Genomic DNA, 144,179 nt, shown 5'->3' with positions numbered 1-144,179 from the left:
ACATCTTGTTGGCTAACCAATTAGCCCACTTCTCCAACCCATACAAAATTCATTTCAACACATTTGGATTATCCCACTTTTCATCTGCACAAATTTTCTTGTCCAATCAGATTTTAAAAAAACAAAACAAAACATTGTGCCTTTTTTCACTTTTATTTGTTTGTATTCAGGTGCTAGCTAACCTTTTACAATCCAATACTGTGAAATGACCATGCCATATTAACTTGAAAAACTTCAGACTGACCAAAAAATCTGTGTGTTTATGGTTGTGATTCCCAAATACACTATACAGTGATACCTTGGCTTACAAACGTAATTGGTTCTCAGAAAGTGTGTATAATGCAAAAAGTGTGTATTCCAAAAATTAATTTCCCATAGGAAACCATTAAAATGAGAATAATCCGTTCCCAGATCCCCATAAAACATAATTGTCAACTAAATGAGCCTTAAAACTACACACACTATACCTTATTTTATGTATAATAAATGTGCCATGATATTGTAATTAAAGAAATAAACTGTACGGTATAATAAAGTCGTTTTATTTATCTTTGTGTTGGTCATTGATGGCTTGATGGAATGGATAGCTTTTTGCATAGTGTCTCAAGGAGCTCCGGGTTGTACATATTAGAAGTTGTGATATTACAACTGCAACAGATGCAGGCATACACACTAGGAACTTCATTAATAGCGGGTTTCCCTTGCTTGTATGTTCTCTGCAAATTGTACAGATGGCTTGTGGGGGTTATTTGTGGAGCCTGATTAATGGGATATTTTAACCTTGCAGTCTACACTCTGCCTTTGAACTATCAATAACGTTGAAATGGGTCCACTGTGTTTTCCGTCCATTTTCTCACCATTTCACTTTTGTTGTTTGTTTCAAGCTCTGTCATCTCCCTTTCCTGTGTCTTCCATGTGTTTCTGTGACCCCTCCCCCCGGTCATTGCTGCGTGTGTCCCCTCCCACCTCTACCACGGATCTAGACCAATCACATGCTGCTTAACCCTAAGATTGGGGGCGGCGAATAGAGGGAAAAAAAAGTCGGCTGCCATTTCAGGAGCTCCAACGACCGTCTTGTTCGCGAATGACACATCACTCATTGTGCGCTCCGTGTGTTTCCCAAAATATAGTTTGTATGCCAAGATTATATTTTAACGTTTAACGTATAATTTAACGTTCGTAAGGCGAAAAATTCTTTAGCTAAAGCGTTCGTAAGCCGAGGTATCATTGTATAGATAAATGGAAACTGGAAAGTATCTTGAAAGTAACGTAGTTTATAATGACACTGTGATGACGAACAATACACCCAACACAGACAGTAAATTCAGGTTTTCTATCCATTACTTTATCAGTCTGGGGCCCGCCATGTTTTTGTCGTGCTGAATGGGTACGCGTCCAAGTTTCACAATGTGGTGACAGAAAATGATTATTGCTTGTACATGTACAACCATGCAAAGTTTCCTAGACATCAAAAACATACATTATGAATAATGAAGCTTGGGGTAAGAAAATTCACGTTGTGTGCATATTATTATAGTACAAGATCTATTTTGGCAATTTATTCATTGTTTGCTGTGCTTGCAACCATGTATAATGTCAGAGAATGTAGTACTTACGTCCTGTGTAACAGCAGGCAGAAATCTATCAAGATCGGAATCACATCCTGAACATAAAAATGAGAATTTTGACAGCGATTACTGTATTTTCCAGCGTATAATGCATGCCCAAAATTTTCTTCAAAAGATGACCCCTGCGCCTTATACGCAGGTACACCATGGGTATTAATATTGTGACGACCCAACAGGTCTGGCAACTCCTGTCAGAACCAACCGACCCCATTTCCCCGTAGAAGTAGTGAGTAACCTCTGTTGGGGCCCCAACCCCCCAGCCTCTGCTGTAATGTGGTGTGCCCTATATTTGGAAAACCTTTATATATTTACATTTGGAAAACATATTTTTATTCATTGAAGGTGCGCCTTATATATGGAAAAAGTTTGAAAATACACCTTTCATTGGGAAATGCGCCTTATTCTCTGGTGCACCTTATATACCGTAAAATATGATATTCATGTATTCATTTATTTTTTCCATTGACTCATTCACTGCCATTCATGAATTGAAAATATGACGTAGAGCGCCATTCCCGAATTAGTTCGGGTTTTGTTTTTTCATGCTTGGGTGCTGATAAAGCGCTGACAATAGCCTCTGGCAATGTTTTTTTTCCCTTCTTCAAGGGGACAGCATTTCCCATTTTTCAATGTTAGCACTTCGTTCCAGCTTTAGCTGTTGGTAAAGGGCTATATACTATTCGCTATCAAGCTAGCTAGCTCTCTATTTGCTATCTAGCTATTAGCTATCGAGCCACCTAGCTAGCTCTCTATTTGCTATCTAGCTGGCTGGCTATCGAGCTGGCTAGCTCTCTATTTGCTATCTCGCTATCTATCTAGCTATTGGCTATCTAGTTAGCTCTCTATTTGCTATCTATCTAGCTATTAGCTTGCAAGCTACCTTTCTATCTGAGTTACTTCCAAGTTGAGTGAACGCTGACGCGTGTGGCTGCCGCTGCTCAGCCACAGAAAAACTGAGCATACATACAAGTATTGCATTTCTTTTTACTCGAACATATATTTCGACCAAATATCCAAATATCAGGGGAGCCCGGTAGTCGAGTGGTTAGCATGCCGACTTCACAGTGCAGAGGTTCCATTCCTACTACGGTCATCCAGTGTGGAGTATGCGTGTTAATGGGTTTTCTCTGGGTCCTCCGATTTCCTCCCACATTGAGCATTCCAAAAACATGTGTAGACTAATTGAACGCTATTAATTGTCCCAAGGTGTGAGTGTCAGCGTAAATGGTTGTTCACTATTGTGTGGCCTGCGATAGGCTGACAAGCAGTTCAGGGTAACACCCTGACTGCCTACTGCCCTAAGACAGCTGGGATAGGGACCACGCGTTGAGAGGATAAAGTGGTCCAGATAATGCATGAATGAATACAGATATCAACGGCATTAGCATTGTCATGAGTTTTTATGAGACTGAGTGAGTTTTTTTTCTCGATGTGCTTACGTGAAAATGTTGCTCCATCACTTGGATTCTGCCTTGTTCTGGGCACTTCTTAATAGCGTGATCAGCAAACTGGAATAGTATCTCCACCATCTCCACACATAATAGAGTTAAGATCAAATTCAAGTTTCATGTCCATTCCGGACACACGTTGCTGTCATATGTGATGATTCTGTACATACCTTGTCACCAACAATTCCCTTTCTTTTCAAAGGATCATCACACAAGCCTTGAGAGAACACACACACACACAACAGTAAATATTTGGCAATTATTGTCAGACGTCTGTGTAAGCTCTCAGTCGTACAGGAGTGGTCCATCGATGAGAAGGTTTCTTCAGCCGTCATCTGTACAAAAGTGAAGGTTTCGGACGTTTCGCCTCCTATCCAAGAGGCTTCGTCAGCGAACTAAAGTCTGACTGGTCGTATCGGCCCCATTTATATATCCCTAATGTCCAGACCTGGTGGCGCCGGACACAGCTATGATAGGTCCCTACTCTCAGGTTGGGGGAGGCGCGGGACCCCCCCCTGTGGCCCCACTGATTGTTCCTACATTCCTGACTAACGATTGGCCTATTAGACCCACTCCCCCCGGTATCACCTCATCAGCATAACGACCCTCATCAGCATTGCGAAAGTTGCCTAACCTGTTTTGCCTGAGCAGGCTATTGTATGAACGATCCAAATTGAACCTCACACCACCAGACCGGTTTAATGAAGGATTTTGTTGTTTTATAAGAATCGCCTCTTTTACCCCCCTTTCAAACCATCTATGTTCTTTCGCTAAGATTTTAACCTCATTGTCGTCAAATGAGTGGTTAGTAGCTTTTAGGTGCAAATGTACTGCCGATTGAGGCCCACTAGTATTATCCCTGCGATGTTGATAAAGTCTTTTTTTGAGAATTTGTTGAGTCTCCCCAATGTACTGCTCTTTACAATTTTCATTCTTACAATGTATGGAATAAACTACATTACTTTGTTTTTCATTTGGTAGCCTATCTTTTGGATGCACTAATTTTTGCCTTAACGTGTTTATCGGTTTGAAATAAGTAGGAATTTTATGTTGCCAAAGGACTCTTTGTAATTTTTCAGAAACTCCTGCAATGTCCGGCGCCACCAGGTCTGGACATTAGGGATATATAAATGGGGCCGATACGACCAGTCAGACTTTAGTTCGCTGACGAAGCCTCTTGGATAGGAGGCGAAACGTCCGAAACCTTCACTTTTGTACAGATGACGGCTGAAGAAACCTTCTCATCGAATTATTGTCAGACTATCACACTACTTACTTTTAATAAATTGTACTTTGACAACTGAGATGGAAAGGGACCAAAACGTGCTCACTGTGATACAGAAACAGTTTGTTTCTCAAGCTGAAATACAGTGATACATTGGCTTACGAACTTAAATGGTTCCCAGACAGTGTGCAAGGCGAAAAGTGTGTATCCCAAAAATTAATTTCCCATAAGAAACCATTAAAATGAGAATAATCCGTTCTAAGGTCCCCATAAAACATAATTTTCTACTTTCTAATTTTCTAAGCCTTAAAACTACACACAGTATACCTTATTTTATGTAAAATAAATGTGCTATTGTATTATAAATAAAGAAATAAACTGCACTGTATAATAAAGTGGTTTTATTTACCTTTGTGATGGTCATTGATGGCTTGATGGAATGGAGTGGCCGGTTTCATCAGCATTAAACACTTGATGAGGAACGTAGCCTTCTTCTTTCACCAGGATCCCTTGTCGGGGCTTTCTCTGCGATAATTTTACCTAGTTCCTCATCAATTGTGTTCTGTTTATCGTTGTACTAAGTTCATCCTGTCTACTTGATATCTAATTTAAAGCAGATTCTTTACTTATAGCTTTTTGCATTAAGTGTACAGATGGCTTGTGCGGGTTATTCGTGGAGCCTGGTTGATGTGATCTTTTAACCGTGCAGTCCACACTTTGCCTTTGAACTACACAAGTTGAAACGAGTCCAAATGTCAGTTTTCTATGCATTTTCTCACTCTGTCGTCTGCCTGTCTCTTTAATGTTTAAACCACCTCCCCTCCCTCACTGCTGCGTTCTTGACGAATCACGTGGCTTTAACCGAAGACTGGGGGCGGGGAATAGAGGACAAAAAAAGTCAGCTACCATTTCCTTGTTAGGAGAATGGGCTCACTCATTGTGGCGCTCCTGAAATAGTTTGTATGCCAAGGTTAATTTTTCAGAAATTTAACGTTCGTAAATCGAAAAGTTCGTAAGCCATCACTGTATTAATATAGTAGCCCCAAGTTCAATATTTATTATTTCTGGATTGCCTCATGACCATGGGGAAGCTTATCATTATAAAGGCAATTCACTATACAAATACATTGTAAACATTGTTTTATTTTCTTAACATCGTTTTATTTTCTCAGACCTCGGTTTTTATTATACATCCGGTCAATGACGTCACATCCTAATGGTCTTGACAAAAGCTCTCCCAAACAGCTCACTCCTACACCATCTGTGAGAGCCGGCCTGCTATTTGTTTTTCTACTGCTTTCATAACTTTGTGACTGCGAAGTGTAAATCCAATCCTATCCTATCCATTTTTTGGACATGTCCAAACCATCTTCTCTGACGTTCTCGATGTCTGTTTGAAATAGATGAAATGTCTGTCGACATTTTTCTCCAGCAGTTCCAGCCTGTCTGGACACGCCTCTTCACCTATTTTCCACACTCTCCATTGCTCACCACAGTTTTGGATTGGATTGGATTGGATTGGATTGGATTTGCCTTTATTAGTCTCACAGTGGAGAAATTTACATTTCACAGCAGCACACCTTTCCTTTCATCCCTATAACCGTTTAATATGCTATTAGTATCATTATCATAGTAATGATCATGGCAGAATGATAACAGTCAGTGGCACAGTGTTTGAATTCAGTTGTGTTCAATCGGCCTTCCTGTGTGGAGTTTGCATGCTCAAGGACAGTTTCTGCCACCAGGCAGTCAGGAGACTCAACTCCATCCAAGCCCTGCCCCCCTGCCTCTTCCCCCTGCCACACTCACCAAACTCTGAGTACACGCTACACGCTGTACTCTATTTGTTTTCTGCAAGACTTCATTTCAACCTTTTTTTGTTTGTTTTTGCATTACTACACTACGTCACTTTACATCCGACACTACCTCACTTTACATTCAGAAATTACATGTATTGTCTGTTGTCAATTGTATTTTTTTTTTAGCCACATTTTAAGTGCCTTGCACGCTGGGTCCGAGAGGACATTGATTTCATCTGTGCTGTATGTCATGCATATTAGCATATTTGACAATAAAGCTGACCTTGACTTTTGACTTCTACGCTTGCTTGCGTGGGTTCTGTGGGTACCCCAGTTTCCTCCCAACTTCAAAATAACATGTATGGCAGGTTAATGGAACACTCAAAATTGTCTAAAGTGTGATTGTGAGGACAATTAGTTGTTTTATTATGTGTGCCCTGCTATTGCCTGGCAACCAGAACAGGGTGTACCCCGCCTACTACCCGAAATAGCTGAGGTAGGCTCCCCAGCACACCCGTGACCATCGTGAGGACAAGCACATTAAAAAATGTGATCATTATCATCATCATCAATCATTATCACTAACCAACCACAGCTTTAGCAGTTCGTTCATGGAAGGACCAGGCCAGAGAGAGAGCTTCAACAAAATGATCCTGCTTCAACAAACAGTCGATGCGCTGCATATACAGAGACAAAATTAATCAAGAGCTCCAAAGAGAGAATTACCACAGACAAAAAAGAAAATAAAACTAAGTTACCTCCCTCCAGATCCTAAGAGTCATAGAATGGGCCGACTGAAACAAAACAGAAAAGGGACAGACTGATGGACAATTCCGTTTTACAAAGTATCACAGCATACTATTTTATGTTGGTATCATTAATGGCAAAAAGTTGTTTTGGCAGTACTGCAGGCCCTAGACATTCAAATTCCATGTTAGTTTGTCCAACAACATAAAGTTGAAAGCATGAGTGGGTAATTTATGGAGAATACAATTTACGTACGATCAAGTGAATACCAGGAATAAATTTATAAATAGTTTATCATGACTGCAAAATGTAATTTGTCAATTTTTCTTGTCGTTGTTGTTTATTGCAGCAATATTAAAAATCTATAAAAAACATCTAATTTAAATATAGTTGGGTGTAACAGTACACCTATTTAATCAAAGTATCCATGGGTCTGTCCTGCGATCTCGCGACATGGATCGGCACTGGGCTGTAACAAATCGACACTGCTCATTGGAGTGTCGGTTACACCAGTGTAATTTTAGTCTGCACTGGTGATAGAGATTATACAGAATAAGAAATTATCATATTTAAAAGATCTATGCAGTTATATGCTTAGTCAACATGTGTGACTCGAATACACAATTGAAGCACAGACAACCTGGGGTCAATCTGAGGTCAACAGACACAGCAAGTTAAACTGTCAACCTCATCTAGGAGATCTGGCCTTGGACAGAATTTAGGACTTGGGAAACTCCTCTATCAACGAAGCAATTTACGACTTGAAACTCCTTCACAGGAAGAGCTCATTAGCCAGGTTACAAATGTATCAGTTCATGGAAGAGACAATGTTTTATTGCTTACAGCTGTTCGTGCGCGCTGAGAACGCCCAAGGGCATGGTATTCCAATCAAGAAAACTATATTTTACTAATGTATAACTTAAATTTGCAAATACTCTTAATAAATAGCTTGGCAGAGGGCTGCAGAATTCAGGCGTCTGTCATGAATGGCTGTGTCTCCTGCCGGCAGTAAAGACAATCTTTCTGGGTTCGAGTCTTTGTCCACAGTGTCCAATTGAACATCTCTGACAACTGGTAAACCCCAAATCTGAAAGTTAGTGTAGACTTCTTCTTTTACTTTCGGCTTTTCCCTTCAAGGGGTTGCCACAGCGATCCATTGTGTCAATATTCATTGTATCTGAGTACAATGATTAGATGTCAGTAACATGTTTTGCTCACATGGGTTATTGATTAAAAAATGTTCTTCTAATTATTTATGCGATCCAGTTGTAAATGCAGTGGTACCGCTGGTATTTTTTAGCTTTTAAACTTTGGTTTGTTTTGGATATTTGTGAAATACATGTGTATTGTACAAATGACTATTTTAATGTATTGGTTTAGTAGGTAAAATGTTTTTAAAAACAAAAAACAATTATACAATTGTTTGATCGCTCCATAGATCCACCAAATAAGAAGTGCAAACTTCTCATTTCAGCCTATCTACCTCGATGGCTCTTTTTAAAGTGAAAGTTCTCAAATTCCCATCGTACTCAAATATTGGACACACATTAACAAATAGTACCTTGGTGCCCAAGCAGACAATCTGCCCAGCATAGCTTGAAATAGACTGGTAGCAGGCTTTTTCTCCAACTAAAGCCTGGAATAAAAACATACTGTCAGACACTGACAGAGCAAAACTGATTTAACTGGTCCCATGAAAAACACTGACAACATCCCTACTTTCACTACTTTGAAAAAGTTCATACCCCTTCGAGCCATTTCATCTGGTGATTTTACAGTCACAATCTTGAATTTATTTTGTTGATATTGTTGAACACAGAGTAGCACATAGTAGCAAAGTGGAAGGTAAATGATAATGTTTTTTGATCAAATAGGAATTCGAAAAGTGTGGTGTGCATTTGTATTCAGCCCCCTATATTCTCCCTCCCTCAAATCTGAAGTCTGTCAAAAGCACGATCCAAATTAAACCGCAAACCACCATGGCGATTTAGTGAGGGGTTTTGCTGTTTAACAAAATTGGACCACTCCTGTACGACTGAGAGCATACACAGATGTTGTGCCCTTGATGTTTTCATGCTTATTTGGTGTTAGATTTGGTAATAAGAAAATCCCTCACCAAAGCCTGGGAGACATTCCCTCCTGTGGCCAGCGATTTGAAATGGCGGCTGTTGTACACCAGTTGCACCTGCTCTAAGTCCAGAATCTCCAAAATCTCCTGAGTGGGTCGGTCCACAACCTGTAGCTTTTCGTGGCTGTCTATCAGGACTAATGTACGGCCATTAATCCACTAAAAATAAAAGACAAGAAATGAAGTGAATTGATTATGCACTTTGCATTCCAGCTAAATGTGTCATACAAGTACCACAAATGCCTGTCAGAGAAACAACTTATGGTTTATAAAACAGTCAAACAATTTTGCTGGGGTTGCACATATGAAAAAGAATGAGGTGCTGACAGAAGTACATGTACATCTTAAACATCATGACTTTATTTTCTTCTTCATTTCATTTCATTCTTCTTCTTTGTCTATTTCTTCTTCATCTCCATTTTAAATGAAACAATGGCTTCAAATTACAGTAAAGTCTCGTTATATCGATATTCAAGGGAGTCCGAAAAAATATCGATATAACCGGGACTATCGATATATCCGACCCTGTTTGCATGTAATTTTCTCCGTGCGTGCATAGAAATACTATCGATATAACCGGGACTATCGATATATCCGATATCGATATAACGAGACTTTACTGTATTAATCAAATATCTAAAATTAAAAATTACTTTAATAATTACACCAAAAACGATTGTATAAGTATGAAGATCAATTGTTCTGAAAAGCTGTTACTTGTACTTTGAGTACTTACATTCAAGCTGATAATATCGCAGCTGAGATGAATCTGTCTCTGTTTGATAACATGAATGGCACCCATCTCCTCTCTTTTTATCTGGACGAAGCAGTAAATTGAAATGATTACATGAAAAAGCCTTAACTTACTTTGGTTGATTTTCTTCCACCCTTTTGAAGTTAGTCTTAATTCTTTAATTCATGAAAGGTTTGCTGTCACTAGACGGCAGTCTTGAAAATTCATATAAATACATTTACAGTGATACCTCGGTTTACAAACCCCTTGACTTACGAACTTTTCGGTTTACGAACGTTAAATTTATGAAAAAATTACCTTGGCATTCGAACTATTTTTCGGGATACATACGGAACTGCCACAATGAGTGATGTGTTGTTCACGAACGAGCCCGTTCTTCAGCTTGTTTTGGTCCTCTATTCCCCGCCCCCAGTCGTCGGTTAAAGCCCCGTGATTGGTCATGAACGCAGCAGTGACGGGAGGTGGTTTAAACATTAGAAAGGCAGACGACAGAGAGAGTGACAAAATGGATAGAAAACAGTGAAATTTGGACTTGTTTCAACTTTGATAGTTCAAAAGCAGAGTGTAGACTGCAAGGTTAAAATTCCCATCAATCAGGCTCCACAAATAACCCGCACAAGCGATCTGTACACTTGATGCAAAAAGCTATCAACCCAGCTAAACAGAAGCCAATTGATGAAGAACAAGGTAAAATTATCGCAGAGAAAGCACTTACAAGGGATCATTCCTCAAGATGGTGAATGAAGAAGGCTACGTTCCTCATCAAGTGTTTAATGCAGATGAAACCGGCCACTACATTCCATCAAGCCTTCAACGACCATCACAAAGGTCAATAAAACAACTTTATTAAACAGTACAGTTTATTTTTTTTTTAATTGTAATACCATATGGGAAATTAATTTTTGGGAATCACACTTTTCACCTGACACACACTCTGTCTGGGAACCAATTAAGTTCGTAAGCCGGGGTATCACTGTACTTAACAATTGTGAACCGCTTTGTGTTGGTCTTTCACGTAAAATGCCAATAAAATATAGTCATGTTTGTGGTCAGAACATTACAAAATACAAAATACTTATCCAAGCCACTGTAAATAAGATATTTGTAAATGCTGATAAAATATGTATCAATTTCAGTTGCAAGTTAGTTCAGTACATACCATGAGAAAGTGGACTGTATCTCCTTTACAGAAAGCTAAGAATGGGTTGACAGCCATTTGGACAGACACAAACTGCCAGGCAATCTGCGGGACACTGGATGGATCAGACTAGAAAAACAGAACACAGAGTAATTGATTTCTTTGTGGAAATATATTGCTAAAATGTGATTACTTTAATTAGTTGTATTATTAGTGCTGCCTGGAATGTTGTAGGACAATGTAAGATTTGGCAATATAGCTATATAACTAGCTAGATAGCTAGCTAGATATTTATATAGTTAGCTTTAAAAAATATATTAAGACTACATAGAAACTAAAAAGTAAACATTTAAGATGATTTTTTGGGGCTAGCTATATAGCTATATAGCCAATAGTTAGCAAGCCAGATAGCTGGCTGGCTGGATAGCTATATAGCTAGCTTTTAAAAGTTATTTTAAGACTACATCAAAAATAAAAAGTAACAAATACATCTAGCTGGCTGATGTATCGTTGGCTAGCTATATAGCTAATTGGCCAATAGTTAGCTAGCCTGATAGCTAGCTAGATAGCTATATAGCTGGCTAGCGATAGATTAGCTAGCTAGCTAGCTTTTTATCTGAGTTACTTCCGGGTTGAGTGAACGCTGGCGCGAGTGGCTGCCGCTGCTCATCCACAGAAAGACCTTATCCTGCGACTGTAAAGTGACCTTGAGAGTTTTGAAAGGTGCTTATAAATGAAATGTATTATTACTACTATTATTATTATTACTATTATATATAACAGCAAATTTTAGTTCGCTGACAAAGCGAACTAACAAAATGTGCAAGAAAGGCGCTTAATACTTCCTCTAGATTTTGTAGTAATAAACTATTCTGTGAGTGTGCATACCCTCAGTGAAGAAAAAAACAAAAAAAAAAACAAAATCACACAAATGCAAACCTTGCTGAAGGGAAATGTCATCCAAACTTTTAGGGAGGGCTTCAGTCCAATAACAAGAATCTGGTGAGAGTATAAAAAAACAGAATTTACGATAAACTTATTTAGTGTTAAAGGTGAGTGGTGTAGGTGCACAAGTGTACCTTTGTGAGGGATGCGAAAGCCAACATAGAATAATGTGTTATTGGGTGGTCACTGAAGTCCGGGTATGCACGCAATGGTTCAATACAGCAGACTTCCCCTTTAGAACCACTGAATAGGCATCTTGAGTCACAGGAACGCACGCCCATAACCCTCCTGGAATAAATAAGGTGGGCCAGGCAAACAACAAAATAATATGATACGACCTGCATGACAACTGTACGACAACATAGTGTTCAAGGATCTGTACACAATTGGTGATAGCTGAAAATATCCCAGTTCTTTCCTGGCCGGCACATTCACTAAACATTGAGCATGTTTGAGATGTTCGGAATGTTCAGAATTGGCGCAGACAGTGTGTTCCAGTTCTTGCCAATAATCTGCAATTCCGCAGAGCCAATGAGTGACACCAAAATCGCACAGGACATAGTCAACCTGATCGACTCTATATTTGTATGTAGAAAAAGTTTTAGATCTTAAAGTCGAGCAAATAAAAAAATAGCTGGACACGCCGAAACATGTCAAGTACAGTGATACCTCGGTTTTCGAACCCCTTGGCTGACGAACCTTTCATTTATGAAAATTTTACCTTGGCATACGAACTCTTTTTCGGGACACACACGCAGCGCCATAATGAGTGATGTGTCGTTCACGAAAGAGCCCGTTCTCCGAACAAGAAAATGTGAACCGACTGTTTTTGTCTTCTATTCCCCCCACCCGGTCGGTCTTTGGTTAAAGCCACGTGATTAGTCAAGAACGCAGCAGCAAGGGGCGGGGGTTACAGACAGACAGAGAGAGAGTGAGGCCATTCTCCAAAAAAAAACTAAAATGGCAGCAGACTTTTTTTGTCCTATATTCCCCGCCCCCAGTCTTCGGTTAACGCCATGTGATTGGGCAAGAACGCAGCAGTAAGGGGGAAGGGCCTGAAACATTAAAGAGACATGGAGACGACAGAGAGAATGAGAAAATGGATAGAAAACTGTTAAATTTGCACTCTTAGAGTAGAGTGTAGACTGCAAGGTTAAATATCCCATCAACCAGGCTCCAGAAACAACCCGCACAAGCCATCTGTACACTAGATGAAAAAAGCTATCAACCCAGCTAAACAGAACACAAGTGATGAGGAACTAGATAAAATTATCACAGAGAAAGCACCTACAAGGGCTCATTCTTCAAGATGGTGAAAGAAGCCTATGTTCCTCATCAAGTGTTTAATGCTGAGGAAACCGGCCACTCCATTCCATTAAGCCGTCAATAAAACAATTTGATGATACAGTACAGTTTATTTCTTTAATTATAATACCATACCTTATTTATTCTCCATAAAATAAGGTATATTTTGTGTAGTTTTAAGGCTTAGAAAATTAGAAAGTATAAAATTATGTTTTATGGGGACTTGGGAACAGATTATTCTCATTTTAATGGTTTCTTATGGGAAATTAATTTTTGGGATACACATTTTCCGCCTTACACACTGTCTGGGAAACAATTAAGTTCGTAAGCCAAGGTATCACTGTAATTAAACAACCAATAACGCCACTGTCTGTAATAAAATAATCTGTTACAGATGTAATAAAAAAATGGTAACAAAGGTGTAGAATTTATATTTTTGTTTTGAGTTTTTGAAAATGGTCATATAGTCTTCTTCTTTTCCTTTCGGCTTTTCCCTTCAAGGGGTCGCCACAGCAAATCAGTGTCCTCCATCTTTAGAGGTTTGATCCGCATGTTTGTTTTGACCAAGCTTTTACGTCGGATGCCCTTCCTGACACAACCCTCTGTATTTATCCAGGCTTGGGACCAGCACAAGAAGATTTATGTTCCTTTGTGGCTACAGAACAAGCAACTCGCTCAGTAAAAGGCTCCCAAACAAAAAATGGTCATCAGCACAGCAACATTCAAAAAAGTAAAAACTATACTCACCATTTGATGAAAATGCCCTGATCTTACCGTGAAATGGGCATTTCTTTCAATATGTAAACAAAAAGCTATCAAAATATTTTTTCACATTTTACGTTGAAAATGGTCATATAGTACAGCTATAAAATGAGCCATAAAATCCTCAATCATGTCCAATAAATTGGTCAAGATGAATCATTTACCTGAAAGCCAGCTCAAAAACTGATCCGCCACTATCGCTGCAAACTGCAAGTGTTGGGTCATCTGTGAACTTGGAACATAAAAATAGAAAACAAAATGAAGGGGATAAGGAACAAGCAGTTGGTTTTCAAACACATAATGATGGCAGTCAATGACAATTCAGAGTTAAAAAATGTACATTCATTCTTAAACTCCAGTGATACCTCGGCTTACGAACGCTATAGCTAACGAACTCTTCGCCCTACGAACGTTAAATTCTCGAGAATATAATCTTGGCATATAAAATATTTTTCAGGAAACACACGGAGCGCCACAATGAGTGACGTGTCGTTCGCGAACGAGCCGGTTCTTGGAGCTGGATCTCTGAAGTGAACGAAGAGCTAACAAGGAGGTGGAAATGGCAGCCGACTTTTTATTTTGTCCTCTATTCCCCGCTCCCAGTCTTGGGTTAAAGCCGCACGTGATTGGTCAAAATCCGTGGTAGAGGAGGGAGGGGACACATGCAGCAAGACACACGCAGCAGTGAGGGAAGGGGTTAGCGAAACAAGCACGCTGTGAGCACATGAAAAAAAGAAAAAACAAAAGTGAGAAAATGGATAAAAAACCCAGTGAAATTTGGACATGTTTCAACTTTATTGATAGTTCAAAGGCAGAGTATAAAGCGCAAGGTGAAAATATCCCATCAATCAAAAAATAACCCGCACAAGACATCTGTATAATTTGAAGAGAAAAGACAAGCAAGGGAACCAGCTATTAACTCATTCCTCCCAGCAAACGACTACAGTCGTGTTTTTACTTCCGTGTATCCCGAGTCACGCCTCCCGTCAGTGTGAAGCGATAACAAATAATGCCGGATGCCGACTACAGGCAGGCCGTGAATGGATGTTAACCCTTTACGGACGATTGTGCTTATAGATCGAGAAAATGAAAGGTAGCAGTTCAAGTGCCGATTGAAACTGATGCGGCACAAGTTACATGTCCCTTTAAAACAGGTTATATGCAGCTTTGCCATTAAGAGCGTCAGTGACATCATCTCCTTCATGCGCAACACAACTTGCTCTCCTCCATCTTCAAAGCGCCTTCTATTTTTCTTCATGGATGAGTTTATTAAGAAATGCCTCAGTGACGCTGTTGAAATCTTGTCTCCTGAAAACGACAAACTAAAACAAATGGTAGCAGATGTCCAACTGTCCCGCCACACTGTTGAACGCAGAATTTCAGACATTAGCACCGCTATTGAATCACAGCTGCACTCTGACCTTCAAGCATGTGAGTATTTTAGTGTCGCATTGGATGAAAGTTGTGACATGCAAGACAAGCCTCAGTTGGCAATATTTGCATGGTCTGTGACAAAGGATTGTGTGCTCAAAGAAGAACTCCTTGATATTGTGCCATTAAAAGACAGAACCCGTGGCATAGATGTGAAGGAAACAATGATGGCTGCATTTGCAAAAGCAAATCTGCCCATACCAAAACTGACTGCAATAGCCACGGATGGAGCACCTGCCATGATCGGATCTGTGAACGGGCTTGTGGGGCTGTGCAAAGCTGACTAAACATTTCCTGAGTTTTGGAATTTCCACTGCATCATCCACAGGGAGCAACTCGTGTCTAAATCATTGAATTTAGAGAATGTCATGAAGCCTGTGATGCAAATTGTCAACTACATCCGCACTCATGCGCTTCACCACAGACAATTCAAGAATCTCATCGCTGAGCTGGACCAAGGGCTTCCAGGTGACCTGCCGCGGCATTGCACTGTGAGGTGGCTGTCAAAAGGCAAAGTACTTTCTTGCTTTTTTGAGCTGTTGGATGCCGTAAAACTGTTCATGGAAGAGAAAGACAAGGACTATCCCGTGCTCTCGGACCACGAGTGGATTATGGATCTGGCTTTTTTGGTCGATATGCTGTGTCACTTGGACAAACTGAACCTTACCCTGCAGGGTAAGTCAAAAATTCTGCCTGACTTGGTGCAAAGTGTGTTTGCGTTTGTCAACAAACTGAAGCTGTTCAGGGCGCATATTCAAAAGGGAGATTTAACACATTTTTCCACTCTGCTAAAAGCCAGCGGGCAAGTCACCACCGATACCCTGGATAAGAAAAGGAGCCAGTTATGCAACACTGGTTGAAAACTTGCACGAAAACTTTGTGACCCGATTCCGTGACCTACAAATGAAAAGGCCGCAGATTACGTTCCTTGTCGACCCGTTTAATGCAGAGACGGACTGTTTGAAAGCCCTGCTAGTCACAGATGGAGCTGCGGCTGAGTTAGAGATGATCGATCTTTGTGAGGAAGATCAATTGAAACCTGCTTTAAGGGAAGGGACCATTGAGTTCTGGAAACGCGTGCCAATGGAAAAATACCCCAATGTCAAACCGGCTGCGCTGAAGATACTGTCAATGTTTGGGTCAACATACGTCTGCGAGTCTGTGTTTTCTACCCTGAAACATGTGAAATCAAAGCATCGATCGGTTCTGATTGACACTCATGTAAAAGAATTGCATCGAGTGGCAACAACAGAATGCAAGCTAGATTTAATGAGGATTGTTCAAGACAAAGAATGCCAGAAGTCCCAATAAGCAACATGCAAACTATTGTCAATTATTACATTTTTGTTTGTGGATTTGGTTTTACTGAGTTTGTGTGTGGAAAGACAGTGTTCTTTGTTGCCTGTGGTTTTAGTACTCTCTGAGTCAATTTCCAATATATTTGCTGACTTTGTATTTAAAAGGTGATACTTATAATAAATCTGTCTGAGCAGAGGTCTGTGTGTGTGAGGGATGGGGCGATGGAGTGTTCATGTATGCCCATGTTTATCAAAGTCAGCATTATTGTCGAATATGCTCATATGCATGGCATACAGCACAGATGAAATTACTGTGCAATCGGACCCAGCGTGCAAGGCACTTATAATGACTTTAACAAACATAATAAACACAAAAACACCAATTTGACGGGAGAGAGAGGGGAGCCGCTGCGTGTTCACGCATCGCCATCTTGATGTGGCTCTTTGCAGTAACATAGTAAAAAATGTGGCTCTTAGTCTCTGACTGGTTGGCCACCCCTGTTCTAGTGTGTCTGCCTGCATCTGTTGCAATATCACAACTTCCAAGATGTACAACCCAGAGCTCCTTGAGACACTTTATTATGATCATTACAAAAATCTATCAACCGGAGTTGCCTCCTTGCTAGTGAGGCCTCGATACTGAAGGAGTCAATCCGTTGAAGGATGTCAGTGTGTGGGACACGATCCTGTCAACTGATGCCAAGGATGTCTTGGAGGCACCGATTGATTTGGATTGGATTGGATTGGATATGCCTTTATTAGTCTCACAGTGGAGAAATTTACATTTCACAGCAGCAAGTGATGAAAGGAATGAAAGTAGAAAAACAAAATACATGAGCTGCTGGAAAGGCAGCCACTCTGGCGGCGCCGTCTTGAGGTCAAAATAACAAAAAAAAAAACTAAATAAATAATATGACAGCATAGCGACACTATGACAAAACAAAGACACAGAGAGACATTCATTCTTCAGGACTTGCTGTACCCTCTTTGTGATGACATGAAGCAGTTCTAGATGAAAGAGGAGGGATCAAAGCGTCTTTCCACCAGTGGATCAGGGACATCATGGTGGAATGTGCACGTCAACTACAAGCTAAATGTTGAAAGCAAACACGCAGCTGTAGCATCCATTGATGAAAAGAGATTGTCTCACATCTCCTGTTCCACATAAATCTGCTTCAATTCCAAGCCGCAACAGCTCCACATACGGTATATGGTAAAGGCTTCTGAGCCATATAACAGCGTGGACACATTCTGCCTGGTAGGCTGCGACTCTTGTTCTTAATTGGTTGTTTTCGAACACAAGTACGCAATCTGCCAAAAGCTTTGGAGGCCTGATTGATGCGTGCCTGGATTTCATCATCAATTTGACAGGAGGATGTTAGAATGCTGCCGAGGTAGCTGGATTGCTGGACAACCTTGAGGGGTGTGCCACTGAGGGTGAAAACGGGGGGTGTGGAGAACTGCCTTTTGCCATAACCTCCATTTTGATGACACTGATCACGAGACAGAGTGATCGGTAGACGGAGGACATGGTATCCAGGACATGTTGCATGGAAACTGGGCTGTGGTCACAATCATCTGCATATTGTAGCATCCTGATGTTGCTGATCACGGTCGTGGTCTTGGCCTGTAGGTGTCTGATGTTAAACAAACAACCATCCAGGCGGAATTGGATTTGGACGCTGCCACCTTCCTGGAAAGACTTATGGAAGATGAGTGCAGCTGCCATCAAGTAGAGATTGAAAATAGCAGGGGCCAGTACACAACCCTGCTTCATCCCGACCTCCACAGGGCACGGGCATGATTGTTGGCCGACAACAAGTACAGTTGTCTGCATACCGCTGTGGAACTGCTTAAGGATGCCGAGAAATTTGGCGTCCCCTCCAAATTTCTGCAGTATGGTCCAAAGAATATCACGCTTAACTGTGTTAAAGGCCTTGTTAAGGTCGATGAAGGTGAAGGCGAAGAGCATGTCGAGAGTGCTTCGGTCCTTTCAGAAACCGCATTGTGTCTCTGGGAGGATGTCTTAGGTAATGTGCGATGTAAGACGGAACAGCATTATTTTCGCAAGAATCTTGCCAGCAACAGGGAGCAGGGAGATTCCACGGCTGTTGCCACAGACTGACTTGTCCCCCTTTTTTATAAATGGTGACGATGTTGCTGTCTTTCCATTCTTGACGAAGTGTCCCGTTTTGCCAGATGTTGCAAATGAGTCAGTATAGCTGCCATATTAGGAAGTCCATCAAGGCAAGGGCTTTTGTTGTTTTTTAAGGCTCCGGATTGCAGAGAGGACCTCTGAGAACAAGGATAAAACAAAGTATTCTATGCACAAAATGAAATTTCAGGAGACTGGAATCTACAATTGCAAAAAAGTATCATAAAAAGAACTGTACATAATGCAAAGTATAAATATATAGAAAAAGTATGAAAAGCATATTTGATGCATCTAACAGTATTGACTCGACATAAGGTGGCTGAGCTATTTACAATTCATGAGACCATTTTTTCACGTATTGAGAAGCCTGACAGCAGTCGTAGGGTGGGTCTTTTAGTTTAGTTAGCGTCCGTCTGCTGCCCACCTGTAGCCCAGGACAGAACTAACTCTCCAATGTTTTCTGTCCCAGTTGGTGATGCTGCCTGACCAGCAGACAATTCCATACTGGATGGCCCAAGCGACCACAGAGTCCAAGGATGTCTTCAGGGGTGGCCCCTGTACCCCAAAAGACCTCAGTTTCCTGAGTAGGAAAAGGTGACTCTGTCCCTTCTTGATCAGGGCCGGTACTTGTAGGAGGTTACCCTCTCTCTGTCCATACCCTGGATGTTCAACGGTGCAGGCGAGGACTGTGGCACAACTAACTGCTTGGTTTTGCCAGGGTTGATCTGGAGGTGATTCTGGTGGCACGAGTCCACAAAGGCCTTGGTCAGTCCCCTGTACTCCCGGTCATCTCCCTTTGTAATGAGGCCGACAATCACAGAGTCATCTGAGAAGTTCTGAAGGTGGCAGATTGGGGTGTTGTAGCTCAAGTCCGAAGTGATTAGGGTGAACAGGAATGGAGCCAAGACTGTCCCCTGCGGCGCCCCAGAGCCTGTCTGACTCACAGTTCTTTGCACACACATAGTGTGGTCACTTTTTTGAGGTAATCTGTAATCCATGATGTGAGGTGGCATGCCACAGTTTGTCCCCCAGTAGGTTGGGCTGGATGGTGTTGAAGGCACTGGAGAAATCGAATAACGTGATCCTCACAGTGCTCCCCAGCATTCTCCAGGTGCAACAGCGCAGAATGGAGGTAGATGATAGTGTCCATCACACCGATGCTGGGCTGGTAGGCAAACTTGATGGTAAAGGCTTCTGAGCCATATAGCAGCGTGGACACACACTGCCTGGTAGGCTGCGACTCTTGTTGGTGTTCTTAATTGGTTGTTTTCGAACACACAAGTACGCAATCTGCCAAAAGCTTCGGAGGCTTGATTGAAGCGCGCCTGGATTTCATCATCAATTTGACAGGAGGATGTTAGAATGCTGCCGAGGTAGCTGGATTGCTGGACAACCTTGAGGGGTGTGCCACTGAGGGTGAAAACGGGAGGTGTGGAGAACTGTCTTTTGCCATAACGTCCATTTTGATGACACTCATCACGAGACAGAGTGATCGGTAGACGGAGGACATGGGCTGGATGGTGTTGAAGGCACTGGAGAAATCGAATAAAGTAATCCTCACAGTGCTCCCAGCATTCTCCAGATGCAACAGCGCAGAATGGAGGTCGATGATAGTGTCCATCACACCGATGCTGGCCTGGTAGGCAAACTGTAGCGGGTCCAGTGATGAGATCGCCAGCAGTCACAGGAGGGCGAAGACAAGTCTCTGCAGCGTCTCCATCAGGTGAGACGTCAGCGCCACCGGTCTGAAGTGGTTGAGCTCCTGTTGAGTGTGGGCGATCTTGGGCACAGGGACCAGGCATGATGTTTTCCACAGCTGTGGAACTCTGCCCATCTTCAGGCTCAGGTTGAACATATGCCGGAGAATGACACACAGCTGTTCGGAGCAGGTCTTGAGGAGTTGGGAGCTGATGTTGTCCGGACCTGCTGCCTTCCTCACTTTCATCCTTCTCAGTTGGGTCTTCACCTGTGTGATTGTGACAGATAGGCAGGAATCAGGAGGCAGGGTGGTGGTTGGGTGTGGCGTCGGTTGAGAGGGCAGTTTTTTGTTGCTGGAAGCTGGTCATGAGAGGGGGCAGGGAGGAGAAGTCCATAGTGAGAGTGGGTGCAGGTCCAGCTACAGGTGATGTTGAGGTGGGGCGGTGAGGCGATGTTGATGTTGGGGTGGGGGCGACAGACGTCTGGTCAATCAGGTTGAAAAAGTGGTTTAATTCATCTGCCCAGTCCTTGTCTTTCTCATTTAATGTCAATGGGCTTTTGTAACCTGATATGTTCTTCAGGCCCCTCCAGACACCTGTGACATTGCTGGCTTGCAGTTGCTCCTCCAATTTTGTTCAGTAGGCCTTTTTCCCCTCTCTGACCTTTCCCCTCAGTTGGATCTGCACGGCCTTCACCTCCTCCCTGTTCCCTGACACAAAAGCCCCTTTCTTCTCCTTCAGTAGGGCGTTTTTGTCGGGAGTACTCCACGGTTTGTTGTTGGAGAAACACGCCACAGTTCCGGTGCGTTTGATGTTTCTTTCATAAAAGTTTATGCAAACCGTGATGGTATCGGTGAGTGAATCAGTGTCCTCCCCAAAAACCTCAGTGAAGAGCACCCACCCGGTTCAGTCAAAGCAGTCCCACAGAGCCTCTTCAGCCTCTGTGGACCATCTTCTGGCCGTGCGGGTCACAGCTGGTTGCCTGTGCACCAAGGATTTGTACACATCAAAGGCTAAACAGCCTTGGATTGGATTGGATTGGATTTGCCTTTATTAGTCTCGCAGTGGAGAAATTTACATTTCATAGCCTTTTGCTGTTGGGGGAATTTTCGCCACCACAGCTATGACGTGTGAGAATTCCCATGGCAGATATTGTAGCCGGAGGCTAATGGCTAGCAGCACAATGTCCAGAGTGCAGAGTTTCTCTTTGATCGTGATGTTCCCAGGATTACACCATTTGTCGTTCACAAACATAGCGATTTCTTCTTACCCCTCCCTGCATTCCTGTCGGCATGTACGAGTTTAAAGACCAAAGTAATAATTATTTCAGCAGGTAAAATAGACGCAGCAAAATGATTACTGCAGTGGTTCTAAGCCTGGGTTCGATCAAACTTTAGGAATTCGGTGAGTCAGTCTCAGGGGTTCGGTGGATCCCGCGCCACAGAGGTCCATCCCTCAGTCTAGACTGCAGTTAGTAGGCATAGTCATTGGAAAAAGGGTTCGGTGAATGAGCATATGAAACTGGTGGGGTTCGGTGCATCCAGCAAGATTAAGAACCACTGGATTAGTGTGTGACGTGGGTTCAGCAACTCCCGCTAAGAGCAGAGTTAATTCCCACATCTACTCATGACAAGGAGTGGATTGCAACCCCGCGAACACTCATTAACGTTTATCCGGCTGGAAAAAGTCTAACCCATTTAAGTAAATAATGGTTTCTTTCCAAAGTGAAAACTTTATGAGGCTAAAGTGAGCAAGTAAATAGCTCCTTTGTAGCAGGATGCTGCATGTTTCTCGTAGCTCAAACTTTTCTTTGTAAACATTATTCTTTGTAAACATTTCTTGAACATAAGAGTTTTATAATAATAATAATAATAATAATAATAATAATAATAATAATAATAATACAGTACATTTCTAAGCGCATTTCAAACCTCAAGTTCACTTTACAGTCACAGGATAAGTTTTTCTGTGGGTGAGCAGCGGAAGCCACACGCGCCAGCCTTTACTCAACCCAGGAGTAACTCAAATACATGTAAAGCTAGCTAGTTAGCTAATAGATAAGTAATAGATAGCTATTAGATAGCTACCTAGATAGCTAGATAGCCAGTAGCCAGTCAGACAGCTAGTAGATAGCTATTAGATAGCCATTAGATAGCGATGAGATAGCTATTAGATAGCTAGCCAAACAGGTAGCTAGATAGCTAAAAGATAGCTTGCTAGATAGCCAGCCAGCCAGCTAGACAGGTAATAGATAGCTTAAAAATAGCAAAGAGATAGCTCGGTAGCTAGCTAGATAACTGAGATTGAATGGAATTTACAAGCAAAAATATATATTTTAGATTTCATCATTCCTTTCAGTATCTGTCTCACATACTTTCATCAAAATGGGAATAGATCCAAATGCGGCAAATGTTTGCAGACGATTGTAAACAAAATAAACTTTGGGTTGGGGTTCAAGTTTCAATATTTTCAAAGAAAAGTTGAACATGTTCGAATTTATTGATAAGACAAATCACAGGTAACATCCGACTTACGACCGAGTTCTGTTCCGACCAAGTGGTCGTAAACTGAAATGGTCGTAAATCGAACTCCATTCAAAATGTTGAATAGAGATTATAAGCCTTTGAGAAACTGGTTGCACAGCATGCATGGTGTGGCTTACCTTTACGTGTAGAATTGCTGTACCCGGAGGGTGTGCATCAGTGATAGTTCTAAGGATTTTCCCATTGGCAAGATCCCACATGGTAATCTCATCAAAGAACAAAAGAAGCAATTATCAAGGTGGAGTTGGGAATTACAAAATACACGGTGCATTGTGTGCTTTCTCAAGAAAATATCTGTAAGGTAAGTGAAATCATGCTACGAGTCTAGTCTTTAAAAAAAGAGGGGGGGGGGGGGGGGAAGTACCAACATGATGTTTGACCACAGCTATGTCAAGCATCTCATGTCGGAAATTAATTTGTCTCGTCACTTGAGTTGCAATGTTTAGTGTTCACCTCCTGTCCGATTGGATTATACAGACATTACATTATATATTTCCTTGAGTAGTCTTCATGAAAAAATGGACACTCTTGGTCAGACACCATTAAGAAAGGTCGGTCAGTTATTTCCTGGCTAATGGTACCCACTAGTTGACTTGTAGTAAATCATACCAAACTTTTTTAGTGTAGATTGATTCAGATGTAGCACTGCTGAAAGCCTAGCGATGAAATACACGGCCCGCCACTGGTTTTTGCTGATACCAAGATCAGTTGTCTTGGAGACTTTACAGTGCGAGATCTGTGCGGACCGCGACCCTAATGAGGAATAAGCGGTACGGAAAATGAGATAAGATCTGTGCGGAAAGGATGGCCTCTTGTCCCACAGTGATCATTTGAGTTCAAACCTAATGATTTATTTGAATGAACATTGGAGGACACTGATTCGCTGTGGCGACCCCTTGAAGGAAAAAGCCGAAAGGAAAAGAAGAAGATTGAAATAATTTTCCTTAATGGTATTTTAATCAGGCCTTCAAAATATTACAATTTTACATGTAGTTAGTTTCAGGGTGGTGCATTTATGTTGCTTGGTGTTTCATATGTTTTTAGATGTAGTCGTGTAACATGCATTATGAAGATGTCAGAAAAATAAAAAGCACCAATAAAGATATGCATGCTTTCTTATGACAATGAAATAGAGCAGATTTGAGAACCCACACAAACTCTTTCTAATTAGGATTGTACCTGTCCTTTTGCAAACCCACAGAGAAGTCTTGAGCAATCATTGTTGATGCTGAGGGCAGATATGGCGCCAAACTCCGCACCAGTTGTTTTTGTTCCAAGACAGAGCCTTAATGCTTGGTTGTTATCTGGAGAGAACAGTTACAGGTTAAAATCAAAGTCAGGCTCATACATATTTTCACAGTATTTTCATAAAATTTTGGAACAGTTACAAATCTCGATTTGGCTTACCAAAGACCAAAGCCAGACCATGAGATGTTCCCACAACAATTACCCCTCCAACAGTCTGAAGAAATGAAGCAATATGAGAAATATCACGAGTAAATCCAACAAACAAGCAACATAGATCATTCGCAAGGATTATATTTGTCAGATGGCGCCCCCCTGTGTAGTTGCCTCTACAGCAACTCCTTCCCCTTTTCAGTCCTTTCCATTCTACTTTTTCATTTGTTTACTTTTCCGTTTGTGTTTTGTTTATTTACGTTCCCGAAACCTGCGGGAAGGAGATTGGCATCTTTGCTTTTGCACCCTCTACACCTCGGACTTCAATTACAACACCCCAACCTGCCACCTTCAGAAGTTCTCCGACGACTCAGCTATTGTCGGCCTCATTACAGAGGAAGATGAACGGGAGTACAGGGGACTGACAAGGGACTTTGTGGACTGGTGCTAACAGAATCACTCCCAGATCAACACCGGGAAAACCAAGGGGCTGGATGTGGATTTCTGCAGGAAACAATCCTCACCTGCACCGTTGAACATCCAGGGTACAGACATAGAGAGGGTGACCTCCTACAAGTTGGGTGTTACCCTCAACAATAAACTGGACTGGACTGCAAACACGGATGCCCTAATCAAAAAGGGACAGAGTCGCCTCTTCCTACTCAGGAAACTGAGGTCTTTTGGGGTTCAGGGGTTACTCCTAAAGACTTTCTATGATTCTGTGGTCGCTTCAGCCATCCACTATATCTGCTGGTCAGGCAGCATCACCACCCGGGACAGGAAAACACTGGAGCGCCTGGTCAAGTGGGCCAGTTCTGTCCTGGGCTGCTCGCTGGACCCCCTCAGGAGGTGGGCAACAGACGGACGCTAGCTAAACTAAAAGCTATGATGGACAGCCCCACCCACCCCCTCCTACCCACCCTGACAGCACTGGGTAGCTCCTTCAGCCAGAGACTGTTACACCCGCGCTGCAAGAAGGAGAGGTTCCGCCGCTCGTTCCTACCAGCTGCTGAATGTTAAAGCAACGCTGAATGTTAAAAAACTGACTCTTGTACTGTAAATATGTGTTGATGCAATACAGGTATATAAGTATCATACTTGTACATTTTTTTAATGAAATGGTTTTGCACATTTACAGTATACATCTCAATCTGCTGACATTTTTACTATGCTTACAATATCTTGTTTTTTTTTATCTTTTCAACCCCCCCCCCCCCTGACCCCCTTTCAAATTGCTGGTGTGGATTGCAAATTTCCCCATTGTGGGACGATTAAAGGTTTTCTGATTCTGATATTTCTGGTCTAATTCAAAACTGTGGGAGAGTCAATTCCTCAAAAGATATCAACTCGTTGAAATGTGATACGATCTTATTGGGAAAGGTTTTTGGACTATTTATTTTCCAAATACACTCATGACCATGGATGAAAATGTTTCTTCAGCCGCCATCTGTATCATCGTTTCGCTTCTTATCCAAGAGGCTTCGTCAGCGAACTAAAATCTTTTGCTGGTAGTTTCGGCCCTGTATATATATATATCCTGACTGTCCAGACGTGGTGGTGCAAGACTCTGCTATAATTGGTCCCTGCTCGCAGGTTGGGGGTAGCAGAGAACTTCTCCCTGCGGCTACACTGATTACTTCTATTGTCCTGACTGATTACTTCTATTGTCATGCCTGATTATGAGGTCTACGACTGGCCTGATTGCCCCATTTGCTCTGGTATCACCTCATCAGCATAACTAAGCCTATGTTGCTTAAGAAGTCTGTTGTATGAACGATCCAAATTGAACCTCTCCCCACCATGGTGATTTAGTGAAGGATTTTGCTGTTTTATGAAAATACAGTAAAGTCTCGTTATATCGATATTCAAGGGAGTCCGAAAAAATATCGATATAACCGGGACTATCGATATATCCGACCCTGTTTGCATGTAATTTTCTCCGTGCGTCCATAGAAATACAGTAAAGTCTCGTTATATCGATATCGGATATATCGATAGTCCCGGTTATATCGATACTATTTCTATGCACACACGGGGAAAATTACATGCAAACAGGGTCGGATATATCGATAGTCCCGGTTATATCGATATTTTTTCGGACTCCCTTGAATATCGATATAACGAGACTTTACTGTAGTATCGATATAACCGGGACTATCGATATATCCGATATCGATATAACGAGACTTTACTGTAGCTTCTTTTACTCCCCTTTCAACCCATCTATTTTCTATTTCTTCCATGGCATGATGATCAAGGAAGGGGCTGTTGTCCTGGCCTATTTTATCAGAATGCAGTTTGCGGATATTGCATTCATTCATTCATTCATTATCCGCTTTTCCCTCACAAGGGTTGCGGAGGTAATCAGTAATCCCAAGTAATCAGGGAGAGAACATGCAAAGTCCACACATGTACGCCAGAGCTGGAATTGAACACTCTGAAGTCGACGTAACAATTAACTAACAACTAACTAACAACTTGACTACCGGACCGCCCGAATATTAATTTTCTGTGTATACAGTGATACCTTGGTTTATGAACCCCTTGGCTTACGAACTTTTTGGTTTACGAACGTTAAATTTCTGAAAAATTTTCAGGATACACACGGAGCTGCCACAATGAGTGATGTGTCGTTTGCGAACGAGCCCATTCTAACAACAAGAAAATGGTGGCCGACTGTTTTGTCCTCTATTCCCCGCCCCCAGCCGTCAGTTAAAGCCACGTGATTGGTGAAGAACACAGCAGTGAGGGGTGGGAGTTACAGACAGAGAGAGAGTGAGGCCGTTCTCTCAAAAACAAAATGGTGTCTTCGGTTAAAGTCATGTGATTGGTCGAGAATGCAGCAGTGGGGGAAGGTGGGTGGGATTAAACATTAAAGAGACAGGCAGACGACAGAGAGTGAGAAAACACACACACACAAAAGGGAGAAGTCAGAACTTGAAACAAAAAAGGGGAAAAAAACAAAAGTGAAATGGTGAGAAAATTGATAGAAAAGAGTGAAATTTGGACTCGTTTAAACTTTGATAGTTCAAAAGCGTGTAGACTGGAAGGTTAAAATATCCCATCAATCAGGCTCCACAAATAACCCGCACTAGCCATTTGTACACTTGATGCAAAAAGATATCAACCCAGCTAAACAGAACACAATTGATGAGGAACTAGGTAAAATTATCGCAGAGAAATCACCTACGAGGGATCATTTCTCAAGATGGTGAAAGAAGGCTACGTTCCTCATCAAGTGTTTAATGCTGATGAAACTGGCCACTCCATTCCATCAAGCTATAAACAACCATCACAAAGGTAAATAAAATGACTTGATTATAGAGTACAGTTTATTTCTTTAATTATAATACCATAACACATTTATTGTATGTACATAAAATAAGGTATATTTTGTGTAGTTTTAAGGCTTAGAAAATTTGAAAGTAGAAAATTATGTTTTATGGGGACCTGGGAATGGATTATGGGAAATTAATTTTTGCGATACACAGTTTTCACCTTACACACTCTGTCTGCGAACCAATTAAGTTCGTAAGCCAAGGTATCACTGTATGTCCATACACTTGATTATACTTTCTTTCATAAATTGCTAAATCAATACTCACAATTGCAGTTGGTAATCCAGCATCAACTTTGTCCTGAGAAAAGATTCAAATGTTTCATTTCAGAAAAAAATGTGTAAATGCTTTTGAGAACTGATTATTCTAAAATATAAACCATTACATTTTGTCGAATCGCACAAAACCCAAATCAATTCAACAAAAAAAGGAAAATCGATTCATGCAGTCATGAAGCGCTCTTACTGTTGAATATTTCTGCAAAATATGTTTTTTTGGATGACAGTTAATCATCAATTATTGTCGCTTATTTGTTACTGTTTCATAATTAAATGTAAGCAAATCAACAACAATTACACAATATCCTTAGAAAACTGATTACGTCAGAGATGTTCAATCGGACACTGTCGACAAAGACCTGAACCCAGAAAGATTGTCTTTACTGCCGGCAGGAGACCTATCCATTCATGACAGACGCCCAAATTCTGCAGCTCTCTGCCAAGCTATTTATTGAGAGTATTTGCAAATTTAAGTGATACATTAGTAAAACATAATTTTCTTGATTGGAATACTACGCCCCTGGGCGTTCTAAGCACGGACAGCTGTATGCAATAAAAGATTGTCTCTTCCATGAACTGATACATTTGTAACCTGGCTCATGAGATCTTCCTGTGAAGTAGTTTCAAGTCGTTAAATGCTTCGGTGAAGTCCTCCTAAATTCTGTCCAAGGCCAGATCTCCTAGATGACAGTTTAACTTGCTGTGTCTGTTGACCTCAGATTGACGCCTGGTTGTCTGAGCTTCAATTGTGTATTTGAGTAACACATGTTGACTAAGCATAGAACAGCATGAAACTTTTAAATATGATAACTTCTTATTCTATCTAATCACTATCATATTATATTAATAATATTGGACCAAAACTAAAACTGACATTGGAAGCACAGCAACATTTACCCAACACAACCTGTATGACTGAATGTTTACTTTTAGACGGATGGACAGATGTGCAGTTCGTATTTGCTGATTGATCTGGACACGATAGACAGACAGATAAATTGATGGGCGACAGACAGACAGAAAAAGAAAACATGAAAGAAAGAAAAGCTTTTTCCTAGGAGATAATAATAATCCATTTCATTTATTAGCGCCTTTCAAAACTCTCAAGGTCACTTTACAGTCACTGTTAGATGCTTTTCGGCGGGTGAGCAGCGGCAGCCACACGCGCCAGCGGTCACTCAATCCGGAAGTAACTCAAATAGATAGAAAGCTAGCTAGCCAGCTAATACATAGCAAATAGATAGCGAATAGAAAGCGAGCCAGACAGCTAGATAGCCAGACAGCTAATGGATAGCTCACAAAATAGCCACCCATCTAGCCAGATAGCTAATAGATAGCAAATAGCTAGGTAGCATATGAGCAAAATTGATTGAAGGCAAGAAAAAAAAATACAAATGAAATCATCGACAATGAACCCAAGCGTGTTTAGGTTTTACCGCAGCTGAGACGATCTGTGCAGAGATGCCTTGAAGCATGCTGTGTCGGAGAACCGATCCATGAACTGCCGCTTTTGACTCCACTGCCTTCTTCTTCCTTGAAACGATAATGTTCAAACAAGCACCGAAACAATGTTAACCGACACATTCAGATGAGAATAAGAATAAGAATAAGAATAAGAATAATACATTTCATTTCATAAGCGCCTTTCAAAACTCTCAAGGACACTTTACAGTCACAGGATAAGTTTTTCTGTGGGTGAGCAGCGGCAGCCACACGCGCCAGCATTCATTCAACCCGGAAGGAACTCAAACAGATAGAAAGCTAGCAAGCTAGCTAATAGATAGCTATTAGATAGCTAATAGACAGCCAGCTAGATAGCTATCCAGCCAGCTAGATAGCTAATAGATAGCTATCAGATATCCACTAGATAGCTAACCAAATAGCCAGCTAGACAGCTAATAGATATTGAGAAAATGCTGAATGCTTTTAGATGCATCTCGTAATAATAATAATCATCATCATCATCATAATCATAATAATAATAATATGGAAAATACAGTGACCTATAATCAAAGATGAGGCTTTGTAACCTATAGATTACGAATAATAATAATAATAATAATTTATATATTTTATTATTATTATATATATATATATATATATATATATTTTTTTTTTTTTTCTCTGGGGGAGCAGCGGCAGCCACACGCAACAGCGTTCACTCAATCCGGAAGTAACATAAAGTTAAAAAAAAAAAACTAAATAACATAATTTACCTAAAAAAAGCCCTTTCACAACAAGAGCTTCACCAAGGTCAATATATAGTCTTTTTTCATATTTCTTTTCTTCTTGTTGTGTTCTGTGTTGTACCAGTTGTCATTGTTGTTTACTGCTGTTTTTTATAGTTCTTCTTCTTCTTTTCCTTTCGGCTTTTCCCATCAGGGGTCACCACAGCGAATCAATGTCCTCCATCTATCCGGTTTTGTGTATCCTCTTCTCTCACACCAGCTACCTTCATGTCCTCTTTGACCACATCCATAAACCTCCTCTTCGGTCTTCCTCTCGGTCTCCTGCCTGGCAGTTCAAAGCTCAGCATCCTTCTCCCGATATAGTCACTTTCTTTCCTCTGGACATGTCCAAACCATCTCAGTCTGGCCTCTCTGACTTTTTCTCCAAAGCCTCTAATATAAGTTGTCTCTCTAATGTACTCATTCCTGATCCTATCCAACCTGGTCACTCACAAAGAAAACCTCAACATCTTCAGCTCTGCTACCTCCAGCTCTGCTTCCTGTCTTTTCTTCAGTGGCACTGTCTCCAGTCCAAACATCACGGCTGATCTCACCACTGTTTTATACACTTTTCCTTTCATCCTAGCTGAAACCCTTCTATTACACATCACACCTGACATTTTTCTCCAGCCGCTCCAGCCTGCCTGGACACGCTTCTTCACCTCTTTTCCACACTCTCCATTGCTCTGGACAGTTGACCCCAAGTACTTAAAATCCTCCACCTTCTTTATCTCTTCTCCCTGTAGCATCACTCTTGCACTTGGATCCCTCTCATTCACACACATATATTCCGTCTTGCTGCGACTGATCTTCATTCCTCTCCTTTCTAGGGCATATCTCCACATCTCTAGTTTCTCCGCCACCTGTTCCCTGTTATCGTTACCGGGGGATAACCTATGACTCATATTGCTTTTGAACATTATGATGGCATGCTTTTGGTTTCCATCACACGTCTTTCCACACATATTGAACACTAAATGCAGGCAATTAAAATACCAACGAACAATGTGAATGACCAAACGCAATGGGGATGGGTTGGGGGGGAGGTCTAAATACTCATTTGAACTAGGCAACTTTTCAGAGTCGTCTGCCCTGGTGTCCGCTAACTTTTTTGTCATGAGTTTCAGACACTGCGAGAATATGTATTTAATTTTATCGGCGAGCCAGATGCAATCATCAAAAGAGCCATATGTGGCTCGCGAGCAATGGGTTCCCGACAGCTGATCTAGCGGATACATAGCACAACCGCAGCCATTATTGTAGCCCATGGGTGCTCATTACGTCGATCGAGATCTACTGGTCGTTCGCAGAGGTAGTACTGGTCGATCGCAGCGTGACAGTAAAAAAAACATTTGTCAGCCTATCAAACGTCCCGTCACTTCATTGACATACTGGGCAACCATTCAGATGACTACTGAATTTTGACCTTTAGGTCGCCGCGCATGCGTAAACAACAGTTCTAAGCGCAGCAAAATTTACAAGCTACTCAGCGAATTACCTCAGATTTTAAGCCCTTGCTAAAACATACGGTGATCAAAATGAGTGAGAAAGCTGGACCAAGTAAGAAGGCAAAAACATATTACTTTCATATGGAATGGGAGGTGGACTTTTTCCTCACGATGTCATTTTCAAAATGCATTTGCCTCATCTGTCAGTCTACCATCGCAATACCAAAGAAGGGAAATGTGGAGTGGCATTTTCGGACTGTTCATGGAAAATATGACATTGACTTCCCACCGAAAAGCCATCTGAGAAAGAGAAAGGTGGACAAACTAGAATCCCAGTTGTCCGGACAGCAGTCATTTTTCACTCAACATACTTCAAAAGCAAAATCCGCCACCGAAGCATCGTTCCGGGTGAGTCACGCCATTGTTAAAAACAATAAGTCCTTCCGAGACGGAGAGATGGTAAAAGAAGCATTCGTTGAAGCAGCTGACTCCCTGTTCCGAGACTTTAAAAATAAGGCAGAGATATTATCTTCAATCAAAGCTCTGCAGCTGTCAAGACATACAGTTATACGGCGCTGTGAAACCATGGCTGAGGATTTAACCCAGCAAATGTGGAAGGAAATCGGAGATTGTGAGTGTTTCTTACTGCAGTTGGACGAATCTACAGATGTGAGTGACACAGCCCAGATGTGCATTTTCATTCGTAACGTGTTTAGTGATCTCACTGCAAAAGAGGAGCTATTGACAGCACTTCCCATGAAAGAACAAACGCGAGGAGAGGACATATTTCAGACGTTTAAAAACTTTCGAGAAAACTCAGCTCCCAGTGTACAAATTGGTGTCTATCACCACAGATGGAGCACCTGCAATGGTTGGTGTGTGTGAAATGGATTTATTGCCAAGTCCAGGCAGGATGATGCGTTCCCAGACTTCTTGAATTACCATTACATAATCCACCAACAAGCATAATGCGCTAAAATGCTCAACATGAAAGAGATCATGGATGTGGAAACGAAGATCGCCTGTTCTATTAGAGCCAGATCTCTTCGAAGACGGTTATTCCGTGCACATCTGGAGAAGGCTGACTGCGACCACTCTGAGTTGTTGCTAAATACTGATGTGAGATGGCTTAGTCGTGGGAAATTCCTCCAAAGATTTCGAGAACTCTGTCCGGAGATTAAATAGTTTTTCCGTGTATCTGGACATGCAGAATACAAGCAACTAAATGACTGGGCATTTTAACTGATCTGACAAACTTGTTGAATGACCTCAATCTTGAGCTGCAAGGAAAAGACAAAACAGTGACCAATATGATTAGCTCCGTTAACGCTTTCAAACGAAAGATGCAACATTTAACCTCAAAGCTGCAGCGCCATGATTTGGCAAATTTCCAGAACCTGGCGTCAGAGCTGTAGACACAACGGAAGGCCCGTGAGCAACTTGACAGTGCACGCTACATGGAGCAGATCAACGATTGTCTGTCAGAGTTTGACAAACGCTTTCAAGACTTTTCTTAGCTCGAGCCAGTGGCGAGATTCATGTGCTATCCTTTTCAGGAAGATGCTGAGGTTGTTTCACTCGCATCAAACATTGCAGCACTGTTTCACTTGAGCTCTTCTGGAGTGGAAGGTGAGATTTTGACTCTACAAACCGACATTGAGCTGAAGTACAGGGATCATGGACAGTTCTGGAACTTACTCACAGAGGAAAAGTACCCCAACATGAGGAAATGTGCTACCTCCTTGACTGCATTATTCAGCTCCAATTATTTGTGTGGTCAGCGTTTTCCTACATGAAGATCATTAAGTCCAAATACCGTTCCACCATGACTGATGAACATTTGGAAATGTGCTTGAGGCTGGCTGTCAGCAGCTACTGTCCGGATTATGCATCCCTGGCTGATTCAATTCAGTGCAAGTCATCAAAGTAAACTCAGGTAATTACAAAAAATGTTAATAGTTATTTATTATGTTATGTACATGTAGTTATGTGTGTTGTGTAATATTGGCTTATTCAGTTATGCAAGGTTATGCAACATACATTGTACATACAAAGAATCCTTAATACATTTGAAAATAATTATGTTTTGCATTTTTGTAGTGGGTAGATCATTTTGACTTGGTTGTTTTTATAAGTAGCTCGTATGCAGAAAAAGTGTGAGCACCCCTGTTGTAGCCTATGTTCTATGCACTTGATAAAGGCAGTGTCCCCTATATAGGAAAACTATTTTAACATAGGACATTCATTGAATGTGTGCCTCTGTATCCACAGCTCCTAAAGAGCAGGAAAGACTGTATTGTAACGAAACCTGAGCACCGTAGTATGATGAGAAAGACACAGAAAACAGTATGCGCATGTGCGTGTGTTCACCGTTTGAAGTGAACTGGGTCGCCGCTGTCAGAGCTGGCAAGGGAAGCACTATCACATGAACGAGCATCAATATTTTCTGTACTCATCATACAAGTATCTTCCAGCACAAGCCGTTCCTCCTCATCCTCCAGCTGCAAGACCAAAAGAAAACAAAATGTAAAAAAAAAAAAACAGGTGCAAGTTTGGCATCTCTTCATATTAGTTCCCTCCTCTTTTAACATGATTGTAACTACAAGCCTTAACTTAAATGTAATACTTCACCTCATTGAGGATGCTCTCCAACGTAGGCGGTGTGTCTACTTGAGGAATGTCGAATTCCTTGTCGTCAAGCTAAGAAAATACCATGGAGTGGTCAGAAAGGCTGTTACACCTTTACATAACATTTATTGAGTGAAGTGTGTGCTGTAATAGTCTATACTTTAATCATCATAGTTTTTTTCTACAATGTGAAAACATGATTATATACCAGGGGTGTCGAAAGTCGGTCCTCGAGGGCCGCTCTCCTGCCTGTCTTCCAGCTCACCCATGGGCAACGCACCTGATTCAAATGATCAGCTCATCAGCCAGCTGTAAAGCAGCATCAAAATGGTCCTGATGATTTGAATCAGGTGCACTGCTCCTGGGAGAGCTGGAAAACAAGCAGGACGGCGGCCCTCGAGGACCGACTTTGGCCACCCCTGTTATATACAATAACATAGTAGATTTAATAACCAATATAACAATATACATAAAAGTATATAACTATACTTTTATTAGTCTGGGGGCAGCACGGTGGTCGACTGGCTAGCGGCTAGCCTCGCAGTGCAGAGGTTTTATTCCAGCCCCAGCCTCCCAGTGTGGGGTTTGCCTATTCTCCCTGAGATTGTGTGGGTTTTCTCGCTGTACCATTTCTTCCCACATTCAAAAAACATGCATGGCAGGCTGATTGAATACTCAAAAATTGTCCCTAGAAGTGAGTGTGAGCGTGTATGGTTGTTAGTATGCCTTGCGATTGTGAGGTAATAAAGTGGATCGGAAAATGAGCGTATATTGTGATCAGTCTTATTGTGTAGGAAATAAACAAACGTTTATATCTAACATCCTGAATTTGAAAAACGGATAATGATACACAGTAGATGTAGATATAGTAGTTTCTTGAACATTACATTCAATTACAGTCAATCTTTCTTTTATCTTTTCTCCTTTTATTCATCAAATAAATGTTATAGAGAACTGAGACAAATTAAAGAAAACCAAGGTTAACACATATATGATAAACAAATGTGTAGAGGGAAACGATTATTCAAAATATCTACTAGAACTGCCAATTGATGAATTCACCCCGGTGCTGCGTAAGACAATGTCCAAACTTGTTTTGCAGGACAAACCATTTTAATACCACTTACAACCTCTTTGGGTGACGTTTAAACCAAACAAATGCTCAGGTTCATTACTTTTAACTGAGTCCGTTAATTGAATATTTTGTATATAATATTAGCACTGTACGGTAGCTATCAAAGGTATGGTGCTCAGGCCACCTGGCAAAACGATGGTAGGCAACAATAAAAAAAAACTCTCGCATGTTAGAAAAACAGATAGACACGACTAATTCGCCGTTTATCGACAACGATCGGTGCGAAAATAAACACCAGACAACCGTGCTTAGTGTTGTATTTACAACTATCTGCTAAACTGTTTACAGACGCAAACATTCTTAGCATGCAAATCTGAATTCAGAAAATGTCATGCATTTTTTGAATTTACCACTTCGTCCTCCATGAGATCTAGCTGCGAGGATGACGAGAGTGAACTGCAAGCGTCCAAAGATTCAGACATGCTGTACTGTATTTTTTGTTGTCCCTAAAGAAACGTTTTCTGCATTGTTTTCATATTCCAGTCGAATGCGTACGCCTTTCTTCTTCTCTTTTAATGGGTACGGCAGTTGGCTGCATTCTGGTTACATTACCCCCACCTACTGAATGGAATTTGAATCCGACGGAGCTCTAAAAGGACAACCGACAACATTTTTTGTTTCCTAACTGATGTGACAGGTTAAAAAGTACCTTATTTAGTATTTTGGTTACAGGGAAAGCAAATCGCATAGTTACATCTGTTTACAAATGGTATCATCTAAAATGTTTATTTAAATAACCATTTTAGTTTCGGTTAATGTTTCGTGTGGGACCGATTTACATTGTTGGACAGGAAGTTGTTGTGCGGATAGGTTTGTATTACCTTTGGGTATTCGAAGTAAACCACGGTAGAGTCAAGACGTACATCACTTGTCTTGTGGGTTTTTTCGGAATCCCACAACACCGTATCTCCCCCGATTACCAGAATGGAGAGCGCAACACTGACATCAGAAAAACGTTTTATAGCGTCTAAAATACCCAAAACACACAGGCTGTTTTTAGTCAAATTCAAAACACCAATAAAAATTACTTAAAGGACAACCGACGTCTCCAGACAAGTTGTGTCCATAATTTGTAAAATGGCTTAAAATGACTTCTACTGAGCATATTTCACAAAGATTACACCGCATATAGCTATATTTTACGTTTTAAGACTCGTGCTGAATATTCCTGAAGTCTTGTTTTTGAGTTGGTGACGAGTCCTTACGTGACGTCAGAAAGGACCGCATTGTAAAAAAGGACACATTGTAGCAGTCCTTCCGTCACGTCAATGCTTGTTTGGTCTGAAAACCTCATGTTGCACCAGAAAGAGCCAGAAGAGGGGGTCCAAGCTCTATGTAAGGAATTTATCAGCCTGTGGAAACGGGCTGATTCATTCCTCAGGAGCTCGGTGGCCATCTTCTGCCTCTTCTGCCTCTTTTTGGGTAAGACATTTCCCCCCGGAATAAATTCTTTAATCGATTGCAAACATGTATGCTTTCCTCTTCAGAACTATTTGAATCATATCCATAACTGGATGTGTAACGAATCTGAAGCCAGTGTTTTGATTCTCGAGCAATGCAAGACGTCTTGGCGTGACGTCACGAACTGGGGGCGAGACTTTCTGAAAATGCCCAATTCGCAGCTCAATTTTTTGCAGATTTTGGACACTTTAAGTCATTTTTATTGGTGTTTTGCATTTGAATAAAAATATACTGCCTGTTTTGGGTATTTTAGATGCTATAAAACGTTTTTCTGGTGTCAGTTAGGAAACAAAAAAGGGACGTCGGTTGTCCTTTAAAGGACAACCGACCGTCCATAATTTGTAAAATGGCTTCACATGACTTCTATTGGGCGTATTTTAATAAGATTCCACCGCATGTAGCTATATTTTACGTTTTAAGACTCGCGCTGAACATTCAGGAAGTCTTGTTTTTGAGTTGGTGACGAGTCCTTACGTGACGTCAGAAAGGACCGCCTCCTCACCGTAAAAAAGACGCATTGTCGCGTCTTTCCATCACGTCAATGTATTTTGCTGTACACTGTTTTTTTAAATCATGTCTTACATCCAAAAGCCGCCAGCAGAGGAAGGCAAACTCCATGGAAAGAATGTATCAGAGCTGTGGAAACGAGCTGATTCATTCCTCACCGGAGCTGGTCGCCATTTTTCTGCCTCTTTTTGAGACATCCCCCCCACCCCGCCCGTTTGCCTCAAAATGGCCCAAATAAATTCTTTAATCGATTGCAAACATGTATGCTTTGCTCATCAGGACTATTTGAATCATATTCATAACTGGATGTGTAGCAAGAAAGCATATTCTCCGAATCTGAAGCCATTGTTTTGATTCACCAGCAATGCAAGACGTCTTGGCGTAACGTCACGAAAGGGGGGCAGGACTTTCTGAAAATGCCCAATTCGCACCTCAGTTTTTTTTGTTCCTTGTTCGTAACATCACGTTGGGTCACAAACTGCCTTGCTCCAGAGTCAAAACAATGGCTTCAGAGAGTTCAGATTCTGAGAAGATGCTTTATTGTTACTCATTCAGTTATGAATATGATTCAGATAGTTCTGAAGAGGAAAGCATCAATGTTTGCAATCGAGTCCTTCCATATCAATTAGAGCCGTCTGCAAGCGATGAAACCGGTGACTCCGATGTCGCGCTCAGAAAATGCACAAGATTATTCTGTTGTTTTTTTTTTCCTCTACGTACTTTAATGCTGAGGTGGAGTGATTTTTTTTTCATTTTCAAAACCCACAATGCACCGAATGCCAACTGACTTCTCGAAAAGTTTTTTATCTAGTTTTACATGCTTCTTAGGAAACGTGTACAACACAGGCTTTTGTATTTAAACTTAGACGAATCTTTTTCACGTTTTCGACCGTAAAACGATCACGTGACGAACGGAAGTAGTTTCGGAGTGGCAAACAAAGGGTTTTACGGTGAACGACATCCCACCAGATGCAATTTTGGATTGCCTGGTCAAACGGCACCTCGAAGTTGACACGCGCAGGAAAATAAATAGGTGAACATATTTTGTTGATCAACTATATCTTCTAAAGGCCTTCAAAGTTGTCAATGTCGGGAACAGACGCAATGTCGGGAAGTTTATTTTTGTTAGACGCTATTAAACTGTCTTTCAGAATAGACGATCTTTAGTTGCAAGGAAAGCGTGATGTGACACGGCGATGAGGGGGGTTGTCAAGACCCACAGTGCACCGGATATCAACTGACTTCTCGAAAATGTATGACTTTTTTTTGATTGTACATTCAATACACGCTTCTTCGGTAACGTGTACAACACAGGGAAGTGTGTTGACTTTTGTATTTAAAATTTGACGATTTTTTTTTAGGTTTTCGACCGGAAGACGATCACGTGATGAACGGAAGTCGCCTTGGAGCGACAAAGATGCGTTTGACGAAGACCGGCATCTCATCCGGATGCGTTTTGGATGCTCTGGTCAAACGGCACCTTGAGGTTGACACACACACACACACACACGAAATAATTGTAAGTGAAGAAAACTTTGTTGATCAACTGTTTATTATTTGCGAAAAGCCTTCAAAGTTGTCAATGTATGTCAATGTCTAGTTTATTTTTGTTGGAGGTTAGTGAACTGTGAACTGAATAGACGATCTTCGGTCTCCTCGCGAAAGCGGCTAGCTAGCTAGCTGGCTAGCGATGAAACCCCGTGAATGTTCCGCGATGGTGTCCGCCTCGTTGGTACAGAGAATCGCGCGGCAGGCGCTCGTTACTTTCCGCCAGCCGCCTCACGCCTTCCCCGACAAGCACCAGCAGCTGCTGAGCCTCATGAGACAGGCGCGAGCCGCCGACCTTAAGCTCCTGCCTCCGGGCTGCGGCTCGCCCCCTTGCCGCGGCACGCCGCCGGTCAACTACATGCATATCTGCGAAACGGAACAATTCAGCATGGGCGTTTTCCTCCTCAAAAGCGGCGCCCGCATCCCCTTGCACGACCACCCGGACATGCACGGCGTTCTCAAAGTCTTGTACGGAAAGCTGCGAGTCAGCTGCTTCGACCGTCAGGACGGGCAGGCAACCCACTCCAGGCCACAAGTCGGCGCCCTGCTGCGCTCGGTGCTGCGTTCCAGCTCCGAGTACACCGACGCCAGTGAGCCATGCGTCCTCACCCCCGAACGGGACAACCTGCACCAGATCGACGCCGTGGATGGACCCGCTGCCTTCCTGGATGTTCTGGCGCCGCCTTACGACCCAGACGGCGGTCGCGATTGTCATTACTTCCGAGTGCTCCAAGGGCCAGAACCCCGAGAACCGACCGGGCGCGAAGTCTGGCTCATGGAGATCTCGCAGCCTGTGTCGTTCTGGTGCGGGACCGAAGCCTACCTGGGACCGGAAGTGCGTCTTTGACGCTTCCAAGTTGGACATAGCGATTTTTCTGTTTATTTTTGGGTGGGCGGGGGGTTCTATCCCAGCGATCTTGGGGTAGCGAACGATTGGCCCCTTAACCTGGATTAAGAACCAACACGATATTTGAACATGGACAGATGACTGTGTGGTTTTGGGTCGCACCCTGAATGGCTGCCTAAAAAAACGATGGCAATGTACTTGGTCCAGGGACCGCTGTGATTTCACCTGGGAGGTGTGGGGGTCGCAAAACGTTCAAGCGGCTTGATGAAAAGGTGAAAGGTGAAGCGATCGCCATGATGACTAATTGGATTGGATTTGATTGGATTTGCCTTTATTAATCTCGCAGTGGAGAAATTTACATTTCACAGAAGCAAAGTGATGAAAGAAATGAAAGTAGAAAAACAAAATACATGAGTTGCTGGACAGGCAGCCGCTTTCGCGACGCCGTCTTGAAGTCAAATGAACAAAAAAACGAACATATAATATGACAACACAAAAACAATAAGACAGAGACAGTCATTCATTCTTAAGCACGTTCTGTACCCTCTTTGTTACATGAAGCAGTTCTAGATGAAAGAGGAGATACAGTGATACCTTGGCTTACGAATTTAATTGGTTCCCAGACAGGGTGTGTAAGGCGAAAAGTGTGTATCCCAAAAATTATTTTCCCATAGCAAACCATTAAAATGAAAATAATCTGTTCCCAGGTCCCCATAAAACAATTTTCTACTATCTAATGTTCTACGCCTTAAAACTACACAAAAATATCTTATTTTATGTATAATAAATGTGCTATGGTATTATAATTAGAAATAAACTGTACTGAAAAATAAAGTCATTTTATTTACCTTTGCGATGGTCGTTGATGGCTTGATGCAATGGAGTGGCCGGTTTCATCAGCATTAAACACTTGATGAGGAACATAGCCTTCTTCTCTCACAATCTTGAGGAATGATCCCTTGTAGGTGCTTTCTTTGTGATAATTTTATCTAGTTCCTCATCAATTGTGTTCTGTTTAGCTGGGTTGATAGCGTTTTGCATCAAGTGTACAGATGGCTTGTGTGGGTTGTTTGTGTACCCTGATTGATGGGATATTTTAACCTTGCAGTTGCAAAGTTGAAATGAGTCCAAATTTCACTGTTTTCTATCAAATGTGTCACTCTCACACACACACGTCTGCCTGTCTCTTTAATGTTCAAAACCGCCTCGCCTCACTGCTGCGTTCTTGACCAATCACGTGGCTTTAACTGAAGACTGGGGGCGGGGAATAAAAGACAAAAAATGTCGGCAGCCATTTTCTTTTTTTGGAGACTGGCTTCACTCTGTCTGTAAACTCCCGCCTCACTGCTGCGTTCTTGACCAAACACGTCGCTTTAACCGATGACTGGGGGCGGGGAATAGAGGACCAAAACAAGCCGGCTGCCATTTTCTTGTTAGGAGAACGGACTCGTTCGTGAACGACACATCACTCATTGTGGCAGCTCCATGTGTATCCCGAAAAATAGTTTGTATGCCAAGGTAAATTTTTCAAAAATGTAACGTTTGTAAACCGAAAAGTTTGGAAGCCAAAGCATTCGTAAACCAAGGTATCACTGTACTTGGTTCTGGGACCGCTGTGACCTCACCTGGGGGGGGGGCAATCGCAAAATGTTCAAGCTGCTTGATGAAAATGAAATGTTTGACGATCACTATGACGACTGATATATTTCAATGTGAAATACCGAATGTGAATCATTTGGATGAAATGTATTCTGGAATGAAAAAAAAAGACATTTTGACTCAGAATAAACGTGATTGGGCACTAAAATCAATTCTCCAAACAATCTTTTATGTTTGTTTTGACAGCCAGCCCTGCTATTGTGACCACTTTGTCCACCAACGAACGAAGTTAAGAGCAGTGAGTGACAGCTTTTATTTATTTTTTTTTCATCACAAAAATTTCAAATGTTCGCCACCAAAAAAAAAATCTTATTCGGTCTGTCAGAAAAAAACAATCATTGATCATGAAAATCTGAACAATTCAAGGCTTGATTTGTGAGCGTAGTCCTTTTGATGGACCACCACACCCCCATGACTGTCATTCTCATTAATCATTCCCAAATCACAATCAATGTCTATTATTATTACTATTATTGACATGACACATCATTAGAACTTTGCTCATCTTTTAATTTTTATTCATCATTATAATAAATCACACATTATGTACATGATGACATAAAATTCCACTCCATCGCCAAAGGACTTGATAGACTCAGAATCACCTGTGACAGCCCAAGAGGAAAAAAACAGTTTTCGGTCACTTACAAATGATGTTGTCTTAGCTATCCATTAGCTAGCTAGCTAGCTGTTACCTGGCTAGCTGTTGGCTATCTGGCTATCTATTCGCTCTCTATTTACTATCCATTAGCTAGCTAGCTATTAGCTGACTGACTGGCTGTAATTTGTCTAGCTGGCTAGCTGTTGGCTATCTGGCTATCTATTACCTATTTATTAGCTATCCTTTAGCTAGCTAGTTATCTGTCTGTCTAGCTGTTGCTATCCTGCTATCTATTAGCTATTTATTAGCTATCCATTAGCTAGCTGGCTAGCTATTAGCTAGCTGGCAGGCTGTAAGGTGTCTAGCTGGCTAGCTGTTGGCTATCTGGCTATCTATTAGCTATCCATTAGCTAGCTGGCTAGCTATTAGCTAGCTGGCAGGCTGTAAGGTGTCTAGCTGGCTAGCTGTTGGCTATCTGGCTATCTATTAGCTATTTATTAGCTATCCATTAGCTAGCTTGCTAGCTATTAGCTAGCTGGCAGGCTGTAAGGTGTCTAGCTGGCTAGCTGTTGGCTATCTGGCTATCTATTACCTATTTATTAGCTATCCATTAGCTAGCTAGCTTTCTATCTATTTGAGTTACTTCGGGGTTGAGTGAACGCTGGCGCATGTGGCTGCCGCTGCTCACCCACAGACAAACTTTATCCTGTGATTGTAAAGTGACCTTGACAGTTTTGAAAGATGAAAAGTATTATTATTATTATTATGACATATTTTTTTAACAATGATGGATGGGTGTGGTGTCACAATGCCTTCCCATGACAAATGAACGTCCTTCATGAGGTTTTGTGCTTTTTTTTTGGCAAATCCCTGAGTCGTTTCCGCATTCTTTCTCCTGACCTCCTTGTCAAATTTCTCCAATTGTATCCGTAATGTTAAGTTTCATATAGAATCATTAACTCATTCACTGCCAATTTATTGGGGAAATTGAAAATATGACGTAGGACGCCATTCCCGAATTTGTTCGGGTTTTGTTTTTTCATGCTTGGGTGCCAATAAAGCACCCAAGGTCATGGCCTCTGGGAATGTTTTTTTTCCCTTTCACATGGGGGTAGCATTTGCCTTTTGTCCATGTTAGCGCTTTGTTCCAGTTTCAGCTGTTGTCAAAGTGCTATATAAACCAATATGTATGTATTGCGTTGTATTTTGTCCAGCCACCCCCATTTCAATCTCAGTTAACTACTGATCCATATAACTTAGGAATTAACACTTTTTGGGGGGGCGAATCGAAGTGGATTTACAGTACATGGAACAGGAGATTTGAGACAATCTCTTTTCGTCAATAGATGCTACAGCTTTGTTTGCTTTCAACATTTAGCTTGTAGCAGGCGTGCACGTTTCCACCATGACATCCCTGGTGCACTGGTGAAAAGGACGCTTTGATCCTTTCCTCTTTCATCTAGAACTACTCCATACAACAAAGAGGGTGAAGAAAGTGCTTAACTCATTTACTGCACTCATTCACACATTTATTTGGGTATTAAAAATATGACAAAGCAGCATTCTCGAATTTGTCCGGGTTTTGTTTTCTTGCATTAGGTGCTGATAAAGCGCTGGCCATGGCCTCTGGCTTCCACAAGGGGCCAGAATTTCCATTTTGTTCATGTTAGCGCTTTGTTACAGCTTCAGCTGTTGTTAAAGCGCGACATAAATCAATATGTATGCTTTGTGTTGTATTTTGGACATCTGCCCCCATTTCAAGCTACGAAAACTCCAGAACCATAGAACTTTGGAATTAACACTTTTTTCTGATGAAAGAAGCGAGTGTAAGGTTTCTTCCGCTGCATTGAATGTTGAGGTAGTCCTTAAACTCAATATTCTGTGTGTCCTGGAATTTGAGTGACAATGACAAAAACCCTAACACAGATTTTTGCACATCGTCTGGAAACCAATGAGTTAATCGCCAAATAATGTATCTAAAACAGGCGGGGGGTTAAAAATGGCCCCCACCTGTGCCTTCGACTCCCTGAGATGTCGGCAATCCCCCCCCACCCTTCGAGTTGAGGTTAGTGGGCGGAGCCTTTGCTGCATTTGGCCCTCAGGTGCACGTTGACGTGGCGGCGGCGCTCATCGCTGCGGGCAAACTTCCTCCCGCAGGTGTCGCAGGAGAAGGGCTTTTCTCCGGTGTGCGTGCGCACGTGCGTTGTCAGGTGGTCGCTGCGGCCGAAGGCCCGCATGCAGATGCGACACTGGAAGGGTTTCTGGCCCGTGTGGATGCGAAGGTGGCGGCTCAGCTCGTCCGAGCGCGAGAAGCGCCGTTCGCAGCCCTCCGCCGGGCACGCGTACGGGCGCTGGTGCACGGGCGTCTTGCTGGGGCGGCACGGGTATTTGCGCGGGCGCAGGATCGGCCTGGGGGGGGGGGGGGGGGGGTATATATATATACCTGACAGATTATGGTCAAAAACCCAAGTATATATATATATATATATATATATATATATATATATATATATATATATATATATATATATATATATATATATATCTCGTTATATCGATATATATATCGATAGTCCCGGTTATATCGATACTATTTCTGTGCACGTACGGAGAAAATTACATGCAAACAGGGTCGGATATATATAATATCAATGACGTGCAGTCAGTGGAGGCAGGTGAGGCAGTGCCTCACCTGTCAAAGCTGTCATGGAAATATCAAATGAAAAACTAAATTAAACAGTTAGATGTATTTAGTGATTTGTACTTTAAAGTTCTTGTCCATTTAACTTCACCGTTTTAGGATTTTTTTCAAAATCGCTGAATTTACCGTTCAAATACTAAGAGACGAGTGGTGACGTCATTGATGACGTCAGTGCCTCACCAGCCATGAACCTCACCGCACGTCACTGATATATATATATATATATATATATACAGTCAAACTTGGTTTTTCGACCATAATCCGTTCCAGATACCTGTTTGAAAAGCGATTTGGTAGAAAATTAAAATATTTAACACTACAATCAATGCAATCAATGTTTATTTGAATGCATTTGTAATCAAATTAATAAAATAACCCAATTTTTTTCAATCGTGATTGAACAATACTAAAACGCGTCAATCACAATGGAAGGCTAAGTGTTTGTATTGTTCAATCACGATTAAAATGGAAAAAAAGCAGATTCTGGTTGAGATCTCTTGGAACGGATTAAATGATTTTACATTGATTATAATGGGAAATGCTGTTTTGGATAAGACAAATGAAAAACTTGCAATTTCCAACCCAATTGGCTTTTTTGGGGGAGGCGTGGTCCTAAAGGTCACATGACCCCAATTTGATGCCAAAAAATGGATTCTAATTTCATATTGATATTTTTGACGTGGGCTCGAACCGTGAACATTTCCGTCTTTACCTGAGCGGTAGATTCTGGTGGGTGGGAAAAGCGGTGGCGCTGAGCGGCCCTTCCCCGGCGCCGGAAGTCGTCATCGGGGGCGGCGGTAGCGGCGGGGGGCCGGCGCCCAGAGTGAAATTCCGGATTGTGTTGAGCGGCGTGAGGGGCGGGGCCACCCGGAGCGAGTCCAAGGCGTACGTCGCCACCGATTTGCGATCCGGGAAGGTCGTCTGGGCAGGGTACAACCCCCCCGCACCGTAGTCCCCCACCAATGGGGCTTTCGATGTGGCGTTGTAAGCCGGTGCGGCGTGATAACCCACCGTGCCGCAGGTGGGCGTGGCCAGGTATCCCCCATTGGACGGGTCTTGGTACATGTCAGCGTTGCAAGGGTACGAAGGGGGCGCGGCCGGGTGTAGGTGGGCGTGCCCGTAGGGCGGGGCGTACATGTGGCTGACGTCGGGCTGGCCATGCGCCATGACGTCGTCCGTGCTGACCACGCCCACCGTGGCGCTCCAGGCTCGTCCCGCCTCCACCACCGACGGCACCGGCAGCGCGTGGAAAGTTGCCACGTAGTGCACGACAGGGTGCTCGACTGTGGGACAGACAGGGAGACAGACAGGTAGTCAGGGAGACAGTTTAGGGGCCATATTTCCCTCGGCGTCAGCAATAATAATAATAATAATAATAATAATACATTGTACTGTATTTCTAAGCGCCTCTCAAAACTCTCAAGGTCACTTTACAGTCACAGGTTAAGTTTTTCTGTGGTGAGCAGCGGCAGCCACACGCGCCAGCGTTCACTCAACCCGGAAGTACCTCACATAGATAGAAAACTAGCTAATAGATAGCGAACAGCTAGCTAATAGATAGCGAATAGCTAGCTAATAGATAGTCAATAGCTAGCTAGCTGTGGCGAACCCGCGAAGACGCTAAAGTTGCTAGCGCGCACATGCTAGTGCTCAACAAAGCATTTATTTCGGTAAATGATATAAGATGTTTCCTTGTAAGCGGCACATATTGAGTTAAGTGAACGCTGGCACGTGTGGCTGCCACTGCTCACTCGCAGAAAAACTGATCCTGTGACTGTAAAGTCACCTTGAGAGTTTTGAAAGGTGCTTAGAAGTGAAATGGATTATTATTATTCGTAGTATTATTATCATTGTTTGCTAGCTATTTGCTATCTATTCCCTCTGGCTGGCTAGCTAGCTATCTATTCACTATTTAGGTAGGTATCTCTTGGCTATCGATTGACTAGCTAGCTAGCTTTCTATCTATTTGAGTTACTTCTGGGTTGAGTGAATGCTGTCGCGTGTGGCTGCCGCTGTTCACCCACAGAAAAACTTATCCTGTGACTGTAAAGTGAGCTTGAGAGTTTTAAAAGGCGCATATAAATGAAATGTATTATACTTATTAGTATTATGTTGCGGATGGAAGGTGCAGCCCTGCCCACTGCCCCTTTTAGCGCCATAATCTTACCGGGTTCAGGGTGTCCCTCTTGCCTTCCTCCATCTTGTCGTTTGACGACAAAGACGGACGTGCGCTCCAGGGAGCCCATCAAAGAGCTCATGGCGATGGCGCCCGGAGAAAAAAAATGGAGAAAAAAAGGCGCCACTCGCCTGCCGGGCTTTTTAACCAAAGGGGACCCATGACGTCGTTGACCATAAGTGGACACGCCGGCTTTGGCGCCGTTACCAGTTCCCACAACAACAACAACAACAACGCCGCCGCCATAAATGTCTCATCCTGCCTGCGTGGGGGTGCGCTTGGATCTGAGCGCAACATGGTCTCAGGTTCCTGACCAGGATTCAAGACCAAAAAAGTATTTTGGATTGTTTTTTAATATTCCAAATTATATTTAAAGGACAACCGACACATTTTTTTGTTTCCTAACTGACATCAGAAATAGTTTAGCATCTAAAATACCCAAAACACGCAGGCTGATATTTTTTTGTGAAATGCAAAACACCAATAAAAATGACTTAGTGTCCCAAAACTGCCACAAAATGAGCTTGGAACTGGGGAGATTCAGAAAGTCCCGCCCCCTTGTTCGTGATCGTCACGCCACAATACTCCTTCACAAACTGCCTTGTTCCAGAATCAAAACAAAGGCTTCAGAGAGTTCAGATTCGGAGAAGATGCTTTCTTCTATACTCATCCTGTTATGAATATGATTCAAATAGTTCTAAAGAGGAAAGCATAAATGTTTGCAATCAATTAAAGAAGTCCTTCCGTATCAATTTGAGCCGTCTGGACTCCAATGTAGCGCCCAGAAAATGCACAAGATGGCTCACTAGCTCCGTTGGGAATAGGCTGATTTGTCCGCTGGGAATTTGTGTCAACTTACACCTTCATTTTGCGTGTTCCTGCAATTGGCTGCGCTTTCACCATCGCGTTATTTATGTAGTATTCCTTCTAATTTCGCCATCAACACAGTGTTTTCAGGGGGAAAAAAAGTACCCAAAATGCATTGTGTGTCGCTTTCTCGGCTAGGGGCGTTCCAGACGTGACGTCATGTCAGGCATCGTCATCAACTCGAAAACAAGACTTCCTGAATATTCAGTGCAGGTCTTAAAAGGTAAAATATAGCTATATGCCGTGGAATCTTTGTAAAATATGCTCAGTAGAAGTCATTTGAAGTGATTTTACAAATTATGGACACAACTTGTCCGGAGGTGTTGGTTGTCCTTTAACTCATTCACTGCCATTCCCAAATTTATTCGGGAATTTAAAAGCAGGATGTAGAGCGCCATTCCTGAATTTTGTCGGGTTTTTGTTTTTTCATTCTTGTGTGCCGATAAAGCGCTGGCCATGGTCTCTGGCAATGTTTTTTTCTTTTCCACAAGGGGGCGGCATTTCCCTTTTTTCCATGTTAATACTGTCGCGGCTTGGAATTGAAGCATATTTACCTCCCTCCACCTCTGTATCCCCCCTGCTCGTCTCAGCACGATGGGGGACAGGGCTTTCAGCTGCTCTCAAGGTCACTTTGCAGTCACAGGATACGTTTTTCTGTGGGTGAGCAGCGGCAGCCACACGTGCCAGCGTTCACTCATCCCAGAAGTAACTCAAATAGATAGAAAGCTAGCTAATTTAGAGCTAATAGCTATCTAGCTAGATAGCTAGCCAGATATATGGCTAATAGCTAGATAATATATAGCCAGCGAGACAGCTAATAGATAGCAAATAGATAGCTAGCTAGCTAGATAGCAAATAGGTATCTAGCTAGATAGAAAATAGCTAGCTAGATAGCTAGCTAGGTAGACAGCTGGATAACCAGATAAATAAAAAGAAGTGAAGAGAGGAAAAAAGAAATATAAATAAATGTTAGCGCTTTCTTCCAACTTCAGCTATTTTTTAAAGCGCTATATACAGTAAAGTCTCGTTATATCGATATTCTCGGGAGTCGGAAAAAATATCGATATAACCGGACTATCGATATATCCGATCCTGCGGCATGTAAATTTTCTCCTTGCGTTCATAGAAATTGGATAGGATTGGATTGGATTGGATTTGCCTTTATTAGTCTCACAGTGGAGAAATTTACATTTCACAGCAGCAAAGTGATGAAAGGAATGAAAGTAGAAAAAAGAGCTGCTGGAAAGGCAGCCACTCTCGCGGCGCCGTCTTGAAGTCAAAAGAACAAAAAAAAAATAGTATCGTAATAAGCAGTACTATCGATATAACCGATATCGATATAACGAGACTTTACTGTAAATCAATATTGTGTTGTATTTTGTTCAGCAGCCCCAATTTCAAGCTCTTATAACTCCAGACCCATATAACTTAGGAATTAAGTCTTTTTTCCCATCAAAGAAGAGAGTCTAAGGTTTCTTACGCTGCATCGAATGTTTATGTAGTCCTAAAACTCAATATTCTGTGGGTCCTGGAATTTGAGTGAAAATGACAAAAGCCACTGCACTGCAGTGGTACTGCAGTGCACTGCAGTGGACACAATTTTGCGTCTGGCAGTGAATGAGTTAAAATATCGGGAAAAAAAATTAACTCATCCCAAAAAGAAGCTTGGATTTTTTTTCCCCATATAAACTGCCAGACGATGTGCGCAAATGTATCCACTCCAGTGCCAGGGTTTTTGTCATTTTCACTGAAATTGCAGGGAGGACCCGCAGAATATTGAGTTTTCGGACTACATAAACATTCGATCCAGCGTTAAAAACCTTAGACTCTCTTCTTTCATCAGGAAAGAGGTAATTCCTAAAATATATGGGTCTGGAGTTATCTGAGCCTGAAATGGGGGAACTATACAAAATACAATGCAATAGATACATATTGGTTTATATAGCGCTTTAACAACAGCTGAAGCTGGAACAAAGCTCTAACATGCAAAAGAGGGAAATGCTGCCCCTTGTGGAAAAGAAAAACCATTGCCAGAGGTCATGACCAGCGCTTTATTGGCACCCAAGCATGAAAAAACAAAACCCAAACAAATTCGGGAATGTCTCTCCACGTCATGCTTTTCAATTCCCGAATAAATTTGGGAATGGCAGCGAATGAGTTAACCGTGGGCATACCCCCCCCCCCCCGGCTCTGTACCAAGCCCACCTTAGTTCTGTAAGATTCGTTAAAGAGACGTCGTGATGAAGATGAAGAAGCGCATCCATGTGACTTTTTCACATGCGCCGTCAGCTAAAAAGGTGCACAGCCTGCGCTCGCAGCCTTTTCAACGCCCACACCTCCAAAAATGTCGCTGGCCATTGTGGCTTTGCGGCGCGCCGCCCACCCGTTGCCAGATGGGGGCTTGGTCATTGCACCACCAACCCCCTCACACACACACATGCATATTTTGGGGAGCTCAAAGCCTCCCACACACCCGTGCCACACGGGAAGCTCCATGGGGACGATATCCCGCTTCCACCCTTCGCCCACGCACCTCCGAGGTTCCAGGGGGGGGGTCTTGAGGGGGGTTTGGTTTTGTGTTTGGTGGCTGGAGCGTCAGCCGTGTAGTCCGGTTGGCTCGGCGAGCCGCAGCGCCCCGATTAATCATCTGTCATTGGCGCTTTTGGTGATGATGAATCTTTGTCTGGGATGGAGGCGCTCGGATTTGCAAATCTGAAGAGACAAACGCGGAAAGTCGGCGGCGGTGGGCCGATCGGGGTGGGCGAGGCCGAAAGGCGATCAGAAGCAGTGGCTAATATTTGCCAGCTCAACTGAAAGATTTGTTCCAACAGTTTGTGCTCTCAGATAGTCTGCTTCCTATTTGTATGTTCAATTTTATTTTTTGGGTCAATCAGATTTCAGCTTCTCTGTGTTGCCATGTGACTTTCATCTGCCTTCAAAATCAGTTACGCAATCATCCAGAATGTTAACTACTTTTTGTGATATCGCTAAAGCTAATGATTATTTTGATTGTCTGTTTTTTTTTTTTTCCATTTAATTTACGAATCAGACGGAAAATAAATTTTAGTTCTTCCTAAATCGTGTGATTTTGGAAAAAGAAAAAGGTTTGTATATATATATATATATGGCATAGTATATATATATATATATATATATATATATATATATATATATAAATATATGGCATAGTATATATGTGGAAAAGTTACCTGACTGACAGTCAGTCAGGTAACTTTTCCATGTCAAAGTAAAAAAAAAAAAAAGAGCTCCAGTTGTCGCCGTTCACCTCTCACGACTTGTCTCGTCAACTCCTCCATTAAGTCTCGGCCATTTCAAACAACATGCTTGTCATTCTTTTTCTCAGACGACCTTATTAGGACTGTTGGCGACCCCCAAAATGGTGGACAATGAGGACAAAACTCTATCACAGCCAAATCATTCGCATGACGGGAAAACGTTTGATGGATTCAAAGCAAAAAGGGCATCTGGAAGAGCTTCTCATTTTACTCTGTTGGAATTTTGACCTTCAGTTTGGGCTTTTGAGAAGATTTGAATCCAACAGGACCGCCTCAAAGTCCAATTTGAGCATTTCCATCCAACATGGCACAAAAACATCCAACTCACCTAAGCGCCGCTGGTCCTCCTCTTCCGTGGTTTCCCTCCCGGTCTGGTTGTGATCCTCGACGTCTCCGTCCCAAGGAGCTCATCACCCGACGCCCCTCAGCAGAAGTACAACGAGCGCAGCGAAGACGTCCCGATGAAGAAGATCGACAAGGAGTAGTTGGAGGGGCGGCGCAAAGTCGCCGGTCATCGTCGCCCGGGTCCGAGTGGGCCGTGGTCACAAAGAGCCCAGAAGATGGGAGGGGGGGACGAGTGGGGGTGACGTAGGGGGAGGAGGGCCGGCCTAAGGACCAGCGATGCCATTGTCCTGAGAATCAGATGGAGACACTTTGTTTGCAGCTTCGCACAAGTCATCTTAGACGTCCACGAACGACATTTTGAGTTCCTATGAAGGTTACGACGAATCATTATTTACAAATTAAATTAATTAATTAAATTTCTCCACTGTGAGACTAATAAAGGCATATCCAATCCAATCCAATCACTGGTGTCCAAGTCAAGGCCCGGGGGCCAAATCTGGCCCGCCACATCATTTTATTTGGCCCATCAAAGCAAATCAAGCATAATAATAATAATCCCTCCATGGTGAACATCTTTCCCGTCCCCGTCTGCCCGTAACTGCAACGCATCAACCAATCTTCTTCTTCTTTTCCTTTCGGCTTTTCCCTTCAAGGGGTCGCCACAGCAAATCAGTGTCCTCCATCTTGAGAGGTTTGATCCGCATGTTTGTTTTGGACAAGCTTTTACGTCAGATGCCCTTCCTGACACAACCCTCTGTATTTATCCGGGCTTGGGACCGTCACAAGAAGACTTATGTCCCTTTGTGGCTACAGAACAAGCAACTCACTCAGTAAAATGCTCCCAAACACAAAATGGTCATCGGCACAGCAACATTCAAAAAAGCAAAAACTATATTCATCATTTGATGACAATGCTCTGATCTTAATAATAATAATAATAATAATAATAATAATAATATCATAATCATATTCATAATCATAATAATAATAATAATACATTTCATTTTTAAGCGCCTTTCAAATCTCTCAAGGTCACTTTACAGTCACAGCATAAGTTTTTCTGCGGTTGAGGAGCGGCAGCCACACGCGCTAGCGTTCACTCAACCTGGAAGTAATTCAAATAGATAGAAAGCTTGCTAGCGAGGCAATCGTTAGCCAGCAGATACCTAGCTAGATAGCCAACTAGATAGTGATTAGATAGTCCTCCATCTTTAGAGGTTTGATCCGCATGTTTGTTTTGGCCAAGCTTTTACGTCGGATGCCCTTCCTGACACAACCCTCTGTATTTATCCGGGCTTGGGACCGTCACAAGAAGACTTATGTCCCTTTGTGGCTCCAGAACAAGCAACTCACTCAGTCAAAGGCTCCTAAACACAAAATGGTCATCGGCACAGCAACATTCAAAAAAGCAAAAACTATACTCACCATTCAGTTCTAATGGTAATCATTACTATACTGCCGATAACATGAAAGCAAAACATTGAAAAGCCGATCTACCCAAATCAATTTTGGGATATCATCCAAGAAAACTATTTATTCATTAACTCATTGACTGCCAGACGATGTGCAAAAATGTGTCCACTCCAGTGCCAGGGTTTTTGTCATTGTTGCTTGAGTTCCAGGACCCACAAAATATTAAGTTTCAGGACGACATCAACATTCAATGCAGCATAATAAATCTTAGACTATCTTCTTTCATAAAAAAAAGATCGTATGAGTTTGGAGTCATCTGAGCTTGAAATGGTCCAAATACAATGCAATAAATACATACTGTTTTTTAGCGCTTTAACTACAGCTGAAGCTGGAACAAAGCGCGAACATGGGAAAAAAGGGGAAATGCTGCCCCCTTGTGGAAAATAAAAAATATTGCCAGAGGCCAGTGCTTTATCTGCGCCCAAGCATGAACATTTTAAATGGGGAGGGAGAAAAAAAACAGTTTTATCGACACTTATTTGATACTACAAGGCCCCTAGAACTGATTGTAAAGGCATCCAGGTCGATTTTTGACCTTGGTTACAAAAAAAGCTGAAATGTGATTGGTTAAAAGCTTAAATATAAAAACACACATCTGAAAACAGTGCAACAGGGAAAAGAAAAGCAATGAAAGGAAGCTGAAAGACAATTTGGAATGATTTCATCACAATTCATGGACAACAGCGTTTACTCCTTGAGAGCTTCGAAAGGCGCTTGAAAATAAAAATGGATTATTATTATTATTAATAATAATAATTGAGCAGATGTCGGCAATCCATCAGCTCTGCATCTTCAGTTGACCTCATTCAAGACGTCTTGAAAATCTATTAGCTGGCTATCTTGTTATCGAGCTGGCTATTGGATATTGGATATTGGATATTGGATATTGGATATTGGATATGCCTTTATTAGTCTATCTAGTTATTTAGCTAGCTACTGTATCTATTAGCTATATAGCTAGCTAGCTATTAGCTATCTCTTCTCTAGGTATTAGCTATCTATTCGCTAGGTATTAGCTATCTATTCATTAGGTATTACCTATCTATTCGCTAGTTAATAGCTATCTATTCACTATCTAATTGCTATCTATTCGCTAGCTATTGGCTGCCCACCCACAGGAAAAAAACTTATCCTGTGACTGTAAAGTGACCTAGAGAGTTTTGAAAGGCGTTTATAAATGACATGGATTATTATTATTATTAATATTATTACATGCGGATCAAACCTCTAAAGATGGAGGACACTGATTCGCTGTGGCGACCCCTTGAAGGGAAAATCCGAAAGGAAAAGAAGATTATTATAAATGAAATGTATTATGATGATGATGATGATGATGATTATTATTATTATATCATTTATGGTGTCGAAGATTCAGGGATGGTGTCGTTTATTTTACACGTGGCTGGACACACACACGTTGGAGACACGCAGTTGACTATGCGCGTGAGTGCATCACGCGGGGTCGAGTGAGTGGGTGGACCCCCTGAGCAGATGGACTAGTGCTCACCACCCCTCACCGAGGCATACAAACGTCCCAATGAGATTTTTTTCCGTGCTTGTTTTGGATGATCATGTTTATATCTCCATTGAAAAGTAACGTCAGATTTTTTTTGTTCCGTTTCTGGCTGCGATCTTGTGAGTTACAAGGTGTATTTTTCCTCCCCAGATTTTGAAACCATGTTGACGTGTATTTGTTGAATTTATTTAGGATAATGATCGAGTTTCTTTGAGGCACTTTGTTCCATTGGTGGTTGTAATTCAAGTGTTTTTTTCTGGAGTGGGGGGCGGGTGCACTGTTACTGTTATGGTTTAAAATAAATAAAAAATAAACAAATAATAATAAGAAAGTAATAATAATAATAATAATAATGACAAGAATAATGATAATTACAAGATAAAAATAATAATAATAATAATAACCCACCCAGCGGTATAAACAGTGATTCAAATTCCCATGATGCCCTGCGAGGAGAAGTCACATGTCCGCCTCGCCCAATAGAATGACCTTTCGAGTCTGGCTCTTCTGTGAATGGCTGAGCGAAATTTAAAAACTATTGATGCCGTTTGGGCGGCACACGTTTGTTTTCTCGCTGTAGTGGAGACGCGACCGAACGCATACAGACAAGAAATAAACAATATCTGAATATCTGCCGTGGGGTGACTTGAGAAAGACATTCGGTAAGTTTGATAAATGTCTCTAGTGTCTCGGGAGTTCCTTTAGCAAAGCGAGCGTAGTGAAAAACGGCTGTTAGGAACGCTGTCAAGTGTAGACGAAATCTGAAGTCATTTTGTGTCGCCGCAGTCATGACTTCAAATTACCCGGGTGCAGTCAAACGGGACGAAAAGGGGAGAAACATCCAAGTGGTCGTCAGATGCAGGTAATCTTCGTGTTTTTTTTTTTGTTCACTTGTCAGATTATCCCTGCCGTTATTTTCAAATGTCCAACTTTCTGCTTGTGTGTGCATGCGTGGAGTCAAGGGCCTGGCAATTTGAAAAAAAAAAACGTCTTGATCATAGTCAAAAGTCAAAGTCAGCTTTATTGTCAAATATGCTAATATACATGACATACAGCAGCGATGAAATTAATGTGGCTAAAAAAGACCGACAATTGACGATAGACAATACATGTAATTCCTGATATAGTCGTACCTGTCAAGCGGCCGTATTTTGTATTTTCTGTACGATTTTTGCACATTTTTAGATGTGTATGGAATACAAGAAATTTTGTACGGGAAAGGTAAAGATTTTTTAAATAAGTAAATACGTATCGCTACAAAGCGAAGTCAACCACCGAGAAAACAAGCCCGAGCGAAAAGTCTCGAGAAGAAACAAAATTTCCGAGAAGACAATTTCCGGTCAAGTGCAATTTTAATTTTAAAATCAGTTAAAGTAAATATTTTACCGTTTTTTTTTTAACCTTAATATCATTCATATTTTTATAAACATTATACATCGTAAGAAATTCATAAATCCCCTTAGAAACCAGCTTGTATAAAGTGTTAAAGAAAGTATTTAAAAAATATATATATATTTTTTACCACATCCTCATAAATCCTGTTTTTTTACTTTATGAATAGTGTGACTAATAGTCTCTATGCCTCAGTTCACAGCAATGCAGACAGCGAAAGAGCGTTTTCACTTGTATAATTATAAATTCGGGAATGGTCGCGAATGAGTTAATTCGGCCTGCGAAATCAAATCAAGCGGTTAATTGCCACAATGCTTGCTAACAGTTATTATTCTTGTCTTTAATTTAAAAAGTAGTTATTCATTAATCGGTTGTGCGCTCTATATGTAATATGTGGATGGGATTAAACATTCTAATGGCCAAATTCATAACCCCCAAGAGAAGAAACTGGAACAATAATGTGGCCCGCGGTAAAAAAAATGAGTTTGATACCGCTCATTTTTTTAGTTTTGAAATATTCAGTCAAGAATTGTGGCTGTTATTGTGGTTTATATACGACAATTTGAATATTTGATTGGAACTTTAGCAAACATCATGGCTCTTGACATGCTTGGATTTGTTTTCGCGGGCCGAATTAAATGATGTGGTGGCCCAGATTTGGCCATGGGGCCTTGACTTGGACACCGGTGGTCCAGCTGTGTAAATGTAACAAAATGATGGTATCTTGCATTCTGGTGCCCCCCCCTCCCCGACAGACCTTTCAACACAGTGGAGCGCAAGTCACACAACGTGATTGACTGCGACCCAAACAGGAAGGAAGTTGTGGTTCGGACGGCCGGTGTCAACGACAAAGCGTCCAGGAAGACTTACACCTTCGATATGGTAAGTTGATCGTCCATCTCCTCACTATTGTCATTCTGCTGACAGAACTTTAGCACCCGTGTTGTTGTTGGCATCCCGCAGGTGTTTGGACCCGCCGCCAAGCAGATCGACGTCTACCGCAGCGTGGTGTGTCCCATTTTGGATGAGGTCATCATGGGTTACAACTGCACCATATTTGCGTCAGTACACACAAGCGATAGCAAGTGCACACGCTAGCCGCTACGGAATTTCACAGCTAGTTCAATCAACACAAATTGCAAAGTCCTCCATAATTCAGTGATGTTGCCAGATATGGCAAATTCCTGGACACCGTTCTGTGACTGTAAAGTAACATTGAGAGTTTTGAAATGCGCTTATAAATGAAATGTATTATTATTAGTAGTAGTAGTATTATTATTATAATTTGCTAGCTATTTGCTATCTATAAGCTCTGTCTGGCTATCTGGCTGGCTGGCTAGCTATTTAGCTAGATATCTATTCACTATCTAGGTGCGTAGATAGTGATAGATAGCTAGGTATCTGTTGGCTAACGATTGCCTAGCTATCAAGCTTTCTATCTGTTTGAGTTCTGGGTTGAGTGAACGCTGGAGCGTGTGGCTGCCGCTGCTCACTCGCAGAAAAAAACTTATCCTGTTACTGTGAAGTGACCTTGAGAGCTTTAAAAGGCGCTTATAAATGAAATGTTTAGTATTATTTATTTATTTTTATTTATTATTATTATTAGTATTATTATCATTTGCTAGCTATTTGCTGGCACGTGTAGCTGCTGCTCCTCACCTGCAGAAAAACTTATGCTGTGACTGTAAAGTGACCGTGAGAGAATTGAAAGGAGAGAAATGAAATTTATTATTATTATTATTATTGGTTGATGCGTTGCAGTTACGGGCAGACAGGAACGGGAAAGACATTCACCATGGAGGGAGAACGAAGTCCGGGCGAGCAGTTCACTTGGGAGGAGGCAAGTTTGACACTCTCCTTCTAAGTAACCAAACGTTTCCTGACCGATTTGCTCTCATTCAGGACCCCTTGGCGGGCATAATTCCCAGAACCCTCCACCAGATCTTCGAGAAGCTGACAGAGAACGGCACCGAATTCTCTGTTAAAGTGTCCCTGTTGGAAATCTACAACGAGGAACTTTTCGATCTGCTCAGCCCCGGTGAGGATGTCAACGAGCGGCTGCAGCTCTTTGACGATCCCAGGAACAAGGTACAGTGACACCTCGGTTTACGAACCTCTTGGCTTACGAACGTTAAATTTATGAAAATTTTACCTTGGCATACAAACTATTTTTCGGGATAAACAGTAGCGCCACAATAAGTGATGTGTCGTTCGCGAACTAGCCCGTTCTCCTAACCAGAAAATGGCAGCTGACTTTTTTTGTCCTCTATTCCCTGCCCCCAGTCTTCGGTTAAAGCCACCTGATTGGTCAAGAACGCGGCAGTGAGGGGAGGTGGTTTAAACATTAAAGAGACAGGCAGACGACAGAGAAAGAGAGTGAGAAAATGATTTCAACTTTGATAGTTCAAAGGCACAGTGTAGACTGCAAGGTTAAAATATCCCATCAATCAGGCTCCACAAATAACCCGCACAAGCCACCTGTACACTTGATGCAAAAAGCTATCAACCCAGCCAAACAGAACACAAATGATGAGAAACAAGGTAAAATTCTCGCAGAGAAAGCACCTACAAGGGATCCTTCCTCAAGATGGTGAAGGAAGGCTACGTTCCTCATCAAGTGTTTCATGTTGATGAAACCGGTCACTCCATTCCATCAAGCCATCAACGACCATCACAAAGGTAAATGAAACCACTTTATTATACAGTACAGTTTATTTCTTTAATTATAATACCCGATCACATCGAGAAGCTGGTAAACGTCCGACACCTTCAAAGAAGTACAGATGACGGCTGAAGAAACCTTTTCATCGATGGACCACTCCTGTACGACTGACAGCTTACACATACATACCCTATTACATTTATTATACATATAATAAGATCTATTGTGTGTAGTTTTAAGGCTTAGAAAATTAGAAAGTATAAAATTATGTTTTATGGGGACCTGGGAACGGATTATTCTAATTTTAATGGTTTCCAATGGGAAATTAATTTTTGGGATACACACTTTTCGCCTTACACACTCTGTCTGGGAATGAATTAAGTTCGTAAGCCAAGGTATCACTGTAGGTTATTTTTTAAGCCGAAGGCAGTGGAGAGGAACGCCTAGCCGAAGCTTCCTCTCCCAACCAAAACCGCAACGGTTTTGGAAACGCGGCCAGCGCGCTAAGCTAATGTGTTGGCTGCAGCGAGGCATGGTGGTCAGAGGTCTGGAGGAGGTGACCGTCCACAATAAAGATGAGGTCTACCAGATCCTCGAGAGAGGATCCGCCAAGAGGAGGACGGCCTCCACGCTCATGAACGCCTACTCCAGGTTAGGAATCCCTTTCCGTCCATCTTGCTCTCCGAAAAGTTAGTGCGGCTTACACTTTTCTTGAATTTGTGTGCAGCCGATCGCATTCGGTCTTCTCGGTCACCATCCACATGAAGGAGATGACGTTGGACGGCGAGGAGCTGGTTAAGATTGGCAAACTCAACCTGGTAAAATGCAAACTTTTACAACGTCATCCTGAAAAGGCGATTCTGCCCTGAAAGGGCCAAACTCTGGAGGGAAAAAACAGATTTTTGTCGTAAAACGTTTGAAAGATCAATGTTGATTGATCATGATAGGAAAATGAAGGTTTGTGAAACACCCGTGATACTTTTTGGAGAAATTTCCATTTCACAACAGTAAAGTTATGAATGGAAGAGGAAAGAAAAGAAAGAAGTAGAAAAACAAAATATAGGAGCTGCTGGAAAGGCAGCCACCCTTGCGGCGCCATCTTGAAGTACAAAAAAATAAATAAATATGATAACACAAAGACACAGTCATTCATTCTCCAGCACTTGCTGCACCGTCTTTGTGACATGAAGTAGTTCTAGATGAAAGTGGTGGTGCCCTTGGTTTAAATTTAAAGTGTGATGCAAATGTATACAAATTCCACTGCGTCTTTAAACCAAGAGGCTGCCTGAGAGGAGTCAATAACGTAACTCATTCACATATATGTACAAAAATATGTCCCCTCATTGCCAGGGTTTTTGTCATTGTCACTTGAATTCCAGGCCCTACAGAATATTGAGTTTTAGGACTACATAAACATTCAATGCAGTGTTAGAAACCTTAGGCGCTCTTCCTTAATCAGAAAAAAATAGTTAATTCTTCACTCACTAAACATTACCCCAAATAGAACTGTATAGTGCCTCTTTGCCATTTTTTGTGATACTGGTGCAGCATGTAAAATTCCTCATGTGTTCTACATACTAGGCCAATAAAGATGATTCTGATTCTGAGATTCAATTTTAGGACTACATAAACATTCAATGAAGCGTAAAAAAACCCTGAAAAGCGTTAATTCCTAAATTATATTGGTCTGGAGTTATCTGAGCTTGAAATGAGGGCAGATGTACAAAATACAATGCAGCACATACATATTGGTTTATATACCGCTTTAACAACAGCTGAAGCTAGAACAAAGCGCTAACATGGACAAAAAGGAAATGTTGCCCCCTCATGGAAGGAAAAACACTTTGCCAGAGGTCTGACAAGCGCTTTATCGGCACCCCCGGCAAGAAAAATCAAAACCCAAACAAATTTGGGAATGGCGCTGAACGTCGCACTTTTCAATTCCCGAATAAATTCGGGAATGGCCGTGAATTAGTTAATTGTTAAATGATATGGTTTTGAAGTCATCTGAGCTTGAAATTTGGGCGGCTGGACAAAATACAATGCAGTACGTACATATTGGGTCATATAGCGCTTTAACAACAGCTGAAGCTAGAACAAAGCGTTAAAATGGAAAATGCTGCCCCCTTGTGGAAAAGACAAAACATTGCCAGAGGCCATGGCCAGCGCTTTATCGGCACCCAAGCATTAATAAAATAAAATTTTTGCTGCGTTTTTGTTTTGCGTTTGTGTCACGTCCAGGTGGACCTAGCGGGCAGCGAGAACATCGGGCGTTCCGGCGCGGTGGACAAACGGGCGAGGGAAGCTGGGAACATCAATCAGTCTCTGTTGACGCTGGGCCGCGTCATCACGGCTCTAGTGGAGAAGAGGCCTCATGTCCCGTACAGGTACGGCGTCCGTGCTCGATGCCGACGGTGGAGGTGACCTGGTTTGTTGACCGACTTCCTGTAGAGAGTCCAAGCTGACGCGCATCCTCCAAGACTCGCTGGGGGGGCGCACAAAGACCTCCATCATTGCTACCGTGTCGCCGTCCTCCAGTAACCTTGAGGTGCGTTTTTCATATTTTTCATTAACTCATTCATTGCCTGGCGATGTGCAAAAAAGTGTCCGCTCCAGGACACACTGAATATTGAGGTCTTGGACTATATATTACGTTTTCCAGCTATCTGTCTGGCTAGCTACTAAGCTATCTATCTATTTGCAATCTTTTAACTAGCTATCTGGCTGGCTATCTATTAGCTTAATAGCTATCTAGCTAGTTATCTATTAGCTAGTTAGCTCACTTTCTGTCTATTTCAATTACTTCAGGGTTGGTGAACGCTGGCGCATCTGGCAGCCGCTGCTCACCCGTAGAAAAACGTATCCTGTGACTGTAAAGTGACCTTAAGCGTTTTGAAAGACGCTTAGAAATGAAATGTATTATTATTATATAAACAATCAATACAGGGTAAGAAACCTGAGACTCTCTTCTGTTCGGGCAAATCGCTGTACGAACACTTCTCTTCTTAAAAAGAGTTAATTGCTGAATGATATGGGTCTGGAGTTATATGACCTTGAAATGAGGGCGGCTGTCCAAATTACAATGCAATACATAGATATTGGTTTATACAGCTCTTCACCAACAGCTGAAGTAGCAACAAAGCGCTAACATGGAAAAAAAGGAAATGCTGACCCCTTGTAGAAAAGAGAAAAAAAACATTTCCAGTGGCCATGGCCAACGCTTTATCGGCGCCCAAGCTAGAACAAAACGAAACCCAAACTAATTTGGGTATGGCACTCTACGTCATATTTTCAATTCCCGAATAAATTTGGGAATGGCAGTGAATGAGTTAATTCCTACGTTATATGGGCCTGGCGTTATCTGAGCTTGAAATGGGGGCGGCTGTCTACAATGTAATAGATATATATTGGTTTGTATAGCACTTTAACAACAATTGAAGCTGAAATAAAGGGCTAGCAGGGAAAAGGGGAAATGCTTCGCCCTTATGGAAGGGAAAAAACATTGCTAGATGCCATGGCCAGCGCTTTATCGGCACCCAAGCAAGAACAAACAAAACCTGAACGAATTCGGGAATGGCGCTCTGTCATATTTTCAATATCAGAATAAATTCGTGAAAAAGCAATGACAAAAAGCAACTAAAAAGATCTGGCTCTTTCGGCTCCCAAATGGCTTTTTTTTTTTTTTTTTTTTGCTTAAGGGACAACCGACGTCACTTTTTTGTTTCCTAACTGACATCACAAAAACGTTTTAGAGCATCTAAAATACCCAAAACATGCATGCGGTATGACATTTTTATTCAGATGCAAAACACCAATAAAAAAAATGACTTAAAGTGTCCAAAATCTGCAAAACAATTGAGCTGTGAATTGGGCATTTTCAGAAAGTCCCGCCGCCAGTTTGTGACATCACACCAAGACGTCTTGCATTGCTGGAGAATCAAAACAATGGCTTCAGATTCGGAGAAGATGCTTTTTTTGTTATATCCAGTTATGAATCTGATTCAAATAGTTCTGAGGAGGAAAGCCTACATGTTTGCAATCGATTAAAGAATTTATTCCCTGCCATTTTGAGGCAACATTGGGGGGAAATGGATCACCAAAAAAGAGGCAAAAAATGGCGACCGAGCTCCTGTGAGGAATTAATCAGCCCGTTTCCACAGGCTGATAAATTCCTTATATGGAGCTTGGTCTCCCTCTTCTGCCGCTTTTTAGTGCAACATGACGTTTTCAGACCAAACAAGCACAGCAAAATGCATTGACGTGATGGAAGGACTCCTACAATGTGTCCTTTTTTTTCGGTCAGGGACGTTCCTTCAGTGACGTCACGTCACCAACTCAAAAACAGGACTTCCGGAATATTCAGCGCGAGTCTTAAAACGTAAAATATAGCTATATGCGGTGGAATCTTATTAAAATACATTCAGTAGAAGTTATTTGAAGCCATTTTACAAATTATGGACACAACCGTTGTCACAAGACGTCGGTTGTCCTTTAAATTAATTTACTAAAATGATATGTATAATGAATTACAAATGCTAAAAATATACATCATTTAAAAAATTATGTGGCTTTATTAATATTTCTGCGTGTATCTGTTTATTTGCGTGTTTCTGTGTATTTCTCTGCGTGTATACCTACCACGGATTTTGACCAATCACGTGCGGCTTTAACCGAAGGGGAGGAGGAGTCGGCTCCTAATTAAGAATCGTTCACTTCAAAGACTGAGATCCGGTTCGTTCGCGAATGACACATCACTATTCCTGACACCCGTCACGTATTTTGTGCCCGCCTTTTCCGCCGTGTTCAGGAGACCCTCAGCACGTTGGAATACGCCAGCAGGGCCAAGAACATCATGAACAAGCCCGAAGTCAACCAGAAGCTCACCAAGAGGACGCTGATCAAGGTGGCCTTTTCGCTTCCTGTCATGTGACCGTTGGGCAACCAGTGAGCGACTTGTAACACAACCGTTGCCTTTTTGTCCATGTTCAGGAATACACGGAGGAAATCGAGCATCTCAAGCGAGACCTGGCCGCCACCCGGGACAAAAACGGCGTCTACCTGTCCATGGACAACTACACGTATGCGCCGCCGCGATGTCCTTGTGTCTGAACAGGTGCCTTTTTTTTTTTCTTTTTTTTTTAAAGTGATGCTTTTCAGGAACATGATGGAGCAGATCACCGCCAACAACGAAAGCATCCTGGAGTACACCGAACGCATCGCCTTCCTGGAGGACGAGCTGAAGAAGGTATACATTGAGATTAATTCAAATCAAGATGAATCCAATCGAGATTAATTCAAATCAAGATGAATCAAATTGAGATTAATTCAAATCAAGATGAATCGAATCGAAATGAATCCATTTGAGGTAATTCAAATCAAGATGAATCCAATCGGGGTTAATTCACATCAAGATGAATCCAGGCAGTATTAATTCAAATCAAGATGAATCCAGTCGGTATTAATTCAAATCAAGATAAATCCAATCGGGATTAATCCGATCGGGATTCATTCAAATCGAGATGAATCCGATCGGGATTAATTCCTAATCGAGATGAATCCGATCTGGATTAATTCCTAATCGAGATGAATCCAATCAGGATTAAATCAAATCAAGATTAATCCAATCAGGATTAATTCAGATCAAGATTAATCAAATCAGGATTAATTCAAATCGAGATGAATCCGATTGGGATTAATTCAAATCGAGATTAATCCAATCTGGATTAATTCAAATCAAGAAGAATCCAATCGGGATGCAAAGTGTCCTTATGAGTTTTAAAAGGCGCTTAGAAATGAAATGGATTATTATTATAAAATTAATCCGATCAAGATTAATTTATTCACTGCCATTTGTAAATGTATTCAGGAATTGAAAATATAACAGCGCCATTCCCGAATTTTTTTTTTATTTTTTTTTTTTTTTTTTTTTTTTTTTTCATGCTTGGTTGCCGATAACGCGCTGGCCATTGTGTCTGGCAATTTTTTTTCCTCTTCCATTAGGGGGCAACATTTGCCTTTTTTCCATGTTAGCGGTTTGTTCCAGCTTCAGATGTTGTTAATGCGCTATATAAACAAATATGTATGTATCGTATTGTAATTTTTACACCTGTCCTCTTCAAGATCATATAATTCCAGATCATATCCTTTAGGAATTAACTTTTTTTGCTGATTAAAAAGAGAGTCTAAAATATGTAACGCTGTATTCAATGTTTATGTAGTCCTGGAACTCAATATTCTGTGGGTGCTGCAATTCGGGAGACAATGACAAAAAACCCTGGCACTGGAGTGGACACATTTTTGCACATCGTCTGGCAGTGAATGAGTTAATTCGATTGAGATGAATCCATTTGTCAAAGCGGGTTCAATCCTGATCTAATGCCGATTACCCGATGGTCCGTGCAGATCGGCGACCTGTTTATGGACAGTAAAAACAAACTGGAGGAGTTTGTCTCCGACCTGCACTACAGCCAGGAAAGGTGAGGACCCTCCGGCCTCTCCGACGACCACAAAATAGACGCCTTCAGCATCACCCCGGAAAATCGATTGCCAACGGTCCAAACGCCTCACCTGTCTCTGTCTGTCCGTCCATGGCGTAGACTGGAAGAAACCAGTCGCAACCTGGAGGCCACCAAAGAAAAACTAACCCAGGAGGAGTTCATCAATAGCGAACTACACGCGGCTCAGGAGAATCTCCACAACGCCGCCACGCAGGTGCCAACTCCAATTTTATCATACGAGGGGTAACCCGGGCTGGCGACAAGCTACTTTTTTAGTATCGGACTTGCACTACATCTGTCGTACAGGAGTGGTCCATCGATGAAAAGGTTTCTTCAGCCGTCATCTGTACTTCTTTGAAGGTGCCGGACGTTTGGCTTCTTATCCAAGAGGCTACGTTGGCGAACTAAAATTTGCTGGTGGTTTTGGCCCTATATATATACCCCTACTGTGCCAGACTCTGCTATGATAGGTCCCTGCTCTCAGGTTGGGGGGAGCAGAGGACTATTCCCAGAGGCAACACTGATTACTTCTATTGTCCTGCCTGATTATGGGGTCTACATTGGCCTGATTGCCCCATTTGCTCTGGTATCACCTCATCAGCACAACTAAGCCCATGTGGTCTAAGAATAGATGGTTTGAAAGGGGAGTAAAAGAAGCTATTTTCATAAAAAAAGCAAAACGCTTGACTAAATCGCCATGGTGGGGTAAGGTTTAATTTGGATCGTTCTTACAACAGACTTCCTTTCGCTCCTCATCCGAAGAGCCTCGTCAACGAGCTAAAATTGTGCTGTTAGCTCTGTCCCTATATAAATCCCTAATGGACACCGCCAGACCTCTGCTCTGATAGGTCTTGGCTCTAAGGTCGGGGGGGGGGGCAGTGGACTACTCCCTGAAGCTAATCTTATTCCTTATTTTGTTCTGTCTGATTACCTCTAATGTTCTACGCCTGGCTCTGATTGCCCCATTAGCTCTGGTATCACCTCAATAAGTCATGCTGGTCTCACCTCATCAGTCTTGCTGATAAGGTGATAAAGGCAAATGCAATCCAATACCAAAGCTAATGGGGCAATCAGAGCCAGGCATAGACAATTAGAGGTAATCAGACAGAACTAAAGGAATAATCAGATTAGTTTCAGGGAGTAGTCTACTGCTGCCCCAACCTTAGAGCAGGGACCTCTCAGAGCAGAGGTCTGTCCATTAGAGATATAGCGGCAGAGTTACCAGCGAAATTTTAGTTCGCTGACGAAGCTTTTCGGATGAGGAGCGAAACGTCAGACACTTTCAAAGAAGTACAGATGACAGCTGAAGAAACCTTTTTATCGATTATCGATTCTTGATATATAATAATAATAAATGAAATCGGTGCGTTTGCAGCTGCTGAACACTGCGGACACCAGTACCTGCGACGTCTTGGGTCTGCACGCCAAGCTGGACAGGAAGAAACTGGTAACGCCGATGACTCTTTTCTGGCGGCCATTTTGACATGTTAGCCATTTTCTTTGGTCATTTTTTGCGGCACACGCAGGTGGAGCTCCACAACGCGACGGCCCAGCAGAGCTTCGCTGAGCGCATGGCGGCGGCCTTAGGCGACGTGCAGCTCGGCGTCCGGCGGCAAGGCGACAGACATCGGCACGTCCTCAGCAGCTATTCTAGAGCTGTCGGTACGAACGCCGTGCTATTTACGCCTCACTTCCTCATAATGTGCCGCGTTTCTGTAACGATTCTGGTGCGTCGAATGAATGAAAGATTCCTAATATGGGAAACTGAATTTGGAATTGTAGTCCTAAATGACAAGGCAGCTGTGGAGAAAGAGACACAGACAAATGAAAACAGCTGAAAATGCATATTATGGCATGAGACAGCCTAAGGCCAATGAGGTCTTTCAGGAGCCTAATAATAGAGCCCAAGAGTCTGCCCTTCCTGGAGCAAAGCACATCCATTTGATCTACTCGAAATTGATTATCTGAATAATCTATAGTTGATAGAGCTGAAATTCAGGCAATTGGTATGCTATCCTGTGCGCTTACATTTACCCATGTAAAAAGCATAAAAGCTATTAATTTATTTATTTTTTATTTATTTTCCTATTTTGTGTGCGTTTGTAGCTATTAATTTATTTATGTGTATTTATTTATTTTCCTATTTTGTGTGCGTTTGTATGCATGGTTTTGTTTTTGTTTGCTTGTTTGTTTTTATGTATCTATTTATTTTTATTTATTAAGTTATTTATTGACTTTATTTATGTATTTATTTATCTATTGTGTGCGTGTGGTTTTTGTTCTTGGGTTTGTTTTTGCTTGTTTTTACATATCTATTTAGTTATTCATTTAGTTTATTTATGTATGTATGTATGTATGTATTTCTGTATTTATTTATCTATTGTGCTTCATGTATGTGGTTTTGTTTTTGTGTTACTTAGTTGGTTTGTTTTGTTTGTATTATTATTACCATTTTCAGAAAGGTAGATGCTCAAAATATTTTAACTGGAGGATGGGGCATCTTGGGGGACTTTGAAGTTCTGTTTGTGATATAATATAGGGAAAGGGATGCCCATTTCACAGTAAGATCAGAGCATTGTCATTAAACAGTAAGTACAGTTTTGCTTTTTTGATTGTCACTGTGCCGATGACCATTTTGTCTTTGGGAGCCTTTTACTGAGCAAGTTGCTTTTTCTGTAGCCACAAAGGAACATAAGTCTTCTTGTGCCGGTCCCAAGCCTGAATAAATATAGAGGGTTGTTTCACCGAGGGCATTCAATGTAAATGCTTGGCCAAAACGAAGGGAAAAGTCGAACGGAAATGCAGAAGTCCTAAATGACTACAAAAATGGCCGCCGCACCATCAAGTGGATCGTGAAATGTCTGGTCATGTGACCTGTTCCCTAGACGGTGTTCTGGCGGACAATGCGGCGGCGCTGGCCCACGCGGTGACCAGCATGGAGGGCCTGGTGGGCGACGTGGGGCGGCTGCTGGCCGAGGGGATGGCGCGCTGGCAGGAACGCGTCGCTCACCAACTCCACCTCAGCGAGAAGGACAACGAGGCCATGCAGGAGCTTCTGGTGAGCAAAAAACGTGGGACGCGTTTACGTTTACTGTTGAGATAGAGCAACTTGATGTCATGGCATAAAAATATAGTACAGTCAAAACTTGGTTTTCAACCAAGAATTCAGTTTTTTTTAATGCATCAAAAATGGGTTCTCGAGCAAACTGAGCGCACCTGAACGCACCACTGGACTCCCCTCCGCTTCCTTTACGTCACTTCCTCGTGTCAAGTCTCATTGTGACCAATACATTTCATTTATAAGCGCCTTTCAAAACTCTCAAGGACACTTTACAATCACTGTCAACTTGTGATAGAGATTAGAGAATAAGGAGTTATCATATGTTGTCATTTTTTTACACAGGTTTGTCTATTCGTTTGAATCCGTTTTCTCAATCGGATGAGGTTTTCTAAGTATGAAAGTAAATTGAAGCCGATACATCAAAACATTCAGTACGAGAGGCGAGATGATGAACCCAAACTGATGATTGTCGTCTCCATCTGAGATGCGATTCACGTATTGAATACAAGGAAAGAAAATGCGCATCCAATAAACGTTGAGGCTTGAGACATTTTTTTTGTATTCCTGTTTTGTTTAAAACATGATATCACTTACAAAAATGCTCATTTCAAAGGCGTCGATGTGGTCTAATACAGTCGGTGTTGATGATAATAATAATACATTACATTGTAAGCGCCTTTCAAAGCTCTCAAGGACAGCACTACACTACAGCACAGGTGTCAAAGTCAAGGCCCGCGGGCCAAATCCGGCCCGCCACATCATTTTTTTCGGCCCGCAAAAGCAAATCAAACTTGTTAAATTCCATTATGATTGCTAAAATCGGAGCCAAAATTTCATATTTTTGGATGTCAACCACAATAAAAGTCATTATTCTTGACTTCAGATTTGAAAACGAGTTATTAATTAATTTGCTGTGTGCTCTACATGTAATATTTGAAGGGATTTAAACATCCCCCAAATTCATAACGGCCCTCGAGAGGAAACCATAACTACAATGTAGCCCGCGGCAAAAAATGACCTTGACACCCCTGCTTTACAGTCACCGGCAAGCACAGGTACTATAATAAATAAAATACAATCACAAAGCGAATCCAATAAATAAAATCTCTGCTGGTCAACTATGGGATAGCAGACATAAACAAATGTATCAGCAGCATTTACAGAGCACATAACTTTCTTTCGTTCTTTTTTTCTTTTCTTTTTCTCCGCTGCCCACGTACGAAGGAAGAGCACCGGCGAGACACCGAAGAGGTCCTCCAGGTTCAGACTCTGACGGGTCTTTCGGTGCTCCAAGAACTGAACGCCTCCATCAGATCCACCCTAGAGGCACAGCGAGCTCTGGCCGACGAGGTTGTCAAGTCTGAAAAAAGTACAATAAGAAGAAAGCAAAGTTTGTTGATGTCGACTCGTTCCGGCACTTTGTCAGGTGGAGGCCATGAAGGAGACGGACAAGTTCTTCAACGGCCTGATTGTAGACCTGGCGGCTCTGCGGGAGTCCACCCTGCAGGACGTCAACGCCCTGCAGGACCAGCGGCGCCAACTGGAGGAGAAGATTCGAACGTCTCAGCAGAGGAACCAGGAGGTATTTTTGCCTTTAGCTAACCAACAAACACGACAGATTTGAACCAAAATTCTCTTTAAAGGACAACCGACACCTCCGGACAAGTTGCGTCCATAATTTGTAAAATCACTTCAAATGACTTCTACCGAGCGCATTTTACAAAGTTTCACCGCATATAGCTATATTTTACCTTTTAAGACTTGCGCTGAATATTCAGGAAGTCTTGTGTTTCGAGTTGATGACGATCCCCTACGTGACGTCACATTTGGATTGCCCCTGACCGAGAAGGTGACACACAATGCATTACGGGTACTTTTTTTCGTCTGAAAACACCGTGTTGATCTCGAAATTAGAAGGAAAACTACATAAATAACATGATGGTAAATCGTTGTGTGGCAGCCAATTGCGGTAACACGCATTAAGAAGGTGTAAGTTTAGACAAATTCCCACCGGGCAAATCAGCCATTTCCAACGGACCAAAGCAGTAGGGAACCAGCACCATCTTGTGCATTTTCTGGGGTGCTACATTGGAGTCCAGATCTTCACCGGTTTTATCGCTTGCAGACGGCTCGAATGGATATGGAAGGACTTCTTTAATCGATTGCAAACATTTATGCTTTTCCTCTTCAGAACTATTGGAATCATATTCATAACTATAATAATATTAATAATAATAATAATAATACATTTAATTTCTAAGCGCCTTTCAAAACTTTCAAGGACACTTTACAGGCACTGGATTATTTATTTATTTATTTATTTGTGCGAGTGAGCAGGTGTAGCCATTTACGCCAGCGTTCACTCTGCCCGGAAATAACACAGCAGCAAAGTTATGAAAGAAAGAGGAAAGGAAAGAAAGAAGTAGAAAAACAAAATACAGGAGCTAAATAAATAATATTCAAACGGAGACGATGAGATGGTCATCATGGAAAACGCTGAAGACTACATGGAGTTAATGTTTGATTTTTGCATGCACACCGGAATCCAGAAGCAGATGGAGGCCTTCAGTGGTAGACACACACAATCGGGTTCCAGGGCTTGACTCGCAAGGTCCATTAAATAATAAAACATTACAGTTTGTTTTATAGTACTTTACAAATGACCGTTTATGCTGTAGGGTTAAAAATTGCTTTTAAAAAGTTGCTTTTTCGACTTGGAACAGATTAATTTTTTAACATTGATTATAGTGGAAAGTTATATTTCGGTTTTTGAACAAATCTGTTTGCGAACAGGTTTCTGGAACATATTAGGGTCAAAAACCGAGGTATCACTGTTGTCCTTTCATAACTTTGCTGCTGTGTTACTTCCGTGGAGAGTGAACGCTGGCGCGAATGGCTCCCGCTGTTCACCCACAAAAAAAAAATCCTGTGACTGTAAAGTGTTTTTGAGGCTTTTGAAAGGCGCTTAGAAATTAAATGTATTATTATTATAACTGGATGAGTAACAAGATAACATCTCTGAATCTGAACTCTCGAAGCCATTGCTTTGATTCAGGAGCATGGCAGTTTGTGAAGGAGTATCCTGGCGTGACGTCACGAACAAGGGGGCGGGACTTTCTGAATCTCTCCAGTTCCGAGCTAATTTTGTGGCAGTTTTGGGACTCTAAGTCATTTTTATTGGTGTTTTGCATTTTACTAAAAAATATCAGCCTGTGTGTTTTGGTATTTTAGATGCTATAAAACATTTTTCTGATGTCAGTTAGGAAACAATATATGATTCAAAATAAATCTGAAGAGGGAAGCATAAATGTTTGCAATCGATTAAAGACGTTCTGCCCGCTCATTTTGAGGCATCAAGATTGATGTGTTAGCACCCAGAGAAAAAGCAGAAGATGGCGCCAGAGCTCCGTTGATTTGTCTGCTTGGAATTTGTGTCAGCGAATATCAAATAGTTGTCTTGATGCAACACACGATTCACCATTGCATTATTTCTGTGTTTTCCTTCTAATTTCGCCATCAACACGAAGTTTTCAGACCAAACAAAGTACCGCAAAATGCATTGTGTGTCCTTTCTCGGTCAGGGGCGTTCCTTCCGTGACGTGACGTCAGGACTCGTCACCAACTCAAAAACACTTCCTGAATATTCAGCGCGAGTCTTAAAACGTAAAATATAGCTATATGCGATGGAATCTTTGTAAAATACGCTCAGTGAAAGTCATTTGAAACGATTTTACAAATTATGGACACAACTTGTCCGGAGGCGTCGGTTGTCCTTTAAGGCTTCCCTTCTTCTCCCCCAGAGAACCAAACGGACCATCCAGATGCTCAACCAGCTAGCCACGGAGGCGTACGAGGACTACGAGGAGCTTTGCTCGCTCTCCGGAGGTCTAAAGACCCCCCTTGATCGCCTCGGAGACAACCTGAGCAGGTGAGTCCGCCGTGGACGCGCTTTGGGTCCAACAACAAAACATCCGGCGGCCTCAATCACAACCGGCCTGTCGTGTGCGTGTTCCTCAGTGGGTACAACTCTTTGGAACGTCAGGGGTCCGCACACGCGGACCTGCTGCGCTCCACTTCCTCGTCCCTTTCCTCCGCGCTGCGACTCCAGGTGGACGACAGCCGGGAGATCCTGCAGGAGGCCGACGGGTACCGCGAGCGACTCTCGAGCAGCGTTTTGGGTACGAGGAGTCTCTCCTGTCCCGTTTTGAGTCGACTCCATTGTGCGCTAATATGAAAAATCGGCACTGTGACGTGTTTCTAACTTGGTTCCGGGGTTCCTCGCATGTGTCCAGGTTTACTTCAACGGGACCAGGACTGGCGCTCAGCACTGGAGCGGCACGCCGACAAACGAATCCAGGAGCAGTTGTCGTTGGCGGCTGAGGAGTCCGCTCACGCGGAGACCCTGGTTGAGGTACGGGCGCCTGTCTGAGCTCTCGAGGTCACTTTACACTCACGGGATACATTTTGCTGTGAGTGAGCAGCGGCAGCCACGCGCGCCAGCATTAACTCAACCTGGACGTAACTCAAATAGATGGAAAGCTAGCTAGCTCGTCAATAGATAGCTAGCTAGATAGCCAATAGATGGCAAATAAGGAGCAAATCGCTAGCTAGCTAGTGTAGCCAGCTTGATAACTAGCCAGATAGCTAATTGGGTAAACTTAGTAGAAATACAGTATGTAACAATTGATGGTGGAACTATTAGAACAATTTTTAATCCGTTCCAAGATATCTCAATCAGACACCTTTTTTTAATTGTGATTTTGTTTTAATTAATGTATTTATTTTTTGTGGATATCTCAGCCAAACATGTCTGCTTTTTAATTAAAAAAAATATTCATCAACACTAATGCCTCGGTCATAAAGAGGAAGTGACTTTTAAGGAAGCGTAGGGGAGTCCAGTGGTGCATTCAGGTACGCTCAGTTTGGTTGGGAACCCAATTTCGGTTGCAGACCGAGGCATAAAAAAAAGCACACGGGCTTCCTTGTCACTCACTCTCTCTCTCTCCTCCAGAGCGTGAAGACGGCCGCTGCCGAGCAGCTTCATACGCTAGCGGCGGCGCAAAAGGCCCACCAGGAGGGGATGAAGAAAACCCTGGAGAAGACGCGCAGCCAAACCTCCTCGGACGCCGCCGCCCTGGACCGGCAAGAGGCGGACATCCGCGAGCAACTGAACGCCGGGCAGCGGCTGGTCCAAAACTTCCTGGAGGAGGAGCTGCGTCACGATGTTCCCACCGGTAAAATATTTCATATGCCGACGAACAATTTAGCCATTCATCACATTTATTATGACCTGCGACACTTTGACCCTTCAGGTCAGACACCGCAGAGGCGGGACTTTGTGTACCCGCGCCAGGTGACCAAGATATGGAGCCGTGCGGAGATGCTGGAGAATCTCAGGAGACAACAGGAAGAGATGCTGAAGGCCTCCACCCAAGACGACGAGCAAGAGCGTGGCCACGACTCCGGGGATGACGACGACAAAAGCAGCCAGGTGGGGACGGCAATCTTTAGTGTCAAGTCTTTCTTCCGTGCGATAGAAATCAAGTTGATTTGTTAGCTGGCTGGTAGATAGAAACGATAGCTAAGTTGCTAGCGAGCTGATATAAATTTGATAGATAGATAGAAGGATAGAATCGCTCTCTGATAGAAATAGAGTTGATTGTTAGCTAGTTGGTAGAGAGACAGAATCGATAGCTAGCTAAATAGCAAGCTAGTTGAAAGAAACAGAGTTGCTTGTTAGCTGGCTGGTAGATAGAATCGATAGTTAGCCAAGTAGCTAGCGAGCTGATATAAATTTGAAAGGTGGCTGATAGAGAGAGACAGAATAGAGTTATAGTTAGCTGGCTGGGGGATATAATCAATAGCTAGCGAGCTGATATGGATTCAATAGGTAGCTGATAGATTGAGATTCGCTAGCTGATAGAAAAAAAAGGTGATTGTTAGCTAGCTGCTAGATGGACAGAATCGATAGCCTGCTAGGGAGCCAATAGAAATAGTTGATCGTTAGCTGTCTAATAGACTGAATCAATAGCTAGCGATCTGAGATAGATTTGATAGGTAGCTGATAGAGATAGATTCGCTAGCCGATAGAAATAGAGTTGATTGTTAGCTAGCTGCTAGATAGACAGAATCGATAGCTCGCTTGATAGCTGATAGAAATAGAGTTGATCGTTAGTTAGCTGGTAGATAGACGGAATCAATAGCTAGCTAAACAGCGAGTGAGCTGATTTAGATTTGATAGGCAGCTGACAAAGAGAGGCAGAGATTCGCTAGCTAGCTTATAGAAATAGATGATCGTTAGCTAGCTGTAAGATACGGAATCAATAGCTTGCTACATAGCTGATATAAATGCGGTTGATTGTGAGCTAGCTACTAATAGCCGATAGAAATAAGGTTGATCGTTAGCTGGCTGGTAGATAGACAGAATCAATAGCTAGCTAAATAGCTCATGAGCTCATCTAGATTTGATCAGTAGCTGATAGATAGAGATTCGCTAGCTGATAGAAATACAATTGATTGTTAGCTAGCTGCTAGACAGAATCGATAACTAGCTAGATAGCTGATAGAAATAGAGTTGATCATTAGCTGTCTGGTAGATAGACAGAATCAATAGCTAGCGAGGTGATATAGATTTTGATAGGTAGCTAGCTGATAGATAGAGAAAGATTCGCTAGCTGATAGAAATAGAGTTGATTATTAGCTAGCTGCTAGACAGACAGAATCAATAGCTAGCTAGATCGCTGAAAGAAATAGAGTTGATCGTTAGCTGGCTGGTAGATGAACAGAGTCAATAGCTAGCTAAATAGCTAGTGAGCTGATCTAGATTCGATAGGCAGCTGACAGAGAGAGATTCGCTAGCTAGCTGATAGAAATAGAGGCTCATTAGCTAGCTTTAAGATACAGAATCAATAGCTAGTTAAGTAGCAAGCTACCTGATATTGTTGTGCTTTGTTTCGGGCTTAAAATGTATAAGCAGGCTATGTGTGAAAGGGGTGATTGGGGGTGGTAAATGGCCGGCTCGCTTTGATCCCGCGCTGTGTACAGGGCTCCCTGGAGGACGACCTGAGCACATGCAATGAGAGCATAACCACAGAGGGCTCCTTCGTTGACGAGAACCTGGTCATCAACGAGACCAGGCGGCGTCCGTTCTTCTTGGTGAGCCCGTCGCAACAGAGATGTGCATCAAAATACAGTGATACCTTGGTTTACGAACCCATTGGCTTCCGAACTTTTCGGTTTATGAACCTTAAATTTACAAAAATAGTTCGTATGCCTATGTACAGGCATACGAACTATTTTTCGGGAAACACACGGAGCGCCACAATGAGTGATGTGTTGTTCGCGAACGAGCCCGTTCTCCGAACAAGAAAATGGCAGCCTATTGTTTTTGTCCTATATTCCCTGCCCCCAGTCTTCAGTTAAAGCCACGTGATTGGTCAAGAATGCAGCAGTGAGTGGGGGGGGGGTTTAAACATTAAAGAGACAGGCAGACGACAGAGAGAAAGAGTGACAAAATGGATAGAAAACTGTGAAATTTGAACTCATTTCAACTTTGATATTTCAAAGGCAAAGTGTAGACTGCAAGGTTAAAATATCCCATCAATCGGGCTCCACAAATAACCCACACAAGCCATCTGTACACTTGATTCAAAAAGCTATCAACGCAGCTAAACAGAACATAATTGATGAGGAACTAGGTAAAATTATCGCAGAGAAAGCACCTACCTACAAGGGATCATTCCTCAAGATGGTGAAAGAAGAAGGCTACGTTCCTCATCAAATGTTTAATGCTGATGAAATCGGCCACTCCATTCCATCAAGCCATCAACGACCATCACAAAGGTAAATAAAATGACTATTATACAGTACAGTTTATTTATTTAATAATACCATAGCACATTTATTATACATAAAATAAGTTATATTTTGTGTAATTTTAAGGCTTACCTAGTTGAAATTTATGTTTTATGGGGACCCGGGAACGGATTATTCTTATTTTAATGGTTCCTATGGGAAATTAATTTTTGGGATACACACTTTTCCCCTGACACACTCTGTCTGGGAACCAATTAAGTTTGTAAGCCAAGGTATCACTGTATGCGTGCATGTGTGCAGTTTCCAATAATAAGAATCGATTTTTGGTCTGATTTGAATGTGCTCCAGCAAAAGAAGGCCAGGAAAAATGAGGGCAAGATCCCAAGCAAACCCAAAGTGTGCGACGACGTTGAAATCACCCTACAGAAGTCTCGATTCCCGCTGCGCAGTCACAACTGAACTCAAGCTTATTCCCGTTTTGGCTTTTAGCTGCTAGTTAGCGTTTCGTTTTTGATGAATGTGTCTGTTTTAATCTGTCATATTTTTAACAAATTCATGTTTTGTGGTTGTACTTTTTTTTATGATGAAACGAGTAACAGTTGTGCCGATGAATAAAAGTCATTTCAAAACCCAAGAGAAAAGTGGCCCCATTACCTAAATTTCGATTGTTTTATTCCTCCTTTACAACAATAATAATAATACATTTCATTTCTAAGCGCCTTTCAAAACACTCATGGTCACTTGACAGTCACAGGATAGTTTTTTCTGTGAGTGAGCAGCAGCAGCCACATGCGCCCGCGTTCACTCAACCTGGAAGTAACCCAAATAGATAGAAAGTGAGCTAGATAGCTAATATTAGCTGACTGGCTGTCTTGCTCTTTGCTATCTGGCTATCTATTAGCTATCCATTACCCCAGCTGGCTAGCTATTAGCTGTCTGGCTGGAAGCTGGCTACCTGGCTCACTGTTGGCTATCTATTAGCTATCCATTAGCTAGCTGGCTGGCTGTTAGACGGCTAGCTGTTGGCCATCTGGCTATCGATAAGCCATTTATTTGCTTTGCATTAGCTAGCTAGCTTTATCTATTTGAGTTACTTCAGGGTTGAGTGAACGCTGGCCCGTGTGGCTGCCGCTCCTCACCCACAGAAAAAAACGTATCCTGTGACTGTAAAGTGACCTTGAGAGTTTTGAAAGGCGCTTATAAATGAAATGTATTATTATTATAGATATTAATATTAAATGTTCACTCCCCTATAATAAGGTTACTTTCCTTTCCCCGCCTTTTTTTTTTATGACGTAATAAACCAGGGGTTAATATTCCACGAGACAACCGGAAAAGGATACATTAATTTCGTTTCAAGATAGATACATTAATTCATAAATAAAATAAATACGATAAACTCCAAAAAAAGGCACACAAGCCCACGCAAAAAGAAATACGGAAACTAAACATGTGACTGTGTAAAAAGTACTTCCCTCCCTCGCCTTTTTTGTGACGTAAATAACACGTGGTTTATATCCCGTCAGTCACCGGAAAAGGATAGATTCAATTAATTAAAATGCTATGAGTGATACTAAAAACAAACCACTCTAACACACTACATAATAATTTATATGTATTTATTAAAACTCGCAAAATATTCAACCAAACCGAGAAGAAAAGAAGCATCACCCGTTAACATAAGATTAGAGCATTGTTGTTGTCGTAAAGGCAAGGCTTTCTGAAAGGACTGAACGATCCAAATGAAACATCACCCCACCATGGCGATTTAGTGAAGGGCTTTGCTGTTTTATGAAAATAGCTTCTTTTACTCCCCTTTCAAACCATCTAGACCACATAGGCTTAGTTGTGCTGATGAGGTGATACTAGGGGAAATGGGGCAATCAGGCCAGTCGTAGTCCCCATAATCAGGCAGGACAATAGAAGTAATCAGTGTAGCCTCTGGGAATAGTCCTCTACTCCCCCTAACCTGAGAGCAGGGACCTATCATAGCAGAGTCTGGCACCGCCACATCTGGACAGTAGGGGTCTATATATAGGGCCAAAAATACCAGCAATTTTGAGTTCGTTGACAAAGCCTCTTGGATAAGAAGAAGTGCGACGCCTTCAAAGAAGTACAGATGACGGCTAAAGAAAACTCATCGATGGACCACTCCTAAAGTCGTATACGACTGAGAGCTTACACAGAGTGATGTGTTTGCGAACGAGCCGGTTCTTAGAGCCGGATCTCTGAAGTGAACAAAAAGAGCCGATTCCTAACGAGGAGCCGGAAATTGGAGCCAACTTTTTTGTCCTCTATTCCTCGCCTCCAGTCTTCGGTTAAAGCCGCACGTGATTGGTCAATATCCGTGGAAGAGGAGGGAGGGGAGAATTACAGACACACGCAGCAGTGAGGAGAAGGGGGCGGGGGGTTAAGGTAGACAGGTGGACAAATGTTATCACATCAGAATCAGAATCCTGGTTAGAATCAGGTTAGGGGGAGTAGAGGACTATTCCCAGAGGCTACACTGATTACTTCTATTGTCCTGCCTGACCACATTATGCTGTTATTATTCAATTATTATATTTTGTACTAGTTGGTATGATAGCATTATTAATATGAAAAGCAAATTAGCTGATCATCAGCTAATCATCAGACCAGAGTAACCATAGGGAAAGTCAAAGTTAGTGGATGCTCTATGTGCACATATCAAGCCACATAAATACAAATAGTTGATATAGTGTATTTTTTTACACGAGTAATTTGTTTTTCACATAAGTTTACATGATTTATGGCAGTTAATTTAAGCAACAAAAAACAAACAAACTGAGGAGCCATTTGGGAGCCAAAAGAGCGGATCTTTTTAGTGAGCCGAGCCAAAAGAATCGGCTCTTTGAAAAGAGCCGGAATTCCCATCACTATGACGCAGACGTTTTGTAACGGTTTCTTTCTGTAGTGTACTTTCGGTTTCGAAGGCGCTGCCAGATTACAGACAGTTATGGGGGGAAACGGATATTACCATTTGTGTTTCTCAACCAAGCGCTTTGAGCAGTTAGCTGGGTTGCTTTTTTCATTCACAATCGAAATTGCGTTCAACGAGAAAGACAAAAAAACGGGCACGATTTTAATCAGGCATTGACAAGGTCGCATCGCTAAAGGCGCACTTGTTGGGCGGTGACGTCGTTGGATTTCCGGAAGAAGTTCTTTTTTTCCTTGTTGAATTTCCGGAATAAGTATTTTTCTTCCTGCGGAGTAAAATGGCTCCACCGGCATTCTTGTGCCTATGTTTGTGGTTACTTCTTGGCTCCGTCGTCGGCGAGATCGTGGACGTCTACGTCGCCGAGGGCGAAACGCTGACTCTGCGACCCAAACTTCAAGGCTCCGTGCGGAACGTGGTTTGGAAGCTAAACGGCAATCAACTTTTAGCCGAGGCGGACGGAGATGATGTGACCATCTACGTCCCCCGATTCAAATTGAACGTGACCTACGCCGTGTTGGAGCTCCCGGGCGTCATCCCGACGGACGCTGGCATTTTCACGCTGTCTTTGAACTTTCTGGAACAGGACGACAAGTTCTTGGTCAGAGTGATCGGCTACGTGCCGAAACCGGAGGTGCACCCGTTCCCGCTCGCGTGCTCCGAAAACTTGGACAACTGCACCCTCCACTGCGGCGGGCAGACGAATGGCAGCGATCCCGTTACCTACTCTTGGAGAACCGAACCCGGGGAGGAAATGGCGGGAGGACGCAACAGGACCATCGACCGATCGAGTTTTGCCACCAGGAGTTTCGTTTGCATCATGCAGAATCCCTTGGGCCGGAAGGAAAGTAAAGCCTTCGTCAACCCGTTCTATCGGGACCAACCCGTGGGCGGTTTGGGACCGGGCCAAACCGCTGGAGTCGTCGTGGCCGTCGTCATGGTGGCCTTGATTGGTGTGGCGGTGGCCGCCTGGTTTTACAACAAGCATCGAGGAAGTCGGAGTTAGGAACGCCCAACGGAGCCATGGTGGCAACCGACTTGGAAATGTCGCGACCGCTGCACGGCAACCGGCCCGGTGTCGCCAAGTGACAACGCCCGACTTTTAAATCCGGAAGTGAGATTGAAACGCGGTCGTCCTGGCGATGTTTGAGGACTTGACTGTCGCCGCCCTCTTCGACTCAAAGGACAATTTTATGATTCGAGCCTGGCTCGGGTTGTCAAAAATCTTTCATTTTTTTGTCGCCAGCAGTAAACATGGGTGAGCAGCGGCAGCCACATGAACCAGCGTTCACTCAACCCGCAAGTAACCCAAATAGATAAAAAGCCAGCTAGCTAGCTAATAGTTAACACTAGCTGTCTCGCTGTCTGACTGTCTATTAGCTATTTATTTGATATCCCTTAGCTGGCTGTTAGCTGTTGGCTATCTGGCTATTTATTAGCTATCCATTAGCTAGCTGGCAGGCTGTTAGCTGGCTAGCTGTTGGCTATCTGGCTATCAACTATTAAGCTAGCTATTAAGCAGTGACGTGCCCGGACCACCTCACAAATCTTTTCTTTTCGGCTTTTCCCGTCAAGGGGTCGTCACAGCGAGTCAGTGTCGTCCATCTTTAGAGGTTTGATCCTCACAAATCTTCTTTTCCTTTCGGCTTTTCCCTTCAAGGTGTTGCCACAGCAAATCAGTGTCCTCTATCTTGAGAGGTTTGATCCGCATGTTTGTTTTGGCCAAGCCTTTACGTCGGATGCCCTTCCTGACACAACCCTCTGTATCCGGGCTTGGGACCGGCCCAAGAAGACATATGCAGTTTGGAAAGGATTTTTGAATCGTGTGTCAGCATTAAAATATAATAATACATTTCATTTATAAGCGCCTTTCAAAACTCTCAAGGTCACTTAACAGTCACAGGATACGTTTTTTTTTGTGGGTGAGCAGTGGCAGCCACACGTGCCAGCGTTCATTCAACCCCGAAGTAACTCAAATAGATAAAGCTAGCTAGCTAATGCATAGCAAATCAATGGCTAATCGATAGCCAACTGCTAGCCAGCTAACAGCAAGCCAGCTAGCTCATGGATAGCTAATAAATAGCTAATAGCCAAGAGCGAGTCAGGTAGACAGCTGATAGCCAGTCAGCTAATAGCTAGCTAGCTAATGGATAGCAAATAGATAACCAGATAGCCAGCCAGCTATACAGCTAGTAGCTAGCCAGCTAGTTGATGGATAGCTAATAGATAGCCAGATAGCTAACATCCAGCTAGCTAATGGATCGCTAATAAATAGCTAATAGATAGCTAATAGATAGCTGACAGCTAATATTAGCTATCTATTAGCTAGCTAGCTCATTTTCTATCTATTTGGGTTGAGACTGCTGCCGCTCACCCACAGAAAAACTTTATCCTGTGACTGTAAAGTAGCCTTGAGAGTTTTGAAAGGTGCTTAGAAATGAAATTGTATTAAATATGACTTGAGTGAAAATGAATGCAGCTGAGCCGCGCTCGGCTGTTATGGAATATTTGGATTGGATTGGATTTGCCTTTATTAGTCTCGCAGTGGAGAAATTTACATTTCACAGCAGCAAAGTGATGAAAGGAATGAAAGTAGAAAAACAAAATACATGAGCTGCTGGAAAGGCAGCCACTCTCGGGGCGCCGTCTTGAAGTCAAAAGAACAAAAAAAAACTAAATAACAAATAATATGACAGCATAGAGACAATATGACAAAACAAAGACACAGAGAGACATTCATTCTTCAGGACTTGCTGTACCCTCTTTGTGATGACATGAAGCAGTTCTAGATGAAAGAGGAGAAGATATTTAACACTTTTGTTTGTGGATTAACGATCGCTTCTGTTTAAGTGGATAACAAAATGTGTTCTGTGTAATGGACGTCAGATGCGTGTGGAAACGTTTCCTTCTCAAGTGAACCATTCCAAATTTTGATCTGCACGCATGCTCTTAATGTCTTGGTGTGTTTTCATGAGCATTTTTATTTTGTTCCGGGCAAAATGAAGGAGAAAAAAAATATTAGAATGTGAACAAACCTTGATGACTGAACTTGGGTGGAGTGAATGGATGAAATGTGCTTTTATCATGACAACATAAATACAAAAAAACAGATTGAAATACTAACGTCGAGCCATTTTTTAATCAACCAAAAATGTTCCTCTCTGAGTGATGCAGTTATTTTCGGAAACAGAAAACCAACATTTTTAAGCGCAAAGTTGCTATGAACTATGAAAATCAGTGGCGGGCCGTGCATGTTACCTCTAGGCCAGGGGTGGGCAAACTTTTTGACTCGCGGGCCGCATTGGGTTCTAAGATTTGACAGAGGGGCCGGGCCAGGAGCATTTGGAGGGAGTGTTTGGGCCGGAAATACTCCGAACAAGTTATGTCCATAATTTATAAAATCACTTCAAATGACTTCGACTGAGCGTATTTTACAAAGATTCCACAGCATATAGCTATAGTTTACGTTTTAAGACTTGCGCTGAATATATGAAGTCTTGTTTTCGAGTTGATGACGATCCCCATGTGACGTCACGTTTAGACCGCCCCTGACCGAGAAAGCGACATACAATGCATTTTGGGTACTTTGTTTGGTCTGAAAACTTCGTGTTGATCCGTGTTGATGGCGAAATTAGAAGAAAACACATAAATAACGCCATGGTGAATCGTTGTGTGTTGCACCAAGACAACTATTTGATATTCGCTGACACAAATTCCCAGCTGACAAATCAGCCCATTTCCAACGGCGCTTGGGCGCCATCTTCTGCTTTTTCTGGGTGCTACATTGCTGTCATTGACGGCTCGAATTGATATGGGAGGACTCCTAGAATCAATTGCAAACATTTATGCTTTCCTCTTCACAAGAACAAGAAAACATCTTCTCCGAATCTGAAGCCATTGTTTTGATTCTCGAGCAAGGCAAGACGTCTTGGCGTGACGTCACGAACAGAGAGGGACCTTCTGAAACTGACCATTTCCGGATTCATTTTGAAGTCATTTTTATTGGTGTTTTTCATTTAACTAAAAATATCAGCCTGCCTGGTTTGGGTATTTTAGATGCTATAAAACGTTTTTCTGATGTCAGTGGGAAACAAAAACAAAAAATGGTGCCGGTTGTCCTTTAAATGTAGTATGTACAAACTTCATAGCACAGTAAGAACACTACAACCCAATTTATTAACTGTCTTTCAAATGTGAAAAATATCCCTGATCAGTGAATAAATTTGTCTCAAGGAATATGCAAGATATGGCATTTACAGACTATTTCGCAGATACTTGGAGGAGGAAATGGAAATAGATTAAAATAACATATGAACTGTGATTTATCAAGATTGCGTCTGTTTTTAATAAGTTTCCATCGAAGGGGCAAAGTTAAAGAAATCAACATTTATTGAAAAATGGAATCACTTTCAACATTCAAAACATATTATTACACAACGAAATATTAAAGCTCAATAATACCTACTTGTGTTAAATTCCGCCAAATCATAGATGGTTTGTCCTGTTCCGCGCGCTCAACAAACTCCTCACTGACGCTCTCGCCTTCACGCGCTAACAATGCACGTGTACCGTCGCCGAGCACACAAACATAGACTACCTGCAGTTGAAATTTGCATACTCGGCTCGGCAGCCAATCAGAAGCCTGCTTCTTTCTTCCGGACTTTCGCAAGCGTTACAAAGTCGTGCAATTGCATGTCATTTTCCAAAATAGATGCACAGAACCTCAAACTAGAAGAAAGATTCAAAAGAAGCTAACAACATATGTGACGCTACAAAACGTAAATTTACATTAAACCGTGACTGTAAAGTGTGCGTGAGACTTATGAAAGGGGCTTAGTGGCTGGTAGGACTCAATGCAAACGTTGCATTGTGCACCACCGTGACTATCGACTACTGTAGCAAAATTTACTGCCATGCGCATTTGCCGTAAATTAAGCAAGGTAGCATTTGTAGTTGGTGCATTCTTGATTAAAAAAAGAAAAACTTTATACTTTGTGACTATGTTTTTTTTAATGGGATTGGTCTCATTTTGCTTCAAGTTGGGAAAAATGGGGCAGGCAACTTTTCAGTTATCTGCCCTGTTGTTCGCTAGCTTTTTGTCATGAGTTTTAGACACTGTTTGTACTATAATTTGGGCAAGTTCGGCGGGCCGGATTGAAAAGCCCAATGGGCCGTATGTGGCCCGCGGGCCGTAGTCTGCACTAGGCCTTCAGTCATGCTAAGTCTGAATCACTCCACAGCTGCGTGTGTGGTATGATTTACTACATGTCCACTAGAGAGTGCTGTTGGCCAGGAAATAACAAAGAAACTTAAAGGGCAAACGACGTCACTTTTTTGTTTTTTAACTGACATCAGAAAAACGTTTTATAGCATCTAAACTACCCAAAACACGCAGTATGATATTTTTATTCGAATGCAAAACACCAATAAAAATGACTTAGTGTCCAAAATCTGCAAAAAATTGAGCTGCGAAATGGGCATTTTCAGAAAGTCCCTCCCCCAGTTCGTGATGTCACGCCAAGACGTCTTGCATTGCTAGTGAATCAAAACAATGGCTTCAGATTCGGATAATATGCTTTCTTGTTACACATCCAGTTATGAATATTAATCAAATAGTTCTGAAGAGGAAAGCATACATTTGCAATCGATTAAAGAATTTATTCCGTGTCATTTTGAGGCAAACGGGCGGGGGGGAATGTCACCCAAAAAGGGGATGACGACGACAAAAGCAGCCAGGTGGGGACGGCAATCTTTAGTGTCAAGTCTTTCTTCCGTGCGATAGAAATCAAGTTGATTTGTTAGCTGGCTGGTAGATAGAAACGATAGCTAAGTTGCTAGCGAGCTGATATAAATTTGATAGATAGATAGAGGGATAGAATCGCTCTCTGATAGAAATAGAGTTGATTGTTAGCTAGTTGGTAGAGAGACAGAATCGATAGCTAGCTAAATAGCAAGCTAGCTGAAAGAAACATAGTTGCTTGTTAGCTGGCTGGTAGATAGAATCGATAGTTAGCCAAGTAGCTAGCGAGCTGATATAAATTTGAAAGGTGGCTGATAGAGAGAGATAGAATAGAGTTATAGTGAGCTGGCTGGGGGATATAATCAATAGCTAGCGAGCTGATATGGATTCAATAGGTAGCTGATAGATTGAGATTCGCTAGCTGATAGAAAAAAAAGTTGATTGTTAGCTAGCTGCTAGATGGACAGAATCGATAGCCTGCTAGGGAGCCAATAGAAATAGTTGATCGTTAGCTGTCTAATAGACTGAATCAATAGCTAGCGATCTGAGATAGATTTGATAGGTAGCTGATAGAGATAGATTCGCTAGCCGATAGAAATAGAGTTGATTGTTAGCTAGCTGCTAGATAGACAGAATCGATAGCTCGCTTGATAGCTGATAGAAATAGAGTTGATCGTTAGTTAGCTGGTAGATAGACGGAATCAATAGCTAGCTAAACAGCTAGTGAGCTGATTTAGATTTGATAGGCAGCTGACAAAGAGAGGCAGAGATTCGCTAGCTAGCTTATAGAAATAGATGATCGTTAGCTAGCTGTAAGATACGGAATCAATAGCTTGCTACATAGCTGATATAAATGCGGTTGATTGTGAGATTGTGTGGAAATAGATTAAAATAACAAATGCACTGTGATTTATCAAGATTGTGTCTGTTTTTAAGTTTCCATCGAAGGGGCAAAGTTAAAGAAATCAACATTTATTTAAATATTGAATTACTTTCAACATTCAAAACATATTATTACACAACGAAATATTCAAGCTCAATAATACCTACTTGTGTTAAATTCCGCCAAATCATAGATGGTTTGTCCTGACCGCGTGCTCAACAAACTCCTCACTGACGCTCTCGCCTTCACGCGCAAACAATACACGTGTACCGTCGCCGAGCACACAAACATAGACTACCTGCAGTTGAAATTTGCATACTCGGCACGGCAGCCAATCAGAAGCCTGCTTCTTTCTTCCGGACTTTCGCAAGCGTTATAAAGTCGTACAATTGCATGTCATTTTCCAAAATAGATGCACAGAACCTCAGCCCAGAAGAAAGATTGAAAAGAGGCTAACAACATATGTGACGCTACAAAACGTAAATTTACATTAAACCGTGACTGTAAAGTGTACGTGAGATTTATGAAAGGGGCTTAGTGGCTCGTAGGAAGCAATGCAAACGTTGCATTGTGCACGACAATGACAATCGACTACTGCAGCAAAATCTACAGCCATGCACATTTGCCGTAAATTAAGCAAGATAGCGTTTGTAGTTGGTGCATTATTGATTTAAAAAAAACTTTGTACTTTGTGACAATGTTTTTTTAATGGGATTAGTGACATTAGTCTCATTTTGCTTCAAGTTGTGAAAAATGGAGCAGGCAACTTTTCAGTTATCTGCCCTGTTGTTCGCTATCTTTTTGTCATGAGTTTTAGACACTGTTTGTACTATAATTTGGGCAAATTCGGCGGGCCGGATTAAAAAGCCTATGTTTGCCCATGTCTGATCTAGACCACACAGGCTTAGTTGTGCTGATGAGGTGATACTAGGGGAAATGGGGCAATCAGGCCAGTCGTAGTCCCCATAATCAGGCAGGACAATAGAAGTAATCAGTGTAGCCTCTGGGAATAGTCTTCTACTCCCCCTAACCTGAGAGCAGGGACCTATCATAGCAGAGTCTGGCACCGCCACAACTGGACAGTAGGGGTCTATATATAGGGCCAAAAATACCAGCAATTTTGAGTTTGTTGACAAAGCCTCTTGGATAAGAAGAAGTGTGACGCCTTCAAAGAAGTACAGATGACGGCTAAAGAAAACTCATCGATGGACCACTCCTAAAGTCGTATACGACTGAGAGCTTACACAGAGTGATGTGTTTGCGAACGAGCCGGTTCTTAGAGCCGGATCTCTGAAGTGAACAAAGAGAGCCGATTCCTAACGAGGAGCCGGAAATTGGAGCCAACTTTTTTTTGTCCTCTATTCCTCGCCTCCAGTCTTCGGTTAAAGCCGCACGTGATTGGTCAATATCCGTGGAAGAGGAGGGAGGGGAGAATTACCGACACACGCAGCAGTGAGGAGAAGGGGGCTGGGGGTTAAGGTAGACAGGTGGACAAATGTTATCACATTATGCTGTTATTATTCAATTATTATATTTTGTACTAGTTGGTATGATAGCATTATTAATATGAAAAGCAAATTAGTAACAGCTGATCATCAGACCAGAGTAACCATAGGGAAAGTCAAAGTTAGTGGATGCTCTATGTGCACATATCAAGCCACATAAATACAAATAGTTGATATAGTGTATTTTTTTACACGAGTAATTTGTTTTTCACATAAGTTTACATGATTTTTGGCAGTTAATTTAAGCAACAAAAAAAACAAACAAACTGAGGAGCCATTTGGGAGCCAAAAGAGCGGATCTTTTTAGTGAGCCGAGCCAAAAGAACCGGCTCTTTGAAAAGAGCCGGAATTCCCATCACTATTACGCAGACGTTTTGTAACGGTTTCTTTCTGTAGTTGTACTTTCGGTTTCGAAGGCGCTGCCAGATTACAGACAGTTATGGGGGCAAACGGAAATTACCATTTGTGTTTCTCAACCAAGCGCTTTGAGCAGTTAGCTGGGTTGCTTTTTTCATTCACAATCGAAATTGCGTTCAACGAGAAAGACAAAAAACGGGCACTATTTTAATCAGGCATTGACAAGGTCGCATCGCTAAAGGCGCACTTGTTGGGCGGTGACGTCGTTGGATTTCCGGAAGAAGTCCTTTTTTTCCTTGTTGAATTTCCGGAATAAGTATTTTTCTTCCTGCGGAGTAAAATGGCTCCACCGGCATTCTTGTGCCTATGTTTGTGGTCACTTCTTGGCTCCGTCGTCGGCGAGATCGTGGACGTCTACGTCGCCGAGGGCGAAACGCTGACTCTGCGACCCAAACTTCAAGGCTCCGTGCGGAACGTGGTTTGGAAGCTAAACGGCAATCAACTTTTAGCCGAGGCGGACGGAGATGATGTGACCATCTACGTACCCCGATTCCAATTGAACGTGACCTACGCCGTGTTGGAGCTCCCGGGCGTCATCCCGACGGACGCTGGCATTTTCACGCTGTCTTTGAACTTTGTGGAACAGGACGACAAGTTCTTGGTCAGAGTGATCGGCTACGTGCCGAAACCGGAGGTGCACCCGTTCCCGCTAGCGTGCTCCGAAAACTTGGACAAATGCACCCTCCACTGCGGCGGGCAGACGAATGGCAGCGATCCCGTTACCTACTCTTGGAGAACCGAACCCGGGGAGGAAATGGCGGGAGGACGCAACAGGACCATCGACCGATCGAGTTTTTCCACCAGGAGTTTCGTTTGCATCATGCAGAATCCCTTGGGCCGGAAGGAAAGTAAAGCCTTCGTCAACCCGTTCTATCGGGACCAACCCGTGGGCGGTTTGGGACCGGGCCAAACCGCTGGAGTCGTCGTGGCCGTCGTCATCGTGGCCTTGACTGGTGTGGCGGTGGCCGCCTGGTTTTACAACAAGCATCGAGGAAAGTCGGAGTTAGGAACGCCCAACGGAGCCGTGGTGGCAACCGACTTGGAAATGTCGCGACCGCTGCACGGCAACCGGCCCGGTGTCGCCAAGTGACAACGCCCGACTTTTAAATCCGGGAGTGACATTGAAACGCGGTCGTCATGGCGATGTTTGAGGACTTTACTGTCGCCGCCCTCTTCGACTCAAAGGACAATTTTATGATTCGAGCCTGGCTCGGGTTGTCAAAAATCTTTCATTTTTTTGTCGCCAGCAGTAAACATGGCCGCTAATAATAATATATTTCATTTATGAGCGCATTTCAAAACTCTCACCGTCACTTTACAGTCACAGGTTAGGTTTTTCTGTGGGTGAGCAGCGGCAGCCACATGAACCAGCGTTCACTCAACCCGCAAGTAACCCAAATAGATAAAAAGCCAGCTAGCTAGCTAATAGTTAACACTAGCTGTCTCGCTGACTGGCTGTCTGACTATCTATTAGCTATTTATTTGATATCCCTTAGCTGGCTGGCTGGCTGTTAGCTGTTGGCTATCTGGCTATCTATTAGCTATCCATTAGCTAGCTGTCAGGCTGTTAGCTGGCTAGCTGTTGGCTATCTGGCTATCAACTATTAAGCTTGCTATTAAGCAGTGACGTGCCCGGACCACCTCACAAATCTTTTCTTTTCGGCTTTTCCCTTCAAGGGGTCGTCACAGCGAGTCAGTGTCGTCCATCTTTAGAGGTTTGATCCTCACAAATCTTCTTTTCCTTTCGGCTTTTCCCTTTAAGGTGTCGCCACAGCAAATCAGTGTCCTCTATCTTGAGAGGTTTGATCCGCATGTTTGTTTTGGCCAAGCCTTTACGTCGGATGCCCTTCCTGACACAACCCTCTGTATCCGGGCTTGGGACCGGCCCAAGAAGACATATGCAGTTTGGAAAGGATTTTTGAATCGTGTGTCAGCATTAAAATATAATAATAATACATTTCATTTATAAGCGCCTTTCAAAACTCTCAAGGTCACTTTACAGTCACAGGATACGTTTTTTTTGTGGGTGAGCAGTGGCAGCCACACGTGCCAGCGTTCATTCAACCACGAAGTAACTCAAATAGATAAAGCTAGCTAGCTAATATATAGCAAATCTATGGCTAATCGATAGCCAACTGCTAGCCAGCTAACAGCAAGCCAGCTAGCTCATGGATAGCTAATAAATAGCTAATAGCCAACAGCGAGTCAGGTAGACAGCTGATAGCCAGTCAGCTAATAGCTAGCTAGCTAATGGATAGCAAATAGATAACCAGATAGCCAGCCAGCTAGACAGCTAATAGCTCGCCAGCTAGTTGATGGATAGCTAATAGATAGCCAGATAGCTAACATCCAGCTAGCTAATGGATCGCTAATAAATAGCTAATAGATAGCTGACAGCTAATATTAGCTATCTATTAGCTAGCTAGCTCATTTTCTATCTATTTGGGTTGAGACTGCTGCCGCTCACCCACAGAAAAACTTTATCCTGTGACTGTAAAGTAGCCTTGAGAGTTTTGAAAGGCGCTTAGAAATGAAATTGTATTAAATATGACTTGAGTGAAAATGAATGCAGCTGAGCCGCGCTCGGCTGTTATGGAATATTTAACACTTTTGTTTGTGGATCAACGATCGCTTCTGTTTAAGTGGATAACAAAATGTGTTCTGTGTAATGGACGTCAGATGCGTGTGGAAACGTTTCCTTCTCAAGTGAACCATTCCAAATTTTGATCTGCACGCATGCTCTTAATGTCTTGGTGTGTTTTCATGAGCATTTTTATTTTGTTCCGGGCAAAATGAAGGAGAAAAAAAATATTAGAATATGAACAAACCTTGATGACTGAACTTGGGTGGAGTGAATGGATGAAATGTGCTTTTATCATGACAACATAAATACAAAAAAACAGATTGAAATACTAACGTCGAGCCATTTTTTTAATCAACCAAAAATGTTCCTCTCTGAGTGATGCAGTTATTTTCGGAAACAGAAAACCAACATTTTTAATCGCAAAGTTGCTATGAACTATGAAAATCAGTGGCGGGCCGTGCATGTTACCTCTAGGCCTTCAGTCATGCTAAGTCTGAATCACTCCACAGTATGATTTACTACATGTTCACTAGAGAGTGCTGTTGGCCAGGAAATAACAAAGAAACTTAAAGGGCAAACGACGTCACTTTTTTGTTTTTTAACTGACATCAGAAAAACGTTTTATAGCATCTAAACTACCCAAAACACGCAGTATGATATTTTTATTCGAATGCAAAACACCAATAAAAATGACTTAGTGTCCAAAATCTGCAAAAAATTGAGCTGCGAATTGGGCATTTTCAGAAAGTCCCTCCCCCAGTTCGTGACGTCACGCCAAGACGTCTTGCATTGCTAGTGAATCAAAACAACGGCTTCAGATTTGGATAATATGCTTTCTTGTTACACATCCAGTTATGAATATTAATCAAATAGTTCTGAAGAGGAAAGCATACATTTGCAATCGATTAAAGAATTTATTCCGTGTCATTTTTGAGGCAAACGGGCGGGGGGGAATGTCACCCAAAAAGAGGCAATAAAATGGCCACCGAGCTGTGAGGAATGAATCAGCCCATTTCCACAGGCTGATACATTCCTTCCATGGAGCTTGACTCCCTCTGCTGGCGGCTTTTGGATGTAACACAAGGGTTAAAAAAAAAAACAGTACAGCAAAATACATTGACGTGATGGAAAGACGCTACAATGCGTCTTTTTTACGGTCAGGAGGCGGTCCTTTTCTGACGTCACGTGAGGACTCGTCACCAACTCAAAAACAAGACTTCCTGAATGTTCAGAGTGAGTCTTAAAATGTAAAATATAGCTATATACGGTGGAATCGTATTAAAATCTGCCCAGTAGAAGTCATTTGAAGCCACTTTATTTAAGCCCTTTAAAGGACAACCGACGCCTGCGGACAAGTTGTGTCCATAATTTGTAAAATGACTTCTACTGAGTGCATTGAACAAAGATTCCACTGCATATAGCTATATTTTACGTTTTAAGACTCGCGTTGAATATTCAGGAAGTCTTGTTTTCGAGTTGATGACTATGCCTGACGTGATGTCACATCTGGAACGCCCCTGACCGAGAAAGCGACACACAATGCATTTTGGATACTTTGTTTGGTCTGAAAACACAGTGTTGATCCATGTTGATGGCGAAATTAGAAGGAAAAAAATGTGGTGGTGAATCGTGTGTTGCACCTAGACTACTATATATACTAGTTGACACAAATTTCATTTGTTGACACAAATTTGATTTGTTGACCAGCAAACAAATCAGCCTATTTCCAACGGAGCTTGTGCGCCATCTTGTGCATTTTCTGGGCGCTACATTGAAGTCCAGATGACTCGAATTCATACGGAAGGACTCCTTTAATCGATTTCAAACATTAATGCTTTCCTCTTCAGAACTACAGTAAAGTCTCGTTATATCGATATTCAAGGGAGTCCGAAAAAATATCGATATAACAGGGACTATCGATATATCCGACCCTGTTTGCATGTAATTTTCTCCGTGCGTGCATAGAAATAGTATCGATATAACCGGGACTATCGATATATCCGATATCGATATAACGAGACTTTACTGTATTTGTATCATATTCAGAACTGGATGAGTAACAAGAACGCATCTTCTCCCAATCTGAACTCTCTGAAGCCATTGTTTTAATTCTGGAGCAAGGCAGTTTGTGAAGGTGTATCCTGGAGTGACGTCACAAACAAGGGGGCGGGACTTTCTGAATCTCCCCCAGTTCAGAGCTCATTTTGTGGCAGTTTTGGGACACTTTAAGTCATTTTTATTGGTGTTTTGCATTTGACTAAAAATATCAGCCTGCGTGTTTTGGGTATTTTAGATGCTGTAAAAAGTTTTTCTGATGTCAGTTTGGAAACAAAAAAAAATGGTGTCGGTTGTTCTTTAAGTCATTATGAGTTGACAAAACCGCTATTGAATCAAAACAACAATATATTGTCTTATGCACCTCGCTACAGATACAGTGTGCTAGCTCTGGCCAGTATGCACTTATCGCTAGCGGCTAGTGAGACTGTGATTGGCTAGTGACTAGCCAATCATAGTTTGCGAAAACTGACGCTTCCAGCTCCATCCAGGAGGCCTTGGGTTCCAAACTCAAACTCTGATTATTATTATTATTATTATTATTATTATTATTATTATTATTATTATTATTATTATTACTATTATTGAGTTTTATGATCCAGGGCCTGCAGAATGCATCAAGGTAGATTTCTGACATACAAGAAAACAACGTAGTCATTAAAAAAATACAAAAAGCACCCAAATAAATTATTTAAAAAATAAACGAGAAAAAAAAACAGTTTACGCCACTTTTTCATTTATGGAGTAAAAGTATGGAAGTTGGGATTCATATACTGTCTGGTATAGTATTAAACTAAAAAAAAATACATTTTTGAATTCCCAAATTTGAATTTGTATATGATACATTTCGATGGAACGTTGACGAAAAAAATGAATACGAGGAATCTTTAAAACCAAACCGGAAGTGCGTAACTGGTTGCTCTTGTTGATAATCTTTGCGGCTTCCCTCCGTCTGGAGGCAGTCGGGATGGATGTGGAGGAAGCGTTTCTGGTGGTCGGGGAGTTCGGCGCCTACCAGAAACGAGCCGTGGCCGTCCTGGCTCTGACTCAGGTGAGGCTGGACCACCTACAAGCATTTTAACCCCGCGTGCAAAATACACGTACCCTGACCTAAATTCGCAAACACGTCCGAGTGGTGCACTTCGTGTGGTGACGTGTCGCGCGTCGACCGATGTGTGGACATGTCTGGCGACGCGTATATTTGTATGTATGTATTGTAACACCCGACCTGTGTGGGGGATTAATTTGCAGGTAAACACGTCATCCGTTATAGCAAGTTCACTTCGTGACAAACTGTCATGAAAAGCATCAGTTGTGACCGTTGAGATCCTTGGATGAAGTTAAAACACATTTTGATTCCACACAATCTCCGAATCACTCTTGAATTCGGCTTTCGTTCGACATATTCGTTATTATTTGTTCAACCTACAATGTTTGTTTTGTTTATTTCGGTGCTTCTGCGCGGACTGATGACGTTTTCATGGGTCGAATGTAGTCGCAATTAAATGACGTTTTCAAAGATCGCCGACTGGTCGAAAACATCAATTGTGTAGCGCGTGTCTGTGTGCGTGTTTGTGTTTTATTACATACACACAACGTACCATGATAAATCATGAGTGTATAAAGCAAAACAAAAGCAAAACTATTCCAGATGACGTTATCCACAAGTGACGACTGGTCGAAAACAACGAAGAACTGTGTTGTGTGTGCGTGCGTGTGTTTTTGTGTGTTATATTACGCACAACGTACAAAGATAAATCATGATAGTGTATAAAGCAAAACGCAAACACCGAAGCAAAACTATTCCAGATGACGTCATCCACGAGCGCCGACTGGTCGAAAACATCAACGAGGAACTCCGTAGCGTGCGTGCGTGTGTTTGCGCGCGTGTTTTGTGTGGATTATTACACACAAGGTACACAGATAAATCATGATATAAAGCAAAACGCATACACACAGAAGCAAAAAAATCCAAATGACGTAATCCACGAACGCCGACATTTCGAAAACATCAACGAAGACCTCCGTAGCGTGCGTGGGTGTGTGTGTTTGCGCGCGTGCTTTTGTGTTTTTTATTACACTGTACAAATATAAATCATGATATGAAGCAAAAAGGCAAAACGGTTACAGATGCCGTCCTCCACAAGCGCCGACTGGTCGAAAACAACGAGTGTGCGTGTGATTTTTATGTGGTCTATTACACACAAGTCTAAAAATAAAGCAAAAAAACAAACACACATGAGTAAAACGGTTCTGGATAAAATAAAACAAAATGATTAAATAGTAAATATGTCAGGATAGTCAAGCATGTCTGCGCCCGTGTATTAGGTATATATGGCGTGCCAATCCATGCTGGTGGTTTTGGTGGGAGCGTCTCCAGAATTCCACGTGGAAAAGCACAACGGCGCCCAGTCATCGGTCACTTTTTTTGGGGACGTGGACTCCATTGTGACCGAGGTAAGAAATAATTCGCATCTCGGTAGCGCCTGTGTCAGATTTCCGTGAGCGCTGGTCTTCCTCTCGTCCTCCTCAGTGGCTCCTGGTCAAGCAGCAGGCCTACAAGGTCAGTTTAGCTGGATCGCTTTTCTTCGCCGGCCTCCTGCTCGGGAGCTTCATCTTTGGGCCGCTGTCCGACGCTATCGGCAGAAGACCTGTATACCTGACGGGTGAGGGTTCATATTCGGACGCGCTGGGTGACGTACGTGATCCCGACTGCATCAAGCCAAACTGCGTGATGACGTGATATAACATTGGATTAGTCTTTATTCGTTTCCCAGTGGATAAATTTACATTTCACAGCAGCAAAGTGATGAAAGTAAGAGGAAAGGAAGAAATAGAAAAACAAAGTACAGGAGCTGCTGTAAAGGCAGCCACTTTCCCGGCGCCATTTTGAAGTCAAAAGAACAAAAACAAATAACAAATAATATGACAACACAAAAGACATAGACAGTCTTCAATTTTCAGCACTTTCTGCACCCTCTTTGCTGTATGAAGCAGTTCTAGATGAAAGAAGAGAGGATCAAAGCATCCTTTTCACCAGTGGATCAGCGACGTCATGGTGAAATGTGCACGTCTGCTACAAGCTAAACGTTGAAAGCAAACAGCAGCTGTACCATCCATTGGGTGAAATCTCCCATCTCCTGTCCCACGTAAATCCGCTTCAATTCCAAGCAGCGACAGTCCCAACTTGCACATTAAAGGAACACAAATTGATTTTCGAATATCTGGTGAGTCCGTGTGTTAAAAAATATGGATGCCGTCTGTCTCCTCCCATGTCCAGATACGTAGCAAGCCCGCATGTTGCCATCTCCTGCCCCACGTAAATCCGCTAACATACGCAAAATCCACTTCAATTACAAGCCGCGACAGTGCCACATACGCATCGGGGATCCTTTCTTCTCATGGCGGACTCCTCAAGCCATGATAGGCGCAAACAAAGCACAATGGCCCCAGAGCTGTTACGCGATGACACTCCAATGGCACCAACATTCCTCGCAAATCAAAAACAGTGCTGGCATGTTCGTGCTTTCGCAAAGCTCAGCAGAGTCTCCTCCTTGATGAATATCGTGGCAAAAAAATGGTGAAAAACAATTTGTGTCCGTTCCCAGTGACGCACAACAACAACTCAAAGTGACAAAAGAAATCAAAGAAAACACAAAAACAACAAAAAGCAAGCAAGGCTCGTGAGATCACTTGCTAACGGCTGCCTTCTCGGGCGCCATCTTGGATGAGGCAATCCAGCCCGATTGCATGACCCTAAACACACGATACCTTGAAATGACCCCGTAACGCCTCTCGTGGGGCGTAGCTCTATTTTTGGAGGTGCTCCTGGGTTACGTGACAGCGGTGTCCCCGAGCTACGAGGTGTTTGCCGCCTCGCGCCTCCTGGTGGGCCTGATGAACGGCGCCATCGGCCTGGTCTGCTTCATCCTCACGCAGGAGTACGTGGGCAAGTCCTACTGGGCCGTCACCGGTACGCACATTTCCTTGTTGTCAATCAAACCCGATCTGCTATCTCAGAAGCTATATATTCGCTAGCTAGCTAGTTTTCTATCTATTGCTGGCTCGTCTTGCTATCTATTAACTAGATAGCTAGCTATTTGCTATCTATTAGGTAGCTAGCTAGCTATTAGTTATGTATTAGCTAGCTAGCTAACTTTCCATCTATTTGAGTTACTTCCGGGTTGAATAAACCTGGCTCGTGTTGCTGTCTATTAACTATTTGGCTTGCTAGCTATCTATTTGCCATCTATTAGCTATCTAGCTAGCTATTAGTTATCTCTTCACTAGCTAACTTTCTATCTATTTGAGTTACTTCCGGGTTGAGTGAACGCTCTCTCATGTTGCTATCTATTAGCTATCTACATAGCTAGCTATATATGTGATATCTATTAGCTAGCTAGCTAACTTTCTATCTATTTGAGTTATTCTGGGTTGAGTGAACGCTGGCTCATATTGTTATGTATGATCTATCTATCTATCTATCTATCTATCTATCTATCTATCTATCTATCTATCTATCTATCTATCTATCTATCTATCTATCTATCTATCTATCTATCTATCTATCTATCTATCTATCTATCTATATTTGGTATCTGTTAGCTAAATCTCTAGCTATTAGTTATCTATTAGCTAGCTAACTTACTACAGTAAAGTCTCGTTATATCGATATCGGATATATCGATAGTCCCGGTTATATCGATACTATTTCTATGCACGCACGGAGAAAATTACATGCAAACAGGGTCGGATATATCGATAGTCCCGGTTATATCGATATTTTTTCGGACTCCCTTGAATATCGATATAACGAGACTTTACTGTATCTATTTGAGTTATTCCGGGTTGAGTGAACGCTGGCTTGTGTTGCTATCTTTTAGCTATCTAGCTAGCTATTAGTTATCTATTAGCTAGGTAACTATCTATTGGAGTTATTCCGAGTTGAGTGAACGCTGGCTCCTGTTGCTATCTATTAGCTATCTAGCTAGCTAGCTAAATATTTGCTATCTATTAGCTATCTAGCTATAGTTATCTATTAGCTATCTAGCTAACTTTCTTTCTATTTGAATTATTCCGGGTTGAGTGAACGCTGGCTCGTGTTGCTATCTATTAGCTAACTAGCTAGCTTGCTAGTTGCTCTCTATTAGCTAACTAGATAGCTAATAGTTATCTATTTGCTAGCTAGCTAACTTTCTATCTATTTGAGTTATTAAAAGTTGAATGAACGCTGGCGCATGTGGCTGCCGCTGCTCACCCACAGAAAAACTTATCTTGTGACAAATACATGACTTCAGTCTTGTTACAAAAACATGGACAAACGCTGAGACCAGTTGCATTTTATTCTAAAAGAGTGGATCCAGTGGCTGCAGCTCTTCCAGCGTGTGTTAGAGCGGTGTGTGCCGCAGCGTTGGCAGTTCAGTCGTCATCTGAACTTGTACTTTTCCATCCCACAACGCTGATGGTACCACACTCGGTTGACTTATTGATTACAGGCACTTTCTTGTCACCAGCACGACATTTGTCTATCATGACAACCTTGCTGGAACAACCACACATAACCGTTGAGAGGTGCAATAGCATTAACCCAGCGACACTTGTACCTCTACCTGTTGACGGAGAACCACATTCATGCGTTGACAGAATAAATGAGAACTGCAAACCATGACCGGACTTGAAGGACACCTTTATTATTATTATTATTATTATTATTATTATTATTATTATTATTATTATTATTATGACATTTCTGATCATAATTTGGTGTTTTTATTTGTTTATTTTACATTTCCGTCCCGGCAGGAACGCTAACCAGCATGATGTTCGCGGTGGGCATCGCCCTCTTCGCAGCTTTGGGTTTCGCCATTCGGCCGTGGAGGACCCTGGCGGCGGCGGCAAACACTTGGGGGATCCTTTGCTTCCTGCTTTCTGCGTGAGTGCCTGCGCCCACTCTGTCGCGAACGGCAAGGTGGACAGACGTCTGACCTTTTTCTTGGCCGTGGTCATCTCATGTCTTCGCCAGAATGCTACCCGAGTCTCCTCGCTGGCTCTACTGTCGCCGTCGCACGGAGCGAGCGCAGGAGGTCAGTGCAAAGGAGAGAAAATGCTTCAGGGGGCGGGGGGTTGCAATCATACTCTTGATTTAACCAATGTTTCTGAGTTTCATTATCTATCTATCTATCTATCTATCTATCTATCTATCTATCTATCTATCTATCTATCTATCTATCTATCTATCTATCTATCTATCTATCTATCTATCTATCTATCTATCTGTCTGTCTGTCTGTCTGTCTGTCTGTCTGTCTGTCTGTCTGTCTGTCTGTCTGTCTGTCTGTCTGTCTGTCTGTCTGTCTCTATCTCGATGTCTGTCTCCTCACTCACTCACTCACTCACTCACTCACTCACTCACTCACTCACTCACTCACTCACTCACTCACTCACTCACTCACTCACTCACTCATTCATTCACTCACTCACTCACTCTTAGACGCTCTTCTTTCATCAGAAAAAGAGTTAATTCCTAAATTATATGGGTATGGAGTTATCTGAGCTTGAAATGGGTGCGCAGCAAAAAATACATTACATCCATATTGATTTGCATAACGCTTTAACAACAGCTGAAGTTGTAACAAATCGCTAACATGGGAGAAATGCAAATGCTGCCCCCTTGTGAAAGGGGAAAAACATTGCCAGAGGTCTGACCAGCGCTTTATCGGCACCCAAACTAGAAAAAAAAAAAACCTTAACAAATTCGGGCAAGGGCAGCGAATGAGTAAAGTGACGAGTTGTGTGTGCGATTGGAGGTGATGCGCTTCATGGCGCTGATGAACGGTCGCCCCGCCCACAAGCTGAAACTGAGGCCGGCGGACGGTCACGATGACGGCGACGGTGGCAAGTTGGGCGTCTTGCAGTTGGCTGCCCATCCTCATCTTCGTCTTCGGACGCTGCTGCTCATGTATATCTGGTGAGCAACGCTACTTGACTTAACGTCGCCATAGCAACTAGATAAGTATTTGGTCCATGTGTGTGTGTGTGTGTGTGTGTGTGTGTGTGTGTGTGTGTGTGTGTGTGTGTGTGTGTGTGTGTGTGTGTGGTTCCAGGTACGTGTGCAGTCTGGTGTACTACGGCCTGACGCTGGGCGCCGGTGACATGTCCGGAAATCGTTACCTGAATGTGGCCATGTATGGCCTCGTCGAACTGCCCGCTTACCCGCTCTGCGTCTACTTTATGAACCAACCCTGGTGAGACACACACGCACACACTTTTAGTCATTTTAGCATCATCAATCACTAAGATTAAGGGGGATAAACTGTTTTTTTTTGCAGGTCGAATAAAATAATGGGGTGGGCCAGATTTGGCCTGCAGGCCTTGACTTGGACACCTGTGATGTTGGGGATTAGCCAGTGAGGTGAATAGAAAGAGAGCTAGCTAGCTCCTTTGCTAGCTAGCTCAATCGCTAGCTTTCTTGCTAGCTTTCTTGCTAGCTCGTTTATTTGCTAGCTAGCTCTCTTGCTACCTCGATCAATTGTTAGCTAGCACTCTAGCTTACTAGATGAGCATGGAATTTCAAGGGTTTGATTTGCTTTCGCGGGCCAAATAAAATGATGTGGCGCGCCGCATTTGGCTCCCAGGCCTTGACTGAGACACTTGTGATGTTAAGGATTAGCCACGTAGCTGAATAGAAAGAGAGATAGCTAGCTTTTTTGCTAGCTAGCTAGTACGCTAGCTATCAGGGAATTTTACAAGTTTGATTTGCTTTCACTGGCCGAATAAAACGATGCACCAGCGTTCACTCAACCCGGAAGTAACTCAAATAGATTGAAAGCTAGCTTGCCAACCAGTAGGTAGCTAATAGATAGCCAAAAGACAGCTACCTAGATAGCCAGCCACCCAGGTAGCTATCTAGCTAATAGATAGCTAAATAGATAGAAAGTCTGCCAGCCAGTTAGTAGATAGCTATTAGATTGCTAGCCACCTAGACAGCCATACAGCCAATAGAAAGGTAAACAGTGAGAAAGCTAGCTAGCCAGCTAGTAGATAGCTAATGGATACCCAACAGATATGTAGCTACCTAGATAGCCAGATAGCCATATAGCTAATAGATAGAAAGCCAGCCAGCTAGTAGATAGCTAATAGATTTCCAACAAATAGCTAGCCGCATTGCTAGCCACCTAGACAGCCATACAGCCAATAGAAAGCTAAATAGTGAAAAAGCTAGCTAGCCAGCTAGTAGATAGCTAATAGATAGCCAACAGATAGCTACCTAGATAGCCAGCCACCCAGATAGCTATATAACTCATAGATAGCTAAATAGATAGAAAGCCAGCCAGCCAGCTAGTAGTTAGCTAATAGATAGCCAACAGATAGCTACCTAGATAGCCAGCCACCCAGATAGCTATATAACTCATAGATAGCTAAATAGATAGAAAGCCAGCCAGCCAGCTAGTAGTTAGCTAATAGATAGCCAACAGTTAGCTAGCCAGATTGCTAACCATCTAGACAGCCATATAGCCAATAGAAAGCTATTTGATCCTTGATGTAGTTTGAAGAAAGCGTGCCACACAGGAGCGTCTTTTATTCTATTTTTTTGGGGGGCGGGGGAATCTTGAATGTTTTTTCGAAAGACACGATTGTGACTGTTTGTTTCAGGGCTGGGCGGAGGAAGAGCTTGTCGTGTTTCTTGTGCTTGGCTGCGTGGGCCTGCCTCTGTACCATCTTCATGGCGGAGGACGCGGGTGAGATGCGCTCGCGAGGTCATCACATCTTGGTTGCATTTCATCGATTCACTGAAGTTGATCATGTTTATTATTATTACTATTTTTTAAATTCAGTCAAAATCATGACACAACTCCATCACAAGAGAGTCAAAAGACAAGGTTAATAATAATAAGTTTCACTTCTAAGCGCCATTAAAAACTCTCAAGGTCACTTTACAGTCACAAGATTCTGTGGGTGACGAGCGGCAGCCACATGCGCCAAGGTTCACTCAACCCGGAAGTAACTCAAATAGATAGAAAGCTAGCTAATAGATAGTTAACAGATAGCTAGCTAGGCCTTCACTCAACCCGGAAGTAACTCGGATAGAAAGCTAGCTAGCTAATAGACAGCTAATAGATAGCTAAGTAACTCGACTCATTCACTGCTATTCACAAATGTATTTGGGAATTGAAAATATGACGTAGAGCGCTATTCCCGAATTTGTTCGTTTTTTTTTCCTGCTTGGGTGCTGATAAAGCACTGGCCAGACCCCTGGAAATGATTTTTTCCCCCTTCCACAAGGGGGCAGCATTTGCCTTTTTTCCATGTTAGTGCGTTGTTCAAGCTTCAGCTGTTAAAGCGCTATACCGTATTTTCACGACCAAAGGGCGCACCGTGTGAAAAGGCGCAGTCTCATTTATGTGTGCCATTTCTGTATTTAACATACACATTGGGCGCACCGGATGAAAGGACGCAAGTTTTATATACCGGTACATATCCTCTACTGCCATACGTACGTCCGCCTCACAACAACACACAGGCATAGAAGTGTGCGTATTTATAAAAACAGATCGGGAGCAAAACTGAGTTTGGTAGTTCTTTATTTATTAATTACAAAGTAAGAACATTTTGTAATCATCACTCAATAGGCGTCGGCATGGTAAAAACAAGCACATTACCGGTAACAGTCAGTAATCAAACCCATCAAAGTCCTCATCCTCTGTCTCAGAATCGAACAGCTGCGCTAAACCAACGTGGCAGGTTCGCTTTCCTCACGGTCAGTCACTTTCTGTGCTTTGCGGCTCCTTGGAAATTATGCCGGCTTTTCCGAAAGCTCAAACCACCGCGCCAGCAGACACGTTACCCCACGCATCCACAATCAATTGGCAAACTGTGGCGTAACATCCAGCCTTTTTCGTTTGCCTTAATAAGGACGCCTGCTGGAAATGTCTCTTTCGGCAAAGTCTTTCTTTTAAAAATCACCATCGGCGGAAGTTTCTTTCTTTAGCATGGCAGCGAAGCACAATAGGAAACGAAGCCTTTTCGCCAGCTTTTCAGAATACAGTGAGACCTCAACTTACAAACACCTTAACTTACAAACTTTTTGTCTTACAAACGTCAAATTTCTGAAAATTAAACCTTATAATAAGCACTATTTTCATAATACACACCCACCACGGCTGGCGGAGTGATCTTCGGCGGAAGCACACGACCGAACAGCACCAGAGGTTAAGTTACCAACAGTCCTTATGGAAGGTGACTCTCCTTCCATAAGCCATCAACGACCATCAAAAAGGTAAATAAAACGTTATTTTACAGCACAGTTTATTTCTTTAATTACAGTCGTCATGTAATGCGCCTCTCTTTCCAAACAGCAATTCCCTTTGTCCTTCGACCTCCAACGCCATTCCATCAAGCCATAAATGACCATCACAAATGTAAATAAAGTGACTTTAGGATACAATGCAGTGTATTTCTTTCATTACAATACAATAGCACATTTATTATACATAGAATAAGGTATGTTGTGTGTAGTCTTAAGGCTTATTTAGTTGACAAGTATATTTTATGGAAACCCGGGAACGCATTATTTCCATTTTAATGCTTTCCTATGGGAATTTTTTTTTAGATACACACTTTTCGCCTCACACTGTCTGGGAACCAATTAAGTTCGTAAGTTGAGGTCTCACTGTAATGGAAAAATGGCACAGTTTCATCAAACGCCAGCACCAAGACGGACCTCCTTAGAAAGCCTTCAGTTTAAACTGAGCTTCATAACCATGTCTCTTTGCCATTTTCTGAGTTGTCAAAACAGCAATGTTCTGCATAAAGCACATACCTGTTCTTGTATACACAAACCACGGCCACACATCCCCTCTCATGTTCTCTACCACGTCCGCACTACAGGGCGCACCGCACATTTTCAAAAAAATCCGAGACATTTATATGCGCCTTAATGGTCGTGAAAATACGGTATGTATGTATTGCATTAAATTTTGGACAGCCGCGCTCATTCCAAGCTCATATAACTCCAGACACCTATAACTTAGGAAATAACTTTTTTTCTGATGAAAAATGATGGTCTAAGGTTTCTTATGCTGCATTGAATGTTTATGTAGTCCTAAAACTCAATATTTTATGGGTTTCTGCAATTTGAGTGACAATGACAAAAACCTTGGCACTGGAGTGGACACTTTTTTGCACACCGTCTAGCAATGAATGAGTTAATAGATTAGATTAGCCTTTATTAGTCTCACAGTGGAGAAATTTATATTTCACATTTCATTAAGAAATTAGGATTTAAAAATAGATACAGGTAACATCTAACTTACGACCGAGTTCCGTTCCGAATACGCGGTCGTAAGTCGAAATGGTCGTAAGTCGAAATCCATTCAAAATGTTAAATAGAGACTCAGAGGCTAAATGACTCGCAAACTCCTCCCTTCTGGTGCCATCACACAGTCGATTGCTGAGCAAGAGTGAGATGCTGGCGGGCTGGCCAAAATTGTGTACGCGTTGCCGGCCTGCTAGCACGTTCCGGTGTCAGGCGTAGAATTAACATAAAAAATAGGGTCTGGAAGTTGTGGTCGTAAGTATGCGTGGTCGTAAATCAAGCTGGTCGTAAGTCGGATGTTACCTGTATATGGGGGAGGATATGGCACCACATTGCAAAAGCCCGCCGTTGTTCTGTCACGCAGAAACGTCGCTGGGCAAGACGTCCTTAGCGCTGTTGGGAAAGCTAACGGTGAGCGCAGCCTTCAACATCGTCTACGTGTACACATCCGAGCTGTACCCCACCGTGGTCAGGTGAGCTGAAAGGGGTCTTGGGAGGGGGGACCCGCAACGGCTTGGAGCACCCGCGTCACTCTGGCCGCTTTCAGGAACGCCGGCTTGGGAGTTTGCGCCATGTCCTGCCGAGTAGGAGGCATTCTCGCTCCCTTTGTTCCTTCCATGGTGAGTGACTTCCCTTGATTCGTTATTTGTATTGATTTGATTGATTTTTATCCAATTTGGTAGCGATACCTCACCTTACGAACACTTTAGCTAACAAACTTTCCGCCTTCCGAATGTTGTATTTGCAAGAATATAATCATGGCATACGAACTATTTTTCGGGAAACACAGGGAGCGCCACAATGATGTGTCGTTCGCGAACGAGCCGGGTCTTGAAGCTCCTGAAATGGCAGCCAACTTTTTTTCACCTCTATTCCCCGCCCCCTGTCTTCGGTTAAAGCCGCACGTGATTGGTCAAGATCCGTGGTAGAGTAGGGAGGGGATACACGCAGCAGGACACACGCAGCAGTGAATGGGGGGAGGGGTTACAGAAACAGAAACACACACACACACGAAAGCGAGATGACAGAGCTTCAAACAAAAAAACAAAAGTGAAATAGTGAGAAAATGTATAGAAAACAGTGAAATTTGGACTCGTTTCAACTTTATTGATGGTTCAAAGGCAGACTGTAGACTGCAAGGTTAAAATAGCCCATCAATCAGGCTTCACAAATAACCCGCACAAACCATCTGTACAATTTGAAGAGAAAAAACAAGCAAGGGAACCAGCTATTAATGAAGTTTCTGGTGTGTCTCTGCATCTGTTGCTGTTGCAATATCACAACTTCCAAAATGTACAACCCAGAGCTCCTTGAGACACTTTACACAAAGAGCTATCCATTCCATCAAGCCATCAACGACCATCACAAAGGTAAATAAAACGACTTTATTACACAGTACTGTTTATTTCTTTAATTACAATACCATAGCACATTTATTATACATAAAATGAGGTATATTGTTTGTAATTTTAAAGGACATCCTCCGGCCAAGTTGTGTCCATAATTTGTAAAATCGCTTCAACTGACTTCTACTGAGCGTATTTTACAAAGATTCCACAGCATATACAGTAAAGTCTCGTTATATCGATATTCAAGGGAGCCCGAAAAAATATCGATATAACCGGGACTATCGATATATCCGACCCTGTTTGCATGTAATTTTCTCCGTGCGTGCATAGAAATAGTATCGATATAACCGGGACTATCGATATATCCGATATCGATATAACAAGACTTTACTGTATCTATATTTTATGTTTTAAGACTCGTGCTGAATATTCAGGAAGTCTTGTTTTCGAGTTGATGACAATGCCAGAAGTGACGTCACGTCTGGAACGCCCCCTGACCGAGAAATCAACACACAATGCATTTTGGGTACTTTGGTCTGAAAACTTCGTGTTGATACGTGTTGATGGCGAAATTACAAGGAAAACACATAAATAATGCGATGGTGAATCGTTGTGTGTTGCACCAAGACTACTATTTGATACTAGTTGACACAAATTCCCAGCAGACAAATCAGCCCATTTCCAACGGAGCTTGGGCGCCATCTTGTGCATTTTCTGGGACACGACATTGGAGTCCTGGCGGCTCGAATTGATACGGGAGGACTTCTTTAATTGATTGCAAACATTTATGCTTTCCTCTTCAGAACTATTTGAATCATATTCATAACTGGATGAGTAACGAAAGCATCTTCTCCAAATCTAAAGCCATTGTTTTGATTCTTGAGCAAGGCAAGACGTCCTGGCGTGACGTCACGAACAAGGGGGCGAGACCTTCTGAAACTGAACCTTTCTGAGGTCATTTTGAAGTAGTTTTAGGACACTCTAACTCATTTTTATTGGCGTTTTGCATTTGACTAAAAATATCAGCCTGCGTGTTTTGGGTATTTTAGTTGCTATAAAACGTTTTTCTGATGTCAGTTAGGAAACAATGTCGTGTCGCTTGTCCTTTAAGGCTTACTTAGTTGAAAATTATGTTTTATGGGGATCTGGGAACTGATTATTCTTGTTTTAATGGTTTCCTATGGGTAATTAATGTTTGGAATACACACTTTTCGCCTTACACACACTTTCTGGGAACCAATTAAGTTCGTGAGCCAATGTATCACTGTATTTTCTTCCTTCACGCAGCGCGCCTTGGCCACAGCCGTTCCGTTCGGGATTTTCTGTTTGAGCGGCCTCTCCGCCGGCGCTTTAGTCCTCCTGCTGCCCGAGACCCTCAACGCGCCGCCAGCGCACACCCTGGAGCAACTCCTTCCCACCCGCAGACGAGTTCTCGAGAGCAAGGTGACTGAAAATGGCGTCAAATGGCAAAATGTTGATGTTTTGAATCTTGAAAGTATGCAAGCGCGAATGTTAAAGATTGGATAGGATTTATAATAATAATAATAATAATAATAATAATAATAAGAAGAAGAAGTCATTTAAGCTCATTTGACCCCCCCCTCTTGGTCCCCAGCCTCTCCTCTACCAAGACGACAAGTGAGAAATGACAAGCAAGGGTACATTTTCAAGGCGACTACGCCGCTTCCGACTGTCCGTCGGACTTCAGGTTGGCCGGTTGCCTCCGAGTGAGCACGACAAGTAGGTGGGGAAAGATGCAAGATGGTAGCCCCCCCCCAAAAAAATTGCAAAAAGAGCATTTTTAATATCTATATATTTTTTTTGCAATGCCTTCTCGGATTGTTTTGCAATGAAACCTGTTTTAGTGGTGATAATTATTTTTAATGCATGTGTACAATAATAATAATAATAATAAATAATAATAATAATAATAATAATAATAATAATAATACATTTCATTTATAAGCGCCTTTCAAAACTCTTAGTCACTTTACAGTCACAGTATGTTTTTTTTTCTGTGGATGAGCAGCGGCAGCGTTCACTCATCCCGGAAGTAACTCAAATAGATAATAATAATAATGCATTTCATTTTAAGCGCCTTTCAAAGCTCTCAAGGACACTTTACAGTCACAGACAAAGCTAATAGATAGCTAATACCTAGCGAATAGATAGCTAATACCTACCGAATAGATAGCTAATACCTAGAGAATAGATAGCTAATAGTTCACTCAACCCGGAAGTAACTGAAATAGATAAAGCTAGTTCGCTAATGCAGAGCAAATAAATAGCTAATTGTTGCAGATAGCCAACAGCTAGCCAGCTAAAAGTGCTAGCTGTCTGGGATAGTGCTACAGCCTATCCCAGACATCTTTGGGGAAGTAGGCGGGGGACACCCTGAACCGGTTGCCAGCCAATACAGATGTGTATAAAATGGTCTGATTTTTTTCATGAAGTTTTTTTTCTTTTCGCCCGTGATAAACGCCATCACGGTAGTTAAGTTCAAATCATTTCCAGCAAAATGGCCTCACACTAAAATGTATGAAAAATCGTAAGAACGTTTATAGATGCAAAAACATGCACAATATTTTATAAATGTCTCACTTACAAATGTTTACATGTAAATAAATATTTCATCAGACATTAAAATAAACAACTGCAGCCTTCTTCCATCTCTGAATATGTTCAATCGGCAAATGTTAATCGGCAAATGTTAATCGGCAATGGCCGGTGACGAAACTGTACAATCACTTGTTAGCCACATTTAACCTGATATCCAAGATTGATATTTCTAATGAAAAATGGTCAAAATGGCTTAGTCGCATTTAAAGGACAACATTTTTTTGTTTCCTAACTCACATCAGAAAAACGTTTTATCGCATCTAAAATACCCAAAACACGCTGGCTGATATTTTTAGTCAAATGCAAAACACCAATAAAAATAACTTAAAGTGTGCTAAAACTGCAACAAAATGCGAATTGGGGATTTTCAGAAAGTCCCGCCCCCAGTTTGTGACATCACGCCTGGACGTCTTGCCTTGCTCCAGAATCAAAACAATGGCTTCAGAGAGTTCAGATTCGGAGGAGATGCTTTCTTGCTACTCATCCAGTTATGAATATGATTCATATAGTTCTGAAGAGGAAAGCATAAATGTTTGCAATCAATTAAAGAAGTTCTTCCGTATCAATTTGAGCCGTCTGGACGCCAATGTAGTGCCCAGAAAATGCACAAGATGTCGCCCAAACTCTGTTGGAAATGGGCTGATTTGTCCGCTGGGAATTTGTGTCAACTTCTGTACGGTGATACCGCAATTGGCAGTCTTGGTGCAACACACAACGATTCACCATCGTGTTATTTATGTTTTCCTTCTAATTTCGCCATTAACACGGATCAACACGATGTTTTCAGACCAAACAAAGTACCCAAAATGCATTGTGTGTCGCTTTCTCAGTCAGGGGCGTTACTGACGTGACGTGACGTCAGGCATCGTCATCAACTTGAAAACAAAGCTTCCTGAATATTCAGTGCGAGTCTTAAAACGTAAAATATAGCTATATGCGGTGGAATCTTTGTAAAATGCGCTCAGTCGAAGTCATTTTACAAATTATGGACACAACTTGTCCGGAGGTGTCGGTTGTCGTTTAATTATTGACCTGATTTTGTGAGAAGGTTTCTTCAGCCGTCATCTGTACTTTTTTGAAGGTGTCGGACGTTTTGCCTCCTATCCAAGAGGCTTCGTCAGCGAACTAAAGTCTGACTGGTCGTATCGGCCCTATTTATATATCCCTAATGTCCAGACATGGCGGCGCCGGACACAGCTATGATAGGTCCCTACTCTCATGTTGGGGGGAGCAGAGGACCATTCCCTGTGGCCCCACTGATTGGTCCTACATTCCTGACTAACGACTGGCCTATTTGCCCCACTCCCACCGGTATCACCTCATCAGCATTACGAATGTTGCCTCACCTGTGTTGCTTAAGCAGGCTATTGTATGAACGATCCAAATTGAACCTCACCCCACCAGACCGGTTTAATGAAGCATTTAGTTGTTTTATGAGAATCGCTTCTTTTACCCCCCTTTCAAACCATCTATGTTCTTTTGCTAAGATTTTAACCTCATTGTCGTCAAATGAGTGGTTGCTAGCTTTTAGGTGCAAATGTACTGCCGAAAGTGAATGCATCGATGTAAACGTGAACGCTATTGTACAGTGATACCTTGGTTCTCGACCATAATTCGTTCCAGGACCCTGTTCGAAAAAAATCTCTCTTTGCTCCTTTCACTTGCGAGTTGACAGCGGGGGGGCGGGGCTGCCTCTCACGGCCGTTCTCCACCTGCTGTCAATTCTCTAATCACGGACACGGGGCATTTATACGGTTCGTGATCACCTCGCCAATGCCGGATGATTGACTCAACTCGCCACCGTACCTGGACTCTTCCTTTGATGCGTGAGTGTATGTGTCCGAGGTATTTTCCCTGCGTCCCGTAAATTTATGTCATTTTACGGGATTGCGTAATTTTTCACCCTCGTGTGCCATTTGCTTTTTGGCGTAGTAAGCGGGTCGGATTACCCCCAGCCTTCTTACTCGCTGTGTTTTCTTTTATTTGTGAATAAACATCCTGCTTGGGTAGTATACGTCTCTGCCGCCTGCTTTGGGATCCCAAACATTCCACTACGTTCCGACGAGTCAGCTGCCGTCACTCTCACTCGGAACGTGACAGCTATGGATGACTCGGCTACAGGATGTTCTTTTCTCTTTAAATATCTATCCAATGACACTTGCTCTCACTTCCACAGCCACATCACTAGATTTCACGGACTCCTTATTCTTTAATATCGTACTGATCGTAGATTTCGCCATGCTGTATTCCCTAGCCAGATCAGACACTCGCACACCTCCTTCATATTTTGCGATTATTTCTTTCTTAAATGCAATAGTTGTACGCACTGCTTTTCTTTAGTCACTTTTAGCAGCACTTACTTTCTTTGGAGGCATGATTAGGGGTTAAAACTCTTCGTACACCTATATTAAACGCTAGAGCCCAAGTAGGCAGACGTCAGCAAGTGCTCTCATGAGCCTTGCTTTTTTTGTTGTTTTTGTATTGTTTTGTGTTTTCTTTTGTCACTTTGTGTTGTTGTGCGTCGTGTGGAATGGATACGGATTGTTTTTCAGCATTTTTGACCATGACATTCATCAAGGAGGAGACTGTGCTGAGCGGTTGCTCCTTTTCGGCAGCATGTATATGCCAGTACTGTTTTTGAATGGGAGGAATGTCGGAGCCATTCGACTGCCGTCGCTGGACACCAAAGGGGCCATTGTGCTTTTTTGCGCCTGTAATGGGCAGCATCTTCACAGCCCCGCTTTGTTCAGCGGAAGGTCGGTGCTGTTGGACAATCTGTGGCTGGGTGGATACATGGCTTGAGGAGCCCGCGATAAGACGGAGCGCCAATGCGTATGTGGAACTGTCGCGGCTTGGAATTAAAGTGGATTTATGTGGGACAGGAGATGTGAGACAATCTCTTCGTCAATGGATGCTACAGCTTTGTGTTTGCTTTCAACATTTAGCTTGTAGTCGACGTGCACATTCCACCATGATGTCCCTGATCCACTGGTGAAGAGATGCTTTGATCCTCTCCTCTTTCATGTGGAACTGCTTTGTGTAACAAGGAGGGTACAGAAAGTGCTTCAGAATGAATGACTCTCTGTGTGTTTGTGTTGTCATTGGATTGGATTGGATTGGATTTGCCTTTATTAGTCTCGCAGTGGAGAAATTTACATTTCACAGGAGCAAAGTTATGAAAGAAATGAAAGTAGAAAAGCAAAACACAGGAGCTGCTGGAAAGGCAGCCACTCTCGCGGCGCCATCTTAAAGTCAAAAGAACAAAAAATAAAAACTAAATAACAAATAACATGACAACACAAAGACACAGAGAGACATTCATTCTTAAGCACTTTCTGTACCCTCTTTGTTACATAAAGCAGTTCCAGATGAAAGAGGAGAGGATCAAAGTGTCTCTTCACCAGTGGATCAGGGACATCATGGTGGAATGTGCACGTCGACTACAAGCTAAATGTTGAAAGCAAACACGCAGCTGTGGCATCCATTATCCATGTTATTTGTTATTTAGTTTTTTTTTTGTTCTTTTGACTTCAAGACGGCGCCGCGGGAGTGGCTGCCTTTCCAGCAGCTCATATATTTTGTTTTTCTACTTTCATTCCTTTCATAACTTTGCTGCTGTGAAATGTAAATTTCTCCACTGCGAGACTAATAAAGGCAAATCCAATCCAATCCAAAACGCAGCACGTCCGCAAGCGACAACAGTTGGTCACAGAGAGAGCGATACACCCGTACGCCGCTCAGCACCCCACCCTCGTGTACGCACTCACGCGTCATATTGGCGAACTACGAAGCAAGAATATCTCGAATATTTTGTTTGAACTCCGATTCGTTCGAACTGTGAGGCGTTCGCGAACCGAGGTACCACTGTACCTCGTTTTCGAGTCGTATTTCCCATAATCACGTTTCCCACGATCACGTGACCTTAATTGAACCAATCAGGAGCAGCGGCCAGACTGCTTTCGATTGAGGGATTGTTGGTGCAGTTCTGGTTATGGCCACCGCGCGTCGCTACTGAATGAAAGCAGCAGCGAGTCGTCGCAATGACGTCATTGACAGAGTATTTCAAGATGGCGCCGGAATGTTGCTGGAATGCCGCCGCCGCCAGATGAAAAAACGACAGCAAATGACAGTGAGCACATCTTAGGTCGTTTGTCCGCAAGCCGACGCCGACTCGCCCCCGATGAGGATGTTGTGTTGCCGCAAATGAGCGCGCCGGGCCGTAAAGCGTGAGCTAGTGTCCCCGCCGCCCGCCGGGCCAACCTCTCCGACCTCCCGGGCATGCGGTATTAGATGCGGCGAAGATGCTAACCTCCTCCCGCGACGGTGTTGGGCCGACGGGGCGGGCTGGGCGGTTAGAGGCTCGAGCCGGCCGGCGGGCCTGAGGCTCATGGCGGCGCCGACGGAGCTCGAGGGCTCTGTGGTCGTCGACGTGAACGACAACAAGGAGGAAGGTGGCGGCGTCAGGCGAGCGGTGGCGGCCCTCAAACGTCCGGTGACGCGGCAAGAAGGTGACGGGATGCTGGACCTGCCGCAGCGCTGCCTCCGGGAGCCCCACGGCCTGAACGGAAGCACCGAGTCGGGGTGCGAGGAGGAGAAGGAAGGGGAGGACAAGGAGTCGGCGGGTAGACGAGGAAAAAGAGGAACCGGCCTACTCGCTTCCTGTCCAGCTGCATTCGGATCTCGAGTGTCAATCGAGTCGACGGGTTCGTTCAGGCCGCCATGTTCTGGAAAAGCACCGTGTCTGTGCTCGTATCCGCAGGCAGGCGTCATGCCCAACGGCCGCGCTGACTGTTGCGTCGCCGACCGGCCGCAGGCGGTCGTCAACGGGGACTGTCATGCCGCCGCCGAGGCCCAAGGCGACCTCGGCGACCCCCCCGTCACCGAGTCGGCCTCGAGCGCCGCCGAACCCCCCTCGCCAGAGCCGTCAGCCTCCTCCGAACTGAGCGACGACAACTCACCCTCCGACGCAGAGGAAGACGAGGAGGGCATTGCCGGGCCCGCTTGGGTCGTTCGACCACAAACTTTGAGGACCGAAGCGAACCTTAGCACGTCGCTCAGCTGCGACGCCACCCCGCTTTCGCCCCTCGACGAGGGGAGCTTCTGCTTCGGGGAGCACCGCGGCGACTTTCGGGGAGTTTTAGAAGCGGGCCGACGCCAGAGTGCACCCGAACAGGACCTGCGAGTGCAGGCCAACTGCGACCAGAGCGCCCTCGCTCCCAAGAGGTTCGGAATTGTTCACTTCTTCACCAGGTACAACACTTGAATATCGATACGGTGCCAAGGATAGCCGTTTCTCCCCCACAATTTATTCTGGGGTCTACAGCTAATGATCATTTTAATAATACGAGAGTCAGATGAATATGTGTTTAATTTTCAACTCTTTAGTGCAAGGGTGGATACCTGTCAACCTTGGCTCATAGCTGTCCTTATAAATGATTACAATTCCCGTATAAACGTTGTAGTACGGCGTACATTTGAAATGATAAAAAACGCTAACACAAGCGGAAATGCAGTTTACCGTGCATGCGCACATTATGCTTTCATAATCAACTGTACACAGCAAAAAAAATATATACATATGATCGAGTATTACTTTTGCTCCCCTTATTAATGATTGCAATTCCCCTTATTAAAGGACAACCGACGCCTCCGGACAAGTTGTGTCCATAATATGTAAAATCACTTCAAATGACTTCTACTGAGTGTATTTTACAAAGATCCCGCTGCATATAGCTATATTTTACGTTTTAAGACTTGTGCTGAATATTCAGGAAGTCTTGTTTTAGAGTTGATGACGATGCCCTAAGTGACGTCACGGAGGGAACGCCCCTGACCGAGAATGCGACACATTTTGGGTATTTTGTTTGGTCTGAAAACTTCGTGTTGATCCATGTTGATGGCGAAATTAGAAGGAAATAAACATGCATAACGCGATGGTGAATCGTGTGTTGCACCAAGACTACTACAGTAAAGTCTCGTTATATCGATATCGTTTATATTGATATTATATACTGCTTATTACGACACTATTTTCATTTCCTGTGCACATTTCTAGTCTTTTTATGTATAATTAGTTCCGCTTAGTACGATTCGTGGTTTTTACGATAATCCGGTTACTACGGTGCTCTTTTTCATCTCCCGCCGGCCATTTTGCTATGTTTAAATCGATACAAAAGATATTTAAGATGAATCGATATTTGCTTAGGGGTTTCTATACAGTACCACCATTATCGAAATCTGTATCGGTCGCGCCATTGGTCGACTTGGTCACGTGAGTTTGTTACGTGACCAGCTCCCGTGATAGCAGAGCCATTTTCATTTTCAGACGCCAGCTCGTGTGTAGCAGATTGAAGTGTTTGTGTTAAAAGGTAAAAATGGGAAGCAGAAGATTGATGACTTTTTTAAATTGCATACACAATACAGTAAGATGTAAGCGTTGCAGTTTCCCTGTTGTGTTATGTACATGCCCACTGTACTGTATATGAATGCAATTGTTTTTTGTAACAGCTATTGAAAATTACTGTACATTCCATACTGTGTATTAAAGGACAACCAATGTCACTTTTTATTCAAATGCAAAACACCAATAAAAATGACTTCACGCCAAGACGTCAAAGTCAGCTTTATTGTCAAATATGCTAATATGCATACATGACGTCTTGCATTGCTTGTGAATCAAAACAATGGCTTCAGATTCGGATAATATGCTTTCTTGTTACACATCCAATTATGAATATGATTCAAATACACTGTAGTTCTGAAGAGGAAAGCATACATGTTTGCAATCGATTAAAGAATTATATGTGCCATTTTGAGGCAACATTGGGGGAACATCTCTCACCCCAAAAAAAGAGGCACAAAATGGCGAGCTCATGACCAGCTCCGTCTCTTATATGGCGCTTGGATGCCCTCTTTTGGCGGCTTTTGTTAATACAGTTCGGCGCAGGACGGATATATCGACAGTACGGTTATATCGACATTTTTTCTAACTCCCGAGAATATCGATATAACGAGACTACTGTATTTGATACTAGTTGACACAAATTCCCAGCAGACAAATCAGCCCATTTCCAACGGAGCTTGCGCGCCATCTTGTGCATTTTCTGAGCGCTACATTTTAGTCCAGACACCTTAAAATGAGACGGAAGGACTTCTTGCAAACATTTATGCTTTCCTCTTCAGAACTATTTGAATCATATTCATAACTGGGTGCGTAACAAGAAAGCATCTTCTCCGAATCGGAACTCTCTGAAGCCATTGTTTTGATTCTAGAGCAAGGCAAGCCGTCCTGGCGTGATGTCACGAACAAGGGGGCGGGACCTTTTGAAACTCGTCATTTCCGGGGTCATTTTGAAGTAGTTTTGGGACACTTTAAGTCATTTTTATTGGTGTTTTGCTTTTGACTAAAAATATCAGCCTGTGTGTTTTGAGTATTTTAGATGCTATAAAACGTTTTTCTGATGTCAGTTAGGAAACAAAAAAATTGGTGTCGGTTGTCCTTTAAGCGATAATAAACCTTACAAACACAATGCGAAACATATTTATTTACTTATAGCAAGAATAAAAACAGAGATAGAATGAAAACAAAGGTAATTTGCAGCAACTTTTACGTCCTTTTTACACGGAACGCAGAACAAAAACTGAGGACCTTTTGTCGACGTTCTTATCCATCCAGCGTATTCACCTTGGAGACTCTCCCATTCTTTTTGGTGGCGACCCGACCCTAGAGTTTTTCTCTTCTTACTTGGCGGTTCTCTCATGCTTACTTCTACGTTATAACTAGTTGATTCCTCGATTGCAACACAAATGCCGGACTTCAAATACGGAAACGGAAATACAAAATCAAACGGAAACAATGTGACGCAAATGCACTTCATCGACAAAGACTCGATAACCGCAGCAAAAATTTTTAATCGTATAAAAGTTGTTATATGGCGTACACAATTCAAAATGATGAAAAACATCTAAAATATGGGGAAAACATAAGTTGACAGGTATGAGGGTGTCAAACTCATTTTTTTGCCATGGGCCACATAGTAGTTCCGATTTCTTTTGGGGGGGGCTGTTATGAATTTGAGGAAGCCATTAGAATGTTTCATCACCTTCAAATATTTTGTTTAGAACGCACAATAAATGAATGAATAACTACATGTAGTAAATTGTACTTTGAAGTAAAAAACAATAACTGTTATTGTAGTTTACATGGGATAATTTGAATGTGTGGTTCGGACTTTAGCAAGCGTCCCAAAATTTCACAGATTTGATTTCCTTTTGCGGGCGAAATCAAATGATTTGGCGGGCCAAATTTGGCCCCCGAGCCTTGACTTTGACACCTGACTTAGGTCAATGTCAGCTGAATCACTGATCGACATAGAAAATCTGGAGTGACTTCAATTGAGCACTCACAGGAAAATCGCCCCGTTTTAATTATTCTTTTTCTTAACGAGACAAAAAGCTGCTCGCCCGCAGAAAAAATATCCTGTGACTGTAAAGTGTCCTTGAGAGTTTTGAAAGACGCTTAGAAATGAAATAATAATACATTTGATTTCTAAACTCTCAAGGTCACTTTACAGTAAGTTTTTTTCTGTAGGTGAGCAGCGGCAGCCACACGCCAGCATTCACTCAAACCGGAATAACTCAAATAGATCGAAAGCTAGCTAGATAGATAGCTTATAGATAGCTAGCGAGATATTTAATAGCTAGCTAGCTTGATAGCTAATAGGTATAAATGAAATGTATTATTATTATTATTATTATTATTATTATAAACATCTAAAATTCTAATATTGTATAAATTCTTAGATGGGCCAATTTGAAATTTTGGTTCGGACTTCAGCAAGCATCATGGAATTTCAAGTTTGTTTTGCTTTCATGGACTGAATCAAATAATGTTGGCCCCGGGCCTTGACTTTGACACGTGTGTTTAGTAGGGGGAAAAAAATCAAGCAGTGCATTTTCTGCACTGTTTTTGCAACTGGTTTGCTCTGTAACATGCTAACATTTTGATTGGTGATTTCCAAAGCAAAATCAGATGTTTACGAATGTCATCTATTCGCAGAGATTCAAGTTTGCCTTTGAGGGAGGGGAGGGGTGTCACAGAAATGTGGTTACAATTAAAAAGATTTGGACAATTTGATCATTGAGTCCACAATGCATCTCGCCTTAAAGGACAACCGACACCATTTTTTCTGTTTCTTAACGGACATCAGAAAAACGTTTTATAGCATCTAAAATACCCAAAACACACAGGCTGATATTTTTAGTCAAAAGCAAAACGCCAATAAAAATGACTCAGTGTCCCAAAACTGCCACAAAATGAGTTTGGAACTGGGTAGATTCAGAAAGTCCCTCCCCTTGTTCGTGACATCACATCAGGATACTCCTTCACAAACTACCTTGCTCCAGAATCAAAACAATGGCTTCAGAGAGTTCAGATTGGGAGAAGATGCTTTCTTGTTACTCATCTAGTTATGAATATGATTCAAATAGTTCTGAAGAGGAAAGCGTTAATGTTTGCAATGGATTGAAGAAGTCCTTCCGTATATATTCGAGCCATCTGGACTCCAATGTAGCGCCCAGAAAATGCACAAGATGGCGCACAAGCTCCGTTGGAAATGGGCTGATTTGTCCGCTGGGAATTTGTGTCAACTTACACCTTCTTTATGCGTGTTACTGCAATTGGCTGCGACACACTACGATTCACCATCGCATTATTTGTGTAGTTTTCCTTCTAATTTCGCCATCAACACGGTGTTTTCAGCTTTAAAAAAAGTCCCCAAAATGCATTGTGTGTCGCTTTCTCGGTCACGGGCGTTCCCTCTATGACGTCACTTCGGGCATCGTCATCAACTCAAAAACAAGACCTCTGAATATTCAGCGCGAGTCTTAAAAGGTAAAATAGAGCTATATGCCGTGGAATCTTTGTAAAATACGCTCAGTAGAAGTCATTTGAAGTGATTTTACAAATTATGGATGCAAATTGTCCGGTGTCGGTTGTCCTTTAACTTCAAACATGTCGCAACATCTTGCGTCACGTCGCTCTTCCTGCCCGCCGCCGTCCCACACTTCCTTCCTCTTGCGCCCGAGCGCCACTTTCAACTCTAATCTTGTCACCCCCCGCCCCTCCCTTTCGCAGAAGTCTGTTCCCTAGGAGAACCAAAGACTCCACGCCGGCGTCCCACAATGCACCAGGTTGGCGACTGTTCGGCGGGCAAGACGAGGGAGACCCCGCCCCTTCGCCCTCCTCCGAGCAGGTCGGTTGGAGCGTCACGAGTGCTACAAACGGCAGGCGCGGTCGCGTGGTCGTCACATGATCTGGTTCATGACGGCCATGTTTTTCTGAAAGAGTTGGAGGCACAACACGGATCCCATGACGTGATCAAGCGTGATCACTCAAATCTTTTATGTTGCATTTGTTTTTTTTTTTTTTTGGGGGGGGTGGTAGAAGAGGGGGGGTGGAGTCTTTGTACTACTAATATTAATACATTGTATTTCTAAGCGCCTTTCAAAATTCAAGGACATAGCTGATAGATGGCTAGCTAACTAGATAGCTATATAGCTAATAGTCAGCTCGCTTTACATTATACTACCTGGCACATTCAACTAGCTAGCTAATAGATAGCTACTAATAATAATGCATTGTATTTATAAGCGCCGTTCAAAACTCTCAAGGACATAGCTAATATAGCTAGCTTTCTATCTATTTGAGTTACTTCCGGGTTGAGTGAATGCTGGCGCATGTGGCTGCCGCTGTTCACCCACAGAAAAACTTATCCTGTGACTGTAAAGTGATCTTGAGAGATTTGAAAGGCGCTTCTAAACGAAATGTATTATTATCATTTGTCAGCTGCCTGCCTAGGGTCACACCGTTATGGTCGCCGCTCACCAACAAGGCGTGTAGAGATGCTCGATGTCTCAGAAAGGTGTCCAATTAGAACCGTTGGGGCTTCGAGTGGGCTTACCCAATGCTCTGTTTGCCCACAGTTGTCCCCCCAGCGCTCCCCAGCGACGGGTCGGAGGAAGAACCTGGACTTTGAGCCCCTCTCCACCACAGCACTCATCTTGGAGGATCGCCCGCCGTCAGTATATATATATATATATATATTTAAAAATATATACAGTAAAGTCTCGTTATATCGGTATTCACGGGAGTTGGAAAAAATAGCAATATAACCGGATTATGGATATATCCGATCCTGCGCCGAACTGCATTAAAAGTGGGCAATAAATGGGGGATCTTTGAATGTAATTTTCTCCTTGAGTTCATGGATTGTGTATCTAGCAGGCTTTTGTACTGTAGTGAAGTGAAAAATAAAATAAAAAAATGAAAACGTCATTTATTATTTTCATAACGCACTCTTGCAATCGTGACTCTGAGTAGCTAATGTTCTTCTATACACACGAGAGAAACCACGAACGCCAGCATGTACATACTATATGAAAAACAGTGATTATTGCAAGCGATATAGATATCTGAATACAACACAAATACATGGATGGAAAACAAAAACTACAACGTTTACATTACTTGCGTTGATAAAGTATTCTGCGGCACGTAGAACTCTTTCGCAATGGAGGATTTGCTTCTTGTTGGATTCTCCTCCACAGCCACTATTGCCTTGTACTTCGTTCCGATATCAAAATTCTTACGTTTCCCCATGGTTGAAATTGGTGTCGAACAACTGTATACTGTATAAGAAGACTGCAGTATGTTTCAGATGCTATTGCAGCTCTGCTGCACAAGCTGGTCACGTGACCAACGGTCTGACCGATACAGATATCGCTCATGGTGGTACTGTATAGAAATCCTAAAGCAAATATCGATTCATCTTAAGCTGTTTTTGTATCGATATAAGCAGAGCAAAATGGCTGGCGGGAGATGAAAAGGGCACTGTAGTAACCGGATTATCGTAATAACCAGGTATCGTACTAACCGGAACTAATTATACATAAAAGACTAGAAATTTGCAGAGAAATGAAAATAGTATCGTATAATAAGCAGTACTATTGATATAACCGATATCGATATAATGTGACTTTACTGTGTGTGTGTGTGTGTGTGTGTGTGTGTGTGTGTGTGTGTGTGTGTGTGTGTGTGTGTATATATATGTATATATATATATATATATACACACACACACACAATTCCAGTGCGGCTGGAACAAATTTACAATTGAATGTGTCTTAACCTAAACCTTATTGAAAAAGATATACAGTAAAGTCTCGTTATATCGCTATTCTAGGGAGTCCGAAAAATATCGATATAACCGGGACTATCGATATATCCGACCCTGCGTGCATGTAATTTTCTCCGTGCGTGCATAGAAATAATATCGTAATAAGCGGGACTATCGGTATAACCGATATCGATATAACGAGACTTTACTGTATATTCATTAATTAATGAATAAACTAATGAAGTCGTTAATTATTTGCTTTATATATACATTTCCACCAACAATTTAATATCCATCCATCAATCTAGGCAGCGAGCGAGATACATAGCTAGCTAGATGGATGCATAGCTAGCAAGCTAGCAAGATATATACATAGCTCGTGAGATGGATACATAGCTACATAGCGAGATAGCTCCATAGCGAGCTAGCGAGATGGATACATACCGACATAGCGAGATGGCTAAAGAGCTACATAGCGAGCTAGCGAGATGGATACATAGCTAGCGAGATGGATACATAGCGAGATGGATACATAGCGAGCTAGCGAGATGTACTATCTATAAAAAATGTTTTTCAATGAAGTCTAGGTTAACCTGGGATTGTAAAAAAACAGTAAAACATAATTGCGCTGGAATTGGCGTTTTAATAGTACACAATTGCTTGTTATTCACAATGATGATGTCATGTCACCAAGATGATGTCATGTGTTTGCTCCTTTTCCTGATTGGCTCCTTAGGAACCTTCCCGCCAAATCCGAGGAGGAAACGCAAAGACACAAACTCGAGTACGAGGAGATGGTGGCTGGGGCCAAGAGGAGAGGTAATGCGCCTGTTGATGATTTTTGGAAAAGAAGGAACTAAATCGTCTTGACAAAGACCACCCCCATTTAAAAAAATGGTTGGGGGAACGAATGCTGATTTTTTTTTTTTTTTTTTTTGCACGTCCAACAGAATTAAAAGATGCCCAGAAGAAGAAGCGTCAGATGAAGGAGCGACATCGACACGAGGACAGCATCTCCAACGCCATGGTGGTCTGGAACACCCACATCCTACCCAACTGGGACACTATGTGGGTGGATACGTGTGTGTGTGTTTTTTTGTATGGCTAGTCTTGTGAGGACCACTCACCTTTTATACCAGGGGTGCTCATTACGTCGATCGCGGAGGTAGTACTGGTCGATCGCAGCGTGACAGTAAAAAAAAAAAAAAAAACATTTGTCAGCCTATCAAACGTCCTGTCACTTGATTGACATACAGGGCAACCATTCAGAACTGAATTTTTACCTTTAGGTCGCCGTGCATGCGTAAACAACGGCGCTAAACGCAGCAAAATTTACAAGCTAGTCAGCGAATTACCTCAGATTTAAAGCCCTTGCTAAAACATATGGTGATCAAAATGAGTTAGAAAGCGGGTCCAAATACCGTTCCACCATGAATGATGAACATTTGGAAATGTGCTTGAGGCTGGCTGTCAGCAGCTACTGTCCGGACTATGCATCCCTGGCTGATTCAATTCAGTGCAAGTAATCAAAGTAAACTCAGGTAATTACAAAAAAAAATAATAGTTATTTATTATGTTATGTATATGTAGTTATTATGTGTGTTGTGCAATATTGGCTTATTCAGTTATGCAAGGTACATCAACATACATTGTACATACAACCATGAGAAGGTTTCTTCAGCCGTCATCTGAACCACCACAGACGTCTTGTACATACAAAGAATCGTTAAAACATTTGAAAATAATTATGTTTTGCATTTTTGTCGTGGGTAGATCATTTTGACTTGGTAGTTTTTATAAGTAGCTCGTATGCTGAAAAAGTGTGTGCACCCCTATTTTATACCATGCGTAGTGAGGACCTTTTGGCCCGTCCTCACAAGTTTTTCATTCTAAAGGCTTCTAGAGGGTCTATACATAAAGTTTTGGAGAGGTCCTCACAAATTCACCCAAAATGATTTTTTGGTGTGTATTTTCCTTTCACTTGGATACACACACTTTTTACCCACTGTGTGTGTGTTTGTTTGTGTGTGTGTGTGCACGCGGTTAATGAGAGAAAAAGTTCATATCACAAGAAGTAAAGTGATATTTTTACCAAATTCACTACAAGGGTGAGGACTTTGAATGTACCCATTCAGAAACCTCACTCCTGCTGTTATTTCAGTTTCAAGTCCACTTTTTATTTCTTTGTTTTTAAAGAAGTTGAAGTGGGAAATGGGGTGACATATAGTCTTCAAATGTAACACTAGTTCTCTAAACTTATTAGCAACTGTGGTCCTCAGTCCTTATCTGGAGTTATCCGGACCTCACGAAACCTTTGAAACAGGAATCTCTGTGTGTGTGTGTGTTTTCTGAGTGTCTGAGTTCTATTATTGTTCAGCTATTTTCATTTATTTATTTATTTATTTATGTACTCAATGTGTCCACTCCAGTGGCAGGGTTTTTTTCATTGTCACTCAAATTTCAAGACCCACAGAATATTGAGTTTTAGGACTACATAAACATTCAACACAGCGTAAGAAACCTTACACTGTCTTCTTTTATCAGGAAAAAGAGTTAATTCCTAAGTTAAATGATCCTGGAGTTATCTGAGTTTGAAATGGGTACAGATGTACAAAAGTCAAATGCTGCACCCTCGCGGAAGGGAAATAATATTTCTAGACAAGCGCACCCCTCTAACTAATTGATTAATTAAATAACTTGGTTATTAATTCATTGGCTAGTTATTTAATTTTTGAGCGTCACGCGCCAGTGTTCATTCAACCCGGAAAATAAGCGTCCACCTAGCCAGCGCCCGTAGCTAACGTCTCGGAGTTCGGAATTATATATATATATTTTTAGTTTTTATTTATTATTATGTATTATTTATACAATCAGCTCGACTTACGACCACTGGTATTTACGACCACAACCTCCAGACCCTATTTTTAAAATTTTGATTCTACGCCTGGCACCGCAACGCGCTAGCAGCGCGGCAACGCGTGTGACAATTTTGGCAACAAACAAGCCAGCATTTCACTTTCGCACAGCAATCGACCGTGTGATGGCACCAGAAGGGGGGAGTTTGCCAGTCATTTAGCCCCCGAGTCTATTCAACAGTTTGAATGGATTTCGACTTGCGACCGTTTGGTCGGAAAGGAACTCGGTCTTAAGTCGGATGTTACCTGTATTATTCGTCATATCGTCTGTTTTGTTCATGCCAAAGAGTCCACATATGTTGTTGTTGCGTGTCCGTCCAGGAAGGCCACGCGTCGCGTGAGGGAATTGTGGTGGCAAGGCCTTCCTCCCAGCGTGAGAGGGCGCGTTTGGAGCCTCGCCATCGGCAACGAGCTGAACATCACAGCCGGTGCGTACTAATTAATTCCTAAATGAAATGGGTCTGGAGTTATCTGAGTTTGAAATGAGGGTGGGGGTACAAAATACAAAACATATATAGCGCTTTAACAACAGCTGAAGCTGGAACAAAGCGCTAACATGGGAAGAAAGGGAAATGCCTTATGGAAAGGAAAAAGCATTGCCGCAGGCCTTGGCCAGCGCTTTATCGGCACCCAAACAAGAAAGAACGAAACCCGACCCAATTCGGGAATGGCGCTTATTATTATACGTATTTTCAATCTCCGAATAAATTCGTGAATTGCAGTTAATGAGTTAATTTGTTTTGGAGCAGTCCATTTCAACAAAACCATTGAGAAAAGTGAAACTGTCATTGACAATTTTTAAGGGGCCCTTAAAAAACTGTGATATCTATGCTTACAAAGTTAATTGGTTCCCAGAAAGTGGCTGTAACAAACATTTATTTCCCATAAGAAACTATTAAAATGAGAATAATCCGTTCCACGGTCCCCATAAAACATTTATACATACATACATTTCTACTGACTAAGCCTTAATACTACACAAATATACCTTATTTTATGTATAATAAATGTGCTATTGTATTGCAATTAAAGAAATAAACTGTACTGTATAATAGTCATTTTCTTGATCTTTGTGATGGTCGTTGATGTAGTTGCCTCATGACGATATCCGAGTGAAGTTGCCATGCTTTCTCTGCGATAATACCCTCACTCACAATGTCCCCTGCTAGCTACTTTTCGTTAATCCAAATCAACAGAAGTTTTTCAACCTCTTCTATTGCTTGAGACCGTTGCTTAGACAACACGGAAACACCCATAGCCACTCGTATCAATGGTCGACTTAGCGTACTGGTAGTGGGACGCTAAGTCGCACAAAAGCACACCTCGTTGGTGTTTTTCGATGATCTGAATGACGAGTAATTTTGTTTTGTGTCCTCTTCGTCTTAACTCTCGCCTGTGGTGGGGTCTATTTCGGTCCCATAATAGCAAAATTACGCCATTCGATAACAAACCGTCCGCATTTCAAACAAAACTAGTCCGCCAGCCACCGTGGCGCTTTGTCTCTTGGTTCGTCCGCCGAAAACTAGTTCGTTAGCCAAGATTATATTCTCGCAAATTGAATGTTCGTGAGGCGAAATGTTCGTGAGCTAAAGCGTTCGTAAGCTGTACAGTGATACCTCGGTTTACGAACCCCTTGGTTTACGAACTTTTCGGTTTACGAACGTTAAATTTATGACAATTTTACCATGGCATACGAACTATTTTTCGGGTTACACACGCAGCTGCCACAATGAGTGATGTGTCATTCGCGAACGAGCCCGTTCCATCAACAAAATGGCAGCCGACTGTTTTTGTCCTCTATTCCCCACCCACAGTCTTCGGTTTTCCAGCATTACACAATTGATGAGGAACAAGGTAAAATTATCACAGATTGAGCACCTACAAGGGATCATTCCTCAACATTGTGAAAAAAGAAGGCTACGTTCCTCATCAATTGTTTAATGCTGATGAAACTGGTCACTCCATTCCATTAAGCCATCAACGACCATCACAAAGGTCAATAAATCGACTTTATTATACAGTAGTTTATTTATTTAATTATAATACCATAGCACATTTAGTATGCATAAAGTAAGGTACATTTTGTGTAGTTTTAAGGCTTTGAAAATTAGAAAGTAGAAAATTATGTTTGATGGGGACTTGGGAACGGATTATTCTTATTGTAATGGTTTCCTCTGGGAAATTAATTTTTGGGATACACACTTTTCGCCTTACGCACCCTGTCTGAGAACCAATTAAGATCGTAATCCAAGGTATCACTGTATTGTCTCACACTCACTCTCTCGCTATCCCACCCCAAACCTGAAGAGGGCGCCAATTGACTGTCATATTCCCGCAGAGCTTTATGACATCTTCCTGTGTCGCGCCAAAGAAAAATGGAGGAGCTACAGCGAGACCAGCTCAGTCAACAATGACAGCGAAAGCGGTACGCCCCCCCCCTCACTCTCCGGCCCCCATATCTTGAATGTGATGCTGACCTTTAGAACTATGCGCTTGCGTTGCCAGATGGCGGCGCCTCGCTCGCCGACCGAGAGTCCAGTCTGGACCTTATCAAGCTGGACATTTCCAGAACCTTCCCCTCGCTCTTCATATTCCAGAAGGTTTGACTGCGACGTCGCCACCGATTGACAGCAAATGGTCGCTGTCAATCAACCCCCCTTTTCCCCTCCTCATGGTGTCTGTGTGCGCAGGGTGGACCCTACCACGACGTCCTTCACAGCGTCTTGGGCGCGTACACGTGCTACCGACCCGACATCGGATATGTAGGTCACACACGCACACACACACACACCCACACACACACGCACACACACACGCACACACACACACACACACACACGCACACGCACACACACACACACAATTTGAAAAAAAACTGTGAAATGACGGGTCGTCGTAAACACGAGTTGGGAGGACAGGCAGAGGTGTCACCGATTCCTCCGAAGCGTTTGGCTTGGTTTTTAATGGAAGATGACGCCACAGTCTCCTTTTGGAACACTCAATTTCCAAGACTGCTCCTCTTCCTGCATGTTATACAAATACTACTACTACTACTACTACCACCACTACCATCACTACTACTACTACTACTACTACTACTACTACTCCCATCACCACCGCTACTACTACTACCTATACTTCCACCACTGCTACTACTACTTCTACTACCACTATCACCACCACTAACACTACCATTTCTACCACTACTCCTATGACTACCACCACTACTACTACCAGTAGTACCACCACTGCTACTACTACTGCTACTACCACTATCACCACCACTAACACTACCATTTCTACCACTACTCCTATGACTACCACCACTACTACTACCAGTAGTACCACCACTGCTACTACTACCACGACTACCACTATTACCACCACTGCTACTACTACCACTATTACCAGCACTAACACTACGACTGCTACCACCACCACTAATACTACTACTATGACTATCACCACCACTAAAACTACTACTACCACCACTTCTACCACGACTACCGCCACTACTACTACCACTTCTACCACTACTACTCCCAGTAATAACACCACTACTACTACTACCACTAGTACTACTACTACGACTATCACCACCACTAACACTTCTACCACCACTACTACTACCACCATTACTTCATCTACCACCACCAGTACTAATACTATCACCACTACTACCACGACCATTACTACCACTACTACTACCACTATCAGTACTACTACCATTCCCACTACTACCACCACCACCACTTCTACCACTACTACCACCACACTAATGCCACTACTACTAATACTACTACCACCACTATTACTTCCATGACTACTACTACTACCACGACTACAACTACCGTATTTTTCAGATTATAAATCACAGTTTTTTTCATAGTTTGGTTGGGGTTGCGACTTATAAATCGGAGCGACTTACATATGCTTTTTTTATGACTGTATATCATTTCACATGTTATTTTCACATTAAACCGCAAGAGCGCACTCTAGGCCTGTGCTGATATTGTGGTGTTGAAACATCTGTGAGCCGTCAAAATCTGTGAGTGCAGAGACAGTAGCCTACACATTTCTATAACAGGTGTTACAGGGAAATCTGTGACCCGTCAGAATCTGTCGTCCCTGCGGTCACGGTTTCTGCAGAGTCAGATTTTTCTGTAACACCTGTTATTTATAAACACAACTGAGAAGGGCTGAATAAAAATGTCACCGAAAAGAAAGTCAGATTCTGTAGCTTACAAGCTGCAGATAGTGAAATATGCAGCCGAAAATGGCTATGGAGCAGCAGAAAGAAAGTTTGGAGTGAGCGAAAAACTTGTAAGGGACTGGGGAAAAGCAGAGGTTACGCTTACTGAAATGAAGAAAACAAAAAAAAGCTAATCACGGGCGAAAAGCTAGGTGGCCGCAGTTGCAGGAACGAGTTCACGCATGGGTGCTTGAACAACGTGCTGCTGGGAGAGGTTTGTCAACGGTGCAGTTGCGTCTCCACGCCCAGGTCGTTGCCAAGGAGATTAATATAAACGGCTTTGCAGGAGGACCTTCTTGGTGTTACCGCTTCATGCAACGCATACGCCTCTCTATCAGAAATCTCTATCACAGGGGTGTCAAAGTCATTTTTTTGCCGCGGGCCACATTGTAGTTATGGTTTCCTCTCAAGGGCCGTTATGAATTTGGGGAACCCATTAGAATGTTTAAATCCCTTCAAATATTACATATAGAGCACACAGCAAATTAATGAATAACTCGTTTTCAAATCTGAAGTCAAGAAGAATGACTTTTATTGCGGTTGACATCCAAAAATATGAAATTTTGGCTCAGATTTTAGCAATCATCATGGAATTTAACAAGTTTGATTGCTTTCGCGGGCCGAAAAAAATGATGTGGCGGGCCGGATTTGGCCCGCGGGCCTTGACTTTGACACCTGTGCTCTATCACAAATAAATGTTCCCAAAAAATGCGACTTATCCTCCAGTGCGACCTATATATGTTTTTTTTCTTCTTAATTATGCATTTTTTGGCTGGTGCAACCTATAATCCCGAGCGACGTATATACCCAAAAAATACGGTACTAATGGCTGCCGCTGCTCACCCGCACAGAAAAGAAAAAAGTTCTTATCCCGTGACTGTAAAGTGTCCTTGAGCGTTTTGAAAGGCACTAAGAAATTAAATGTATTATTATTATTATTTACTGCTGCCACTACCACCAACACCACCACTCCTACAACTACTACTACTACCACTACCGCCACATCACTACTACCACTATATTAACAATAACATTGCCTTTGGGTTATAAAGAAATTGACCCAGAAGCCGCGCGTTGTGTGTTTGCGCAGGTTCAGGGAATGTCCTTCATCGCCGCCGTCCTCATCCTCAACCTGGAGGAGGCCGACGCCTTTGTCACCTTTGCCAACCTGCTCAACAAACCCTGCCAGATGGCCTTCTTCCGCGTCGACCACGACCTTGTACGTTAGCGCCTAGCACGTAGCGCTTGCAACACTCGGATGGGCGTTTTTGACGTGTATTGGGATGTTTCAGATGCTAAAGTATTTTGCCGTGTTCGAGGTGTTCTTCGAAGAGAACCTCCCGCGCCTCTTCAGCCACTTCAGGAGCAACAAGCTGACCCCCGACCTCTACTTGATTGACTGGTGATTCGCCCGATCGCGCGGCACCCTCTCATTATAGGGGGAAGGGCTTTAACCTGAGCCTATTCTGCACCGCAGGATCTTCACGCTGTACAGCAAATCCCTCCCGCTGGACGTTGCGTGCCGCGTGTGGGACGTGTTCTGTCGCGACGGCGAGGAGAGCCTGTTCCGGACCGGCTTGGGCATTTTGCGCCTGTTCCAGGATGTCTTACTACAGATGGACTTCATCCGCATGGCGCAGTTCCTCAGCCGGCTTCCAGAAGACCTTCAGGCGCAGGCGCTTTTCGCCGCCATGGCCGCCACGCACATGATCAGCCGGAACCGCCGCTGGCCTCAGGTGGGTGTGCCGGACACGCCCAGAAATCAGGCGCCAACGTCCGTCATAACGAGCCGTCGTTTTGCTAACAGGTCTTCTCGTCGCTGCTAAAGGACAAAAACAAAGAGATGGACAACAGCGGAAGTCAGACTCTCACAAGCTAACTCTAGCTAGCATCCAGTGCGACAGCCCCTATTTTCTCCCCCAACATTTCGATATCTTCTGGGACACTTTTTGTCAATCAGTGAGGAAGTGAAACTGTTTTTCTTTTGGCCCTGTGAAGTGGGTCAAAGGTGAAAATGGACTAAATACGCAACGAAAGTTGAGAGGTAATGTGAGCTTAACACTTATAACCATCCATCCATGTTTCCATTGCAATCAACATTTTTGCCCATTTTCCATTCCAAACCGAATCAATGAGTCAAAACTTGTGCACAAAAAAGGTTTGAAGTACAGTGATACCTCGGTTGAATAACCCCGTGGCTTACGAAGTTTTCGGTTTACGAACGTTAAGTTTATGAAAATTTTACCTTGGCATTCGAGCTTTTTTCGTACACGGAGCTGCCTCAATGCAACAAAAACAACAAAATGGCAGCCGACTGTGTTTGTCCTCTATTCCCCGCTCCCAGTCTTTGGTTAAAACCATGTGATTGGTCAAGAACGCAGCAGTGAGGGGGGGGGGGGGGGGGGGGGGTTAACATTAAAGAGACAGGCAGACGACAGTGAGAGAGTTTCAACTTTGATAAAGTTCAAAGGCAGAGTGTAGACTGCAAGGTTAAATATCCCATCAACCAGGCTCCAGAAACAATCCACACAAGCCATCTGTACACTTGGTGCAAAAAACTATCAACCCAGCTAAACAGAACACAATCGATGAGGAACTAGATAAAATTATCACAGAGAAAGCACCTACAAGGAATCATTCTTCAAGAAGAAGGTTATGTTCCTCATCAAGTGTTTAATGCTGAGGAACCACTCCAGTACAGTTTATTGCTTTAATTATAAAACCATAGCACATTTATTATACATAAAATAAGGTATATTTTGTGTAGTTTTCAGGCTTAGAAAATTTGAATGTAGAAAATTATGTTTTATGAGGACCTGGCAATGAAATATTCTCATTTTAATGGTTTCCTATGGGAAAGATTTTTTTGGGATACACACTTTTCGCCTTACACACTCTGTCTGGGAACCAATTAAGTTCGTAAGCCAAGGTATCATTGTAATATCAAGAACGTTGCAGCTTCAACACCGAATAATCATGCTAAATTAACAGTGATGGTTAAAAATATATATATTTAGCGGTAACCTTAAACGCAAAGTGATCTTCTTCCTTTCTCCAATTAATCCGTGAAATGATAGAATAACCGATTAAAAAAAAATTTGACAGCTTTTGCATGTAAAAGCGATTAAAATGGACCAAATGCGGACGGCGAAAATCTTTGCGATATTCTGTGTTGACTTGGTCGCAGGTGCCGTTTGCTGGCTGCCACTGCCCTTAATCACTTCAGCATGCAAGCTGCGCCTGACGTCAACGCAAAAAAACCTGATCACGCGCTCCTCTTTTTCCATTGTGGCGTCACTTTTTTGCCACGCTGACCAGCATTTTGGTCAGCGTGGAAAAGTCCAGTTGCTTGTTGTTACACTCCCGACCAGCAGGGGCAGCATTCCATTGAAATCCTGACCTGTAGTCTGTCGCTCATTTCAATCAAACGTTGAGATTGATTTGAACGTTTGGATGTTTTTTTTTTATATTTTTCACAGAAACGTCGTGGAGTCACGTTACAAAAAAACAGTTTTAGTTGAATTTCCTTTTTTTGTACATCAAGATGCTTTTGAGCCTTGTTTTATTGTAAAATTTTTAATGTAATTTTTTTTTCTCACCCCACCCCCCTTAACGATTTACAGGTAATGTAAATAAAGCGTAAAGGGGCGGTGGAGCTTTTCATAAAATGGCCACAAGTTAAACGTGTAAAGAAATAATGTGTCCATGAATCCTGTTTTCTCTTCTTTTCCTTTCGGCTTTTCCCTTCAAGGGGTCGCCACAGCGAATCAGTAACCTCCATCTTCAGAGGTATGATACGCATGTTTGTTTTGGCCCAGCTTTTACGTCGGATGCCCTTCCTGACACAACCCTCTATTTATCCGGGCTTGGGACCGGCACAAGAAGACTTATGTCCCTTCGTGGCTACAGAACAAGCAACTCGCTCAGTAAATGGCTCCCAAACACAAAATGGTCATCAGCACAGCAACAATCAAAAAAGCAAAACTATACTCACCATTTGATGACAATGAATACTGTTTTAAAAGGTCGATTTATTCACCCATACGGGGCTTCCTAAATTTGCCTCCCGCCTTGTGACAATTACTGCTGTCATCGCCACGCCGCCAGAGGGCGACCGAGTCACGCTGGATTTCTTCCGGACATTTAAGGTGCGAGATTTAATTCGTTTCTGCATTGCTGTGGCGACCCCGTCAAAGGAAAAGAAGATTTACACATTTCTATTATGTCGTTTTAATTCAGGAAAATTAATGGTCTAATTTTTATGGTTTTTAAATGGAAAATCTAAATGATTTGAAAAAAAAATCGTATTATTTACATGAGTTCAAAATGTGATTGTCCAGAAATCAGATTTGACGAGATATTCAAATTTGGCTACATAGAACGTAAAGGCGCAAACACTAACCCCCCCCCCCCCCCCCCCCCCACACACACACACACACACACACACACAAACAAAAAATAATGGATTGGCCCGAAAAATTCCGGGCGCGGACTTCCGGTGTCTGTTCAAGCCCGGGATCCATTTTGAAAGTCAAACTTGGTCATCGTTTTGATCGCCTTCAGGCAAACTTCAAAATGAGTGTTGTGTGCGTCACCATGGAAACGGATCACCTCAGGTATTTCCGAATGGGACACGTGTGTGTGTGTAGCGGGGGGGGGGGGGGGTGCTCCCGACTGATCCCAGTCTGGGGTCTATCCTGTGGAGGCGGGGTCGGAGGGGAAGTGGGAGCCGCATGCCTCGGGGGTCTCCGGGATGGCGGCTTTACAAATAACTGAAACGCGCGCATATGCACAAAAATTCCACCAAAACCAATGAATTGTGTAAATTGACTTCCCCCCCCCAAAAAGAATCACATTGTCGCCATTGAGAAGCCTTCATTTATTACGCCATCCATATTAACGTGTGCGCCGCCATCTTTGTGTAAAAGACTATGGGAAAACAATCACCCAAAATCGGCCAATTTGTTGCCATGTTATAATAATAATAATTTCATTTCTAAGCGCCTTTCAAAACTCTCCAGGTCACTTTACAGTAACGGGATAGGTTTTTCTATGGGTGAGCAGCGGCAGACACACGCGCCAGCGTTATCTTAACCCGGAAGTCACCCAAATTGATAGAAAGCGAGCTAGTAGCTAATAGCTTGCTAGCTAGATAATCAGCCAGATAGATAGCAAATAGATAGCCAGCTATATAGCTAGCCAGCCAACCAGATTGCTAACAGATAGGTATCGAGAAAGCCAGTCAGATAGCCTCTCAGCTAGATGGCTAATAAAACCAATAAGCAGTTTTGCTAGCAAGTGCAATTACCTTATATGTAGGTACACTACAGTCACCTATATTCCGCCGCGATTGTTTCTGTCCAGTGAACCGAGCGCACTCTGTACTCGCAGTCGTATATCATGGCATTTTTGTGAAGTACGTGCTGGTTTTTTGTGGGATTTTCCGAGCTATGCGTTTTATGATGACGTATTACACGTTTCCCTCCATGCTGGTTCTTGAAATTTCCGAATACCACAACGAGAAATGGGGAACAATTGATTGCTCTTTTTGCTAACACTACAGTTTATAAAGGTAAGTTTTATTTGTCAATGAAGTGGTAGAATATATTTTTTCAAGTTTCAAGCAAAAAGAAGCATTAGCATAGTTATTTCTAGAGCTCACAATTTTCTTTCCTAGTATTCAGTGACAGCCATTTTTGATTTCTGACGAAAATCTGCCTGCATTTGATCATTGATATTTGCTAGTTTATATTTTGAATCTTTTCTTGCGTTTTCTGTTTTTGTTTAGAATTTCAAAAGGTTTCCAATGGTACTGGGGGCTCTCTAGTTTTAATTTCCTTCACAAAACATAAAGTGAGCCTGGACAGCAACCATCCATCAAATGTTCTTGTCTCTCGGTTGAGCGATGATGTTGCCTGTTGCTTTCTTTCTCGCTCTCTTGACCTACTGATAGAGATTAGACAGAATAGAAGTTATCATATTATATCATATCATATTATCATATTGTTTTGTCATATTGTCTCTATGCTGTCATATTATTTGTTATTTAGTTTTTTTTTTGTTCTTTTGACTTCAAGACAGCGCCGCGAGAGTGGCTGCCTTTCCAGCAGCTCATGTATTTTGTTTTTCTACTTTCATTCCTTTCATCACTTTGCTGCTGTGAAATGTAAATTTCTCCACTGTGAGACTAATAAAGGCAAATCCAATCCAATCCAATCCAATCCAATATTTAAAAGTCCTATGCTTAGCTGGACAAACAAACAATAGGCCCACAGTAAAGGCGCAGATGACCTGGGCTCAATCTGAATTACACAGACACAGGCTGTTAACCTGTCATCTTCATCTCGGAGATCTGGCCTTGGAGACAATTTAGGACTTGGAAACTCCTTCGTCACAGGAGTAATTTAGGACTTGAAACTCCCTCACAGGAAGAGCTCATTAGCTAGGTTACAAATTTATCAGTTCATGGAAAAGACAACCAATTAAAATATCAATGTTTTATTGCTTACAGTTGTTGGTGCTTAGAATTTCCAGGGGCATGGTATTCTAATCAAGAAAACTGTTTTACTAATGTATCACTTTAATTTGCATATACTCTCAAAAAATAGCTTGGCAGAGGGCTGCAGAATTTGGGCGTCTGTCTTGAATGACAACGTCCCCTGCTGGCAGTAAAAGACAATCTTTCTGTGTCTGAGCCTTTGTCCACAGTGTCCGATCGAACATCTCTGACTGTACTGATAACGCGGTCTCACGTTAACTTTCAACCAGGTCTGACCATCCGAAGCAGCCCCATAACTCCGGATTTGACCCAAGACAACCCCCCCAACCCGGCTAACGTGAATCTTCGCAAGAATCAACCTGCAAAAATTTCTCCCGTCATCTTCTCAGGTAGAAGTGAAAGCTCTTGCGTGGCCTTGCAAATTGTGGCTAGCTATCTAGATAGCTATAATGTGGGCTATCTATTAGCGATCTACTAGTTGGTTTGCTAGCTTTCTTTCTATTTACTTCCGGATTGAGTGAACGCTGGCGCGTGTGGCTGCCGCTGCTCACCCACAGAAAATCTTGTGACTGTAAAGTGACCTTGAGAGTTTTGGAAGGCGCTTAAAAATCAAATGTATTATTATTATTATAGTTCACCCCCCGCCCACCTCAGTCCCCCGATTCACGCACTCACGCGTCCACATTCGAAACCCTGACCCGATGAAAAAGGAGGTTCAAAAGTTCTCACGAGGTCGCCGTCGATCCGGGTGAGCGGCGCCAGGGGTCGTGCGGTGAGAGGGGGAGGGAAAGGGGGGTCCGAGTGGGGTTAAGCATCAGTTGTATGCGTGCTTATGAAAGGCATATTCAGATAAGCGGGCGGTGGGTGGGGGTCACGACGTGTCCTTTTTGTCCGAGCAGATTGTCATGACCTAATGAGCGCTCGGTGGGAAAGTCCTGCTCGGACCCTCTCGGCTCCGTGCCGTCCGTCTTTGCACCTGCGCTGCACCCCTCCACGGACACGACCCGTGCGTGGCGTTCATCGCCCCAGCTTCACCCCCCCCAGCTTCAGTGTTTGTATTGAAAGCAGGAAGCGGGCGAGTGTTTAATGAGCATCGAAACAAAGCGGGCCAACATAGAGCTCATTGAGGTTATCGGGGAGGGCCCACTGCTCAATTGGGTCACCCGTCTGATTGTTTGACAGAGCGGGCGACCCACCCCGGCAGGCCCACCCGCCTGGCCAGAGCGGGCAAAGTTCAAAAATCCCCTCGGCCTCCTCGACAAGTTTGTCACAGAATCTGTTGGCGGCGCCCGTCAGGGACCATTAGCGGCCATGAAAGGCCTCGCCGATCAAAGAGCCCTTCTGAGAGAATCCTTTGCCACAAACTGAACAGGAAAAAGGTTTCTCACCGGTGTGGATTCTTGTGTGACAAATTAAAGAGGCCGGCGCCACCGCCGCGCTGCGCATTTAATGACAAATTTGCCGCCTTTTGTTCCCGAGCCTTCGGCGGCCATGATCTCATTAGAAGGGTGAACAGTTAGCGCCGGGACAACGGCCAGCGACCCGGCGTTCCAGCGCTTGAGCGCACTGCCGCGCGGAAAGGCGCAACCTGTACACCTGGGATGGTGTTCGGCGTCCGGCGCCGAGACCTGCCCGATCGGCGCCGGACTGGCGTTGGGGGAAAAAAAGGGGCACACGCACACACACAATATACCGGGTTGGCTTGCTGGTTAATTGGGAGGCGCGGCAGTCTTTGACCCCAATGATGCGGGGTGACGGGGCAAACGGGACGAGGCGATTGGCTGTCGGCCTCACCGCTTGAACGTGCCACCGCGAGTGTCCCCGAGTGGAAAAGGCCAACTGTGAACAAAACGCCCCTTTTATTCTTCCGACGCTTTTTTCTTTCTTTGTCGCTCGCTTCGTTACTTCAAGTTACGTTTTTTTTTTTTTTTTACAATCCCACTTTCATCTTCTCCCCAAAACCGACAACCACCAATTAACGCACACGCACACACACAATATACATTAGCATGGATTGATAAATATACTAATATATTATTTGTATGTAAATTTTTGCCAACGTTTTAAACAAAATATTTTACTCAAAAAAAAACATAAATATATATATATATATATATATATATGTTTTTTTAAATTATAATCACCCATATATAATAACCCATATTTATAATTGTATTTCATTTATTGTATTCGATTTATAATTGTATTTTATTTATTATTCTATCTGTGCTTGTCTGTGACTGTAAAGTGTCCTTGAGAGCTTTGCAAGGCGCTTGAAATAAATAAAAGTTATTATTATTAAAACCCGAGGCATGAATTTTCCAATAAGCAATTCAAAAATTAAATGTTAATTAAACAACAAATATGTATAAATGGCAAATCATTTTTCTGAGCATTATCAAAGGCTGATTTTCATTTGGCATTTTGATTGCATTCATGTTTAATTTCATTCTGAATATTTCGTTTAATCGCAATGTTTGGTGTATCTCTAAATTTTTCTAATTTAATTGTAAATATTGAGTTGAGTAATAATATTTAATGTATTTCTAAATGTTTTTAGTTCAATTCTAAATATGGAGCTTCATAATAACATTTAGTGTAATTCTAAATATTTCTAATTTAATTGTAAATATTTAGTTTGATCATAATATTTAGTGTATTTCTAATTATTTCAAATTTAGTTTTAAATGTTTAATAATACTTGGTGTATTTTAAAATATTTATAACTTTTTGTAAATATTTAGTTTGATTGTAATATTTAATATATTTCTAAATACTTGTAATTGAATTCCAAATATTTAGTGTAATGATAATATTTAGTGTTTTCTAAATACAGTAAAGTCTCGTTATATCGATATCGGATATATCGATAGTCCCGGTTATATCGATACTATTTCTATGCACGCACGGAGAAAATTACATGCAAACAGGGTCGGATGTATCGATAGTCCCGGTTATATCGATATTTTTTCGGATTTCCTTGAATATCGATATAACGAGACTTTACTGTACTTCAAATTTAATTCTGAATATTTAGTTTAATAATATTTAGTGTATTCCTAAATATTTCTATTTTAATTCTGAATATTTAGTTTCATGATAATAATTAGTGTATTTCAAATTATTTCTAATTTAATTCTGAATATTTAGTCTAATAATGATCTTTACTTTTTTCCAAATGTTTCTAATTTAGTTACAGTTTAATAAGAATATTTGGTGTATTTGTAATTTTTTCTAATTACATTTTAAATATTTTATTTAATAATAATATTTAGTGTATTTCTAAATATTTCTAATTGAATTCCGATTATTAAGTTTAATAATATTTAGTGTATTTCTAAATATTTCTAATCATAATATTTAGTGTATTTCTAAATACAGTAGTCTCGTTATATCGCTATTGGTTATATCGATAGTACTGCTTATTACGATACTATTTCTATGAACGCAAGGAGAAAATTTACATGCCGCAGGATCGGATATATCGATAGTCCGGTTATATCGATATTTTTTCCGACTCCCGAGAATATCGATATAACGAGACTTTACTGTAGTTGTAATTTAATTCCAAATATTTATTTTCATAATAATATTTAGTGTATTTGGATTGAATTGGATTTGCCTTTATTAGTCTCGCAGTGGAGAAATTTACATTTCACAGCAGGAAAGTTATGAAAGAAATAAAAGTAGAAAAGCAAAACACAGGAGCTGCTGGAAAGGCAGCCACTCTCGCGGCGCCGTCTTGAAGTCAAAAGAACAAAAAAAACTCTTATTTTCCTTTCGGCTTTTCCCCTCAGGGGTCGCCACAGCGAATCAATGTCCTCCATCTATCCCGGTTATGTGCATCCTCTTCTCTCACACCAGCTCCCTTCATGTCCTCTTTGACCACATCCATAAACCTCCTCTTCGGTCTTCCTCTCCGTCTCCTGCCTGGCAGTTCAAGGCTCAGCATCCTTCTTCCGATATAGTCACTCTCTCTCCTCTGGACATGTCCAAACCATCTCAGTCTGGCCTCTCTGACTCTCCAAAGGCTCTAACATGAGTTGTGCCTCTAATGTACTCATTCCTGATCCTATCCAACCTGGTCACTCCCAAAGAAAACCTCAACATCTTCAGCGCTGATTCCTGTCTTTTCTTCAGTGGCACCGTCTCCAGTCCAAACATCATGGCTGGTCTGACCACGGTTTTATACACTTTTCCTTTCATCCTAGCTGAAACGCTTCTATCACACATCACACCTGACATTTTTCTCCAGCCGCTCCAGCCTGCCTGGACACGCTTCTTCACCTCTTTTCCACACTCTCCATTGCTCTGGACAGTTGACCCCAAGTACTTAAAATCCTCCACCTTCTTTATCTCTTCCCCCTGTAGCATCACTCTTGCACTTGGATCCCTCTCATTCACACACATATATTCCGTCTTGCTGCGACTGATCTTCATTCCTCTCCTTTCCAGGACATATCTCCACTGATCTAGTTTCTCCACCACCTGTTCCCTTTTCTCGCTACAGATCACAATGTCACCTGCAAACATCATGGTCCAAGGAGATTCTTGTCTAATATCGTCTGTCAGCCTGTCCATCACCATAGCAAACAAGAAGGGGCTCAGAGCTGACCCCTGGTGGAGTCCCACCTCCATCTTGAATTCCTCAGTCATACCGACAGCACACCTCACAACTGTCTTACAGTCATGATACATGTCTTGTACCGCTCTAACATACTTTTCCGTCACTCCAGACTTCCTCATGCAATGCCACAGCTCTTCTCTGGGCACCCTGTCATACGCTTTCTCCAGATCTACAAAGACACAATGCAATTCCTTCTGACCTTCTCTGTACTTCTCTATCAGCATTCTTAAAGCAAACACTGCATCTGTCGTACTCTTTTTTTGGCATGAAGCCATACTGCTGCTCACAAATGTTCACTTCTGCTCTTAGTCTAGCTTCAACTACTCTTTCCCAGAGTTTCATTGTATGGCTCATCAACTTTATTCCTCTGTAATTAGTACAACTCTGCACATCTCCTTTGTTCTTAAAAATGGGCACGAGTACACTTCGTCTGCATTCTTCAGGCTGTTCACCATCTAAGATCTTGTTGAATAACCCAGTCAGGAACGCCACCGCCACCTCTCCAAGACACTTCCATACCTCGATTGGTAAATCATCAGGCCCGAGTGCCTTTCCCCCTTCATCCTCTTCAGCGCCCTGCTCACTTCATCCTTGCTAAACAAAAAAACAAAAAAAAACTAAATAACAAATAACATGACAACACAAAGACACAGAGAGACATTCATTCTTAAGCACTTTCCGTACCCTCTTTTTTTTCCTAATTATTTCTAAATTAATTCCAAATATTTAGTTTATTGATAATATTTGGTGTTTTTCTAAATATTTCTAATTTAATTGGAAATATGAAGCTTAATATATTTAGTGTATTTCTAAATATGTCTGCTTTCATTCTAAATATTTAGTTTAATAATAACATTTAATGCATTTCTAAATATTTCTGATTCAATTCTAAATAATTAGTTTAAGAATAATATTTCGTGTATTTCTAAATATTTGTAATTTAATTCTACATGTTTAGTTTAATAATACAGTGCAATTCTAAATATTTCTGCTTCAATTCTAAATATTTAGTTTAATAATAACATTTAGTGTATTTCTAAATATTTGCAATTTAATTCTAAATGTTTAGTTTCATATTTAGTGCATTTCTAACCATTTCTATTTTAATTCCAAATATATAGTTTAACGATAATATTTAGTGTATTTCAAAATATTTCTAATTTAATTCTGAAAATTTAGTTTGATAATATTTAGTGTATTGCAAAGTATTTAGTTTGCTAACAATATGAGTGTATTTCTAAATGTTTGTAATTTAATTATAAATATTTAGTTTGATAATAATATGTAGTTTATTTCTAAATGTTTCCAATTTAGTTAGAGTTTAATAATAATACTTGATGTATTTATAAATATTTTAATGTAATAGTAAATATTTCGTTAAATAATAATATTTAATGTATTTCTAAATATTTCTGCTTCAATTCTAAATATTTAGTTTAATAATAACATTTAGTGTATTTCTAAATATTTGCAATTTAATTCTAAATGTTTAGTTTCATATTTAGTGCATTTCTAACCATTTCTATTTTAATTCCAAATATATAGTTTAACGATAATATTTAGTGTATTTCAAAATATTTCTAATTTAATTCTGAAAATTTAGTTTGATAATATTTAGTGTATTGCAAAGTATTTAGTTTGCTAACAATATGAGTGTATTTCTAAATGTTTGTAATTTAATTATAAATATTTAGTTTGATAATAATAATATGTAGTTTATTTCTAAATGTTTCCAATTTAGTTATAATTTAATAATAATATTTGATGTATTTATAAATATTTTAATGTAATAGTAAATATTTAGTTTAATAATAATATTTAGTGTATTTCTAAATATTTGTAATTTAATTCTAAATATTAAGTTGAGTCATATTTAGTGTATTTCTAAATACATGCAGTTCTCATTTAATTGTAAATGTTTAGTTTAATGATGATATTTAGCGTATTTTTAAATATTTCTAATTTAATCCTGAATATTTAGTTTGATCATATTAGTCTATTTCTAATTATTTATCATTTAATCCTAATTATTTAGTTTAATGATATTTTGTGTATTTATAAATAGTTCTAATTTAGTTTTAAATAGTTTGATAATATTTTGTGTATTTTCAAATGTTTCTAATTTAATTCTAAATATGTAGTTTGATAATAATATTTAGTGTATTTCAAAATATTTAGTTTAATGATAATGGTTAGTTTACTTCCAAACATTTCTAATCTAATTCTAAATAGTTTAATAATAATATTTATTTCTGTGTAAGCTCTCAGTCGTACAGGAGTGGTCCATCGATGAGAAGGTTTCTTCAGCCGTCATCTGTACAAATTTGAAGGTTTCGGATGTTTCGCCTCCTATCCAAGAGGCTTCGTCAGCGAACCGAAACCTTCAAATTTGTACAGATGACGGCTGAAGAAACCTTCTCATCAATAATATTTATTGTATTTCTAAATATTTCTAATTTAATTTTAAATATGTCGTTTCCTAATAATATTTTGTGTATTTCTAAATATTTCTAACTTCATTCTAAATACAGTAAAGTCTCGTTATATCGATATCGGATATATCGATAGTCCCGGTTATATCGATACTATTTCTATGCACGCACGGAGAAAATTACATGCAAACAGGGTCGGATATATCGATAGTCCCGGTTATATCGATATTTTTTCGGACTCCCTTGAATATCGATATAACGAGACTTTACTGTATTTAGTTTAATAATAATAATTAGTGTATTTCTAAATATTTAGTTTTACAATAATATTTTGTGTATTTCTAAATGTTTCTGCTTTAATTCAAAATATTTATTTATATTAATGATAATATTTATAATAATAATAATCCATTTAATTTCTAAGTGCCTTTCAAAACTCTCAAGGACACTTTACAGTCTTTTAAATATTTCTCTCAGACAAAAAAAGACTAAACAGCTTCAACAGTAGCCAAAATGGAACTGTATAGTGCCACTTAGCAGTTTTTTTGACGACGATACTAGTGCAGCGTGTTCTACCGGAAACAAATTCCTTGTGTGTTCTACATACTTGGCAATAAAGATGATTCTGATTCTGAATTAAATCTTTTCAATCAAATATTTGAAAGCACTTTGGAAATGTTTTAGTCCTCCGTGCATATTTTGTGGGCGTGGCTTGTTTGCAGCGATAGATGTAATCAATGTTATTTTTTTCGTAATGAATCAATTTTCAACGAATGAAGCTAACGACTTGACACGAGCAGGCCGAGACCGGCATTCGGGCTCGCACGCTTGCCTGCGTGCGCTGACGTTTGCGGCCGTCAAACGAAATTCTCCCCTGGTTGGGTGCTTCATTTTCCCGATGACCCTGGCTGACGTTGGAATGACGAAAGTTGCGATGATATGATTTGTCCGGCGCGCGGCCAGGCGTAAAACAGGCTTGTGGTGCCGCACCGCTGTTTGTGTACTCGCTGAACCCGAGCTAACGAGGCGTCCGTGTTCATTAGCGGACAGTTGACAGCGTGAACACAATTGACCTTGTGTGTGACCTTGTGTGTGCCCTTCCTCACCAGCGAGCTGTCACGGCCCGCGTCCAAATGGAGGCAATTAGCCGCCGCTGCCGCGCATCTCCCCCCCCTACCTCCTCCTCAAGCTGCACGGCCTCATCGGATCCGGATCCTTCTGAATCCCCCCCCCGCTGACCGCCCGTCAGACCCTTCGAGTTCACAAACGCTGCCAAGAGCACGAGAGAAGCCGAGGCTAACGGTGAGCGAATAGGCAATAAAACACTTGATACGCATTATACGCTCAAAGAAAGCCGAAGGGACGTTAGCATGTGGCTAACCAAGCGAGCTATTAAGATTCAACCATCAAAGAAGTTGTTGACAAGAAACAAAGTTTTAGTTGTGGAAGCTAACATGATTAGCATATGTACCTTAGCACGCAGCTAAATTAGATAGCTAGCGCCGTTTACTATGCTCTCATACAACAAGACTTTTTAAAACGGGTGTCAAAGTAATTTTTTTGACCATATTGTAGTTACAGTTTCCTCTCCGGGGGCCATGATGAATTTGGGGAAGCCATTAGAATGTTTCATCCCTTCCACATATGACATACAAAGCGCACAACAAATTAACTCATTCACTGCCAGACAATGTGCAAAAAAGTGTCCACTCCAGTGCCAGGGTTTTTGTCATTTTCACTCAAATTGCACGACCCACAGAATATTGAGTTTTAAGACTACATAAACATTCAATTCAGCGTAAGAAACCTTAGAAAAAAATAGTTAATTCCCAAGTTATATGGGTCTGGAGTTATCTGAGCTTGAAATGGGGGCGGCTGTACATAAATATTGATTTATTAAGCGCTTTAACAACAGCCGAAGTCTTAGACTTTTCTTTCATCAGAAAAGAAGAGTTAATTCCTAAATTATATGGGTCTGGAGTTATCTGCGCTTGAAATGGGGGCTGTACAAATACGCTACATATATATTGATTTATTCCCGAAAAAAATCGGGATTGGTGTTCCGTGTCATGCTTTTCAATTCCCGAATAAATTCGGGAATGGCAGTGAATGAGTTAATGAATAACTAGATTTGATTTGCTTTAGCGGGCCGAATAAAATGATGTGGCGGGTCAGATTTGGCCCCCGGGGCCTCGACTTGGACACCCGCCGATCGAAATCCGATGCAATCCTCTTAGCTTATCTGCGGTCACTTTATCTTATCTTGGCTAATCACATGATCCACAATACTTTGTGTCAACATTTCATGGCAAACTGTTGACAAGGAAAAAGAGGAAGAAAAAGATCTAGAAGAAGACAAGAACGAGGAAGAAGATGATGATGATGATGAGGATCACATTGACAATAATAATAAATTTGATTTATAAGCGCCTTTCAAAACTGTCAAGGTCACTTTACAGTTACAGGATATGTTTTTCTGTAGGTGAGCAGCGGCAGCCACAAGCGCCAGCGTTCACTCATCCGGAACTAACTCAAATGGATAAAAAGCTAGCTAGCTAGCTAATAGATAGCTATCTAGCTGGATAGATAGCTAATAGATAGCCATCCAGCTAGCTCGCTAATAGATAGCCAATCGATAACTAGCTAGCTGGATAGCTAATAGATTGCCAGCCAGCTAGCTCGCTAATAGATTGCCAGCTAGCTAAAAGACAGCTAAAAGATAACCAACTAGCTAATAGATAGCTAGATAGCCAGATAGATAGCTAATAGATAGCCAGCTAGCCAGGAGCAATCTGTTGCGCACGAGTGCGCGCGGCCGGTCCAAGCATGTGTACTTGATGGCAGCTTGGTGTGGTGCTAATGCTAATGGCCTGACCGCGCGCTCACCCTCAACCAAAACGACAAAGAATAACACACAGAGCTCCATTCTTCTTTCATTCCCCCCCCCCCCCCCCTCATTCTTCTTCTTCTGCACCGATGACGAGCGCGGCTGACAGCAAAGTGGCGCCCGGTGGCAGATTAGTTGCGAGGGGGTCAGGGGTGGGGGGGTAGTTGGGGTCGCGGAAGGCCTTTGGCCAAGGCCGCGATGGGAAAACAAGGCCGGCAAAAGTTGATTCCCGCACGCTCGCTGCCAGCTAAGCTGCTAGCATGTTAGCGCACCCCGCCGACAAGAACAAGGGCCGTCGATTGTCTCCAATTTTTGTTCAATCCGTTTACCCCGCCGGAGTCACAAAATATGGCCGCTGTTGTCCACAGGCACATTTGCGACCATTTTTGGTGACATTTTCCGATTTGTTGAGCTTTGACGCTTAAAATGTAATTTATTATTGTTATTATTATTATTATTCAGATCGGCTTTTTTGAATGTTGCTGTGCCGATTACCATTTTGTGTTTGGGAGCCTTTTACTGAGCGAGTTGCTTGTTCTGTAGCCACAAAGGGACATATGCCAAACCCGGATAAATACAGAGGGTTGTGTCAGGAAGGGCATCCGACGTAAAAGCTTGGCCAAAACAAACATGTGGATCAAACCTCTCAAGATGGAGGTCACTGATTTGCTGTGGCGACCCCTTGAAGGGAAAAGCCGAAAGGAAAAGAAGATTATTCAGATCTGCTTGATACTTCGAACAATGTCTCACAGGTGTTCCTGGTAAGTACGACTTCCATTAAAGAATTCCCTTCTATATTTATGTCATGTCTTTTTTTATGATGATACTAGTGCAACGTGATAAATACGACCATGTATAGTAAGGTGTTTTTTTAGCTGTAAAAAACGACCATGTATGTATAGTAAGGCATTTTTTGCTGAAAAGAACAACCATGTATAGTAAGTCGATGAGAAGGTTTCTTGAGCCGTCATCTGGACTTCTTTGAAGGTGTCGGACGTTTCGCTTCTTATCCAAGAGGCTTCGTCAGCGAACTAAAACTTTTTGCTGGTATTTTTTGGCCCTCTATCTATCTATCTATCTATCTATCTAT

At 42.2% G+C, this 144,179-nt stretch overlaps 7 protein-coding genes and 1 pseudogene across 8 annotated transcripts in view; 6 read left to right on the top strand and 2 right to left on the bottom strand.

Moving 5' to 3' along the window:
• vps8 (VPS8 subunit of CORVET complex) overlaps positions 1-35,955 on the bottom strand; it is a 73,233-nt gene extending 37,278 nt beyond the window's left edge. Inside the window, exons 1-20 of the mRNA XM_089011752.1 lie at positions 35,807-35,955; positions 34,325-34,393; positions 34,064-34,194; positions 29,454-29,550; positions 28,007-28,039; positions 24,411-24,465; positions 24,183-24,307; positions 23,123-23,209; positions 14,044-14,111; positions 11,947-12,100; positions 11,807-11,866; positions 10,889-10,996; positions 9,712-9,792; positions 8,964-9,134; positions 8,409-8,483; positions 6,859-6,894; positions 6,687-6,777; positions 3,247-3,293; positions 3,068-3,157; positions 1,617-1,663 (exon numbers count right to left, since the gene is read on the bottom strand). Coding sequence (XP_088867878.1) covers positions 1,617-1,663; positions 3,068-3,157; positions 3,247-3,293; positions 6,687-6,777; positions 6,859-6,894; positions 8,409-8,483; positions 8,964-9,134; positions 9,712-9,792; positions 10,889-10,996; positions 11,807-11,866; positions 11,947-12,100; positions 14,044-14,111; positions 23,123-23,209; positions 24,183-24,307; positions 24,411-24,465; positions 28,007-28,039; positions 29,454-29,550; positions 34,064-34,194; positions 34,325-34,393; positions 35,807-35,878 — 1,697 coding nt within the window. The 5' untranslated portion in view covers positions 35,879-35,955. The remainder of the gene's footprint in view (positions 1-1,616; positions 1,664-3,067; positions 3,158-3,246; positions 3,294-6,686; positions 6,778-6,858; positions 6,895-8,408; positions 8,484-8,963; positions 9,135-9,711; positions 9,793-10,888; positions 10,997-11,806; positions 11,867-11,946; positions 12,101-14,043; positions 14,112-23,122; positions 23,210-24,182; positions 24,308-24,410; positions 24,466-28,006; positions 28,040-29,453; positions 29,551-34,063; positions 34,195-34,324; positions 34,394-35,806) is intronic.
• A 2,471-nt stretch (positions 35,956-38,426) lies between these two features.
• LOC148889054 (2-aminoethanethiol dioxygenase-like) lies at positions 38,427-41,648 on the top strand. The gene is made up of 2 exons (XM_089012631.1): positions 38,427-38,677; positions 38,786-41,648. The coding sequence occupies exon 2, from the start codon at positions 39,115-39,117 to the stop codon at positions 39,817-39,819; it is 705 nt and encodes a 234-aa protein (XP_088868757.1). The 5' UTR covers positions 38,427-38,677; positions 38,786-39,114; the 3' UTR covers positions 39,820-41,648.
• A 2,256-nt stretch (positions 41,649-43,904) lies between these two features.
• LOC148889053 (early growth response protein 2b-like) lies at positions 43,905-46,016 on the bottom strand. The gene is made up of 2 exons (XM_089012464.1): positions 45,493-46,016; positions 43,905-44,488 (listed from the first exon to the last, which is right to left on the bottom strand). The coding sequence occupies exons 1-2, from the start codon at positions 45,945-45,947 to the stop codon at positions 44,146-44,148; spliced, it is 798 nt and encodes a 265-aa protein (XP_088868590.1). The 5' UTR covers positions 45,948-46,016; the 3' UTR covers positions 43,905-44,145.
• Positions 46,017-55,005: 8,989 nt separating this feature from the next.
• On the top strand, positions 55,006-76,508 carry kif11 (kinesin family member 11). The gene is made up of 27 exons (XM_089012563.1): positions 55,006-55,115; positions 55,240-55,315; positions 56,601-56,727; positions 56,809-56,906; positions 57,607-57,685; positions 57,748-57,933; positions 59,034-59,158; positions 59,235-59,325; positions 60,749-60,894; positions 60,959-61,055; positions 63,315-63,410; positions 63,497-63,585; positions 63,665-63,752; positions 64,910-64,983; positions 65,104-65,218; positions 66,380-66,451; positions 66,531-66,666; positions 67,890-68,062; positions 69,290-69,415; positions 69,492-69,647; positions 71,866-71,993; positions 72,083-72,243; positions 72,358-72,476; positions 73,077-73,299; positions 73,378-73,556; positions 75,110-75,220; positions 76,229-76,508. The coding sequence occupies exons 2-27, from the start codon at positions 55,242-55,244 to the stop codon at positions 76,337-76,339; spliced, it is 3,180 nt and encodes a 1,059-aa protein (XP_088868689.1). The 5' UTR covers positions 55,006-55,115; positions 55,240-55,241; the 3' UTR covers positions 76,340-76,508.
• Positions 76,509-77,503: 995 nt separating this feature from the next.
• On the top strand, positions 77,504-81,953 carry LOC148889051 (uncharacterized; annotated as a pseudogene).
• A 4,374-nt stretch (positions 81,954-86,327) lies between these two features.
• LOC148889050 (uncharacterized) lies at positions 86,328-90,291 on the top strand. The gene has a single exon (XM_089011995.1). The coding sequence runs from the start codon at positions 87,662-87,664 to the stop codon at positions 88,469-88,471; it is 810 nt and encodes a 269-aa protein (XP_088868121.1). The 5' UTR covers positions 86,328-87,661; the 3' UTR covers positions 88,472-90,291.
• A 2,647-nt stretch (positions 90,292-92,938) lies between these two features.
• On the top strand, positions 92,939-107,348 carry slc22a15 (solute carrier family 22 member 15). Its single transcript, XM_089012265.1, has 13 exons — positions 92,939-93,071; positions 94,349-94,477; positions 94,554-94,686; positions 95,829-95,993; positions 97,823-97,952; positions 98,043-98,103; positions 98,826-98,986; positions 99,123-99,263; positions 100,672-100,757; positions 103,698-103,806; positions 103,881-103,953; positions 105,970-106,125; positions 106,298-107,348. The coding sequence occupies exons 1-13, from the start codon at positions 92,988-92,990 to the stop codon at positions 106,322-106,324; spliced, it is 1,455 nt and encodes a 484-aa protein (XP_088868391.1). The 5' UTR covers positions 92,939-92,987; the 3' UTR covers positions 106,325-107,348.
• A 3,771-nt stretch (positions 107,349-111,119) lies between these two features.
• LOC148889048 (TBC1 domain family member 12-like) lies at positions 111,120-130,348 on the top strand. 2 transcript variants are annotated; one of them, XM_089011935.1, is made up of 13 exons: positions 111,120-112,524; positions 117,437-117,554; positions 118,285-118,379; positions 120,214-120,296; positions 120,428-120,545; positions 122,714-122,820; positions 124,731-124,817; positions 124,898-124,992; positions 125,083-125,154; positions 127,735-127,863; positions 127,937-128,046; positions 128,122-128,380; positions 128,452-130,348. In XM_089011935.1, the coding sequence occupies exons 1-13, from the start codon at positions 111,689-111,691 to the stop codon at positions 128,521-128,523; spliced, it is 2,181 nt and encodes a 726-aa protein (XP_088868061.1). In that variant the 5' UTR covers positions 111,120-111,688; the 3' UTR covers positions 128,524-130,348. The 2 variants fall into 2 exon arrangements, with proteins under 2 accessions (XP_088868061.1, XP_088868060.1); XM_089011934.1 differs by having other exon boundaries at positions 111,123-112,551.
• The last annotated feature ends 13,831 nt before the right edge of the window (positions 130,349-144,179 follow it).

Source organism: Hippocampus bargibanti, linkage group LG13 (genome assembly GCF_051943395.1).
Source record: "Hippocampus bargibanti isolate YZ-2025 linkage group LG13, ASM5194339v1, whole genome shotgun sequence".
NCBI lineage: Eukaryota > Metazoa > Chordata > Actinopteri > Syngnathiformes > Syngnathidae > Hippocampus > Hippocampus bargibanti.
Note: the sequence above shows the minus strand (reverse complement) of the source record. Positions and strands in the feature narration are given on the sequence as shown.

Bases quoted from the DNA above. Each gene is read 5' to 3' on its own strand.
- LOC148889050 (XM_089011995.1), top strand. From the start codon at position 87,662: ATGGCTCCACCGGCATTCTTGTGCCTATGTTTGTGGTCACTTCTTGGC.
- LOC148889054 (XM_089012631.1), top strand. From the start codon at position 39,115: ATGAAACCCCGTGAATGTTCCGCGATGGTGTCCGCCTCGTTGGTACAG.
- LOC148889048 (XM_089011934.1), top strand. From the start codon at position 111,689: ATGGCGGCGCCGACGGAGCTCGAGGGCTCTGTGGTCGTCGACGTGAAC. The intron at 127,864-127,936 runs GTACGTTAGCGC...GGGATGTTTCAG, and splicing joins TCCGCGTCGACCACGACCTT to ATGCTAAAGTATTTTGCCGT. The intron at 128,047-128,121 runs GTGATTCGCCCG...TCTGCACCGCAG, and splicing joins GACCTCTACTTGATTGACTG to GATCTTCACGCTGTACAGCA.
- LOC148889053 (XM_089012464.1), bottom strand. From the start codon at position 45,947: ATGGCGCATGGCCAGCCCGACGTCAGCCACATGTACGCCCCGCCCTAC. The intron at 44,489-45,492 runs GTAAAGACGGAA...CCCCCCCCCCAG, and splicing joins CACCAGAATCTACCGCTCAG to GCCGATCCTGCGCCCGCGCA.
- slc22a15 (XM_089012265.1), top strand. From the start codon at position 92,988: ATGGATGTGGAGGAAGCGTTTCTGGTGGTCGGGGAGTTCGGCGCCTAC. The intron at 95,994-97,822 runs GTACGCACATTT...CCGTCCCGGCAG, and splicing joins GTCCTACTGGGCCGTCACCG to GAACGCTAACCAGCATGATG. The intron at 103,954-105,969 runs GTGAGTGACTTC...TCCTTCACGCAG, and splicing joins CTCCCTTTGTTCCTTCCATG to CGCGCCTTGGCCACAGCCGT.
- kif11 (XM_089012563.1), top strand. From the start codon at position 55,242: ATGACTTCAAATTACCCGGGTGCAGTCAAACGGGACGAAAAGGGGAGA. The intron at 59,326-60,748 runs GTAAAATGCAAA...TGTCACGTCCAG, and splicing joins AGATTGGCAAACTCAACCTG to GTGGACCTAGCGGGCAGCGA. The intron at 61,056-63,314 runs GTGCGTTTTTCA...CGCCGTGTTCAG, and splicing joins CGTCCTCCAGTAACCTTGAG to GAGACCCTCAGCACGTTGGA.